Source organism: Elephas maximus, chromosome 4 (assembly GCF_024166365.1).
Source record: "Elephas maximus indicus isolate mEleMax1 chromosome 4, mEleMax1 primary haplotype, whole genome shotgun sequence".
Taxonomy (NCBI): Eukaryota; Metazoa; Chordata; class Mammalia; order Proboscidea; family Elephantidae; genus Elephas; species Elephas maximus.
Genome location: NC_064822.1, coordinates 116119689 through 116231754, shown reverse-complemented (window position 1 = coordinate 116231754; position 112066 = coordinate 116119689). Strand labels below are relative to the sequence as shown.

The window sequence follows — 112066 nt, the reverse complement described above, 5'->3', positions numbered from 1 at the left end:
GTCTGGAAAAGTGTGCTCCGGAAGAAGGGTGACCCCATGGGCAGGAACCTAGGCAATGAAATATCACTTACTGCTTTCCGTGATGCAAGGAGAAAAAAATACTGCACTTGATAAAAGTAGGGAGGACAAAAGTAAAAAAAAAAAAAAAACAAAGAGGGGAGAGAGGAATCACCTTTGTTGGGTGGCATGGAGTCCTTTTTGCCAGGTCTTTCTCCCCAGAGCCGCTAAAAAAAATTTCTTTTTAATTAAAAAAAAAAAAAAAAAGTTGCCGTCGAGTGGGTTCCAACTCTAGTAGAGCTGCCCCACGAGTGGGTTCCAACTCGAGTGGAACTGCCCCATAGGGTTTCCAAGGAGCAGCTCGAACTGCCGACCTTTTGGTTAGCAGCTGAGCTCTTAAGTACTGAACCACCAGGGCTCTCCACAGCCACTGGGTGGGATCTAACCACCAACATTTCCTTTAGCAGCCTAATCATTTGCACCATCAGGGCTCTTAGACTGCATCTGGGTGGATGCAAAAGCTGTTGAAATTCTCCCATGGAGGAATGGAGGAAGGATTTTTTTAAATGGTAGTGCCTACTGTTATGTTTAAAGATGTTTATACCACTACAATGCAAGCCCCTCCTCTGCTTGCTTTCTAAAGCTTTAGTAAACTCTATTCTCAGGAATGCTTTGCCGGAGTGGTGTATGTGTGTTGGGGGTGGGAGGAATGTAAAATAAAGGGTGGCCAGACTGCGTATTACATACTTTGGACATGTTATCAGGAGGGATCAGTCTCTGGAGAAGGACATCATGCGTGGCAAAGTACAGGGTCAGTGGAAAAGAGGAAGACCCTCAACGAGGTGGATTGACACAGTGGCTGCAACAATGGGCTCAAGCACAACAAGGATTGTAAGGATGGCGAGGACCGGTGGTGTTTCCTTCTGTTGTGCACAGGGTCGCTATGAGTCGGAGCCGACTCAACGGCACCTATCAACAACAAAACAATGTGGGTCTAATTGCTGTCTAAGAGAGACTTGTTTTGCTCAGAAACAGGGGCCTCGAAGCTGATACAAGTCCTCCAACTCCCCCCACTCCTTGAGCCTTAACTTTCGGACTTTTACGGATTTAAATTGATTTAAAGTTTGAGCCCATCTGATCAAGATTTCAAAGAACAGGAGCCCTCCTTTAAACTCTGGCTTACATTTAACATTTTGTAAGGAAAGCATTTTTATCCTTATTTTATATATGCAAAAACTTCACCCAGTTAAGGGGTGAAACAGAACCCAGGTCTAGGTGATCACCAAACCCATTTTTTAAAAATTATTCTGCCTCCATAACATTTAGAACTAAAAAAAAAAAAAAAACCTAACCTGTTGCCAACTTACAATGACCCTACAGGACAGAGTAGAACTGCCCCATAGGGTTTCCAAGGAGAGGCTGGTGTATTGGAACTGCAGACCTTTTGGTTAGCCGCTGCAGCTATAGCTCTTAACCACTGTGCCACCAGGGCTCCCATTTAGTACTACTTGACCAAATGAGCATGTTTTGTCACCTTTCCTTTTCATTCACTTTTCTTCCACCTATTAGGGAGCAATGAAACCCCAAGTTAGGGAATGATCTCACTTCTTTTGCTTCCTTAATATTTCTTCTTTTCCCCTCAGCACCGCAGGGAGGGCCTGTTAGATCTGTTCCCTCCCACCACCACCACCGCTACCACCACCAGGATACAGTATCTCCTCCCAGTTCAAAGATGATAATCTAGAGCCACCTTCAGATGGGCATGTGACCTTGAAGGACAGATTTACTCTTTCCAACCCTATTCTTTTGTATAGCCCCACTCCCTTCTGATTAAGGGCTTACACATATGAGACAGCCGCTTAGAGTGAGGAGTTAAGGACCTGGCTGGGTAAAAGACAGAAATTAACTGGGATACATGACTGAACTGTGACCTCATTAATACTCTGCCTTAACGGAGTTAACAGCAGCAGAATCCCCAAGGTACAATAGGCCTGCCGAGCCAATTTGCTTGCTGTCCCCCTATTAATTAGATTAGCTAATTACTGCCATTTAAACCTTTCCTAGTCACTCCTTGTGCTTGAAACAACCACTTTCCTGTCATTCTACATCTATAACATCTTCCAAGTACTAATTCAAAACACACCTCCTCCAGGAAGACCCCCTTGACTAAAGCCACCCCTCAACTTTACTCTGAACACATAATGCTACGTAACTGGCATGCATCCTATATTTTCTAGCTGTTTCTACTAAAGTACAAGCTCCACAAAGATGTTAAGTGCCGCCAAGTTATTTTGACTCATAGCAACCCCAAGTGACAGGGTAGAACTGCCCCATAGAGTTTTCTAGGCTGTATCTTTATGAGAGCAGATCGCCAGGTCTTTCTCTCACAGAGTTGCTGGGTGGGTTCTAACTGCCAACCTAGCACTTAACTGTTGTGCCACCACAGAATCATTAACTTTTAAGTTTTCATCTCCAAATCATTAGGCAGTGCTCTATGTGATGGTTAGTCTTCAATCAACATTTGTTAAATAAATGAAAACTGTGGCTTAAGACAGTCAAGCATCTGCCTAGAATTATCCAAATGTGAAATGAATTCAGTAGTTTAATCCAAGAGGCCTGTCCGCAATAAGAGGGCTTTGCCATTACTGTCTGCCTTCCCTGACCCCTACCCCTTGTGCATCTCCCTGAGCCCTGAAGTAGCAGTATTACCTACAACATATCTCCTTTTCCCTGCTAGAAAATACTCTTTCTGTGCTCTGAATAATATTAAAAATAACTCTTGTAACCCTTCCTCCTCTTTCCAGCTGCTCAGAAAACCTAGCTGGCAACCTCCCTGTTCACCTCCACTGCTGTGCCAGACTCAAGCATGTGACCCCAGCTAAACCCCTGACTCCAATTCCTCAGGTTACCAAGAACTATTTTGGGCAATAGAGACCATGTATTCCCCTCCTCCCCATCCTCCGGGCCATATTGTAGCTCAGCCCTTCCTGAAAGGTACATCATACCCAATAGCCAAGTCAGCATGTCCCAACACCCATATGCATTTGAACTATATATATAGTTTTGTTTTCATTTTATTTATTTATTTTTAAAATTTTTTGTTGTTCTTGATTTTGTGAATATACACAGCAAAAAATACACCAATTCAAGTTTCTACATGTACAATTCAGTGACATTGATTACATTCTTCAAATTGTACAACCACTCTCACCCTCCTTTTCTGAGTTGTTCCTCCCTCATTAATATAAACTCACTGCCCCATAATGTTCCTAATAAGCAATACTTTTAATATGGTAAAAATTCAAAAGATTTTAAAAGGTATATGTTGGTAGGTGCCGTCAAGTCGTTTTCCACTCATAATGACCATGTGTGACACAGTAGAACTGCTCTATAGAGTTTTCTGGGGGGAGAAAAGACCTGGCAACCTGTTCCTGTAGCCTAGGAAATCCTAAACGGCAGTTCTGCTCTGTCCTATAGGGTCACTGTGAGTCAGAATTGACTCAATGGCACACAACGACAACAATCTTTAAGGGAGCAGATCACCAGGTCTTTTTCTTGAGGAAATGCTGGGTGACTCCAAACTGCCAACTTTCCAGGCAGCAGCCAAGTGCTTAACCATTGCAGCACCAGGGCTCCTTAAAAGATATATCCCGTTGCTGTCGAGTGGATTCTGACTCACAGCGACACTATAGGACACAGTAGAACTGCTCCACAGGGTTTCCAGTAAGCAGTTGGTGGACTCTTTGGTAAGCAGCCTGAGCTCTTAACCACTGCGCTACCAGGGCCCCAAAAAAGGCTATGTGTGATAGGTAAATTTCTCTCTCATTTCTTATCTTTGTTCCTCTCCAGAGAAAAGCACTGTTACCAATGTCTTAGGTATCTTTCCAAAGGAAATCAAGATATTGAAGGCAGTGAGGGACATAGATTGTTGGAGACCAAGAGAGGGCTCTAAATCCATGCCTTGACAGGGGGCCAACAGGCTACCTTTCTTCCTAAATGTGTTCCCTTTTTAGAACACACATACTGAGTGGCTGAGTTCTGAACAGGACCCCTGAATCACCTGTTATAAATTTTACCAGTTTTTCAATATCTACCTTTCTTCTTCCTTCTTCTGTTTCTGGCCTGGGACCTCTGTTCAGTTCCCTGAGTGGCTGCTCTCTGGCCTCTCCAATGAGAGGGGAGCTGAGGCACTCCCATCCTTTTCTCGGGAGAAAACATTGAGTCTTTTCAAGTGTAGTCATCCTATCCCCTTCACCTGACAGTGGACTAATTAGGTTGTAGAAAAGGGCCCCTTGGAGGCCATCTTCAGCTGCCAGGTGCTTTAGCCTCTGTGGCGTTTTTTCTGCAGCAGGAGGGTCCTTCTTGGGTTTTCTCTCTGCAGTTCAAGTACCCTTGCTTATGTCACCTCCAGTGGAAATACACGCCATCTCTCCCTCTGGGGCTATGACCGTATAAAATTCCCAGATCCTTACCTCCAGTTTCTCCTAGTCTGTGGGAGATTTTGGGATGTGGAATCGCTGACGGGAGGAGAAGGTCAGGTTGGGGAACTATGCCTGGATGGGATCTGGCCAGCAGTTTGGTCCTCAGGTTGGGAGGCACCGCGGGCCCGGGCCCAGTTGTCGCTAGGGTCTTGTGGGGCACCCCGGGGCTGCCAGACTGAAGTAGAGAGCACTGCGGGGACGGCCGAGGGAACCGGGGAGCCAGTGCGCGAGTTACGGGGCGCCGGAGCAGCTCTGGCCGCCAGGGTGGGGCTGGGGCCGCAGTGGCCCGGGCCTCCTGCGCCGCTAGCGCCCTGCGGCCGGGCCCCGGATGGCCGCCAGGGAGCGCTGCGGGCTCCCGCTCGCCCGCCCTCCGGTAGGCGGGGCCGCGCTCTCCCCGCAGCCGCCGCCGCAGCCGCCGCCTGGGCCGCCCCGTGTCCCCGGTGGAGCCGCCGCCGCCGCCGCCGGGAGCTCGATGCGGACGGAGCCCGGGCCGGGCCATGGGGATCCTCAGCATCACGGACCAGGTCAGCTCTTTTGCCTTTTTCCGCTTCCTCCTTCCAGGGCCCGGCGCCGCCGCCACGCGAGCCCGAGGATGTGCGGCCTAGGCTGGGCCAGAGCCCGGGGCTCCTGCGGCTCCCGCCCCGCCCCACGCCGCGCTCCTCTCATCCGAGCCGGTGTCCTTGGGGGCCTGACGACTGGCGGAGGCGCCAGGGGGACCCACGGCAGGCAGGACCCCCAGAGCGGAGCCCCTCCAGCGACGCCTCCCTCGCAAGCCTGGATGCCCCCCCTCGGGTCCTGCTCCTGCTCCGGCCCGCTCCCTGACCGCCGGTTTTCCCCGCAGCCGCCCCTGGTCCAGGCCATCTTTAGCCGAGATGTGGAGGAAGTGCGTTCCCTCCTCTCGCAGAAGGAGAACATCAATGTGCTGGTGAGTTGGGAGCGGGAGGATGGCGAACCCGGAGTCCGGGGTCCGGTGTTCTGGACCCCTCCCCGTCAGTGGGGCGGCTCCGTGCCTCCTGGGCTCTGAGGCCGCAGATCTTTCCACCCTGGGGTGGGTATCTGCTTTGCATTTGGGGATGGAGAGCTGATCAGGCTCGGAGTACACACCAGAGGGTCTGGGGATGCCCAGAAAAGGTGTTGTCTTCTCAACCATCAGGGTCTGCAGCGCCCCCTCCCCTCCTGGAAGAAGGAGCAGCTTCCCGGGCCATGGCCCAGACTCCACCCTCAAGTGCTTGTCTTAGACTCTCAGCATCGGGATTTAGGAGGCTGCAGGGCCCATGCGAAGAGCCTGGAGCATTAAGACTTGGCCTGTGGTCCTCCAGCCAGGATAGTTCTCTCCTCAGCCCTTCCTCTTTTCTGCCCTCCCAGGACCAAGAGAGGCGAACCCCATTGCATGCTGCTGCCTACGTAGGCGATGTCCCCATCCTCCAGTTGCTACTGATGTCAGGTGAAAGTGGGGAGCTGGAAGGTGTGGCACCTCCGGGAGGAGGAGAAGGGAGGAGTCTTTTCTTCCACTCATTATATCCAAGGGTTGTTCTTGGGAAGTTGGTCCAGGGGAGGCTCCAGCGGCATCCAGATTCTCTGGCCTGATTACTGGCTTTCTTCCCCACCTCTCATCAAAAAAAGGGAATTATGTTCTCACAGGTGCTAATGTCAACGCTAAGGACACACTGTGGCTGACCCCTCTTCACCGTGCCGCTGCCTCCCGAAACGAGGTATGGGCCTTTGCCTCCTTTCACCCTTCCAAGAGAGAGTTGATTAAAGGTGAAGGTTGAGGTTGGAGTACCTCAATCCTCTGCCCTATAAATTGTTCTACCCCCAAGTAGGGAGATGATCAGACCTTGGCCCCTCCCTCCTACCCCTGGAACTTGCGGGGAAGGGGGGCTGAGTGCTGCCAGCTGATATGATGTCAGGGAGAGCTTAACACCAGGCTGGCAGACTGCAGGGGGCCCTGCTGCCAGGCCTGAGTGACTCATCCCTCCCCAGGGGGCCACCTTAGAGTCTGATCCCCCTTTGGGCACTGAGATTTCTTTCCTTCCAATGGGACCATGGGGATAGCGATGTGTTGTATCACTGCCCCTCAAGCAGCAGGAAAACTGACAGCACAGGGGCCAAACAGACCTCATCCCATCAACTCTGGAGAGGAAGAAAGGAGACCTCTCTGTTGATGAGACAGCCACTTCCCTGGTTCCAGCACCAAGGGGAGGGTCTGAAGCCAATGGGAGTGAAGTGGGCGATGGTTAGGAGAGGCATTTTAACCTCTGTTTTGGTGAGAGACCAATATCTGTTTGTTTATAGAGGTAATGAAAATGGTCTTGGTACCCATGGAAGGACTGAAGGAGGGTGTTCAGGGCATTAATGTAGCAGAAGAGTTTATATTTCCTAGAAGTACTAGGGGGTTGGAATCCCCTACATGTGTGGGTTTGCTTGGGGGTGGATGTATGTGCGAGTGAAGATATGCAGAGTCTGGGTTGGGGAGTGATACCAGGTGGTCTGAGGAAGAATAAGGGATTCATGTCATCCCCAGCAAGGTAAGATGCTCTAAGAAGATCCAGAAAATGGGAAGTAGGTATTGAGAGGCTAGGTATGTTGGAAAATTGAGTGGAGACTCCATGCTGGGCGCAATGGGGGTGTATGTGCAATGCTGACCTATTCCTCCTTCCATGTCCCATTGTTTTACCTCCCACTGCCTCTCTATCTTCTTTCTTGTCCCCTGCTTCTCAACAGAAGGTGCTGGGGCTGCTGCTGGCACATTCGGCAGATGTGAATGCCCGAGACAAGCTGTGGCAGACACCACTGCATGTGGCTGCTGCCAACCGGGCCACCAAGTGTGCTGAGGCTCTGGCACCCCTGTTGAGCAGCCTCAACGTGGCTGACAGGAGCGGGCGCAGTGCCCTACACCATGCAGTGCATAGTGGGCATCTTGAGGTGAGGACTGCTCCAATCCAGGCCCAACCTAGTCCCTTCCCTTTCCATCCCTTTCGACGCATGTCTCCCTGATTCTGGGCCATCAGGTCTGGTGGGGGAGAAGCCCAGATAGTTACATAAACACTTGGGCTAAAGCCCCAAATGAATGGTTGAACTAGTTGACTTGGACATCAGGGGGTTGATGCACCCTTGGAAGTTGCATGCAAAATGTTTGTGTACGTACCTTTTTCTGAGGAGAGAATCCATGTCTTCCAACACATGTTCAAAGACTCAGAAGAGTTTAAGAACTACCCCATTGCCTAGGGAGACTCCCTTGAGTTTCCTTTGAACCTCCACGTCAGTGTGGTATATCCTTCTTAGTACCTGCTTCCTCTGTCCCTTCCAGCTCTTCACACTGTTCTGGTCAAGGACAAAGGCATTGGGCTGCCTCAGCTTTTTCAGGAAATGGGGCCTCTGCTTTTAGGTAGGTTGAGGGCATGTGCCTGGCTCTGAATAGGTGTCTTCCATATCCTGCTACAGACGGTGAATCTGCTCCTCAACAAGGGAGCCAGCCTCAATGTCTGCGACAAAAAGGAGCGGCAGCCTCTGCACTGGGCGGCTTTTTTAGGTGAGAAAGAATTCATGGGGAAAGCAGGAGTTTTACATATAGGACTTCTCTGCAGGAGTATGGGGTTTTGTGGCCTTTGGGGGAGAGGAACTCAGGGCCTTAGAGTTTACCCTCTACCTCCTTGAGAGCATTCTCTCTTTTACCAGGGCATTTGGAGGTCTTGAAACTGCTGGTGGCACGGGGAGCAGACCTTGGCTGCAAGGACCGCAAGGGCTATGGGCTGCTCCATACAGCTGCTGCCAGTGGCCAAATTGAAGTGGTGAAGTACCTGCTCCGGATGGGAGCTGAGGTCAGGGCAGCGGCTGGGGACTAAGGGCAGGGAGTTAGAGGGCAGAGTCTGTTACGGAGAAATGAAAGTGCTGAGATTGTTGGTGTGGTTTTGGGAAGTTGGGGGGATTTGTGAGAGCATCTGAATCACTCTTACCTTAAGTAATAGTGTCCTCGGTCTTCTGGGTCAGAAACCTCAGGGGACTGAGATAGTCGTTAGAGTTCTGGTATTCTCTAGGCTATACGTGCCAGCTTCTACTTTGTTTAAACTGATACCCTACCCCTTACCCTCACCCCTGGAAATCCAGATCGATGAGCCCAATGCTTTTGGAAACACAGCTTTGCACATCGCCTGCTACCTGGGCCAGGATGCTGTGGCTATTGAGCTGGTGAATGCAGGAGCCAATGTCAACCAGCCGAATGACAAAGGCTTCACACCACTGCATGTAGCTGCAGTCTCCACCAATGGAGCACTCTGCTTGGAGCTGTTGGTCAATAACGGGGCCGATGTCAACTACCAGGTGCCTGAAGGGGCAAGGCTAAGATCAGTGGGAAGAGGAACCTAGCTCTGGGTGTATTGCCTGTATCATCCCTTCTGGATAATTCTCTTGGGGAATTGTCCCTCCTGAGGTGAACAGACTTTGCTAGAGACTCAACAGCATGTGGCCCGAGAAGATGCCCATATGACCACTCTGTCCACAGAGATGTGTCCTTTGGAAGGGGGAACAGAGTATCCTCTGTGCTTTGTACTAAAAAATACCGTGTTTCCACAGAGCAAAGAAGGGAAGAGTCCTCTGCACATGGCTGCTATCCACGGCCGTTTCACCCGCTCCCAGATCCTTATCCAGAATGGTATGGACTCTGGAAACTGCTTTCTCTCCTCCTCCTCCTCCCCCCAGGGACCTCATGCCTAGAAACCCCCTTCCTTCCTTATGCCACCTCCCACTCCATCTTCCAATAAAGATGGGTACCTGGATCCCTGAGCAAGGTGCCTATGGAAATGGGCCCTGCTCTGCCTTTTTTAGGGTTATAAATAAGATAATACATACAAAGTGCCCACCACCTGGCACATAATAAGCATTCAATAAGTGGTAGCTAACTAGTGTAAATGGCCTTAAGCCTGAGGTTTGCCTGAGTTTGTGAGCATGTATCCTCCTCTTAGGCAGTGAGATTGATTGTGCTGACAAATTTGGGAACACGCCACTGCACGTGGCTGCTCGCTACGGACACGAGCTGCTCATCAGCACCCTCATGACCAATGGCGCGGATACCGCCCGGTGAGTCAGGGCCCCTGGCCCCAACTTCTGGGTCACCTCAGATCTACACAGACCTCTTACATCAAACATGGAGGCATAAAGAAGCTTGCCGTCTCTTACTCTGACTCTTCAGCTGGTGGGGGCGGGCCACAGAAAAGAGATTTATAACTGTACCTTCTGGACCCCAGGACTGAGTCTTCAACTTCTCCCCAGGCGCGGCATCCACGACATGTTCCCCCTGCACTTAGCTGTTCTCTTTGGATTCTCTGACTGTTGTCGCAAGCTTCTTTCCTCAGGTATGTGCTGATGGGCCGGAGGGCTGGGTAGGTGTGTAGGAAAACAGAGGCCTTCCCTCCCTGCTCTGTGCCATCTGTTATGATTTGTGATGTTCTACCCTTCCAGGTCAGCTGTACAGCATTGTATCTTCACTCAGCAATGAGCATGTGCTTTCGGCTGGGTTTGACATCAATACTCCTGACAACCTTGGCCGCACCTGTCTTCATGCTGCTGCTTCTGGAGGGTGAATTCTCCTGCCTTTCTTCCAAGCCTTGAAAAGAGAGCCGGGCAGGGGTCTGGGCCCCTGGTTCATTCCTATCCAGATCTATTCCCTCTCTCATAATGAAATAGTAACAGCATAAGGGGCTGTTGTTCCATCCTTCCTCAGCCCCTCCCTGGGTCTGTGGCTTCTCCTTGAGGCTCTTACTCTCATCCCGCATCTTCCTTCCTTTCAGGAATGTTGAATGTCTTAATTTGCTGTTGAGCAGTGGAGCTGACTTGAGGAGGAGAGACAAATTTGGAAGGTGTGTTAGTGTGGGGGGATATACACAGGAATGTCTGATTAGAGAGACAACTGGAGGGGAAGGCGGGGTGGGAGACTAAGTGAGGAGGATATTACAAGCCAGTTTTTGGCTACACATCTGGTTGCATTTTGATCTGTCCCTGATTCTTTCACTTACCCTCCTCCTTCGCTTCTCTCTCAGGACCCCACTGCACTATGCAGCCGCGAACGGCAGCTACCAGTGCGCGGTCACACTGGTGACTGCTGGGGCCGGCGTCAATGAGGCCGACTGTAAAGGCTGCTCTCCCCTCCACTATGCTGCCGCCTCTGACACTTACAGGAGGTAGACTCCCACTTTGGCGGTTCTCAACCCTGCTCACCTCTCTGAGCCTTCCCCGACTTCATCACTTTCTTTCCCCCAGAGCGGAACCCCACTCAGCTTCCAGTCACGACGCTGAAGAGGATGAGCCACTGAAGGAGTCCCGTAGGAAGGAGGCCTTCTTGTGAGTAGCTGGGAAGGCTCCTGGAATGCACTTGCCTCAACTTTCCCAAAACGCTGACTCTGATCGTACTGTCCTCCCACCCACTCTGACTCCACTGCCACTCCCCTGCTGCTCTCCCGCAGGTGGCCAGCAGTGTTTCTCAAGCATTCTGGGTTTAGCCCTGTACTAAGCAGTGTGGGCAAGACAAGTATGTGACACAGTTCCCTCCGTCAAGGAATGGGTAGTCTTGAAAAGATCAGAAATACATACACATAACAAAATCATTTGTTATCCCACAAGCATTAATTTACTGTTACCAAGTACTGTGCTAGGTGCTAAAAATAAAGGTGAATTATTCCAAATGCCTTCCCTTTGGGAGTTTATAATCTGGCAGGGAAAATAGATAAAAGGACACTCACACATACTAATGTAAGATGTTTATAATAGGGGAAGCTAGACAAGAGGTATACGAGAACGCTCTGTACTGTCTTCATAATTTTTCTGTAAATCAAAAACTATTCTAAAATAAATTTTTTTTTTTAAAGACATCTAAAATCCAAGAAGCTCATCTGTGTGACCTTTGGCAAATTATTTAACCTCCCTGTGTCTCGGTTTCCTCAGCCATATACCCCGAACCAAACCCATTGCTGTCAAGTCAATTCTGACTAATAGTGACCCTGTAGGACAGAGTAGAACTGCCCCAAGGGGTTTCCAAGGAGTGGCTGATGGATTTGAAGTGCTGACCTTTTGGTTAACAGCCAAGCTCTTAACCACTGCGCCACCAGGGCTCCTCCTCAATCGTGTAAGTAGGGATAAAAATAGCATCTACCTGATAGGGTCATTGGAGCCCTCATGGCATAGTGGTTAAGCTCTCAGCTGCTAACCAAAAGGTTGACAGTTCAAATCCACCAACAGCTCCTTGAACTGTTCTGCTGTGTTCTATAGGGTCGCTATGAGATTGAAATCCACTTGAAGGCAATGGGTTTGCTTTTGGATAGGGTCATTATGAGGATTAAATGATTTAATACACATGAAGTGCTTAGAACAGTGCTTGACACATACTAAGTGCTAAATACTTTATTACTGCTGCTGCTACTATGATAACTACTAAGCTATGAGAAGGGTGTCAAGGGAGTACAGAGGAGGAACACCTAAATGGGAAGGTTGGGGAAGGCCTCACAGTGGAGAAGGTACTGGGACTGTGTTTGAGATGACTAGGACTTCTTCAGATGACCTAGGAGGAGAAGGCATTCTAGTCAGGGGTAAGCATACCTGGAAACCGGAGTTAACCAGCAGAAGGTTGGTAGCAGATAATTGTGTTCTAGGTTCTCTAGGAGAGAGTTCGAAGGATAAAGGAAGGCAGTTCAGGGCAGACCTTGAGGAGGAGCTGGGGCTGAAGAATTCGCAGGATTTAGAGAAACCACCTAGAGCAGATGATGGGTGTTGGCTGAGTAGGCCTGGAGGGGCTCCCTCGCCCCTCTCCTCTGCCCCTCCCAGAACTTGCCCCTCCTAGGGCTGGGTCTGTTCCTGCCTCACAGTCTACCCTCGGCTCCCCAGCTGTCTGGAGTTCTTACTGGATAACGGTGCAGACCCCTCCCTGCGGGACAGGCAGGGCTACACAGCTGTGCACTATGCAGCCGCCTATGGCAACAGACAGAACCTCGAACTGGTATGTGTCTGACCTGATCTGGGCTGGGAGGAGCAGAAGGGGCCGGGCACACTGCCTGCCTTTGGGTTTATGGGTTCCGAAACCAAGGGGTGGTTGAGACTAGGACTTAAATGTGGTGTATAAATAAAGGGTTTAAGGATTGCTGTGGTTGAGGGATGGGGGCAGTATCCTGGGAGTTCCAGCACCCCAGCACTTACTGTCCTGTCCATTGCAGCTCTTAGAAATGTCCTTTAACTGCCTCGAAGATGTGGAGAGCACCATTCCAGTCAGTCCTTTGCACTTAGCTGTGAGTTCCAAGTGTCTTCCTCTTCCCTTCCTTGTCCTTGCCTGTGCTCAGGGCCAGGCGAAGGTCCTGGCACTTCTGAATCCATCCTACTTCTGCCTTCTTGTGGTGATGGAACAAGCAGTGATATGGAGAGAGGAGGGGCAGGAGGCCTGATGAGCCTTCCCAGGACCCCAAGAGCAGGGTGTGGCAGGGAGGGGGTAAAGGCGTGTTCTGAGCTATATCCATTGGTTGCCTGCATGGATCCAGGCCTACAACGGTCACTGTGAAGCCCTGAAGACGCTGGCCGAGACGCTGGTGAATCTGGATGTAAGGGACCACAAGGGCCGGACCGCGCTCTTCCTGGCCACTGAGCGAGGCTCTACTGAGTGTGTGGAGGTGCTTACAGCCCATGGCGCCTCTGCCCTCATCAAGGAACGCAAGCGCAAGTGGACACCCCTGCATGCTGCTGGTTAGCACTCCTTTCCACACCAGGCCTTGAAAACTGGTCCCCAAATTCCTACTGGATGGGCTTGAGTTGAAAGTGGGGTAGGGCGAGAAGGATGGAGATTTTAAGTCCTGCTTGGAAGCTTACTATCCCCAAAGACCTCTCCCTACCTCAGGCCTTTCTGTAATCTCCACCCTAGAGTCCTTTAGGCAGCTTGGTGGTACAAATGGTTAAGTGCTTGACTACTAGCCAAAAGGATGGTAGTTCGAACCCACCCAGAGGTACCTTGGGAGACAGGAGTGGTGATCTGCTTCCAAAAAGTCATAGCCTTGAAAACTCTATGGAGCAGTTCTACTCTGCACACATGGGGTCACCATGAGTCAGAATCAACTCAAGGACAATTAACAAAATAACAGAGACCTTTAGATTGGACCTGGCCTCCCTCCCCAACCCTGGCCCTTCCCTGATGTTGGCTTCCTTTTCTCCTAGCTGCCTCTGGTCACACTGATTCCCTGCACTTGCTGATCGACAGTGGGGAACGAGCTGACATCACAGATGTCATGGATGCCTATGGACAGTGAGTGTGGCACAGGGTGGGGCACAGGTTTTCTCATCCCTGCCAGACCCTCACCCTTTCTCCTGCCCCCTCTATAGAACCCCACTGATGCTGGCCATCATGAATGGCCATGTGGACTGTGTACACCTGCTGCTAGAGAAAGGATCCACAGCTGATGCTGCTGACCTCCGGGGCCGCACCGCCCTCCACCGCGGGGTGAGTGAGCTCCTGTAGCCCTGGGTGGGGTCCCTCTTAGATAGGCCTGCAATGTGGGAGCACAGGACCCACCAGCAGTAGGGTATCAGACTATCTAGCAGGTGGGCTGACAGAATTTTGTACCCAGGGTCTTAGTGGGCCTTACTTAGCTCTGTAATTACCTTCTCTGTAATCATATTCAACCATGTGCTCACTACCAAGACTCCTCCCTGAGATCACTTACTGGCCCTGTCCCATTGGATAGTGAGGCCACTACCCCTATCTTCTCTACCATCACCTGCCTCCATTCTTTGATCCCTTAGTCTTCTTTCTCCTCCTTTGGTCTCCTACTCAGAGCTCCAAGATTAACTCTTGCCATCCTGATTGTCTGTTGGCATAGAGAGAGACAAGGAAGGAGATGCTGATCCCTGACACTTAAAAGTCATTGTTTTGAAGACAAAGATTGGAGTCCTGCTCTTACTCCTGGGCCAGCCCTCAGCGCTGGCCAGTGGATAGGGAGTGGTTCCTCCCTCTTGCTGACCCCTCATATCACCCGTAGGCAGTGACTGGCTGTGAGGACTGCCTGGCTGCCCTGCTGGACCATGATGCGTTTGTGCTGTGCCGAGACTTCAAGGGCCGCACCCCTATTCACCTGGCCTCGGCCTGCGGCCACACTGCAATACTGCGGACCCTGTTGCAGGCTGCCCTTTCCACAGACCCCCTGGATGCTGGGGTGGATTATAGTGGATACTCGCCCATGCATTGGGCCTCCTACACTGGTAAGGGTCTGGGGCCCTCAGCAGATGCAGGAATGTGTGGGTTGGGTATAGGAGAGGGCAGACAAGAACTAAGACCAAGGACAAGTGGGTTGTGGGAGAGAACTGAGTTGATCGAAACCTGAGAGTGGAATGGAGTGTCAAGAGATGAGGTAGAACAGATAGAAGGAACGTGTCCTTTCTCTGATCACCGCTTTTTCTTCCTCGTACCTAGGACGTGAAGATTGTCTGGAGTTGTTACTTGAACACAGCCCATTTTCATACCTGGAAGGAAACCCCTTCACTCCTTTGCACTGTGCAGTGTAAGGCCCTTCCTATGCCCCATAATCCTCTCAAGGGTCAGTGGCCTGGGTTTATGACAGGTGGTCCATTTCCCTTGCCCGTTCCTGGTGACCCCTCCTCCCTCTTCCCCCAGAATTAATAACCAGGACAGCACCACAGAGATGCTGTTGGGAGCTCTGGGTGCCAAGATTGTGAACAGCCGAGATGCCAAAGGACGGTGAGTGATGGAAGCCTAGGGAGAAACCTGGGGAGCCTCTGTCTTCCTCTTTTGGCTCAGGCTGAAGATCCTTCCATACTACTTCACTCTACCCTGACCCCCACCCCACAGGACCCCCCTTCACGCCGCTGCCTTCGCGGACAATGTCTCTGGGCTCCGGATGCTGCTGCAGCATCAAGCTGAGGTGAACGCCACTGACCACACTGGCCGCACTGCGCTCATGACGGCAGCTGAGAACGGGCAGACTGCTGCTGTGGGTGTGTTGGGGCCGTGTGTGGAAGGGAGGAGCTCCCCTTGGGTTTTTGCAAGATGGGCCAGCCCTGTGTGTGGGTGCTTGAATGGGCCGAGGCTCAGAAAGCAGGAGGGATGCCTTTGGATGTTTGGCCCTCTGTGGACCAGATCCAGAGTCTATGCAGATAGAGGGTAGAGAGCCAGGACTGTTGCTGCTCTGGAGGGAAGGGTCAGCCCTCTCTGTCACCTTTCTCCTGTAGAATTTCTGCTGTATCGAGGGAAGGCAGACCTTACTGTGCTGGATGAGAACAAGAATACTGCCCTCCACTTGGCTTGTAGCAAGGTACGGCCTGGAGTGGTGGTGGGCTGTCTGATACAAGGAGTAGGGCTTCATGATGGGGGCTAGGTCTGGCTTAATGGAAGAGAAGACTAGAACAGAAGCTAGCCTGTCTAATTGGTGGGATAGCTCTTGTCCCCCTGCCACCCTTCCCAGCTCCTGCTCCTCTGCCTGTCATGTTTCTACTTCACAAGTCTCCATTCTTTGCTCCTTTTCCCTCAGGGCCATGAGAAGTGTGCCCTCATGATCCTGGCAGAAACCCAAGACCTTGGCCTTATCAATGCTACCAACAGTGCGCTGCAGATGTGAGTGCCTGGGGAAGGGGGCTCCTGGCTGGGGAGGCAGGTGGGTGAAGAGAGAGTAGTTCAAATTCCATGAACTCTCTGGAGCTCGCAGTGTTCGCGGTGGAGCACACTAATGTCAGTCTCCCTCGTTTTCCTTCCTTCCAAGGCCTCTCCACATTGCTGCCCGGAATGGTCTAGCCTCTGTGGTTCAGGCCCTGCTGAGTCGAGGGGCCACAGTGCTAGCTGTGGATGAAGAAGGTGGGTGGGGTCTAGAGCCCCCAGCTTTTCCTGGGTTTGGGGTCAGGGACATTCTTCAGGAGGTGACTTCTTAACTGTGCTATAAAATTTAGATTTTCTTCCCAAAGGGACTCTTCAGAGCAGGGACCCAACACCACTACGCCTGGGTCTCTGAGGGGAGTCTGACAGAACTGGGTAAAGCCAGCAGGGCCCTCAGGAAGACCCACACACCCAGCCTCCTGTCCCCACCCACACACCCAGGCTCTTGTCCCCATCCACATACCCAGCCTCCTGTCCCCCATGCTCTGCCTCCCTGCCTCAACACTTTGAGAATCTGCCTGTCAGTGTCCCTGTATCCTCATAGCCCTTGAATTCTGACCACACAGAGTGCTTGCCTGCTTCGCTCACCTCCACAGGAAGGGAGTTCAGGGCCTGGGTGAGGATGGATGGGGACCCAGTATGTAGGGCTCTATGCCTCAGTTCCCTGAACTTTGCCCTGCAGGTCACACCCCAGCACTGGCCTGCGCCCCCAACAAAGACGTGGCAGATTGCCTGGCCTTGATCCTTTCCACCATGAAGCCTTTCCCACCCAAGGACGCCGTCAGTCCTTTCAGCTTCAGCCTGCTCAAGAACTGCGGCATCGCAGCAGCCAAGACGGTGGGTGGCTGCGGTGCCCTGCCCCATGGGGCCTCCTGCCCCTACAGCCAGGAGCGGCACGGCGCCATTGGGTTAGATGGCTGCTACTCGGAGTAGCCCCCCTCCAGTTTCCCTCCCCCTGCCGGTGGCTTGATATCTTATTCTATTTATTTAGAAAAAGTCTATACATTTAGGGCACTTTAAAGGAGAACACGACTGGGTAGGGAGGTGGAGGGGGGAAAGAAGCACTGGGGAGCAGCTGCTCACCCCTTTGCCACACCATCCTGGCCTGGCAGGGGTCTGGGACCGACAGGGAACACCCCAGGCCCTTAGTACCCCCAGGGCAACCCCTTCTGCCAAGTGTCCCAAAATGATTGCTAAATGCCTGGCTCTCCCTCTCTTCGACCCCATCTCTCAGTTCCCCCTTTCTGCTGCCAGCTTTCTCACTCTTCCTTCTGGCTCTCCTCTGTGTCCCCCTTCCCCCTGTCCCTCCTGCCAGGCTGATACCCCCCTCTTCTTCCATACCCATCACTGCCTCCCTGCTCGTCTGGCCCCTCCATCCCTGCAGCAGTGAGAAGCCTTAATTTCTGGTACTGTGTGAGCACTCTGGGGGTGCCCCCTCCCCCTTCTGGGGCAGCTAGAGGACGAGGGGGGAGGGTATTTAGCACTGGGGCCTGGAGCTTTTTCCTCACTTCCCTACCCATCACCCCTTAAGTTCAAACGCAAAACACTTGAAGCAGCAACTACTGTACCTGGGCCCCAATCCTGCACTCTCCCCTGGCTCCTCATATGCAAATCAAGGGCTGGTTCTGCCCCCACAGCCTGCCCCTCCCTTCTTCCCTCCCCCACTCCTGGCCTGGCCCCCTGACCACGCACTTTAACCTTGCTTCTTTCTTTTAACTTCTTTTGGGAGGGCAGAGCCTGTGGCCATTCCCTCCCTTAAGTTTGAGGCTTGTCATGAATTTTTAAGTGAGCATTTTATCCTTTAGGGGAAAAATCAAATTAATTTCCTGCCCATTTCAAAACCACAGCCCTAGTATGTCCTTTGTGTTTTAGGCATGTAATTGCATGTATGTGGAGGGAGGGACTGTGTTCTTCCTCCTGTGCCCTCCAATCCCATAGTTCCTCCGTGCCCCCTGTCTGCCTCACCCTTTTGTTACGTCCAGAGTACCCACTCCCCCCAGTCACTCCTGATCTGAAGCCAAAGATGGTGGGAGGGGCAGGGCAGACTGGGGACCTTGGTTTCGGGACCCAGGCTCCCCTCCAGTGTGAGGGTGAAGCTCTGGCCTAGGGAGTGATGAATGGTTACTGCAGCCTGGCCCTGCCTCCCAGCACTAAGGAGAGATGGGATTGAGCTGGGGCTGTGCTGATAAGATTCCTAGAAGTTGCACCCAAAAGCCAAACTGGGCTGGAGTGAGGAGGGGGCAGTTTTCTCTCTAAATGTAGCATTGAATTTGGCCCTGGTCCTTTCAAATGCCCTGTCCATCCATCTCCTAGCTAAGCCTCCTGGACAGCTGGACCCATTCCCTCAGCCCAGTGTTCCCTTCCTCACACTCAATACCTCAGCCAGGGGCCAAGACACAGAACTTGAATAGAGGTCAGCCCCCTCCACCCCCACAGCGCATCCTTGCCCAGTTTGGCTGTTGTCAGTATTGTCCCTTGAGAACTGGACAGGCTTCGTTTACACAGTACAGGGGCTCTCCCCATGGGGGATTCCCTGGCCTCCTCCCCTCACCCCAGCTTGCTTTATACACTATTAGCCACTTTTCAATTTGTTCCCTGAAAGTCTTGCAATGCTTGCCAAGGGTGGGCTGAGGAGAGAGGGGCATCCCAGGGATCCCTCCTTCCCCAGCAGATCGATACCCTTGACCATACCTCATTCCAGTTCCCTGAAGCCTGGCGTGTTTGGCCAAGTCCTTACTCTACCCCGTGCCACCCACGGTCCCTTTTTACCCCTTATGTCTCTGTCTTGCTTCCCTCAACCCTCAGTTCCTGCACCATTTCAAAGCTTCCAAATGACCGTTATTGCTGAGAAGGGTTGTGCAGCTTTTAGTTTTTGTTTTCAAAGCCAAAGGGCCTTGCGACGCCCCTCTTCCCCACCTCCCTTCACATCCTGTCCTCCCCTCTACGACAATCAATGTGACCTCTCTTAAGGGCTGCAGCCCCCCCACCCCACCCCTGCTGGTTCTGCAAAGCTTGCCCCCTAACGTCAACTCTCTCTCCTGAAATCTTCCCATTCCGCCCCCCTCCCCTCTTATTTTGGTGCTGGGAATTAGGTGGTAGGGGGCAGGGGGGCAGGGAGATGGCTTCTCCAGAGGAGACTCTGGGGGTATCAGTCGTGTTCTCCTTTATCAACATTTGATGATGACAGGAAGACTCTTGAGTATTTGTCAGGAGCCCCATTGTTTTGCTAGATGAGATTGCTGGTGGCTGCCCATCCCTGTGGCCCCTTCAGCACACCGTCAGCCGTGCTGGGGAAGGTTGTGGGGAGTCCTCTGTCCCTCCTCATGTGACTATGAGGAGGTCTGGAGGACAAGCAGCCTCCTCTCCTTATGCCAAAGGAAATCCTATACCCCATCCCAGGTGCCCCAGCCTCTAGGGTTTTTTTGAAGCATTTTGATCGTTCTCATGGCCACTGCATATTTATTTTAATGTTAAGATTTTTTTTTAAAACCTCTTTGACTTAAACGGGTGTGGAGAAGTAAAACAGGCAGAATACCCCCAATCTTAAGGGGGTAGGGTGGGGAGGAAACATCTCCTGCCCTTCACCTCCTCCCCCTCCCTCTCTCCCCACCGCAGCTCTAAAGCACTTGCTTCAAGTAATAAGCACTTTTGTGAAAAGGCCTATTTTAAGTGAGGACCCTGGGAGCAACCCCTGGTCCCAGCAAAGGAGACAGAGTGAGGGCTACATAGGAGACAGGGAAACAGACATATGAATCAGAGGACGAGATGAAAGAGCCAGTTTTTAGTTTCTGATATTTGGGGGGATGTTTCTGATTGGGCGGTGGCTTTGGTAGGATTGTGTACTATCCTTCAGACAAACAAATGGCACAAACTGTGGGTCCCAGGATGGACCAACAGACCCAGGTCACTGCCACTGTCCAGCCGAGACTGATGGGCCACCTCCCCCACCCGTGGCCCCCTGAGCCATAGGACTGCTGAAAACCACTGAATGTACAGCCCAGGTTGGGGTGGGGAGCAGCCCCTGGGGGAGGGGGCTTCTCCTTTTGTTTGGTGCTCTGGGGGGTGGGAGAGATGAGATGGGAGGGACTGCCACCCCACTTAGACATGTGTTCCTTGGGGTGGAGGGGCTGAGGAGGGCTACCTCCCTCTCTATCCCCAGCCATGGCCCTCTTCCTTCCTCACCCCTATCCGTTTTGACTGTAAGTCCAGCTCACCTTTGCCTTCAATATGTAACCAAAGGAAAACTCAATACTGTTTCCACCGCTGTCTGCCCACCCGAGCACCTTCTTACTCCCTGGGCCTAGAAGGGGAGAAGAGGCTGAGGGTGGGGTGGGTAGGGCCAGAGTGAAGGGTTCTACAGCTGTATCCCCAAAACCTCCTCTGGGGTCTTAGAAGGGGCCCTGAGAGGTGGGGCTGGGGTCAGGCTGGAGGAGCTGGGGATAGGCACACTCAGTATATTATGCATGTGAGTGTTTCTTTGTTCAAATGACCCCAAGGACTTCATGCTCCAGCAGGAGGGGCCCCTTCCTCCTCCCCACTCAGCCATTTCTCCTCCTCCCCAGTCAGCCATTTCTCCTCCTCCCCTGACACCCAGTGTTCATCCCCTATCCCTTCCTCCCACCGCAAAGGAAAATAGCCTTACAGACCCTAACCCAGAAACCCTGCTCCTGGGGCAAACCAGTATGGGGCCCCCATTCTATCTAGTTTGAACCCTACGTTTTCAGAAGGAGGGAAAAGGAGCAAAACGGCCCCTTCCCCTCTAATTGTGGTGGCTCCAGCCCTCCACTGCCTTGACCCAGGTTAGGCAAGGGTGGAGGTAAGGAATCTTTGAGGACCAAGCCCAGTGGTCTGGGACAGGGAGGTAGAGAGGGAAGGGTTTGACTTGGGGACTCCTTCCTCCTGACCCAACCCCTAGAGAAGCGACCAAATTCCAGAGATGGGAGGAAGCTGGGGTGGGGAGGGTCTGCTCTTTGAATTACTTGAAGGTACTGATTCCGAGGCTGCTGTTGCCCACTTAGGTGTGAGGGGGACACTGTCACTGCATTTGGGAGGGCAGAGGGTGGCGGGTAACGAGAGGATCCACCCTTGGCCCTCGCTTACTCCTGCTGGGCCCTTTCCCTGGGGAGTCCAGAAGCCTGACTTTGCCCCCAGGGAGATTGGGGAGAGCCTTCCCCTCCCATCTCCATCCCTCACTCCGGGCACCCTCTCCAATTGCACTAAAGTAGTTGTTGTGCCAGTCTTACCCCCATACCAGGGTGGGGTCTCTGCTTCCAGCCCTTTCCCCCTACTGCCTCTGCTCCCCTCCCAGACAATCTCCTTGTTCCCCTGTATTCCTGGATAGCTCAGCTTTGTATGTGTGTGTTGGGGGGGCGGGGGTGGGTTCTGGCTGGAATGGGTTTGGCAGGGGTTTGGGAAGGGCTAGGGGAAAGATGGAGGATGAAGTCCCCTCCTCCCTTCTCCAACCCCAAGCCACGGAAGCCTGGGAGGGAGGGTGTCTACTCTTGCTGCCGTGTGTGTCTTGCAGATGTGCCAAAATGGGGGTGGGTGGGAGGGGAGGGTGCCTGGCAGAGCAGCCCCCAGGGTGGCTCTCTCAAAGCAATACAGTTCTCCCTGCCTGGGGGATGGCAAGACGGGGAGAGGGTTGGGGTGGGGACCTGGGGGTTCCCCATGTACAGCTGTGTATATTCAGGGGTGGTCTCTGTCTGGTACCCGCTATGGGCGTCTATGTATGTGTGAACTTCCCCTTCCCCATACCCTGCATGACCTGTGATGCTGCAGACACCACCATCCTGTGTGCAGGTGTGTGTTGGGGGGCACAGAGGGCATGTTCCATGTCCTGTTGCACCCTCCACCCTGTGACCCATGTACTCGGTTATAGGAAGTAAAGAGAACTGAGCACAATTCACTGGATTCTAGTTGAATCTTTCTCTAAGCAATTTTCCCATTCCTGTCCTTCTCCCTGCCCCAGATCTACCTGTGGTGCTAGTGTTGGGGTCGGGGTGTTTAATGCTGGTGGGCAGCAATAAAGGGCAGATCTGCCCAGATGCCTGTATCCCCTGGGTGCTGAGGACAGCAGGAAAAAGTGGGGACCTGTGCATTTGCCCCGCCCCTCCCTCCCCACCTCCCTGGGCCAAAGCACAATGCTCTCCCTGCAGATTGATGCCCCATCCCTTCCACCCTCTGGGCCCTACACATGTCCTCCCCTAGCCTGCTCTGAGCCCTCCCCCCACCCCACCCTGGTTTTCTATGCTGTTTCGGTGCAAGTACAACTGTCGTAGTCATGGCTTTGGGATGGGTTCTGTTTATTAAAATCCTATTGCTCCTACTGGCCCTGTGTCCCGCCTCCATTCCTGTGGTCAGGGGGAAGGAAGGGCAGCCTGCACCCCTTTCCACTGGCCCCTGTCAGCCCTCAGAGGCCAGGGGCAACAGCTGCTCCTCCAGCAGGGCAATGGTGAGCATGAGGCTGCCCCCCAGCAGCAGCCCCAGCCCCTGTAGTAGCACATCGAGCATAGGGAGGGGCTCAGGAGGACGTAGCAGGGCCGGTAGCTGAAAGGAAAGAAGAAAGTCGGAATCCTGGCCTGGCCTCTCACCCCTTAACGGGAGGGAGTGTGTCAAAGTATCAGCAGCCCCCACCCAGACTCTTCCAGTCCCTGGTTTCTCAGACTCCTGTAGGCCTGTTGTCTAAAACCCTTGCCCCAGCTCTCAGTCCGGTCTCAGGTAGATGGAGGTGGAGGGACTGATACCCCCCTCTCCTCCTCACCCACTTCCCCACTTCCCTTGGTTTTTCTGCTCTACCCCACATCTCTTACCATGTCCACTAGGGCCACATAGAGGAAGACCCCGGCAGTGACCCCAAATACCCAGGGGGTGAGGGGGACAGGGCCCACACTGAGCCCCACTCCCAAGGCTGCACCACCCAGTCCCAGGGCTCCAGACACCAGGCTCAGCAGTAGCAGCCGCTGAAAGGGCAGCCCTGCCTGGAGCAGCATTGCAAAGTCACCTGTTGGGGAAACAAGATAGAGTAGGAGAGAATAAGCCGGGGCTGCCCTCTCCCATGTCATCCGCAGCCTTCAAGTTCTGCCACTTGGAGGTCCCTCCTTTCTGGAGTCCACCCCACCCTGCTCCTGCCAGTCCTACCCAGTTCGTGCGGCAGCTCATGGCAGAAGACTGCTAGGGTGGTGCTGAGGCCACTGGAGAAGCCATCTGAGAAGGCAGCACCTGGGGTGGGCGGGATTGGAGGTGGTCGGTCCAGGAGGATGCTGTGTGAAGGGGCAGGGTCCTGTATCCCCTTTGTAGTCTGCACATGGTCTCCCCACCTTCCCAGGACCCTCACCCAGCCCCAGCTGATAACCAGGAGCCCTGGCCTCCCCTCTGGCCAGCTGGCTTCCATTCTGTCCCCCGCACCTATGGCCAGCCCATCAGTGAGGTTGTGCAGACCGTCTCCCAGGAGGACCATCCACGTGATGTTGGTACCACCACCACCTTGGTGCCCGTGACTGTGGCCTGGGTGCCCAGGAGGGGCTGGCTGGCTATCCTGCTCCCTCCGGCCCTGAGCCCCTGGCTCTGCAGGGAGATGGATAAGAACAGTGTCAGTTGCAAGTGAGGACTTGAGCTGGGAACCTATTAACTGTTTTCTCTAGTCACCTGGAGGTGCCTGCAAGGGCTGAAGGGCTGTCCCATGGCCATCCTCTGGGTCCACATTTGGTCTTTGGAGATCCTGTCTTTTCCACCTGCAGCAACTCTGAAATAGGAGGTCATCCCTCCTGGTGGAGGAGGCAGCAGTGCTGGGGACTAAGGGGTGGCCAGGCCACCAACTGGGAAAATGAACACCTGGTTCCACCTCTACACCTGGAGATGTTCTTTGGCCTCTCTACCTTCTTCCTAGGCCAGCACCTCCCTCTATTTCTTGTTGACTTAGACTCAGGGAAGGAGCCCATTTGGCCCAAAGTCCTAGGTCTACGCCGAGGAGCCTCTACCCACTCCCTGTTAGCTTTGCGCAATCAGGCGAACACCAGAGACCCAGGAGCACACTGCCTCACCTCCTGGTGTGTTTGGCTAGCTCTGGCCTGGAATTCTGGTCTCAGTAGAAGGAGGAGGAAAAGGTGTGTGTCACTTACTGGCCTCAGTCCTTGGTGCCGCAAAAGCCCTAGGATGTTCTCCAGCACGAAGAGCAGGAAGAGGCCTCCGAGCACTGACAGCCCCGGACCCAGGTCCTCCTCCAGTCGCCCACTAGGCCCTGTATGTTGCCCTCCTTGTGCCTGATAGAGAGGCGGTCAGGGAAGACCCCGGAAGCCCTTACATCCAGCAGCACCCCCTTCCCCTGGAGGAGGTAGCACACCTTTACCACCCTTTAGGAGGGACTGGGATACAGGAGCTGGCAGGAAGGAGGAGGGGATGTCCTGTGGCTGGGAGCACCTTGGATACATGGAGGTGGGCCGCCACTGGGGGCAGGGTGACAAAGAAGGCTTTGGACCTCACGTACGTGTGGCAACAAGTGTAGCAGCGCATCCCCGCAAAGAGTGCCCACGGCCAGGGCCCCCAGGAAGCCCAGCAGGGGCCGCAAGAGACGAGGTCCCAGGAGCCTCAGCAGCAGCAGGGAGAGGGGAGCAGGGAGGCTGAGCAACAGGACTGCCAGGGCACTATGAACCAGGGCTGGGAGGACCAGGGGCTGGAGTCAGCCAGAGCTGGACGAGAGGGGCCCAGAGAGGAGACAGTACAGAGGGACGCTGCAAGGAGAGGCAGGACCCCAGGGAACCTCTTTCCCTGGCATGGTGCCCACTCCCCCGCCTACTCTCACCCACTGACCAGATAGTAGATCCCGTGGGGGCGCTGGGCTGGGGGACTGGATGCAGACGCGGCTGTCAATCTGATAAAGCAGGGCTGGGCACAGCAGAGCAAACTGACGTGGGGTCAGAGGAGCAGCAGGGCTCAGGCCAAAATTGACCAGCAGCTGGGACCCATTCAGACACTAGGGGAGTTGAGGTGGGGTTATATATTGGGGAATCACCCAGAACTATGACTCAGATCTTTCAGGTCTGTCCTTTCATAGCAGGGACCCCCCAGTTCTCTCCCAGGGTCCCCTTTGCTCACACAGCCAGGTGCCTCAGAGACAGGTATGTACAATCAATGTGTGTTACATATTAGTGAGTATCCAATCCACATGCAAATTGGGTGCTGATGAACATTGCCATCATCTCCCTCCCTCCAAAGCCTTGGTGGTTTTGGGTTTGGTGACGGAGCTGCCCTCCAATCCAGAATCTTAGGAGACAAAAGAACCTGAAATGCCGCCCCACCTCCCATGTCACATGGTTGCCCAGTCTTGGCTGGATGCTCCATGTGATGGGAAGGTCACTGGGCCTGCTGTGTGTGGTCAGGCAGCTTTGGCTGCCCTGTGGTGTATGTGGAACAGGGTCACTGTCTTTCTAGATGAAGACAGCCATCTGCTCCCTGCAGATCTCCTCTCCAGGTATCCATCCCCAGATCCTGGGCTGCTTCTCTGATTTCTCTATTTTGCCAAGTATGGCTCCTAAACTGGGTCTTGGAGCTCTGGGTGTGGGCTCACTTGCTCTACTGGAACAACATACCCTAAGATTAGATTGGGTTTTTTTTTTTTCCCGTAACTATTAAATTACTGACTAAACATTTCAGGCCATCTAAATCCCATTGGCTCTTTCCCAATCTCTAGAGATCATCAAACTCACATCCTCATTAAGATGGTCAGCCAGTGAATGGTCCAGCAACAGAAGCCTGTGAAAGAGGTCCAAGCCCGAGGGGGCTGGCCCACGGGGAGTGTGGGGGGCATTTGGCTCCTCCAGGTCACCCCATCCCGAGGGACCCAGAGGCAGCCCTGCCCAGACATCCACACTCAGCGCAGGGTCCTGCAGCCTGGAATGGATGGGATAGCAAGTCAGATTCTCGCTCATGTTCTCTTGGCCCCCTTTGAGAGGCTCCCACAAAGGTGGGGGAAAAGGGAGGACCAGCCACTGGCTCGGATTCCTGGGACCCAGAAACCACGGAGCATCAGTCCAGAGAATATAAGGGAATTGTCAATTTATAGGTGAGCCTAGGAGTAAAGGCTAGAAGTAAGAGGGAAGACAGCCAAAAATGCTACAAATTAGGAGCCAAGTCAGCCTGGAGACATTCAGCATTGGGACCAAGGGCTGGGAATCTAAGGGCCTAGGGACCTGGAGGAGAGAATTAGAAGGCAATAGAGGCAAGAGGGGCTTGGAAGAATGTGAGGAGTTGGGTCCTGAAGAATCTGTAATTTTAGGAGTCTAATTTTCAGAAGCCAGAACTAGGCAAGTAGAGACTGATGTTAAGCACTGAGAGGAGCTGGAGGATGTGGCATTTGGGGTATGAGAAGGGGTTAGTACCTGTGTGTGAAATTGTCTCCAGCTGGGGGTGCAGCCCGACTAGGTGGAGGCCCATGGTGTCCCAAGCGAAGCCCCTGAACCCGGCCGAGCCCCAGGCTGTGGAGAAGCCGCGCAAGCCCCCCTGCAGTCAGCGTCCCGTTCTCCCCGTACAGGCCAAACAGCTGGGCCAGGTAGTGGTTCTGCTCCTGCTCAGCAGGGCCCAGGTTGGCGGATGAGCCCCCTACCCATCCAAAGATCACCAACACACACAGGCCAGCCAGCAGGTGACTCGTTGGGGACCCCATCATTGGGGAAACAGGGATCAGAGGCTCTGGTTCGGGCTGCTATTCCTCCCAGAACATCCTGAGGACTGCCCTGGAAGAGTAAGGCGGAGGGGGTGGTCAGAGCTACTGCTCTCTTCTCCAGAGGAGGACCCTTACTCCATGTACTTGCTCTCCCAATTTGAATCCAGCAGGAGCTCCCAGTCTAGCCCCCTCCCTCCCTCCACTGCCATCTCCTGGAGCAGCCTCTTCTTTGCCCTGACCCAGAGCTCTCTTTCCCACACCAGATCCAGAGCTAGCTGGCCCTCCCCTGTTCTTCACATCCCACCCCTCTACCACTTTGACCCATCTTTCTGCCCCCTCAATCTCCAAGGCCTCACCCCACTGGCAGCATGAGAGCCTTCACCTCGGGTACCCGTCAGGCCTTGCAGTGGAGGTGAAGATTTTCCTGGGTGAGGGTTGAGGTGGGGAGCCTGGTCTCAGCCACCAGGTGCCCAGGTGGAACGGAGGCCACGTCAGGTAGAAGGCTGAGACTGACAACAAGCCCCCGCTTTCTAGCCCCCCCACCTTGGGGCGGGGCCAGAGGTGGGGCCAGAGTGGGAAGGCTCACATCAGAGAGGAGTTAATGGTTCACTGGTCTCTGGGGTGGGGGTCAAAGGTGAGTCTTAGCTGGGCCCCTGGGTAGGGAGGGGCCACCCTCTGCCCCTGGAAGAGCCACATGGCTAAGGAGAAGCCCAGCTGTTTTCTTCTCTAAATAATTCACCCTATCCCTAACCCAGCTGGTACCATTTTAACTTTTCCCTGCATATACTCCTATCTCACCTACCTTACATCTGGCACTGGGCTTCACCTCCAATCCCCACCCCCACATGTCCTGGGAAAGTTGGACCCAGGTGTTCCTACGCTGGGGAGGAGGGTGAAGAGGCAGATCAGTGAAAATCTCAGATGCTTCAGAAGGAAACTGCTCTTAGCAATTCCTTGCCCCAGGAAGAGGGAGCCAGAGCTCTGGGGATCGGTGATTAGAAGGGGAAGCCCTTGTGGGGAGAAGAAAGAAGTATCTGGGCTCCCCTCCGATGTCTGATCTGGCTTAAGATCAGGGGAGCAAAGGTTGATTGGGGCAATTGGTTGGGGGGGGGTCAAGGTTGGCATTACCTGACGGCAGGAGACAGGGAAGGACGCCCAGAGGAAGGGGGACACAGCCTTCTTGGTTCCAGCTTGTGGGGGGTAAGTAGGCAGGCGGACAAGGGTCACCTGCAGGGAGCGGATAGGGGAGGGACACCACCTTAAAGCGGCAGGCCTGCTTTGCTTAGACCTCCTTTTCTGTCTCCTTTCTATCTCACAGGAACACCCCACCTTTCCAAATGCCCAGCTGCTGACCTATTCCTTTTCCCACAAAAAGCACAGGAGTCTAGTGCAGAATGATAACATTTATTAGGAAAGTGGAATTTCAGTTAGGCTCCCACATCACACACAAGAAATAGACTGTAACTGTCGCTTCTAAAGAGGAAGGAGGGCAGAGTGCTATGAGTCCCAAGGGACAGGCAGCTTCAGCTGGACGAGGGGCAAACACAGGCTTAGGGAAGATAAGGCCACTGCTCACTGCCCCACCAATGAAGTTTAGTGGCTAAGATACCGCTACCCCTCCCCACAAACTAGCAGCCCAGTAAGAAGGCTGTCTTGTTCTCCAGCAGAGACACCTGGGTTGCAGTTGGTGGCAGGAAGGAATGAGGAGTGTTTTGCTATCTCTTGCTGCTCCTTCGGGTTTCTTTGCCGTTACTGACAGGGTTGCTGGTGGGGCCAGGAGGGCCAGCAGATGTATGGTTGGGCTGGCTGCGGGTGATTCGGGTGCTGGGTGGGTGGGAAGGCGTGTGAGGAGGGTGCGGGCCACCACCAGGACCTGGCGAGGCGCTCAGCCCATTCCCATTCTGGCTCTCAGAGGCTAATTGTGGAAAAAGGGGAAGAAACAGGAATTAGAGTGCTAAAGTGGGGGAAGGGCCTTCCTCCATGCCCCAGAAAAGGCAGTGTGACCCTAGGGCACCCCCTTCACCAAGCATAGCTGCACCTTAACGCTGACTGGACCAAGTGCAAAAGAATGCAGATTGTGAGTATGACTGGAGCACTCAAGAACATTCAACAATCATTTTGGAAGTCGCCACATGAACCCTAGTATGATATTTTTTCTCTCCTAATCATCTCTGTATCATTTCAAGTCAGACCTAGAATCAGCTGTTTAGTTGCAGGCTCAAGGGCCTACATGTCCCTTTACCAAAGTGACTGTAAAACTCGGGAAACATGGGAAGGGCCTGACATTTCTGTGTTAAAATGTAAGGAGGATCTTAAAAAGGAAGGGAAAAGACGGTATATGTACATATATGTATGTCTATTTGTGTGTATGTCACAATGATACATGTTCATTTTTAAAAGTAGAGGTAAGTATAAGCAAAGAAATTATTACACATCATCTCACTCCTAAAGGTAATGACAAGTAACATTTTTGTATGTATTTTAAATATTTGATTGGAGCCAGGTATGTGAGACGTCCCATAATTCTCTGCATATCACTATCATTACACTCACTCACAGTGTATTTTCTGTGTGTCTGTCTCCTTCATAGAGTACAAACTCCTAAAGGCTGGTGTTGTGTTTTATTCCTTGGTGCATAGCAGGCGCTCTATAAATTTGTCAAATGAAGACAGAGGCCTGCCTCTCACATACACAGGACACTATAAACCCGACACGGGGTAGAAGTCATAGGCTAATGGTTCTCAAAATATATCCCTACTGAACGCTGCTGCTCCATGGAACTAAGATATTTACTGCCAAAACTGAAGAACGATGCCGCCATTTGTCCAATTCACAGAAAAAGTTAAGTGAATCTATAGAAGTCAATATTAAAGTTTTTATGCCTTTTTTTTTTTTTGGTGGTTGTTGTTAAACCTTTTGTACATGTTAGCAGATGACAACATGAACATGTGGCAAATGAATATCAGGGCAAACAGGCTTAAATGTAGCTTATTAAAAATATTTTCATAAATTACTGAGTCACAGTCACCTGAAAACATGTAATAGAAGTACTTTCTGTTAGAAACATGTATGCTAATTTTTGTGGTAGAATTAAATGTCGTTATTTTATGGTGTTCAAAAAAATGCCATGCCCCTCAGTGGCTCTGATATGCAAGCGATTCTGAAAACCATGGTAACCAGGGATGAAGACATAAACTGAAGAGGGGCAGAGGCAGCCTGAAACCTAATGTCACTGGGAGAAACTGGGAGGAGGTAAAGAAGAGAAACCTAAGAGACTGATCAGAGGCAAGAGAGAACCAAACACCCACGGAGTAGGGTCAGCTGGGAGATGTGCTAGAGTCAAAAGCCAGGGGGGAGAAAAAAGCAGTAAATGCCAGGTTCCTGAGAAGCCAGGGGACACCAGATGCACTGGTGAAGGAGGTGCATCAGTGAGTGGTTCTCATCAAAAGCTGGTGATCTGCAGTAAGGTCCCAATTTCTCAAGAGACCAAAAAGTGGGGGTGAGATACATGAGATGGAAGAATCATGGCCTAGACATTATTTTAAGAAGGGTGGAGACCCCAAAAGGAAACTATTTAGTGTTCTCAAGTTGTGCAGTGGTGGACTCCATGTTGAGTTACGTAATTAACAGTGTATCAGAACCCTGTGATGAATCATAATGGGCAAGATAGGAAAATAGCAAGGTTTTGCCAGAGAAGGAGCAGTAAGAAGCTAGAGAATGAAGGAGTGCAATCTTTGTGAAGTCATCTTCCTTTTTGCCTTTAAATGGTAGAGGCAAATAGGTGCCTGAGCTCTATCAGTGGTAGAAACAGATCCCCAAATCCCTTCGCCACAGAGGTGAAGGCAAAGAGTATCAAAAGTGAGGGAATTTGGAGAAGAATCGGGTGGAGAGGGATATACTGTGAGAAAAGGGATGAGGGAAATACACCTATCCAGACTGAGGGAAGGAGTCCCTGGAGGCACAAATGGTTAAACACTCAACTACTAGCCAAAAGGTTGTCAGTCCAAACCCACTCTGAGGTGCCTCAGAAGACAGCCCTGGTAACTTGTTTCTGAAAAGCCACAGCCTTGAAAACCCTACGGAGCGGTTCTACTCTGACACCCATAGGGTTGCCATGAGTCAGAATTAACCCAATGGCAGCTAACAGCAACACAACAGACTGAGGAGAAAGAGGGAGCTAGGGGGACCAGTGGAGGGAAGGGAACAGGTTTACCTGGAGAAGCAGCAGGGGGTCCAGTGGTAGGCTGGGGGGCCGAAGGGCTGCTGTCGTTCTGCACCTGAAGGCACAAACTATATAGTCAGTCCCTGCTTCCTACCGTTTCTTGGTCTGACCTGTCCTCCTTCCCTACCATCATGGCTGTGGGACTCACCACCTTGTTGGGAGCCTGCTGGGCGCTGTACTCTGGATTCGGCTCACTGAAGTTGGGAACTTCAGAATAAACCATACAGAATCTGCAACGGGAGACAATAGCCAAAGCCTTGGACCCATTCTCTGGGGTCAGTACTGGAGACCTCAGAAAGGCTCTGATACAAGATGGGCTGCAAACCCTTAGGCTCCTTCCCTGCAAACCTTCGCATTTCCCCCTTGGCCTGGTACTTTATCCCAGTTCACAGAACTTACTCTCCAATTTTCTGTAGATCACCCCCACGGCCAGTATATAGTGTCAAACAACCTTTGAACACTGAAGCATACCTGTGGGGGCAAAAGCAAGATTCAGAGTCCTCGCAAAAGTTACCGGGACTGCTAACCCCGCCCCCCGACTGCTGCTGCCCTTTGATAGCCAGGTGACCCTGGCTGGCTTACCCTTTGGTGAGCCGGATAATGTCCCCAGGCTGGATTAGGTTGCCCACGTCGTCCCAAACCGAGATGTTGATGCTGCCAGTTTTGTCTGCCACTTTGCAGGTCCGAACCTCGTGCCCGTCCTTTGTCTTGGTCACTCGGCCTGGACGGAACAGATTAATGGGGGTGGGGGAAATGGTCAGATGAATAGGTGGAGGTGGTCTTAAGGATGAGATCTAGATGTTGTGAAGGTGAAGGAAAAAATGTACAAACAGTCCAAAGCCCAAATCCCTGGGCGGGGATGGAGTGGGAGTGGAGGAAGGGGATTGTGGACGGGCCAGCACCATGGAGAGGGCCCTGAGTGGAAAGAGGCCCGCGTGGCAACACTGGCGAGAGTTTTGTCTTGTACCTAACCACAACTTAGAGAACGATCAGGCGAAAGCCGTGTCTTGGGGCGGGCCCTACCATCCGGATGCAAGCTAAGGACAGAGACGGTGTTCTCCTGGTTCCGCCCGCCCACCCCGCGACCCTGTGCCGTGGGCCCACCGCCCTAGCACAGCTACCTGTCTCCAGCACAATGAAGATGAGGTTCAGATTCTTGAGCCCTGGCTTGATATCCTTCACGAAGGTTTCCGTCGTCATGCTGCCCAAGCCTCGGCACCCCACTGGAAGGTGGAAAGGCGAAGGGAGGCTCAACGCCTAGCGCCTTCGCCTCCATGCAACATTTCCCAAGGCCTACCACACTGGGTTGGGGTCAGGCAGCCTCCAACCCAAAGGATAGGAACGAATTTCCCCGGGTGCCTCCGACTTCAAGATCAGAATTTGGGAGTATTTGGATAGGCCTCTTCCCGGGATGTTCTTTCAGTCCAAGCCCCGAAGTTGGGGACCGACGTAGATGGGGGTAGGGGACCCGCTGCAGAGCCAGGGACTGGAATCTTACTCGCCAAACATTCCCGAGCCCTCATCCAGACAACCCGGGACTCGGTTCATCCCCTCCCCCACCCACGACCCACCACCCACCCTGCCAGCCGGCCCGACTATGCACGCCGCTGAGTCGCCCGCAGGGGGAGCCACAGGCCGGGCTGCCGCCGGATGCGGTCGGGTAGAACGCGGGAGTGCGGACATTCCCGGAAGTTTCTCCAGGCACGCCTCCTCCGGCCAATCAGCACCGCTCGGGCGAACTCCTCGTCCCGCCGTCCGCCCTAGGCCAGCCAATCGGGATCGGAGTCTCACGCGCCGCGAAGGGGCCGATTTAAGGTATTAAAGGGGCCCAGGAGGTGATTAGGCTCCACCTTGACTTTCTTCAGAGCCCAGTAAGAGACTGGTTCTCTCCAGGCCCACACCCCCAAACCACAGAGTTGGATCATAAAGAAATCAGACCACTGGGGTGGGGGTTCGAGATATTGGGAGGTCAGAAGAAGGGATGGGAGTAAAAACGAAAAATGGTGGGAGTAGCACAGGGGGTTGGGAGGCGGAAAGGGGCGCTGGAGGACGGGTCGTTGGTTCCAGGAAGGGGGACATTTTCTCTCCCTGCCATCCCCTCCCTTAGGGGTTTCAGGGAACTCCTTGAGCGTTCGAGGAGCCATCGTGGATACGGCAGGAGTGCGCCTGGGAGAGAGGTGGGCAATTCGTTGGGCACCCCAGGTCAAAGCCTTGTCGTCAGACACTCCCCCATTCCCCACCCCGCGACTGCCGTGTTGACTGCAGTATCCACACCCATGACTATGAGTCATAGGGTAGGGAGGCTCCGGGATGCTGACCACGGTTCTGGAAACGGGAGAGGGACAGAGCGCACGGCAGGTCACGCCGCAGGCCAGCCATCCCACGACCATCTCTCACCACGACGCATCGGCCCTAGGGTACGGGACACGTACGCCCGTCCAAAGCGGAGTCTCGCCTTCCAGAGGCGTCTGTTCCCTCCACTCCCCTTCCTTCCCCTCCCTTCTCCCGTTCGGCCCCTGACGTTCACGCTGGGAAGAACACAGAATTCTTCCTCCCAAGCGGTTCGTTGGGACCATAAAGACTTCCGGTCTAGAGCGGAGGCCTGGCTAGCCTTCGTCCCTCCTCGTTGGTCGGTCATGGCTTCCAGTCAGAGTCTGAGTTCAACAAAGAGGCGGAGTTTGGTGACGAGCTTCCGCCGGGTTGCGCAGCAGTAGTGGGCGGGGCAAAGGGTCTGTCTCGGACGGCGACGAGTGGTCAGAACCTTTTTCCCCCTCCTTCCCTTTCCCCTTCCCCTCCCGGGAGAGGCTGAGGCTGTCCCGTGGCTGCTGCGGCCTCAGCTCCAGCAGGGTCGGGGTACGGAGAGTCTAGACCGCTTCCAGGGCGGTGCGTACTGCGCCTGCGTGGGCTCCCACCTAAAAAAGGGTGTGGGAGGGGAGGGAAGGGATGTCCTGGGGTGGGAGCTGGGGGGGGGTTCGAGATATTAGGGGGTCAGAGGAAGGGATGGAAGTAAAGATGAAAAATGGAGGAAGGGGCCAGCACTGGGGAGAGTTGGGAGGTGAGAAGGGGCTTTGGAGGATGGGTCGTTGGGGAGGGTCGGTTTGTGTAGGGGAGCCTTGAGAAGTGCGGGAGGGGGCTGGGGCTAGCTGGGGAACGGGGGCGGGGGGAGCCTGGGAATGTAGTGTTTAAATAGGCTATGATTGACGGGACGGGAGGGGAACGTTCGTTGGCGGGGGCCAGCCTGGGCAGGGGCGGTGGAACCTGAACCCCCGCCCTCTTAAGCGCCGTAGCTTGGCTCCTCTCCCATGCCTTGTCTTTGGCAGCTTTCAGCCTGGTTCTCCTCCTTCATTCCTTCTCCACTACTCCCCGCCTCCCACCCCTCCGTGAAGGAATCTCACATTCCTTACTTCCCTGCCCTTAGTTTGCAGCCCAGCCCTCTTAGCAGCCTTCAGACACCGGAAAGCCTTCTCCAATCCTGCACATAGGAGAAATTGGGGAGGAGCCCCTTGCCCCAAGGAGCAGAAGGCCAAGAGGGTGGGGGCGTTTTGCCTGAGGGATTGACAGATACCTTCCCCATCCAAAACTTGTGGCTGTTAATGAAGGTGGCCACCTTGTGCAGTGGTTTGACAGACTGATAATAGGGCAAGAGGCTAATAGTTTCTTTCCAGATAGAAATGGAGGTGGACGAGTGGTAGAGAATACCCGTTGTCTTCAAGTCAATTCCAACTCATAGCGACCCTATAGAGAATGTTAGAGAATGAAGTGATGTGATAATGTTACTACCCTGTGTGTCTAGCTGACCTGGTGCTGGGCCTGAGAAGGAACAAGATTTTTCAAGCATTTCCTCCCTGCCCCTCACTACTCTAAAATTATTTTGCTTTGTATTGCTGTAAACAAGACCTTAAGTGGGGATAGCTGTATTGAGGATGCTTTCACATTTGTTATCTCATCTGTTTTTTCAGGACAACATGTAAGGTAGATAAGGCAGGCATCATTTTCCCTACTTGACAATTGAAAGAATTGAACCACTGAAGGGGCACATGGCTTATTTAAATTTATACGGTTGGTTGGTGGCAGAGCCAGGACCAGAACCCAAGTCTCCTGACTCCTGGTCTTCCTCTCAGTTAAATTTTTGTTTTGTCCTGGCCAAGGGGGCATCAAAGGGGTAGTACAAAGTGGGATTGTTTTTCCCAGCACGGGCAACTATTTGCTTACTGAGTTCGGAATTTGTCACTAGGAGGAGACTAAGAAGAATAGACAACAGCACTCATCCTGGAAGCATATCCTGAGGTACAAGTGCATATGCCAGGATGTTGGGAAATGAAGTTTATCAGAATGAAAGACGCATTATACTCTCTGTATTATGGGTGGGAAAGGAAGGAGCAATGGGGAGAAGCATTATATCAACCCCTCCAACCACAGGGAAGAGAAAGTGTGTGTGACCCCTTCATCTCTGATTAGTTTAAAAATACCACTCTAAACAGGTTGTTGCTGATGAACATAGGAAACTAATTAGCATATTTACCAGACTCAGAAAATGAAATTCTCTCTGTTTCATGTATAATAATTATTATCCTATTGTTCCTAACACTGTCCTTAAACTACTGATAAACAGGTTATGGTGAGGAAAGGAGTTTGAGTAGTTGCCATCCTCCTGCACATATCTGAACAGATTTCTCAGCATCCTTCATCTGAAGCCTTATCTTCCTCTGCATGGTTCCATCTTAGCAATGAGAGGCTGTGTAATCATAGTAGTATCTGCAGTCTTCCAAGTTGTCCATCCTGGAATAATTTCCTCACTCACTGCCTCTTCACTTTTTTTTTTTTTTTAAAGCCTGGGCTGCGTTTGATCCCTTCAGGAACATTTCCTTGTTGCACATGTAACAACATTCTTAAGTATTTTCTCCCTATGAGAATAGTATTTTCTACTTGCAGGTTAGGACCAGAGTTCTTTTTACATGAAATAATTGATGTGAAAGCACTTTGAAAGTATTAAAGTCATCCTCCACATGTAAGATACTGTGATGGGTCTGTGCATTTGTATAGCCACAGATTTGGAATCAATGGCATTACTTGTAAGTCACGTGTGCTGAATAAAATAGTTTTTTCTATCTCAAGCAGCTCCTGCTCTCTACCTTTGTTCTTGTCCTGTCTCTCCCCCACCCAGCTTTGTTTGAATCAATTGGGCCTTTGCCCATGATTTCCCTCCTTAGAGGGTAGGCTATGCACTGAAACCTATAGTCCTTAATGCAGTTGTCTTATCCTTCCCTATCAGCTGCCAGACCCAAGTCTGTCCAGTCTCCCTGCCAAGTGGAGGTAGTTCCCCTGACTCACCTTTTTCTTCCTTGTTCCTATTAATAGAGTGCTCCTAATTGTGACATTACGTCTGCCCCCTTGGCGATGAAGCTTGTCACCAGGAAGGAAGACTCTTTTGGAAAATAGCCAACAAGATGGGCTACTGGGAACGTCTCCTGAGTGGCACTGTGCGGAGGCATCAGGGGGTTGGAGCCTTGTGAACAGGGAACCTGCCCCCAACACTTGGAAGGTAAAGAGCCTTGATTCAAGATCCCATTCCAGGCTTCAGCCTTCTCTGCTGGTCAGGGTTCCTTCTACCCTTGAAAGCCTGATTCTTAAAACTCCTTTCTGCAGAAAACTCTTCGTGACTAACCCACACCAGCCTATTTTTTGCATATTTATGTCTTGCATTAACTATTAACTTATACTTGTTGGTAAGTTACTTAGTAAGTTTTATGTCTTCCTTTTTTTTCCTTCATCCTGTATACTCAGCCGGGCTCAAACGTACACCTTGTGTTAATTGTTTGAGGACAAAGCTTGTGTTTTCTGGTTCTTTCACATGTCTCCACTGGCAAGGAGAATATGTCTGTAGGATGAAGATGAGGTTTGAGGTAGCCACACGTAAGTGCTTGGTGGTGGTGACCGAGTGAGAGATCCTCACTGGCTGTTGAGGCCTGATGGGCCACACTTTAAGCATTAGATGGTTCTTGAAGAATTGTACGCCTTCTGGATTCCTTTATAAATTGAATCAATTAAAATACACTAAAGAAGCCTACCTTCAAAATTCTGTGTGGTAAATCTGGTATGGATGACAGAATCCTGGAATTAAACGGGACCTTGGAGGCCATGTAGCCTACTACCTCATCTCATAAGTGAGGAAATTGAGTTCCTAAGAGGGAAGGTAATTTCAATCTAAGAATTCTGCTGCTTAAATAAAAAAGGCCACTTCCTTTTACTTAAAAAGTCAAGTGACTTGCCTAAAGAGAGCAAGGTCATTAGTAGTAAATCCAGGGCACCTTTTGTAACATAATCACCTCCTAATTTACCCCCTTTTTTTTAAATCGTGCTTTAGGTGAGCTTACATGTCAAGTTAGTTTCTCATATCAAAATTTATACACATATTGTTGTGTGATCCTAGTTAACTATCCCTGTAAAGTGACAGCATACTCCCACTTTCCACCCAGGATTTCCCATGTCCATTCAACCAGCTGCTCTCCCTTCCTACCTTCTCATCTCACCTCTGGACAGGAGCTGCCCGTTGGTCTCATGTATCTGCTTGAACTAAGAAGCACACTCTTCACGGATATTGTTTTTATAGTCTAGTCTAATCTTTGTCTGAATAGTTGGCTTCGGGAATGGTTTTAGTTCTGAGTTAACAGAGAGTCTGGGAACCATGTCTTCTGAGGTTCCTCTAGTCTCAGTCAGATCATAAAGTCTGACTTTTTACATGAATTTGAGTTCTGCACCCCATTTTTCTCCTGGTCTGTCAGGGACTCTCTGTTTTGTTCCCTGTCAGGGTGGTCATTGGCGGTTGCCAGGCACCATCTAGTTCTTCGCGTCACAGGCTGATGGAATCTGTGTCTTACGTAGCCCTTCTTGCCTCATGGGCTAATATTTTCCTTGTCTTTGGAGTTCTTCATTCTTTTTTGCTCCAGGTGGGCTGGGACCAATTAATGCATCTTAGATGGCCTCTCTCTAGCTTTTAAGACCCCATAAGCCACTCACCAAAGGGGGATGTAGAACATTTTCTTAATACACTTTGTTATGTCAGTTGACTAAATGTCCCCTGAAACCATGGTCCCCAGACCCCCGCCCCTGCTACTCTGTTCTCAAAGTGTTTGCTTGTGTTCAAGAAACTTCTTAGCTTTTGGTTTAGTCCAGTTGTGCCGACTTCCCCTGTACTATATGTCATCCTTCGCTTCACCTATGATAACTCTTCCTATTTTTATTTTATATGCTGAGTCTTAGAATCCTAGAACTTACACAGCGCAGGATGTTTCATTTCATATAGGAACTGAGCCCCAGAGAGGTTGAGTAACTTGTCCAAGGTCACACATTTGGTCACTGATAGAGCAAGAACAAGGACTCAGGTTTCTGTAGTCTTGATTTAGTTTTCTTAAAATAAGGCACTTATGCTTTTTCCCTAGACCTATTCCTTTGTTTGAGCCTTGGTGGCTCAGCTGTTAACCAAAAGGTTAGCAATGGGCTTTTTATTCCTTCATTGGGAAACCAAGAGATAGGATGAAATCTTTTAGGAACACCTGTGAAATCTTTTACCACTAGTATTGTCACTAGGCTGAGATTGATAGGAGTCACCTTTTTCCTCAGACTGAGGCAGATAATGGGGCCCTTTTCTCATGAATCTGGTTGTTTGTAGTAATTGGGGCTAGAAACTTCTCAGCCCTCTGCCCCTGTGTAGTAGTCAGGGCCTGGAGGAGAGAGAATTGCTTGGAGACTACATCACATGTACCTGGCTTTTGTCCTTGAGCTTTTGCCAAGAATTGCTGAAAGCGTGCCCAGTTACTATAAAATAAAAACTGTGGGCTGGGGTGGCTTCTCTACTCTTCCTCTGTATGCATGTGTATATGTGTGGGTGTACGCGCGCGAGAGAGCGAATATGTGTGGTTTACACATCTGTGCATGGGTTCGACAAGCTCTGAATAAGTAAGGATAAATGTTCATGTTTCTTTGGAAACAATCTTTTTTTAATTTCTACCTCTGTAGGGGTAGGCCAGAGAAGCCAACTGCAACAGTAAATTTAGTTGAAAGGGTACAGGAAGGATTCTGATAAAGCTCTTGGATTCTTTTATAATAATGTTTATTGGAACAAAGAAGAGACCCCAGTGAAGGAAGTGTAATAATATAATTTACGTGGTTTGTTTCTGGCCAGCAGAGTAAGAGGCTGGGAGAGGCCTTTTCAGTTTGGATTAAGGATGTTCAGATCAGGGAATAAGCCTAAAGTGCTACTTCAGTTCAACTCCCCAATTTGAGTGAAGCCTTCAAAGCCTTTTCCTATCCCGCATCTCGAGGTGCTTCCAGTGGCTGTGGTCACTGCCAGTAACTCTTGAGGTCTCTGCCATTTCAGATTTATTAAGGCTTCTGCCCCAGGGCGGTGAGCTCCCGAGTTCTTGTGAGGCATCCCCTTTGGAACGATACGCTGCCCCTGTGACAGCCCCATAGCAGTGCTGGGAGTTCAGAAATTAGAAAGAATAGTGAAGCTGTAGACTGTCTGCCTAGGGGCAGGGCAAGGCAGCCTAACTGAGAGCTGGCTTCCAAGGTTGTATACAACCACATCAGAGAGACTTATGGAGAATACCCTAGCCAGGCTAGAAATCTAAGTTTCTCATTGATTTTTGAGGCGTTACCCCTGAAAAGATACAGTTGTAGAAGGGTAGATAAAGCAGGAGAATCTCGAACAGATAAAGGGAGGTTTAGATTAAAAAGAGCAATGCCCAGCATCTCTGCAGAATTTTGTAAACCCTGACGTTATGGTGGGAGCCTTACACCTCCTAACCCAGGCTGGTAGCTTCCCATACCCTCTGGCTATTTCTGCATCAATTGAGACAAAGTCTCAGCTGTTTCTTTGGCGGTTGTGGGATCTCCTGAGACACCACTGAGATAAGCATTCAGAATCTGCTGTTCCTCCTTAAGACAATATTAGCATTGATTGAAGATGAAAGTGCCGAAAAGCATGGTATAAACTCTAGGCCTGTTTTCTCCATTGCGCCACAGCAACAGGGGAGAAGAGTAATGGTTTTAAACTTCTGTTCCTTGCCCTGTGGATAATGGATTTAAAAAAAAAAAAACTAAATGTTGCAAAAATATATAACCTAGATCGAAACTGTAATCCTAGCATATAGATTTTTAAATTACTTTTTCCTTTTTAAATTGTTTTTATAAAAGTGGGACCATACTATACATTTTGTTTTTACAACTTGGTCTTTTCAGTCTGGGAGGCAGTTTTCCGCACAGTAGTTAAAAGCTTGGGCTCTGGAGCCAGCCAGCCTGGATTTGAATCTGGCTTCACCACTTGTTAGTTGTATGATTTTGGACAAGCTTTTTAGCCGGTGTGCCTCTGTTACTCACCTGTAAAATGTGGATAATGATGGCTCTGACTTCATAGAGTAGTTGTAGGGACTAGGTGAGTTAATATGCAAAAAATGCTTAGAATAGTGCCTAGCATATAGTAATAATAAATGTTGGCTTCATTATTATCTAATTATATAAGCAAAATATGGTCTTTGTAGAATAAGTAGGAAAAACCAATCAAAACTGTTAATGAAATTAAAAGCACTAAAAAGTCTATACTTGGAGACAGCTTCTACATTATATGTCTATCTATATGCACTCCAGTATAAATGTGTACATACATAAATATAAATGTATTTTTAACAAAACAATACACTATAGCACACACACATGTATTTGCTTTGTAATTTAAAGCGTGTGTGTGTGTTTTTGTATATTTATATCTATCTCAAACTTCCTCTCATAGTAGTAAAGATAACGCTTAAGTCATCGTATTAATGCTACATAGTATTCTGTTTTATGGATTAAGGAATTTATTCCACTGAATGCTTATGATACTTCTCATTTTTCCTCTTATGAACAGTGCTTAGTAAACAACCTAGTATGTTCTTTTCTGCACTCTTGTCCAATTATTTACTTAAGATAAATTCCTAGAAGTAGACTGCTAGGTAAAAGGGAGACTTACAGGACATTTACTACTTTTTTGTTGTGATTCAGTTTGATCAACTTTTTCTTGAAAGAGTACATTCATTTCAGATCTTGCTATACGGTATGACACATTGTATGTGTGTGTATATGTTAATGATGTATGTACTTGGCATTAAGTGAATATTTTGGACATGTTTTTTGTTTTAACTTTAATGCCTTTCACAATTGAGGATAATTATAGATTGCTTCATTTATTTATTTGAATAGGTGATGCACACACACCCCCTCCACTTCCCCACACATACACATGTGAGAGCACACGCATGGAAGAAAATTTCAGAGCGATAACTAGGGAAATTAAAATTTCTGCCCTACCTCTGTTCCTTACTTCCCCTTCTTAGCAGCAGCTTCTGTTGGCAATTTCCTGTGTATCCTTCCGGAGATTTCTGTGTACATGTCAGCATATACATGTACAAGTTGTTTTTTGTACCCACGGTTACATACTTTACATATACTATTCTATATTTTAGTTTTTTTTTCTCTTAACAATATAGCTTGAGAATTTTTTCATACCTGGTGCATTTTAAAGGCAGCAATGATTTTATTTTTTTTCTGATTAATTTGATAGCTATTGTAGAGAAACCAGATTGCAATTTGTTTATTTAATTGAGGTAGATATTGCCAAGTCAGGAGTTCGATAGATGAATTATGGATATTTGGGCATACTTTTGCTATCATGTAGTAGCTATCTCAGCTCCTCCTCTTGATCTTTTTTCTTGTCCCTTTCCCCTAGGCCTTTGTGTTTGTCTGGACTGTAAAAATGGCAGTAGCTTGTCATCCAGAGCAGCACTAATCAGTCTTTGTTGTTGTTGGTTGCCTTTGAGTGGATTCCTAATCAGTCTTTGGTTGCGTTAGCTGAAGTAGAGAAAAGGAGGTAATAGCCCCATGGTGTCCCTGTCGGTCAGTCACATATGGAGCTCTGGGTACCCTATTTTATTTTATAATATTTTATTGAATTTTTGGTGAAAACGTGCATAGCAAAATAAGTTTCCATTCAGCAGTTTCTACACATATTGTTCAGTTACATTGGTTACATTCTTCACATTATGTCAACATTCTCATTATCTCCATTCTAGTTCCAGTTGTTTTGTTTCCAGTAACCTAGTCTTCCTGCCCCCCTACCTTCTCATCGTTGCTTTAGAGTAATTGTTGACCACTTGGTCTCATATAGATGATTTTTTAAAGGAGCACAATACTTGCGGGTGATATTCTTTATTTTATGAGCTAACCTGCTATTTAGCTAAAAGATGACTTCAAGGGATAGTTTTAGTTCAAGGTTTAAAAAGTATCTCAGGGCAACAAGCCTCAGGGATTCCTCCAATCTCAACTGGTCTAGTAAGTCTGGATTTTTTAAGAATTTGAAGTTCTGTTTCACATTTTCATCCTTTTCTATCAGGGTCCATCTATTGTGGCCCTGATCAAAATGATTGGTAGTGGTAGCCGGGCACCGTGTAGTTCTTCTTCTGGTCACAGGGTAGAGAATGCCATGGTTCATACAGACAATCCTGTAGACTAGTTCTCTGAATCTTGGGTTTTTTTCTTTCTCTTTTATGCCGGATGAGTAGAGACCACTAGTTGTATCTTAGATGACTGCTTGCAAGCTTTTAAGACCCCCCATGCTACTCACCAAACTAGAATGTAGAACATAAATTTTATGAACTATATTATGCCAATTGACCAAGTTGTCCCATGAGACATGATGCTAAGCCTTCAAACCAAGAAAACTAATTCTGTGAAGTGGTTCTAGGTGCCCTATTTTACAGGGACAGTGGCATTCTAGAATGCTATGAGAGAAGTGAGTCTGGGCTAGGTATTTCTCATCTGTGCTTACTGCACCCTGTCTTGGCCTTTCCTAGGGGTCTAAACACAGTGTGACTGACTGTCAGGTGCTGTTGAGAGGCCTCCCACCCTGGAAGGAGGTTAAACTGGATGGTCTGTTATGGTCTATTCTAACTCTAAAAGGCAAAAATAAGTCTGTCTTACCCAGACCAATAGGGAAAATGCCTGAGTATGATCAAATTCAGTTATCTTTTATTCCTATACTTCAAAAGTAAAGCATTCTTATATATATTTTTTATTTTCAAATAATTTCTAAATTTTTAAAATTAATCCAGAGGAAGGACTTTTTTCCGTATATATGGAAGACTGTTTAAAGTTAAATTGTCTTTAATAAAGCTAATGTATGCTCATTAAAGTTTTTCAGAATTAAAAATAGAAGAAAAGCATTATCCCTAGCCCTATAACCAAATAAAACCACTGTTAACATTTTGATATTTTCCTCTAGTCTCTTGTATGTGTGGATTATATATATATATATTTGTAAACATTTAAAATAGATATATTATTCCATCAAATGGGCTTATGTTATTGTAATCACTTTACTGTTACTGTTCATGTAAATTAATATGTGATTATTTTATTTTAAAAGTTTACTTGTATGATTTTTGAAAACCTATGTACCTCTATTTGTACCAATCCTTTCTTCCTTCATGCTTTAGAAAAGAAATGTCCCTCTTCCTGTTTAAGATTATTTCAGATCTCCCCACTGCTATCTCAGTGACCAGATTCTCTCCTATGTTTATCTTTTCCTCTTCACTAGTTCCTTCCTCTCAGTATAGAAACATGCTTAAGCCTTTCTCAAGTAGCCCTGGTGGTGCAGTGGTTAAGGACTCAGCTGCTAACTGAAAGGCCAGCGGTCCAAACCCACCAGCCACTCTGCAGGAGAAGGATGCAGTCTGCTTCTGTAAAGATTTATGGCCTTGGAAACCCTATGGGCCAGTTCTACTTTATCCTACAGGGTCGCTCTGAGTCGAAATCATCTCAGTGGCAGTGAGTATGGTTTTTGGTTTTGCTAAGTCTTTCTCATCGTAAGGAAGAACATCCACACACAACCCACATCCTCAGCTCCCTCTAGCTAATTCCTCTTACCCTCCCTTATAAATCAAGCTTCTAGACAGAGTTGTCCTTATCCAGAGTCTCACATCCTGGGGATTCTTTGCACTCCTTATGTGATTTATCCATCTGTACCTGTTAATACTTCTTTTCCCTCCTCCAGGAGCTCCACTCACTGGATTTGTGAGCCTCTTCTCTCCAGGATTTTCTCCTACCTTTGGCCCATCTTTCTCAGTCTCTTTTGCAAGCTCCTTTTCCTTTCTCTTAAATATCATTGTTAAAGTATTCTCATGCACTGTTGGTGGTAGTGTAAATTAAAAAGGCCTTTCCGCAGGGCATTATGTCAGAATGTAGCAAAATAAATTGTAGGCACACCCATCAATCCAGCAATTCTGCCCGTAGGTGTCTCGCCTAGGAGACAAGTTTGCTCATGTGCTCAAAGAAATGGTTACAAGAGTGTTGATTGCAACATCATTTATTTCAGGGGAAAAATTGACAACAAAGCAGACTTCTAGTCATAAGGAGAATGGTAAAATATAATTAAGGTTTAGACTGGTATATTGAAAACTCTTACCACTGGAATATAAATTCCCTGAGAGCAGGGATCTCGCCTGTCTTGCTTATGTCCATATACTTGAATCTGTGTATAGCCAAGAAGGGTAATCGAAGGAATGAATGTACACTAGGCAATGGGATAGGGAGAAGAAAGTGGGAAGAAGGACTAATAGTTACATCGTTTGAACGTTTTAAAATGAGAATATATTCCTATACTTCTTTTGAAAAAGAAAGAATATAAAAAATAAAAGAATTAGTGCTCCCCAGGATTCTATATTCTTCAGACCCACCCTCACTTTCTGTTGTCATTCTGTGTACTTCCCTGGAGTAGCTTCTCAAAACCCATGGTTTCTGCTACCGCCTTCAGGATTTCTGCTTACAATCTCAAATGCTGCATGACCAAAATGAGAATCATTATCTTTCCTCCCAGTCCTGGTCCTTTTCCTGAAATTCTTCTGTTGCCTGATTGTACCACCGATTATCTCAGGGAGAAACATAGGAATCATCCTTTTATTACTTCCTAAACCAGTGTAAAGGGGCCCTGGTGGTGCAATGGTTAGTTCTCGACTGCTAACAGAAAAGTCAATGGTTTGAACACACCAGCTGCTCCATGGGAGAACTGGCGATCTGCTTCTGTAAAGATTTCAACCTAGGAAACTCTATGTGGCAGCTCTACTCTGTCCTATAGGGTTGCTGTGATTTGAAATTGACTCAGTGGCACACAGCAACATACCAATGTAGATTCTATCTCTTAAATATGTTGGTTCAAGCCTTAGTAGCCTCTCTTTAATCTTTCCTATCCCCTACTTTTTCTACACAGCTGCCAGAACCATCTGTCTAAAATAGAAAATTGATCATGTCAGTTTCTTGCTTAAAATTCTTCAGGTGTACATACCTTCAGAATATCTCCCCACAAGATTCTTGCTAATTACAAAATAGTAATTAATAAAAAGTAATAGTAAAGAAACCTGGTAGACACCACCTTAACCAAGCCATCAAAGTTAGTATCACCAGTAAGGATCAAAGTCATATTACAGTTATTGCCCTGAAATAATCTTTAAACCTTAAACCAAAAATTTCCCCTGAAGTCTTCTTTAAACCAAACTGTAGTTCAGCTTGATTAGTAAAGAATGTCTGCCCCAAGCATTTGCACTTTTAAGAACTATCTACATGGGATCGAATTGACAACAGCAACTTGAAAGATTAGATAGGGACCTTAGGGAGCAGGAGTTTATGTTAATAGGGGAGGAACAGTTCAGAAAAGGAGGGTGAGAATGGTTGTACAACTCAAGGAATGTAATCATTGTCACTGAATGGTTCATGTAGCAGCTGTTGAACTGGTTTATGTTCTGCTGTGTATAGTCTCAACAACAACAACAAAGTTAATATCACCAGTAACAGCACAAATCAGTCTCATGTGTTCCTGATGTGTTGCATTGATGATACCACTTGTATGGTATTTTTGTCCAAAATGAAAACCTGAATTTAATCATGAGGAAAGTCAGACAAACCCAAAGTGACAGACACTGTAATTTAACTGGCCTGTATTCTTCAGAAATGTCAAGGTCATAAAAAATGAAAAAGACTTAACAACTTTTCCAGATTAAAGGAGTCTATAAAGAGTCTGTCCGCTCAGTGCCACATGTAATCTTAGATGTTCTTTTGCTAAAGGATATTGTTGTCACAATTGGCAAAAGTTAAATAAGATTTATAGATGAGATAATAGTAGTACATCAGTGTTCATTTCCTGATTTTGATAATTTCACTATGGTTTTGTCAGAGAATGTTCTTTTAAGGAGATACATAGTAACGTACTTAGAGATAAAGGGCATTATGTCTACAACTTTCAGGCAGTTCAGGAAAAAAATTATATACAAATATATAGAGAATTATAAAACAAATAGGGCAAAATGTTAACATTTGGGGAGTCTGGATGAAAGGTATATGGGAATTCTTCATACTTATCATTTTTCTGTAAGTTTGAAATTGTGAAAGAGTTAAAAAAGTATAAATTTATGTCAACAAAAAAATTCCCTCAGATGCTCCCTACAACTTTCTGGTTAGCTCTGACTCCATCGTGTAGTGTACTAAGGCCTTCAGTGCTTGGCTCCTGCCCTCTGCTCTCTCCTCTGCTTGTAGCACATCCCTATACAAACTCTTCGTTGGCTTGTTTCTTTGATTCATAGTGTCTTACCTACTCTAGAAGGCCTGTACCCTGGTCCATGATGCTAACTCCTCATCCTTCTAAACCAGCGGTTCTCAACCAGGGGCAGTTTTGGCCCCCAGAGGACATTTGCTAATGTCTGGAGACTTTTTTGGTTGTCACAGTGCGGGGTATCTGGTAGGTAGAGGCCAGGGATGCTGCTAAGCATCCTGCAGTGCACAGGATAGTGCTCCCATAACAAAGAATTTTCTGGTCCAAAATGTTCATAGTACGCTGTTGTAAACATATCCTGAAAGCCATTCTGGAATTCCTCTGACCACCCGCATCCGATTGAGAACCCTCTCCTCTGTGTTCTTTCCTGTCACCTTGTGCATACCTCCCATCACTTAGCTCACAGGGTCAAGGTTGTATTAGGCTTATTGATGTGTAGCTGGTACTCAGTAAGTGTTTGTTGAATGAATATATATAGATCGTATTATAGCCTAAGGTTTTTGGCTAAACATTTTAAAACTAGGTTTAGGATTAAAGAAAAGAAACATTATTCTTACTTTATCCTTCCCCCTCCAGGCTTTCTGAGGTGATGCTAGGATGCAGTTTCTTTGCTCTTGTGTGAGCCAGGACTCTTGGTCATAAGAAACTGAAATCCAACTTAAGGTAGCTTAAACAAAAAGAGGATACTGGGGTGTCTTACAAAACTCGAAAACAGGAGGGCAGCTGGGCCTTGGGAACAAGCAAGGGACTCTAAAGCCTCAGGACTCTTTCCAGCTCTCATCTGTGTCCCTTTCACTGTGTCTGCTTCAGTCTTTTCTTTCCCGCTGTAGACCTCATTTCTCTGTCTCTCAGTCCACATGACAGCCAAAGAAAGACCAGCTCAGCTTTCCTGGTGCCAGTCTCACTCTCAGGGATGGGATTCAGTGGTCCAGCTTGGGTCACTTGCTCATTCTTGGTCTAATCAGCTAGGGTAGCTTCGGGTAAGATTTCATAGTGCTAACGATGATTGTTCCACTGGGGCCTGTGACTAGAGAGAGAAAGGGTATGTAATTCCTAGACTGTGGCTGCCAGGTAGAAAATGCCATGGGTGCTGCTACTGGTCTAATCTAGGTACACGTAAGGACAAAGACACCACGGGCTGTACTTGCTTCTTTACCACCAGCCTCACTTTTTAGTTCAGCGAACCACAAGGATTCAGGAGAATCACAAGGAACCTTGATTCTGGGTTTATATTTCACTTCATTATGTCTTTAATATAATTTTTTATATGTTCACCCTTCAGTGTTTATAGATTATTCAAGGGAATTGTATCCTTTGCGTCCATTTTGTTCTACTCTGTTGGCCTACCAACAGAAGGTCAAGGATCTGAGGGGAGACAAATACGCAGTAGATGGTCCTGTCCCTGCTCCATTTTATAGGCAGCAGCCAGGTCAAGGTGGTTTATGGTGACAATTTCAGAGGGATTGTTAATAAGTCCCAAGGCCCTGAACTTTAGGTCCTAGAGATGGAGAAACAAGTCACATGGAGAAATGGTGGTGATGGAGGTCAGTGTAATTGTATCAGTGTCACAAGGGGTGTCATTGGTCCTACATAAATGGGTAAAGAAAGATTAATTGTTTCAAAGGGAGCCTTGTGATTTCTTGTGTCCATTAGCCTTGTGTATTGATCAGAGTTTTTTTCCCTTTTTTTTTTATTGTGGTAAATAAAAACCAAACCCGTTGCCATCGAGTCAATTCTGCCTCATAGTGACCTTATAGGACAGAGTAGAACTGCCCCACAGAGTTTCCAGGGAGCGCCTGGTGGATTCGAATTGCCGACCTTTTGATTAGCAGCCATGGCACTTAACCACTACACCACCAGGGTTTCCATTGTGGTAAATATATAACATAATATTTGCCATCTCAACATTTTTCAGTGAGGATTTTTATTAGTTAAAAGTGACAAAAATCCAGTTCAAGCCCGCATAAGTACAATAGGAAATTTACTAACTCAGGTAACTAAGACATTCAAAAGTGATTGTGACTACAGGCGTGACTGAATCCAGGACCTCAAATGATTTCATCTGAACTTGATAGCTCAGCTCTGTTTTCTTCTTTATTGGCTTCATTCTGTTAGCATGCATCCCTCATTAATGGTTAACACAGTCGCCAGTCACCCTTGGTATACTTTGTACCAGCTATGCAATCCCCAGGGAAAGAGCTCCCCTTCAGAGCTCCAGTAAAAGTCCCAGGTATCACTTTCATTGTCCTGGGTTGGATCACATTTACACTGTGGAACCAGGGTATGATTCCCAAAGGAAAATTGTGGTGCCATTTACAGAAAATGGAATGCTAGGTGGACCAAATTGTAGATGTCCACTATTCCCTAGCTGTTGGGGAAGCAACATTTAAGCATACCACGTATTTTTATTTGTTGTGTATATGTAAGGAACTCTGCTTGATGCTGTGTTGGATGTAGATATGAACATAAGTTCCTTCGCTTAAAGAATTGTTCATCTAGTAGTGGAAGTTAGATATATAAATAATGGTAATGACCATGTACTGAGTGCCTACTGTGTGCCAGCAGGCACTTTGCTAAATGTTTTACATACATTATCTCTTTGAGGGCTACTCTGAGTAGCAGTCTATTATTATCCTCATTTTTTATCTATTAAAAAAAAAAAAACAAACCTTAGGCTTAGAAGGTTACATAGCCTGCCCAAGGTCACGTAGCTAATGAGCAGTAGAACTGGGGATGTCAACCCACTTGGTTTTGCCTCCTAATCTAGCACTGTACTTTAGCTTGCATGTGACCTATAAAGGCCTCTCTGAACCCCAAACCCTCACCCTTTTAAATTTCTGTCTCCTAACTGGACAGCTTGTTTCTAAATTCCCAAGAACTGTCTGATTGACTTAGTTCATCTTTTCTAGGACATCACAGGTTGATGGCTGGTCTGTGGATTGTCCTTGTATCAGGTGCTCATCTTTGATCCAGTTAGCCCACTGGTTGGATGCACACAGGGTTTCCATCATTGTTCACCCACCTTCTTTGTGTTTGACCCTTGGGAGCCCAAAGAAGGGGCATGGCAGCATCGCTGTTTCTTGAGTCTTCGCTGTCCTGAATATTTCTTCTTTATCCCCATGGCTACTACCTAAGTGCAGACTCTCACCTCTCTCTTACCTGGGTGTTCTTCCTGTCACCTATCTCTCCCGTGTTGACAGGGTGATTTTAAAAAGCGACCTTTTATCACATCACTCTTTTTTAAGTCTTTCAGTGGCTTCCCATAGCTTTCAAGATACAGTCCAAATCCTTACATAAGACTTTTCATGGCCTGGCCTTGCTTGCCTCTCCAGTCTTAAATCTTGATACTCCAGCCCTCGCATCCTCCAGGTCAGCCTTTTTCTAAGCCCAAACCCATTGTATGCCCTCTTACTTCTGGGCCTTGAAAGTGCTGTTCCATGTGCCTAAAACCCAGATGTGCTTCGCACCCCAAACACCTAGCTACTCTTGCTTCTTCTGCAGGACTCATCTCTGGTAATGCCTAGTCTGGAAAACGTCTCAAAACCACCCTCTCCTCTCAGCCTGGGTTAGGTATCCACATCTCTTGTTATTTTAAATGTATGCTTATTTAATGTCTTTCCCCATTAGAGTCAAGTTTCCTGAGTCAGCTTTTTTCCCCCAAATGACTGGCACATAGTAGGGCCTCAATAAATATTTGTTGAACAAGTGAATGCATCTTAGCAGTGAGGTTATACTGGCCACATATTTGTAGGCTTTTCCTGAACTGGCCTCTCTTTCCTCTCTTCTTTCCTCCAGGACCGGGGTTTCAGTGATGAGACATGGGGTATGATGTAACCCGCTTCCAGGGGGATGTTGACGAAGACCTTATCTGCCCTATTTGCAGTGGAGTCTTGGAGGAGCCAGTACAGGTGAGTTGGTCTATTGTCCTGTTTGGTGGGGTAACAGACGGCAGTGGAGCTAGTAGAAATTGGGCAAACTGTGGCCCAGAGAATGGGACGCGTGGGAAAGCCAGTGTGTTCTGGCTCCCCATCTTACCCGTATCCCCTCCATCTCAATAAAGGTTTGGTGCAAAGGAGCACCGGCTGCAAGGAGAATAGGGCCTTCCAGAGTCTGTCTAGAGGTGGATGCCGCAGAAATCCAGTGACTGAGCTTTTATTCTGAGGTTATATTGAGATTTGTATGCTGTAAAACGGTCAGCCATGTGTTACTGTCTTCTAACGGTAGCTTGGTAGCTTCCTCTCCACTTCAGGGACTCTGACTAGGTTCTGTCTTCCTGCCCTTGGTTGAACTTCTGGACTCCCCTAAGAAGTTTCCTGTGCATTTTAATGATGTGTAGTGCTTTAGGTAATCAGCCAGTCTCCCTACAGGCCTCTTCTGCCTGCCTGCTGTCTAACAGATGGGAAGTGGGGGACTGTGTACTGACCTATTTTCTTCCTGGGGTTTGTTAAAAAGACCAGATTTGATGCAGCCACTGGAAGGATATCTAATAGACTAATCAAAATTGCATTTTGATATGAAAGCTGCCACCTATAATAGGTCATTACCAGCCTTCGCAGACCACAGTCAGTTATATCTTCCTGGGGCAATTATGAGGAGAAACTCATGATTACCTGGCAAGTATAATGAGTGAGATGAATCTTTAACAGTTGTAATCATGGGACATCATCCTGCATGGTCTTCATTGTCCTCACTCTGTAAATACCAATTAATCCTCTGCCATTCCTGGCTAGCTAGAGATAATCCCATTTTTCAAACCAGGACATCAGTCAGTGAGGCCTTATGGCCCTTTCCTCATTCACTGCTTATATAACTCCCAAGGGTTCCCCTTGATCTTCTCCCAGTTTCCAGTCGCCCAAAGGAGCACAGATGCCTGAGTTGAATAAAAATCAGACTGCATTCCAGTGGGAACCAGTCCTGGACATATTTCCTGTTTAGGCCTCTGCAGCTTGCTACCGTAAAAAGCAGATGTGCTGCTTGCGGAGGAGGTTGTTCTGGCAGTGTCAGGAGTTCACAGGGTGTATCAGGTCCCCTCTCCACCCTGGCAGGGCCTTGTATATTTTCTGGCACTATTATTTGACGTGAGTCATGTGTGGAGAGGTCAATGGCAGTTGGTGACTGTCTTAAGTCAGGAGCCTGTACCCACCCACCCTCCAGAGTTTACCTTCTGAGGAGCAGGGCAAGCAAACCGTGTAATGCTAGGTTGCCAGACACATTTCCAAGGGTAGAAGGCCCCTGCTAAGGATGCCAGTTAATACCGGCATATTTATTTTTTTTAAAGGGTAATGCATTCACATGGTTCAGAAATCACAACAGTATAAAAAGGCATACAATGAGAATTCTCACTCCTTTCCTTGTCCCAGGAAATGCTGGTGGCGTAGTGGTTAAGTGCTATGGCTGCTGACCAAAGGGTTAGCAGTTCAGATCTGCCAGGTGCTCCTTGGAAACTCTGTGGGGCAGTTCTACTCTGTCCTATGGGTCGCTTATGAATCAGAATCGACTCGACAGCACTGGGTTTGGTTTTTTTTGTTTATCCTTGTCCCTGCCCACCTAATTCTCCCATAAGTTACTATTTTTATTAGTCTGTGGGATATCCTTCCTGTGTGTATTTAGGCAGATACAAGCAAATATGAATGGATACATATATATATATACACACACACACACACACATCCATTCATATTTGCCCATCTTTTTATACAAAAGGTAGCATACTCTGTACACTTCTGCGTGGGGTAGTAGGTATAGATAGGTGGTTACAAAAGAGGTGACAGTTGAGCTGAGACCTGGGTGATAAGGGACCATTCGGGTTACGATCTAGTGGCAAAACATTTCAGGAAATGGGAACAGCAAAAGCAAAGGTCCTAAGGCAGGGATGAGCTGGTTGTAGTGGAGGAACAGAAAGAAAGCCAAAGTGGCTGACACACCATGCTGGGGAGCATGGTACGAAGCGAGGAGAGGTCAGAGGCACAGGGGCCAGACCAGGCAGAATTTTATAGGTCCTGAGTAGGAGTCTGTATTATTATAAGTATACTGGGAAACTATTGTAAAGTTTTAAACAGGAGTGATATGATCTGGTTTATATTTTTAAATAATCCCTCTGGCTGCTGAATGTAGAATGGATTGAAAAGGGCTTAGTAGAAGTAGGGAGACCAGTTAGGGGACATATTTAATAATCCAGGTGAGAGATGATGACAGCTTGAACTGGGTTAGTGGCAGTAGAGATGGACAAAAGTGGACAGATTTAGGATTTTTTGGAGATAGGGCCTATAGAACTTTGAAAAGAATCAAATATGTTTTTGAATAAAAAATAAAAATCTGCTGACACTTGGATTAGTGATATTGAGAATCACTTCTTTCCTTAGTTTTCCTAGGTTTCAGCCTTTGGTGTCTGTGAGCATCTTGAGGACAGAAACTGTCTTATCTTTTTTTTATCTCAAGCACCTAACAAAGTATTTGGGACATAGTAGACATGCCAGGCATTTATCCGTCAACATCCCCTCAGTGCCTACGGTGTCTCATGCCGGATGTCAGATGGTATCTCCACAGAGGCCAGGGAAGCCCTCATTTGGAAAGATTAACTTTAGAAGTTACCTGAGTTATCAGGGAAGTGGGTGAAATATAATCTTTTTGAAACTAAAAGGAATGTGACTATAGGAAAAACCCCTGCCCTGTTTTGGAGGCTGGGTCTGGCCATTGGGACTCAGGCAGCATCTCAGGTCAGCCCTCATAAAATCAGAACCTGGACCCTCACAGAGAGAATTCTTAACTTCTCAGTAGGAATCCTCAGCTTCTAAAAAAGTACTTTTTGCTTTCTTACATGAAACTTTTGCCAGCAAATCTCTGCACTCTTCCTTTCTACATTTGTAGCCTGAATCATCGTTCAAGACTTATATTAAGTTCTGTCCTCACCACAAATACCTGCCCTGATTGACCTAGTGTGAAAAGATCTCGCCCTCCTCTGCATTTCTATGGCAATTATTGTGTATGCAGTCCAGCTGGCAGTTAATAATTGATGGCCTTATGTCATCTCTCCTATTGTCCTGAAGTGTTATTTATAGCTCTTATTGTTATATAACTTTTTACTTATTTGTCTTGTCTCACAGCCCATGTGTAATCTTGAGCACAGGAAACATGTCTTAAGTCTGGCCCCCACAATGCCTTGCCCATGGTAGATCTACTTTGGAATGACCCCAGGGACTTCTGGTTCTGGAAGCTGCTCAAAGGCTTGATTGGCTTTGTGGAGTTATCATATGAAGGCTCTTAGCTCCTGCTAATCCACTTGTGCCCCTTTTGCCCTGTTCTCCCTTTTAGGCACCTCATTGTGAGCATGCTTTCTGCAATGCCTGCATCACCCAGTGGTTCTCTCAGCAGCAGACGTGTCCAGTGGACCGCAGCGTCGTGACGGTCGCCCACCTGCGCCCAGTACCTCGGATCATGCGGAACATGTTGTCCAAGCTGCAGATTGCCTGTGACAACGCTGTGTTTGGCTGCAGTGCTATTGTCCGGCTTGACAACCTCATGTCTCATCTCAGTGACTGTGAGCACAACCCGAAGAGGCCTGTGACCTGTGAACAGGGCTGTGGGTGAGATTCCTCCCTTCTGCCTCACACAGATGAGGGCTTCCCCATTTGTACCTCTGTCTCTGGACCCCTACTCACTAGCTGAGTTCTGCTGTGCATGTGGACAAGGGAAGTCCCTGGTCTCCCTGGTCCCTTACTCCGAGACCTCACCTTCTTGCTTCTTTTCCAGCTATGATCTTTTTATTCTTGCTTTAATAAAAAAAGGGGCACTGCAATTCATCCGTGATCGTGCTAAAGATTGATTTCCTTTATCTTTCCCTTTTAGTCCAGTACACCTTTCTGTTTGTCAGACTGACTACTCTAATTTCTAGCCTTCTCATATTTCCTTTTGCCCTATTTTTTTCTTTCTGTGGGCTGTGAAATAGTTGATTAAATGCTGATAGCTGGGGCTGTGAATCTAGGGCTTCTCAGAAGGAACAAGTACATAAGCAGAATTTGTAGGTGGGAAGGAGAGCCATGCGGTAGGTAAAACACTGTGGCCTGGGGAGAAAGAAGCCCAGAGAAAGTCAGTAGCAAAGAGGCAAAGAGGGAGCTTGGAGAAAAAGTAAAGGGAATAAGCAAGAGGGAAGCTTGTAATGAAGGTTAGACATTTTGGTGAGGAGAAAGCCCACTCAGCAGTTTTCTGCCACATAATAGGCCATTTGCCCACATGTCACATTGAATGCTCCTGTCCTGCTCTTTTCCCACCCTGGGCTGCAGCCTGGAGATGCCCAAAGATGAGCTGCCAAACCACAACTGCATTAAGCACCTGCGATCAGTGGTACAGCAGCAACAGACACGCATTGCAGAGCTGGAGAAGACATCAGCTGAACACAAACACCAGCTGGCAGAGCAGGTATGGTCCAGAGAACCTGGGGGAGAACATGTCCTTAATGGGCAGATAACTGTGTGCCTGTGGGTGATAAACTCCAGTTGTGAGCACACAGACCTGTGCCTCTGAGCCTGTGTAAGTGGACACTCTGCCTGTGGCTTAGTAGGGAATTAGATTGGAATTCTCTTCTCTTGGCCTTCATCCCATTAATTCCCCTCACAGTTATCAAATGCTTTCTCTGTGAAGGCACTTTGCTAAGCACTGGGGATACAGCTGTGAATGACAACAGTCATATCCCCAACCTCTGAAAGTTTACAGTCTGGTTGTTCCCTAGATCTCTTAGTTGCCTCCATTCTCAGATAGGCTTTTGTCTATGATATGCCATCTGCCTTAACCATCCTCCTTGGTTCTCCTTCCCTGCAACAGAAGCGAGACATCCAGCTGCTCAAGGCATACATGCGAGCAATCCGCAGTGTCAACCCCAACCTTCAGAACCTGGAGGAGACAATTGAATACAACGAGATTCTAGAGTGAGTGTCACTCAGGACGTGGAGCCACTCGCTCCACATCCTGGCATAGAGGCCTGAAAGGAGGAAGAGCAGGGGAGTGGCAGAAGGAGGGCAATAAGAGAGCTGGGCTGGGCCACTGCTTCTCAGATGTTGGGCTGAAGGACAGGGGCAGAGAAGAGGGTAACTCTCAGCCCCGATACAGGATCTCTTATTCGTTTGGGTGGATGGAAGGGAAAGCCGACCCAACGATGCAATTTATCCAGAATTAGGTGAGTACCCGTCATGTCCAAAGCCCTGTGTTAAAGGCTGTGGAGTGCTAGGAGGGCAAAAAAGAAATAGAAGGTATTGTCCCTGTCTTCAGGTAGCTTACAGTCCAAAGAAGAGACAGAGTGCAAATCCAGGAAAGTGATCTAAAATGCAGCAAAAAACAAGCGAAGTAAACAAGTGAAGTCTAAGATCCCTTTCAGTTCTGGAGTCCTATACAATTCATAGACTAAACTGTAAGTGTGAAACTACATATATAGGGCAAATAGTGCTGAGTGGGAAACAGTATAGAGGAATAATTGCTTCATTTAATAAACATTTGTTGAGCACTTACTACGTGCCAGGCACTATGTGCGCTAAGTATTGGGATTTCAAAGAAAAATAACAGGGGCCCTACACTCTAGGAAATTAATCTGGTGAGTAATGTTTGGTGACTCTGATGGGACCAACTAGGGAAAGATCTGGAGTTTCGGAGCCCCTGACGGAAGGGTTAAGCTGAGCGCAAAGTGGGTGGTTATTCTTGTTAGAGGAGGAAGCCAATGGAGAGAAAGAGTATGCACTGGAATAACCACCTCCAACCCTTCCACAGGTGGGTGAATTCCCTGCAGCCCGCAAGAGTGACCCGCTGGGGAGGGATGATCTCAACCCCGGATGCTGTGCTCCAGGCTGTAATCAAGCGCTCCCTGGTGGAGAGTGGCTGTCCTGCCTCTATTGTCAATGAGCTGATCGAAAATGCCCATGAGCGGAGCTGGCCCCAGGGTCTGGCTACACTAGAGACAAGACAGATGAACCGGCGCTACTATGAGAACTACGTGGCCAAGCGCATCCCTGGCAAGCAGGCTGTCGTTGTGATGGCCTGTGAGAACCAACATATGGGTGATGACATGGTGCAGGAGCCAGGGCTTGTCATGATATTTGCGCATGGCGTGGAGGAGATATAGGAGGTTGCAACGGGGCTATCGGGACAAGATGAAAACCAGAAAATCCTGTCATTCCACCATCTGGGCCCTGTGTCCCCTCACCCCCACTCCAAACACCACGGCCTGTGGGCCACACATCTCCCTGCTCATCTGGCACTGAAGGCCCTGGGGCACTTAGCTCAGCCTTTCAGGTGGAAGATTCACTCCTTTGGCCATATTTCTTCCCCTAAAATGTCTGTAAATGCTCATCTGGTTGGGAGGGTCCCCACCTCTGTGTTTTCCTGCCTAGCGTCTGGTTCCAGATATTTTTCAGAAAGCACAAAGAGATCTGTCTCCCCTAGAGGGTCAGGGTGGAGTGAGGGACCTGTAATTGGCCCCCTCCTTCAAAACAGGGAATCAGAGCAGGCAGGCCTGTTGACTCTAAGTACCACTTAGGGAGCATCTCTGAGGAGTGGACATCCTGAATAAATGGTAAGGGTGGAACCAAAACCCCAGCAATAGTAGGGCCAGATAGTAGTTGGCCACCACTGATCTCCCTGTGCAAATCAGGATCCCCGTTCACTCCACCATAAAGGTGCAGGCTCCTGCTGGTGTGCAGGCCCAGATGAGCTCTTCACCGCTATACTTTGATGATTTGAGAATGACAGGGTTGGGGGTAGGGGTGAGTCTACTAGGGTTGATATCTCAGCAAGGAGCTGCTCTCTGGCTTTGGCTGAAGTAAGGTGGCACTGCCTCTGGCAGCACAGTCAGTAATTGCCCCACACACCCCTCTCCAGCCCTATGATTGTAGTTAGTTCTTTTGATAATTTCCTTTGGCCATTGTTTATATTTCACTTCCCCCGCCCCCAAACACACATTTTTTAAGAATGACCTGGTTATAGCTACCCTCCTTTCCAGCCCCGCCATGTTGTTGGCAATTTAATTTATTTACTTTTTTTTTTTTTTAACGAAAGGAAAAAGGAAAAAAAAATCAACAAAACTTGAAACTTTTCTTTTGCTGTTCCTATTGTGGGGATTCTGGGTAGGGTGGGACAGGAATGGGGTCTGTTTTATACTTTTCCTTTTCAGCACAGCCTTTGCTTTTAACATAGGAAGAGCCAAGGGAGTCCTTGGGTGAACAATTGACGTTGGCCCCAAACCACAGTAACCCCATCTGAGATGAAGAGCTTCCTACATGGCAGTGATGGACGTGCCAGCCCAGCGTCAATGCCTGTGCCCTTGGAGAACTTTGCGCCCAGTCCGCCCAGAGTCTCATCCTAAGACTCTGGGTTTAGAGTATTAATTTTAAAGGCAGTCCCTCCCTTTTCCTTGCAGATACATAGCTGGCTTCTAAGCTTCACCAGGCAAGATGGGGTAGAAATTATGTCTCTGGTCACCTCTGAGTAGAGGCTGTATTCTGCCTCACCCACACCTCCTGAGGACTTTAGCTCCATTTCTGGCTACCTGGGGCATTCCTTGATCCCTAGGGTGACTGGTAGACTTAGGGAAAGGGAAGGATACTGGGTGTGATTATTTTAATATGCAGGTGGGACTGGGGTTGGGGAGACGGAAAGGTTCCTCCCCACCATACCATAACAGATTCTTCTCTCTTTGGAGCTTTATTGCAGGCCAGCTTGCTGTAGGTCCGAGTAATTGGGTCATGCCTCCATTGGGATTAGGGTGATGGGATACAGCTTGAGGGGATTAGGGAACAGTCATGTGCTCCAGCCCCAGGACATTGTGCTCAGGAATTCGAAAACGCTGCTACACTTGGCCTGGACTGCATCTCTTCCACCCTTCTCTGCCCCTGCCTGCCTTACCCAGGCCTTTGTTCCCTTGTCTCTCTGTCACCTGGAGCCAGGACGCTCAGTGAAGTCTTCCCTGCCCGTTGCACTAGTGTCTCTGCAGGTTGCTGGTTGTGTTGTATGTGCTGTTCCATGGTGTTGACTGCACTAATAATAAACCTTTTACTCAGCTCTAAATTCTTAATTCAACATTCCTGCTCTTCTTGTGAAGTTTTCTCTGCTTTGGCCTTTCTCACCTTAATTCCCCTTACTCCTTCCTTGCCTTGTAACCTACCCTTGCCTTAGAACAAACCCCTGTTATAGGAGGATGTCTGTCTGGGAGTAGTGTGCACCCCACATCGGCATTGCTCTGTGTACCCTCCTGCATCCTTCCTGTCTCCTGTGGCAGCCAAAGCTCTCTGCCGTGATCTGAATTGTGTTCTTTAGGGGGCCTACCTTTGCCCCAGATCCCATGTCCCCCACAGGCACCTTTGCTTCTGACTGTAGGATCCTATCACAGTCAGGAAAGCTTCTACCCCCTTCTCCCAACTGTCTCCTAACCAAGAACACAGATGTGAGGGAGGGAACCTGAAACATCTGTTCCCACTGTGATTGTCAGACCTGGATAAACCCTTTTCATGGGCATTTGTCATCACCTTCTCCGTGTTATGAGATAGGAAATTCTTTTTTCCTCCAGAAGTATATTTTAAATTTGAGCATTTATCATGCAAAAACCAAACCCATTGCCGTCGAGTTGATTCCAACTCAGAGTGACCCTACAGGACAGAGTAGAACCGCCCCGTAGGGTTTCCAAGTCTGCCACATCTTTCTCCTGCGCAGCAGCTAGTGGGTTTAAATCACCAACCTCTCATTAGCAGCCAAGCGCTTAACCGCTGCGCCACCAGGGCTTTTTATTTATCATGCATGTAATGTAAATCTAATAGTACCATAGATACTCTAGGAAGTTTTAAAAAAAAAAAAAAGGCATGAGTCTGCTACACTCTCAGACCCACAGAACGATTATAAAATGATGATGAACATATCACACTGTAGAGCCTAAGAGTGTAGACGCTAGTGATACCAGTAGCGCTTAATTTTTTCTTTCTGAAACTCCTTCAAAATCACCTTCAGAACCTGCTGCTCATTCTTTTTAAGTCATGAGTGGTGCAAATCTTCCTTTTAGGGTAAATTTGGGTTTTGGAAACACTGAATGTCTACTCTCAAGGTAACTCATTAGGTTGGAGCTGAGGGGCTCATCCTGGCACCTGCCTTCAAAGAACTTACTCCCAAGTGGAAAGAGTACAATAAGGCATAATAAATGTGCTCCGTGGGTTTACAAGTAGTATGTGGCCAGAGGGAAGAGGAAGCCGCTGATCCTGGTGGGCATCAGAAGCAGTGTTGCAGATCAGAGGTCAGCAAACTACAGCTGCCAACAGCTGCCTGCTTTTGTAAAAAAGTTGTATTGGAACAGAGCCAGGCTCATTTGTTTCTGTATCGTCTGTGGTTGCTTTTGTGTTACAATAACAGAACGACAGTTCAAAAAGCCTCAAATATTACTTGGCCCTTTACGGAAAGAGTCTGCCAACCCATTCTAGACAAAAAAGGTCAAGAGAATTGAGGACGTAGGGTGGGGAGGGTTGGCTCTTTTTTTACTTCAGTATATGTATTTGGGAAATCACATTTTCCTACATTGCCAAAATAACAAAGGCTTAAAATTAATACTACATCCTTAATAATATAGAACCCATATTCATATTTCCCCAGTCATCCCAAGAAAAGTCATTTATAGCTAGTTTTTGTTCATACCTGGAGAGCCATGCATTACATCAGGTTATGTCTCTTAACTCTTTCACTCTCTCTGTCTGGATTCCTGGAATCACCTTAATTTTGTGTAACACTAACTTGAAGAGATTAGACTGATGGATTCTTCAGTGTCCTTTAGCTTGTTCCTCTAGCGTCTATTTTTACTATAAACTAAAGTCTGGAGAATTCAAATTAAACAGTTCTGGGGATTGAATGAGCCCTGGTGGTGCAGTGATTAAAGCACTCGACTGCTAACCAAAAGGTCCGCAGTTCGAAATTATCAGTGGCTTGGAGAAAGATGAGCACTCTGCTTCCTTAAAGATTTACAGCCTTGGAGACCCTGTGGGGGCGCTGTAGCTTGGAATCGACTGGATGGCAGTGGGTTTGGTTTTGGTTTGGGGATGGAACACATCACAGGAGAGGTGTTCTTATGTTGTGTGACATTAGAAAATATGTGCAGTTGTCCCACCATTAGTGTGATGTCTTCATTGTACAGTTGTATGGAGAAACCTGGCTAGCTAGGCGGTGAGTATGTGCCCCAAAAGGAGGGGGCTGTCGTGTCTTTCTCCTTCAGTGTTCCCTTCACCTTCACTTGTTTTTTTTTCATGCTATGATCTCAGCCTAAAACACAGGTTGCAAATTGGTGAACCCCAAGTTTTGTTTGTGACTATTCTTACTAGTTTTCAAGAAACTCTGGAAATGCTAATGTTTATGCTAAATCTTGCAATTTTTTAATGTTGGCTCAAATTTGTAAGAAAAAAATGCTTTTGGGTAAAAAAAAAAATCTGGGGCCCACCAGTTTGCAACCTCTGTGTAGACTGAGATCATAGCATGAACAAAAATGAGTGAAGTGGAGGATAATGTTGAAGAGGGAAGATAATAGTGTAATCGGGAACTCAGTTTGTTGAAGTAGTGGAAGATAAGACCAGGGATAATTTGGGGCCAGTTCTTGGAAGGCCTTGAATGTGTGGTAGAGAATTTGGACTTTTATCTTGCGGGTTTTTAGGAAGAGAAAGGACTTATAACTTGTAATTCTGGTGGCATTGTGAAGAGAGGAAGAAACTGGTGGGAATTCTATCAGTAAGCTTTGCAGTAATTCATGCAAGAGAGGGCTTGAACTGAAATAGAGCAGGAAAGGACGAGATGGGGGGAAAAACTGGTAGGTCTTACTCATTAAATTGAGTCAGCCAACAATTATAGCACAGCTGTCATGTGCTGGGCATGGTGCTAGGCATTCTTCCAAGTAAGAAACTTGCAGAGTAAGACATAGTAGGTGACATACACTTTAATAAATAATGAGAAATATAGAATAATTTGTTGCTAATAGATATGGACCGAGTGTAATGGGACAATGAGGAGGAAAGTGGTTAACCACCTGGTAAGATGCAGGAGGGAAGGCTTCTTAGAAAAATCAGTGGAGCTGAGTTCTGAACAGCATTGGACATTGGCAGTAAAGGAGGTAATGCCAACTGAACATTTATTGTGAGTCAGGCACTATCCTAAGTATTAAACATTAACTTAGACATCCCAACAACTTTTTATAAAGAGGTACTATTATCCCCATTTTCTATGTGGGGACAAAAGTCATATAGTTAATAATCAGAACTGGGAAACCCAGAAGGCCATTGCTGAGTCTTAGCTTGTAATCACTGCACATGACAATGGGCACACAACCAGTGATGAATCACAGGTGAAGACCGGTGTTTCTGGTCTGTGTGGATAAGAAGATGGTGTCATTAACCTGACAGGGAGAAGAGGAGCAGGTTTTGGGGGTGAAGTAATGAGCTCATTTGGGGAACACTGAGTTGGAAGTGTTTAGCCAGAAATGGAGAACAGTCTGGAGCTTAAGACCAAGAAGTTCAGACTAACAATGTGGACATGGGAGCTGTCTGCCCAGACGTGATCAAGAAACTTTAGGAGTAAACACGAACACTAGAGGAGAAGGCTAAGGTTAGGACCTTGGATTTCCAGAAGTAATCTCGAACAAAACCTAGAAAGTAGATGTATGATAAAGTTAGCTAATGTTGTTTCAAGTTTTTTTTTTAAGTAATTTTGAAGTAATGAATCATTGACATGTGGCTCATAAACTAGCTATGAAGGAGTTCCAGAAACGTTTTGTGTAATGACATCACTCCCTGGAACAAGTGTAGGTGGAGAACATTTCAGTCACAAGTCCTCTAATGATTTGCTTTACAGGATAAACTGCAGAAATCCAAGCCTCTTAAAATTTGGAACAAGTCAACAACCTGGAAGGGGATAATATTAAATTCTTGTTAGATTCCCCTCATGTCAGCTTTTTTTATACTAGTCACGTAAAAGCTGAAAAGATCATTATGGGGTGGCATTAGCTAGTTGCTTATAAAGGTGAGGAGAAAGAAGGCAGGAATTAGGCCATCATATGGAAATGACCAGCCTGATTATGCAGGTATCTGACTGGGAAGAATTAAGAAATTAGGTGAGGGGAAATGGGTAACTTTGGTTAGGCAGGGTATGTTGGTGAAAGGAATTTGTGTTTGATCAGATGGGGAGCTGAAGTTCCTGGGCAGGGGAATAATATGACGAAACCAGTGTTTTAGAGCAATCGCACCAGTTAGTATAGGGTGGATTTAAGTGATGAAACTGGGGCACCTTAAAGGTCATTGTAACAAAGACATGAATTAAGATGAAACAATAATTGGTGAGTGATAGGCACAGGAGAAAAGAAAATGTCAGATAATTCTTAAGGTTAAACACTAGAAGAAACTGAGAGAAGAAAGGGTTCAATAGAAATGGAAAAGTTGAAAATGTGATTCTGGGAGAGAAAGAGAAGTTTTGCTTTCATTTTAGGTGACAGTAGGCCAGCTCTGCAGACACACAGGCAACAGGAGATACAGGATCATGGTTTGGCTGAGAGGTCATGCCTGGAAAGGTGGCTTGAGATATTAGGAGAAGGGAGAAGAATGGAGCTTTGGCAGACTTCACAAGAGGGAGAAAATAAATGAGGCAGAGAAGCAGTGTCCTGAGGAGAAAATAAAATGTCTTTGAGGCCTAATGAGAGATTTTTAAAAGAAATTATTTCAAACATAGGAAAAGATCGAGAAGACTATTGGATTTGGTTGATGGTTTCTATTAATGTCTAAAAATTTTCAGGAGGCAGAAACCAGATGACAGGGTATTAAGGTTGCACGGAGCTGGAGGCACAGCATATTTTATTTGAAAAGGTAAAGTAGACAACAACGTGGTGATTTGGAAGTGTCAAGTGGAGGTGGGGTTTTGTTCTGAATTCATGAAAGCTTAAATTAGCAGAGCAGGAGAATTTGAAGGTGTTATGAGAAGAATGGTTATGGAAGCTTCCTTAGGAGATTGAAATGAGCAGGAGTGCAAAGTGGAGAAGATAACTTTAGGGCAGATAAGGCCAAATACTGTACACCAGGAACTAAAGAATGCCAGTGAGTGGAATGTAGTAAATATGTAAGAGTGGTGAGAGAAAGGGGGTGAGATCATGCAACACAACGATACAGGGATAGAGGATTTGCTGGGGTGGAAGGGAAAGGGGGAAGGAGTCGTGGGTGGGCCAGGGGAGTCAAAAAAATTTAAAATTATCTATTGTATATGAAGGGAGAGGTGTTGGCCTCTAATCTCCAGAAGTTACAGAGGAAGTACATGAGAGTGAAAGGGAGAGTCTCCAAGTAACAACCTATGCCAGACTCTCCTTCCCCATCCAGATCCTCCATTTTGTAAGCCATGGATTCCTCCTTTCTCTCTGCACAACAGCATTATTGGTTGCCCTCTGCTGGTCAGTTTTGGTATTGGCTCTCCAGGTATTTAAATCTGAGTGCATGCACAAAAAGAGATTTGCTAGGAAGTAGAATACTGAGTTTATTACTACTACTGAGCCTATTAATTCACTCAGTACATATTACATCATATCTATGTATAAGGCCATTTAGATGAGATACAAAGAAAATATAAAGCCTCAAAAAGCTTATAATCTAGTCTGAGTCAAGATTAAAACATGTACACGTAATTCTCAGTTCACTGTACTGTGGTGGCTTACATGCTGCTATAATGCTGTAAGCTACACCACTGGTATTTCAAATACTAGCAGGGTCACCCATGGTGGACAAGTTTCAGCAGAGCTTCCAGATTAAGACATTGGGAAGAAAGGTCTGGAGGTCTGCTGCTGAAAATTAGCCAATGAAAACCTCATGGATCACAACAGAACACTGTCCAACTCACTTGCTTTGGACATGTCATCATGAAGGATCAATTGCTAGAGGATGATGTTTGGTGAAGTCGTGAAATAGAGGGCCAACAAGGGTATAAGAGACCCTTGGTGAGATGGATTGGCACAACAGCTGCAAGGATGGATTCAAACATGCTGGCTGTTGTAAGGATGACACAGGACTGGGCAACATTTGTTTGTTGCACATGGGGTCGCCATGAGTCGGAGGGGACAGCAACTAACAACAACAACATGTAACTACTGTAAAAAAATCCATTTATTCAACAGTTTTTTAATTGAATGGCTTATATGTGCCAGAGTTTATAGTCTACCGTTGCATTCCACCGGGGAAAAAAGACTTTAAATAATAGGGCATAGGATGTGATAAGCATAGGTAGTCCGGAGAACCAACATTTAAGTGGAGACTGAGTAGAAGGTGAGGATGAGAAAAAGCATTTCAGGCAGAGAACAGTGTGAACAAAGCCATGTACCAGGAACTTAAAGAATGCCAGTAGCCCTCACAATTATCCTTACTTCCAGATAAAGGCCCAGAGAGGTTAAGTATCTTGCTCTAGTAAGTGGTGGGCCCAGCCTACAAGCACTCTTAAGTGGACAGACCTGAGACATATTTAATCAAACCCAAAACCAAGTCCACTGCCATTGGGTTGGTTCCAACTCATAGCGACCCTATAACGACAGGGTAGAACTGCCTCATGGAGTTTCCAAAGCTGTAAATCTTTATGGAAGCTGACTGCCACATCTTTCTCCCACAGAGCAGCTGGTGGGTTTGAACCACCAACCTTTTGGTTAACATCTGAGCCTTTAACCACTGCACCATGAGGGCGTCTGTTGAGAGATATTTAGAAAGTAGGATATACAGACTTCAGACAGAGCCCTGGTGGTGCAGTACTTAAGAACTAGGCTGCTAACCAAAAAGTTGGCAGTTCAAATCCACCAGGCACTCTCTGGAAACTGTGGGGCAGTTCTACTCTGTCCTATATGGTTCCTATGAGTCAGAATCGACTAGAGGAAAATGGGTTTGTTTTTTTGGTATGTCCATACGTATTTATTTTGCAGAGGTCTGTCAAGCGAGATGTCCTGCAGGCAACTCATTGCATGGTGGTGGTACCTGTTAAACCCATTGCCGTGGAGTTGATTCTGACTCATAGTTACCCTATAAGGACAGAGGAGAACTGCCCCCTTAGGAGTGCCTGGTGGATTCAGAACTGCTCACCTTTTGGTTAGCAGCTGTAGCACTTAACCACCACACCACCAGGGTTTCCTATGGTGGTGGTGGACTGATTACAGCTGGAGTGATCAGGAGTATCAGAGAGGAGGGGCTTAAAGAATGTGTAGGATTTTGGAAAGTGATCCTGGAAAGAACGGCATGAGCAAAGGTATGAAGGTGAGAGGCTCCGAAGTATAAATGTGTAGAAAGTTCTATGAGTTATCCTTGAACGCCTTGCCTTGCGGAGACCCTTCCTAAAGATGATGCTGTTATGCAGGAAATAAATATATAAAAAGCACACCCTCAATGAGCTCTTTCCCACAATCAGAAATTAGGGGATAGGAACAGCAGGGTAAGGTGAGTGCAGGATGGTTAGAGATTTGAGAAGAGATTAATGCCCTCGCTTGGTTAATACACATTTAGAACAGTGCCTAGCACATACTGAGCACTCAATAAAAAGCAACAGTTATCTTCCAGCACCCTGGCTAGATCTGCAGTGTTTATGTTTCAATAGGCTACTCCCTCCTAGCCCTGTGATGCCTGAAGTACACTTCCTCAAGGAAATCTAAATGAAAGAATGCCCTGTTTCCTGGGTCCTCGGTGTAATCAGACCCACAACGCACAAGGTGTGATTTCTGGTCATGAAATTCAGAGGTGCCCTCTTTTCCTGGAAATCCAGGTTTAACAATCATTACAAAATAGGCACTCACACACATTCCCAAACAAAACTGAAACAACCCTTCTTTATCCAAATCCTTTTTTATCCCCCCCCCTCAGGAAAATGAAACGCTTTGCTAGCAAACCTGGTTATAGAATTCTGAAAGTGCCTTGCAGCCTAGCAGCCAACGCAGTTGTGCATAAATTTAGCTTCCCGTAAGCCCCCATCCCCCAAATCCAGGGGTGAAACCTTTCAGCTTCCTTTTTCGAGAGGGAAAGGGAAATGCAAGAAAGACATGTGCGGGGACTGGGGCTCCCTTAACATGTCGTGGAAAAAAAAAAAAAAAAAAAAAAGCGCCGCCGTCACGAACAGGATTCGAACCTGTGCGGGGAAACCCCATTGGATTTCGAGTCCAACGCCTTAACCACTCGGCCACCGTGACTCCCAAAACCGCGCTCCGCCGTGCGCTTACAGAAGGGGTCCGCATTGCGACCGGGGAAGAACTGCAGTGAGAAGTGGGACCCCGACCCATCCACACACCCCCTATATCCCTCCGGCTCCTTACCTCTCCTCTCCGCCACTCAAAGGAAAAGGGTCGGTGGACGGGCTGATAAGGAAGGTCTCCCGCCTAGCGAAGAGTCAGGGTCTCAAGGAGCGCAAACCTGCTTAGGAGGCGATGGCGAGGCCTGAAGAGGAAGCGGTTGGAGGGAAGGGACTGGGCCCCCACGGTGGCGGCTAGGGGACTCCTCGGGCTAAGGAGTAAGAGAAAGGTCCCGGAACAAGGTGTTAGGGGTGAGAACCTCTGGAAGAGTTTAAAGGGGAGTTCCTGGGGATGGATGGAAGGAATGTATTGTGGAAAGGGGTTTGGAGTTCTTTGGGATTATGGACTCTGGGGTTACGGATGTGCAAGGAAGGAGAGGACAACTCCAGGCTGGGATTCCTCAGGCGACGTCCTAGAAGTAGGTTAGAGACGTACCCCATCCCTCGAGCTGAGGCAAAAGAGAGAAAGGGCTTCGCGTCAGGTAAGGGGCGTTTTCAGGAGAGTGGACGCCCCCTCCAGGAAGCAGCCGCTTCCCAGGAGGCCCCCGACGCTGCTGCCGCCGCCGCCGCTGCCGCCGGGGAGGCCGCCGGGTCTGGCCCGGCGCAGAGCCTCTCCGCCGCCGCCGCGCCCGGCCGGCCGGCAGGGGGCGCTGCGCGGGCCGGGGCCGGCCCAGGCGGCGGGAGGCGGCGGCCGCGGCGGCGGGAGGCGGCGGGAGGCGGGCGGAGGAGGAGGCGGAGGAGGCGGGAGCTGAGCTGAGCGGGGCGGACGGCGGCGGCGGGCCCGAGCCCGAGAAGATGGCGGTGCGGAAGAAGGACGGCGGCCCCAACGTGAAGTACTACGAGGCCGCGGACACCGTGACCCAGTTCGACAACGTGCGGCTCTGGCTCGGCAAGAACTACAAGAAGGTACGCGGCCCGGACAGGCAGGGCCGCGCGGGAGCCGGGGGCGGGACAAAGGCGCTGCGACCCCGCAGTCCCCCGGGCTCCTGCCCACCCTCCTGCCGCCCCCGGCCCCTCCCCCGCGACCTCCGAGCAGCTCAGCGCGCCCTCCGCCCCGCCCGGCGCCCCGCGCCCCTCCCCCAGCCCATTTTACCCCCACCCCCAGCCTCGGATTCCAGCCCCCGCCCCTACTGCTGCGCCCTCTACCCCTTGTTTTTCTCTGCTGCCCCGGCGGGCCCCGGTGCAAGCAGACCACCCGCTCTTAAGCCACCGGCTTCCCGCTTTTCTGGGAGAGAGGCCCGGGGGGAGGGGGAGGGGGCGGACGGGGCACCCAGTGGGCGCCCCCCTAACGCGCCCGCCACAGTGCCGGCCAGAGCTCCCCACGGAGCCAGGTACCAGGAGGGCTGAGGCCTCCCTGGTGCTTTGTGTGTGTTCAGAGATGATGAAAGCAGGAGCGTGAACAGCCACAGAGCAGGCCCCTGGCTGATCATCGGCCTGAAATAAGGCCCCCATCTGGGGATCACCTGTCTCCACCGCTCATCCCCCAGCCTCCATCTAAGAGGCACCAAAACCTCTTTGGGAACCAGGGTATAGGAGTTTCTAGGGAGCGGCCTCTAAAACCATTCCTTGGCTTCACAGTGAAGGCATCCAGCATCTAGCCTTGCATTGCCATGGGTTTGGAGTTCAGAGGCTAGGACAAGCCTTATAACTAGCCTCCCACCATCAACCCCATGAGTGAAGATAATAAAGTAGTGAACAAAGGACTCAAGAAGCCTTACCTGTCCTGTTAGCAAACCTTTTCCTAGTGTCTTCTTTGTCTTTGGGCCTGGTAAAAGGAACGTTTACATATAGGGTGTTTCGCTGGAGATGGTCTTTGCCTCCTGTCTTTCCCATTACCCCCAATTAGGGCTCTCTTTCTACTTTCCAACTCTTCCTGTCCAGCCTTGCAGCCTGTCAGAAGTGTGATGGGTAGACTTCCCCTCTGATCCTGGCTATGAGTCTGGCCCTGTTCTCAGGGTCTCCCTGGGTGTCGGAATTCTGACAAACAGCTGCTGGGTCTGTTTGTGGCCTGTCTGCACCTCGGTGTGAGGCTCTGGTTCCCAGGCTTCTACCTTTGACCTTTTGGAAGAAAGATCAGGCTAGGAGCTTTTAGTCTGTGGCCCTGGAGGAATTGACAGTCTGTGACCTGGTTCAGCTTTCATGCTCTTAGCTCTTTGTTATTTACCTTTTCCTTCACTGATCTCTTTACACCTCCTACTGAGAGGAGTTCTAGTCTCTGTGCTTAGGGTTCAGGAAACAAGGGTCAAAAGGTAAGAGAAAGTTAACCTCTGGATCGGCTTCAACTAGGACAGAAAGGCTAGGATGCTAGACAGTGTAGTATGGAAATGTTTAAGTAGTCCCACGTTTGTTTTTGTCAGATATATTTTCCTCAGAAAGGAAAGATACCGTCTTGGTGTTCCCCACCAGGCAAGTGCTGGTCCTTCCCATCAAGGAGGGCCTACACCAAGCCTCGAAGACATTTGTGCCCAGTTCCTATTACAATCAAAACATACAAGCTTTTTCTCAGTCTTCTTGCCCTACCTCACTTCCTTGTGTCTTTCTCATTAGGCTAATTTTAGGGGGGAGTCTTGACCTTCCACAAAATCCCTCCAAGAAATAACACTGTGGTCATGTTTAGTGAGCCCTGTAGGCATTGCTTCCATGGCCTGAGCTCCATAAACCTTCAGTTATTTTACAACCCTCTGTGTTGTTGGCTAGAAATCAGGTGCCACGATAACAGGGTCCTGCAAATCATATTTCAGGATATAGCTGAGGGAAGAGTAGGAAGCTTCCTTCACTCCCAGCACCCAACACTGGCAATCTGTGCTGGTGGCAGCAGAATTTCATCTTCCTGGTTTGGGATGTCCAGGGCCTCCTTTCTGCTGTTTTCTTTACCGAGACTAGACATCTGGCGAGGAGAGCACTATTTTCTCAGCTCCAGATGCTTCCAGAGCACCTGTGGAAGAATCTGGGAGATGGTGGACCTTTTATCTAAGGTCATTTTCCTTTTCTTTCCTTCTCTTTCCTCAGTATATACAAGCTGAACCACCCACCAACAAGTCTCTGTCTAGCCTGGTTGTACAGTTGCTACAATTTCAGGAAGAAGTTTTTGGCAAACATGTCAGCAATGCACCACTCACTAAACTGCCGGTGAGTGCAAAACCAAGGGGGCAAATCCTCCAAACTGGAGAGGGGGTTGTATCTTTTGCATATTTGTAAATTTCCGGATTTTTGAGATCTGGGTAATTTACTGCCATACCTGCCCCTAGTTAGGGTATTACAGGCTTGACCTAGTCCCCAAGTTACCATTCCCTTTGTCTTAATAATACTTTGGGCAACAGGTTATCTCAGAGCATCTTGGCTCAATCCACGAAACCCTCATGGCATGGCTAAAAGTGTATGAGGTTTGGATTTGCACAGGCTGGTGTTCAGATCCTGGCTCTGCCACTTGATGTCTTAGTGGTCTTGGGCAAGCCACTTAACCTTTCTGAGTCTTGGTTTCTTCATCTCCAGATGAGAGTAATAATAGCTACCTTGTAGGGTTTCTGTAATGGTCAGTGAGGTAACCTAGTGAAGTGTTTGGCACAAGATGGTGCTTTGTGAATATTGGGTTCTTTCCCTTCCCTCTTCCAAGCCACATGATACAATGGTTAAAGAATTCCAGTTTTGAGAAGGAGATCAGTCCAGCATGGGGTAGAAGGAAAGGATTGTTAGGTGATAAGAGAATTTAGGATGTAACTCTCACATACTTCTTCCCTGTCTCAATTTTATAGATCAAATGTTTCCTAGATTTCAAAGCAGGAGGTTCCCTGTGCCACATACTTGCAGCTGCCTACAAATTCAAGAGTGACCAGGGATGGTGAGATGCCTTCTCTATGCTTCTTCCATCTAGTTTAGAGGGAATCCGCCTTTATAATTCTCTGGGGCCTTTTGGGGGCTGGGAAGGCATAGGCAAAAATTCTTGTGAGTCTCTCACTTTGCTAGGTCAGTATGCCTGAGTTAGAAGGTCAGAAAAATGGCTGAGAATCAGAGGCAAAATAGTCTCCAAGAGTGAGTGAGTATATGTGTGTGTGTGTGTATGTATGTGTGTGTGTCAGTGTGTATATTGTAGAGGGAAAGAAATTCTTAGGTTGGCATCTCAGTTTTTCTTTGTCCTTTTGGACTAAGCACAGGGTGATTCAAGGAGTTGAGCTCAGTGAACCCCAGATCCCAGGTCATATTGGCAAAAGCAAGATCACCTCCCAGTTTCCCATGTTAAGAAGTTGTATACTCAAACCTCGTCCCCAAACCTGAGCTATACCACTCACTAGATTATTGCCCCTTTACAAGGCGGCGTTACGATTTCCAGAATCCATCACGCATGGACCGCAACGTGGAGATGTTCATGACCATTGAGAAGTCCTTGGTACAGGTAATAGTCAAGAACACTCCGCATCTCTCTTCCTTCCCTCTGTGAGAAACACCCTTTCCCCATAATCTCTTCCCTTCTGTTTCTCCTCTCCACAGAATAACTGCCTGTCTCGACCTAACATTTTTCTGTGCCCAGAAATTGAGCCCAAACTGCTAGGGAAATTAAAGGACATTATCAAGAGACACCAGGTGAGTAGGTGGATCAGGGGAGATCTCATAAGCTCCATGACTTTCTCCCTGGCATATTCCACACCAAAAAGCAGCCCTGAAGTACCATGTTTTCTACTGCAGAGGTAGCCGTACCTACCTGGAGAAAGAATAGAGTTAAAGCCCTGAGTCTCTCTCTCTCCATCTGTTTTTCCCATTTCCCAGTCTTGACAGGTTTGGATCACTGTTGTTAGAGATTGCCCTGTCCTGGGGAAGAAAACATCCGCTTCCACTGAGCTAAAGGCCTGATTCTAGATAAATGAAATCCTTGTTCTTTGGAGCTTAGTAATAAACAAGCAGATGTCATGGATAGGGGACATACAGCCCACTTTAAATTTCCCATGTGTAGATTATCTATTCAGAGGATTATCTAGCAGTTTTTTAATTTTTTGACTTCTCCCCATTATTAGCACAGTCCAGCAGTTAACCTCTGCCGCTCTGGTGGTGTGTGCTTAGAGAATGCAAACTATCTTAAATACCATCCTAAGCAAAATATGATAAGGAAAGCAGGTCTGTGGTTAAATCTTATTTTGATGTATTTACACCGTGGGTAATTTAAAGGGGACCATATTTACATGTTTCTCCCTGTGCCATCCAGGGAACAGTCACTGAGGATAAGAACAATGCCTCTCATGTTGTGTATCCCGTCCCAGGGAACCTAGAAGAAGGTGAGACCTGAGTTGTCCTGGCCACTGCACTGGTTTGATGGCTTGGACCGGGAGGTGGAGGACAGCTCAGATCACCACACAGGGTCTGGGCTTCTCTCTTCTTTCAACCCTGAATCCTCCTACACTCTTAAGTTCCCATTACTGGGTACCCTGCTGTAACAGGGAAGTGCTTAGGGCTTTTGTTCAGCATTATTTTCTGTGTATCCTTTTAGCTTATACCTCTCCCTTCTCCCTCTCTGTCTCTATCTCCAGAGGAATGGGTACGACCAGTCATGAAGAGGGATAAGCAGGTTCTTCTGCATTGGGGCTACTATCCTGACAGGTGAGGATGGGTTCCTGGTGCAGGTGTAAGTACATGAGCCTGGCCCCAAAGCCCCAGAACATCTACCAGAGCAAGAAGGGGCTCTCTCAGGGTTATTTTTAGGCCAGTTAATTTGTTCTCCCCTGCCAGCAATTATGTGAAACCTCTGTCTTGGGGGAGATTTGGACCTGGTGGACTATGCTTGGTCTAAAAGGATTGGGGCTTTATGTGTGAAATGGTTATCCCGACATAATTTGTGATAAGTAAATGTTAAAAACAATCTAAATGTCTAATAGTAGGAAAACGTTTCAGCAAATCTGTTTATAATCAGTGGACTATTATGCAGCCTTTAAAATGGTATTTGTGAAATAACACGAACGAGTTATAGATTATTAAGTACAAAAAGGATGTAAAACAATATCTAGTGTGATTATAATTATGTAAAAACAAAATTGCTCAAAAGAATTACTGGGAAAAATATATATTGAATGCCAAGAGTTGTGTTAGGACACTGAGGTTCTGTTAAGGGTGATGGAAAAATTCAGAAACAGTTAAGGGTGGTGGTTGAACAACGTGATGAACGTAATATCACTGAACTGTAACACGTGAAGGTTGTTGAAATGGCAAATGCTTTATTACCTATATATTTCTTATAATCTAAGAAAAGAAAAAAAAAGCAGTTGTGTTAGGGTGATGAGAGATAATTCGTTTCTTTGTCTGTTTTTAAAATTTTTGTTATGTGCTTTTATTACTTTATAATGAAAAGAATCCCAATATTATTAGGGGGAAAAATTATACTACAAAACAACCCAACGACCCAATACTTTAAGTAACTAGAAAAGATAAAAGGTCTGCACTTTTCTACAACTGCATCCCATTGATTCTGCTTCACGACTTATTTCCCATGGCAGTTATGACACATGGATCCCAGCTAGTGAAATTGAAGCCTCTGTGGAGGATGCCCCAACTCCTGAGAAACCTAGGAAGGTGAGCTTTTCTTGTCCCCCTGCCCAAGAATTACAACAGGACTGACCACACTTGGGAGGTAAAGCGGAGTTCCTGTGCCCTTGGGCTGTGGCTTCTAGGCTCCTCTCCAGCACTGCCTCTGTGCTTCAGGTTCATGCCAAGTGGATCCTGGACACAGACACCTTCAATGAGTGGATGAATGAGGAAGACTATGAAGTAAATGATGACAAAAACCCTGTCTCCCGCCGAAAGAAGATTTCAGCCAAGACACTGACAGATGAGGTGAAAATCCCTCTCCTTTCTTCCTCCGGCCCTTAGCCTAAGTTTCAGGACAAGTCTTTGCTGGGAATTGTTGGCTGACATTTGTCCCAATTCTCTGGGCTACAGGTGAACAGCCCAGATTCAGATCGACGGGACAAGAAGGGGGGCAACTATAAGAAGAGGAAGCGCTCCCCCTCTCCTTCACCTACACCAGAAGCTAAGAAGAAAAATGCTAAGAAAGGGTATACCAGCCTCTAACCTGCCCCCACCTTCATCCTTCTCTCCACACCATGTTGAAGGAAGGAAGGACAGACCCTTCCCATAACACCCAGCCCTGACGTGGGGATGCCATAATACAGCAGGTGTGCTGAGAGGAGGTTGGGAAGCCTTCTTCCGGGGCCTAACTGTTAGTTCTGTTTCAGCCACCAGTAAACTCAGACAGAGTTTAATCTCCAAATGAAAAGCCTTTGCCACTTCCCATTACTTTGTAGCTACTGGTTTCTGTTTATGCTCAACCCCACTCTTGGGATTCTCTCTCATTCCCTGGCCTTGAACCTCAAGTTCCAGGACTCCTTGTCCAAGGATGACTGGGTCCTTTTTCACTCTCTCTTTCCCAGCCCTTCAACACCTTATACCAAGTCAAAGCGTGGCCACAGAGAAGAGGAGCAAGAAGACTTGACAAAGGACATGGATGAGCCTTCACCAGTCCCCAACGTAGAAGAGGTGACATTGCCCAAAACAGGTACAGGCCAGGGCAGGCTCCTGGGACCCACTCCCACTCCCTGTCTTGCCCCCGCTGTGCCAAACCTCCTGACTGGGCTGATTTCTCAACCCAGCTCCAGATCTAGAGGCCTTTTCCCTTAAATTCAACTGGTTATGGAAATTATTTTCATTACCATGAAATTCTCTAATTTCATGTCCTAGCTGAATTGTGGACTATGCTTTGCACCTGACAGTAGTTGTCTCTAAACTTGTTTTGATTATGTACACCCATCGGTAAAATATATTTGAGCACAAATTATACACATGTACTATTTTACCAGGCCCCTGGGTTGTGCAAATGATTTGCACTCAACTACAAACCTGAAGCTTGGTGGTTTGAACCCACCCAGTGGTACTATGGAAGAAACGCCTGGTGATCTGCTTTCATAAAGATTACAGCCCAGAAAACCCTATGGAGCAGTTCTGCTCTGTAACACATGGGGTCACTATGAGTCAGAATTGACTTGATGGCAGTGAGTTTTTGGTAATATTGTATCACTGTATTAGGAACATTGTAAAACATTTGCAAACAGAAAAATTTAAAGGATGAGATTAAAAAAGAGTTCTGATATTGTCTTCCTGTATTCCAGTGGCTAATCTTTTGTTTCTTATGTGAGCACTCCACTTTGGAGACCATCGTTCCTCAACTCTGGTTTGCCATCTGTATCCCATAGACTAGCCGCAAGTGGCCCAGCGTATATTTCAGGGGTGGGGCTGGGGTGCTGCTGAAAGGGAGGGGTCTGGGCATCAGTCAGAGCAGCTCTGCTCTCTATCCATGTTTTCTCCTGAGCTTTCATCTACAAACTCATTTAAGGACAGTGTTCCTCTGTTTTAAAAAATGTTGAAGATCTACTGCTTCTCTACAGAGTGATTTGGTCAGAGCCAGTCTTAGTCCATTAAGTGCTTACAGACATGTAGATGGAGATAAGGGCCTATGAAAGACAAAAATGATTAATGAATGTACATACAGAAGTAAGATGCTTGCTTATAGGGAAAAAGTTAAGCAAAGTTTTTGTTGGAGAAGGGGAGAAAGTAGCAAGTGAGTTTCAAGCCCTGCAGTGAATGTGACTGGAGGAAGTTATTACATTTTATTATCAGATGGAGAAAATTTGTGGGAAGTAGATTTCTCTAGAGTTTTTAACAGTGAAGAGGTGAGGCTTGATTTAGGAAGAATTTGTCTCATAAAGTAACTCTCTTCTGGCAGTCAACACGAAGAAGGACTCGGAATCAGCCCCAGTCAAAGGAGGCACCATGACTGACCTGGGTAAGATGGGGAGCCTCTTGAGTGAGGTGGTCAGAGCCTAGCGCAGAGGAGAGCTCAGCTGTCTCCTTTTCACTTCTAATGGGGCTTTTCAGTAGGATTCTCCCTCTGCAGCCTCACATCTTACTGTTTCTCTTTCAGATGAACAGGAGGATGAAAGCATGGAGACCACGGGCAAGGTGGAGCCAGTTTAGAGAGGCCCTACCTCTCTATGTGATTCTGATTTGTGATCATAAAGTTTCTTCTGCCCAGAATCTTCCACTGCTCAGACTTTTCTCACCCTAGACTAATTCTAGTTGTCCAAAACTCCGACTCTTTCAGAACCCTGGGGCCCATAACTGTTCATTCCCTTCACCCATCTTCGGTGTCCACGTTCCTGGGGTGTGGGAGGAATAGAGGGTGGCTGGGGGGAAAGTGGGGATGCTGAGCGGCCAGCAGCCTCCATACTCATAGGATGAGGACGAGAACAGTACGGGGAACAAAGGGGAGCAGACCAAGAATCCGGACCTGCATGAGGACAACGTGACTGAACAGACACACCACATCATCATCCCCAGCTATGCTGCCTGGTTTGACTACAATAGGTATTGACACTCCACCTCCTCACTGAATCCCATTTCCCCAGCTTCCGGGGTCATCGCATTCCTCCTCCTCCCTCCAAATAAGTTATTTCTTCTTCAGCCACATAGAGACCACGGTGCCCTTCAATTTTAGATGAGCTCCTGGTCCCTTTTTGAGTCTTACAGGTCTGGTGGGAAGTTCTCCCCAAGTGTCTAGTCCCTTTCTACAGTCTCCAGCTGGCTGCCCACCTCACCTTCCAGGCTGTTCTTCCTTTTGGGACTCACATTCCTCCACCAGCGCCTTCTACTGAATCCACTCTGGCTTCTTTTGCAGCGTTCATGCTATTGAGCGGAGGGCTCTCCCTGAGTTCTTTAACGGCAAGAACAAGTCCAAGACTCCAGAGATGTAAGGAAATCTCAGATCATGATTCTTTTTCTTCCTCCTGTCCCATTCGCCCTTCCTAATTCAGCAACATTCAGTTTAACATACATTTCTTGAGTTCCTTCCGTGAGCCAGGCACTATTCTAGAGCCAGATGCCATGCTAGGCTTACAAAGACATGATCTCTGCCCTTAGCCAGCCCCAGCCCAGTACTTTGACCACAGTAGCATGACCTCTGGGATCTACTCAGAGGTGATATGAAGCATGCTTTTCTGCATAAAACAAGTACTTGCTCCCATGCCTCAGAGCCTTTCAACCTGTAGTTATTAATACTGTCTAAAATGCAAATATTCCTAGGACAAGTAATAGCTTTGACTATAATGTAAATGACTATTAATCAACCTGGTCCCTGAGAGTATGTTTTGATAGAAAAATAAGTGAAGGCGCTATGAAGACCCTAAGTCCCCAAATTAAGGGATGGAGAGGGCTCTCTGGGAGAGGAGTATTATAGAAAATGCAGGCTTGGGACACAGAAGTCTTTATCTCCTTCAAGCTTTTGCCTTAGGCCAAACCTGCTAGATTTTGGATGAAAGTTGTTAATCTTCTATGGTTAGGGAAGCCAATATGATGAGTAGGTGGGTGAGTCTTAGTGCTGAGGCAAGGCTCCCTGGGAACAGAACTAGCTTTCTTCCCAGCTGTTCCCCAGCCCCCCTGCCCCCCACCACCCCCCATGTTTCTTCCCCTGTCATTTGGTATGGTTTCCTCCTCCTGTTTTATCTGGGGAAAGTAGTATGTGAAGAAGACTTGCTCTCCTCACAGAAAAAGGAAATAGTGACCAGGTGACATGGGTTCAACATGATATGCAGGCAGTGTTGAACACAAACTGTTGTACACTTTGAACTTTTGGTATAAAATAGTTAATGATGATAACTGCCTACATTTAATGAGAGCTTACTATTTACCTATGCGTCAGAGCCCTGATGGTGCAGTGGTTAAAAGCTCAGCTGCTAGCCAAAAGGTTGGCAGTTCGAATCTACCAGCTGCTCCTTGGAAACCCTGTGGGGCAGTTCTAGTCTGTCCTCTGGAGACACTATGAGTCAGAATTGACTTGAAGGCAATGGGTTTGGTTTTTTAACAGGTTTGGTTTTTAACGGGTTTTTTTCCTAAGTGTTAATGATTAGAGAATATCCATATATGCCTACAAGGAAGACAATTTAATACGACTATTATTCAAATTTATGCACCAACCACTAATGCCAAAGATGAAGAAATTGAAGAATTTTACCAATTTCTGCAGTCTGAAACTGATCAAACATGCAATCAAGATGCATTGGTAATTACTGGTGATTGGAATGCAAAAGTCAAAAACAAAGAAAGATCAGTAGTTGGAAAATATGCCCTTGGTGATAGAAATGATGCCAGAAATTGCATGATAGAATTTTGCAAGTCTCGAGTTGTAATATTGAAGGATTCTATGGGCAAAATATTGAATGACACAGGAAGCATCAAACGAAAATGGAAGGAATACACAGGGTCACTGTTCCAAAAAGAATTGGTCAGTGTTCAACCATTTTAGGAGGCAGCGTATGATAAAGAACCGATGGTAATGAAGGAAGAAGACCAAGCTGCCCTGAAAACACTGGAGAAAAACAAGGCTTCAGGAATTGACGGAATACCAATTGAGATATTTCAACAAAGGATGCAATGCTGGAAGTGCTCTTTCATCTATGCCAAGAAACTTGGAAGGCAGCTACCTGGCTAACCCAATGGAAGAGATCCATTTGTGCGCCCATTCCAAAGAAACATAATCCAGCAGAAAGCAGAAATTATCGAACAATATCATTAATATCACACACTAGTAAAATTTTGCTAAAGATAGCTGAAAAACTCTTGAAATAGTACATTGACAGGGACCTGCCAGAAACTCAACCCAGATTCAGAAGAGGTCATGGAATGAAGAATATCATTGCTGATGTCAGATGAATCTTGGCCAAAAGCAGAGAATACCAGAAAGAATGTTTACCTGTGTTTTATTGACTATGCAAAGGCATTTGATTGTGTGGATCATAACAAATTATGGATAACATTGCGAAGACTGGGAATTCCAGAACACTTAACTGTGCCTATGCAGAGCCTGTACATAGACCAGGAGGCAGTCATTCAGACACAGCAAGGGGATACTGCATGGTGTAAAATCAGGAAAGGTGTACGTCAGGGTTGTATCCTTTTACCATACTTGTTCAATCTGAATGCTGAGTAAATAATCTGAGAAGCCAGACTATCTGAAGAAGGATGTGGCATCAGGATTGAAGGAAGATTCATTAACAACCTACAGTATGCAAATGATACAACCTTGCTTGCTGTAAGCAAAGAGGACTTGAAGCACTACTGATGAAGGTCAAAGATTACAGCCTGCAGCATGGATTACACCTCAGCATAAAGAAAACAAAGTCCTCACAACTGGACCAATAAACAACATCTTGATAAATGGGGAAAGTATTGAAGTTGTCAAGGATTTCTTTTTACTTGGATCCACAATCAACGCCCGTAGAAGCAGCAGTCAAGAAATCAAACGACACATAGCACTGGGCAAATCTGCTGCAAAAGACCTCTTTAAAGTGTCAAAAAGCAAAGATGGCACTTTCAGCACTAAGGTGTGTCTGACCCAAGCCGTGGTGGTATTTTTATTAGCCTCATATGCATGCAAAAGCTGGACAATGAATAAGGGAGATTGAAAAAGGACTGGCACCTTTGAATTATGGTGCTGGTGAAGAATATTGAGTGTGCCATGGACTGCCAGAAGAACAAACAAATCTGACTTGAAGAAGTACAGTGAGAATACTCCTTAGAAGCGAGGATGGCAAGATTTCATCTCACATACTTTGGACATGTTATTAGGAGGGACCAGTCCTTGGAGAAGGACATCATGCTTGGCACAGTAGAGCGTCAGTGAAAAAAGAGGAAGACCCTCAACGAGATGGATTGACACAGTGGCTGCAACAGTGGGCTCAAACATAACAATTGTGAGGGGGGCACCTGATAGTAACAACATCTTAAGTGTCCTGCATATATTGACTAATCTTTACATCAACCTTAGAGGTAGGTACTGTTATCATTGCCAGTTTACAGATTAGGAGACTGAGGCTTAGAGGGGTTAAGTCACTTGCTGAAGGTTACACAGCTAGCAAGTAGTTAGACAGGATCTGAACCATTTAGTCCGGCTCATGCTCTCAGTCTTTCTACTATACAACATAATAGCTCCCATCTTTTTCAGCTCCTACAATATGCCAGGCATGGTGCTAGTACTTTACAGACCTCTGATGAAGGTCAGAGATTACAGCCTTCAGTATGGATTACACCTCAACATAAAGAAAACAAAATCCTCACAACTGGACCAATAAACAACATCTTGATAAATGGGGGAAGTATTGAAGTTGTCAAGGGTTTCTTTTTACCTGGATCCACAATCAACGCCCACAGACGCAGCAGTTATTCTCAACAGACATTCCATCTTATAGATGAGAAAATTGAGGTTCAAAACATTTGGGTAACTTGGCCAAGACCATCATGGTAGAACTGGGATTTGAACTTAGATCCTTCACCTTCAAAACATATGTTTTCTACTGTGTCATGTTGAATAGTTCGATGCACAAGTAAGGATTTCACCTTTAATATCTGAGTTTGGAAATAAGAGCACCTTTTCTTACCCTTTGATTCCTTGTTCAAAAGTTGGCTGAGACATTCCCAAGTTCAGCCAAGGAGAGAATTCATGTAACTAAAACACCCCACCAAGGAAGATGTAAGAAATGTTTGAGTCCCTTGCATCTAACACATAGTAGGCACTCAGTGTTTATTTAGTTGAATGATCTACTTTTTTCTTTGTTTCTCAGGACAGGAGGTGTCATTAGCTCTTTTGTCTTTCTGTTTACTCTTTAGCCCTTGACAACATTTACTTTTCTTCCTCTTGTTCATGTCTCTCTCTTTCTTCTAAGCTACCTGGCCTATCGAAACTTCATGATTGACACTTACCGACTGAACCCCCAAGAATACCTCACCTCCACTGCCTGCCGCAGGAACCTGGCGGGTGATGTCTGTGCCATCATGAGGTGGGTCTTGTGGCTGAGGGCAAGGGGTATGTGAGTATGTCTGCCCACAGATGTCTCTTGGCAGAAGTAGAAATGTACAGAACCTAGGGAATGAGAAGAGAAAAAAGACTCTAGAGAAAGGCAAAGTACAGGTTTGGGTATGAGTGGCTTGAGGGAATGGCAGCGGCATTCTCTAAAGCGTGGAATAAAGGAGAAAGAGCAGATCAATAGTTGAAAGAAGGTTCTTGAATGGCACAGTTTGTGCTTGACTGCTAACCAAAAGGTTAGTGGATTGAATCCACCCAGCGGCACTGCAGAAGAAAGGCCTGGCAATCTATTTCCATAAGAATAAAGCCATTGAAAACCCTATGGAGCTCAGTTTTACTCTAAAACACTTGGGGTTGCCATGGATTGGAATCAGCTCAGTGGCAGTGGGTGTAGTTGAAAGATACTGGTTCAGTTTGACTAGATATTCAGGAAGAGAGATATTTAGTAGGTGGCTGAATATGGAGGGAGGTGCAGGCTAGAGATACAGTTTTGGGTGTCACTGGCATTTAGGAGGAGGGTGAACAATTGGAGTAGATGGAGTATTCCAGGGAGTAGAATCATTAGAGAAGAGGGTCAAGGAAAGGGGGAGCTTTATGCTCCCACTTCTACCCCCAGCCCTCCTCCTTACATACCTTTCTTGCTACCCTGGGTGACCCTGTTTCTGCTTCTCCTCACAGGGTCCATGCCTTCCTAGAACAGTGGGGTCTTATTAACTACCAGGTGGATGCTGAGAGCCGACCAACCCCAATGGGGCCTCCACCCACGTCTCACTTCCATGTCTTGGCGGACACACCATCAGGGCTGGTGCCTCTGCAGCCCAAGACCCCGCAGGTAGGGTGAGGGGCTGTGGGGACAGGGTGGGGTTGGTGTACAATTGGGCTTCTTTGGACTTTTCTTTTTTCTGGATTTTTAGGGGAATGGTTCAGGAGTTTTTTGAGACTTCTTCCTTTCCTTTGGGATGCACAGGGCCACAGGAGTCAGCTCGTGTGTTTAGCACCCTCTCTCAGCCTCTGTACCTAAGACTACGAGGACTTGCTGAGACAGAAGGGCTGCTCCTTGTCCTCAAGGAGCAGGCAGTCTAATGTAGGGGATGGAGCAGATAGAGAAAAATGGCTTAAAATGAACTTGCATGACATTTTAACTTTGTCCTACATTTTTCATTTTTGCCTCATAATTATTATCGCCTACATTTTTTTTTTCACTTCCATTTCATACATTACAAGAACTAAGAGGAGAAATGTTATGTGGCTTGCCCAAGGTCACGGAGAACCAAATCTAGGATTAGAACCTAGTGGTCCAGCTCCTAAGAGAACCTGTAAAAAATATGTGAATACAAATGGATATCATGCCAACTACTTATTAATTATTAAGGGTACATGGGACAGTGGCATGAGTGCCCCAGAGCTTGTGGGCCACCCAGCATTTGGTCTTGAGGCCTCCACAGCCTTGGCCTGGTCATTTCCTGCCCAGCCTCCATGACACCAAGCTCTGTCCCCCAGGGCCGCCAGGTTGATGCTGATACCAAGGCTGGGAGAAAGGGCAAAGAGCTGGATGACCTGGTGCCAGAGACGGCTAAGGGCAAGCCAGAGCTGGTAGGTGGGGTGTAGACCCCGCTGGGCTTCTTATTTGCCCCTTTATTGGGGGGCCCCTGCCCGGGGAAGAAGAGACATAAGAGCAGAGGAGCTACAGCAGTAAGGGAGGAAGTCCCCCTGAGGGGTATCCTTGGCTTTGGGAAGGAAGCTCCTTCTGTCTGTTTTCTCTTTCTGTCTGCTTCTAGCTCCCTGTGGTTACTTGTACTCACCTCTTTCTTTCCCTTCCACACATAGCAGACCTCTGCTTCCCAACAAATGCTCAACTTTCCTGATAAAGGCAAAGAGAAACCAGCAGACATGCAGAACTTTGGGCTGCGCACTGACATGTACACCAAGAAGAATGTTCCCTCTAAGGTATGGCGATGTGGGCTGACTTCAGAGGCTGGAGAGCCTGTACTCCTCAGAGATCATCGGCTCCTCACGCCTGACCCACCTGTTTCTCCTGCAGAGCAAGGCTGCAGCCAGTGCCACTCGCGAGTGGACAGAACAGGAAACCCTGCTACTCTTGGAGGTAATTGGGGCAAGGAAAGGAGAGTTCTACGAAAACGGAAGTGGCCAGGGTGCCATCCACACTTGTGAGTGGCGAGAGCATGTGGAGTCTGGAATGAGCAGAGCATGACATTGCAGGCCATCTCTGCCTTCCCAGTGCCCATTGCACCTTGCCTCAGGGAGCAGCTCCAGGTTGGGGATTTGGGCCATTTCAATATCTCCGTATCCTTTCTTATGCTACTTGGAGAGTCCCCTTGAGCCCGGCAGAGTACACAAATACCAAAACACAGAGCTTTGATGCCAGCTGCCGTAGTGGAGTAGGGGGTGTTGACCTTCCAGGACAGTGGCTAAGTAAGCAGAGTTGTGTCTCCATCACTACCACCAGGCACTGGAAATGTACAAAGACGACTGGAACAAAGTATCAGAGCACGTGGGAAGCCGCACGCAGGACGAGTGCATCTTGCATTTTCTTCGTCTTCCCATTGAAGACCCGTACCTGGAGGACTCAGAGGCCTCCCTGGGGCCCCTGGCCTACCAGCCCATCCCCTTCAGTCAGTCGGGCAACCCTGTCATGAGCACTGTGGCCTTCCTGGCCTCTGTTGTTGATCCTCGAGTCGCCTCTGCTGCCGCGAAGTCAGCCCTAGGTAACGTGAAGGGGTCCTGGCCTTCTTGGTTTGCATTTGAAGGGCTGGTTACTCAGACCTTGAAATCCCCTCAAGTTTGGCTGCCCCAGTAGCCTTGTCTGTTGCTGGCCTCGGCTGAGGCACCTGTCCAGCTCCATGCTGGTCTTAGATGAAGAGATGGGCTTGTGAGACTTTCTCAGGGAGAGCCAGAACTGCCTACCTGCCCTGCTCCCAGCTCATCCCTCCTGGGTCTTGCAGAGGAGTTCTCCAAGATGAAGGAAGAGGTGCCCACAGCCCTGGTGGAGGCCCATGTTCGCAAAGTGGAAGAAGCAGCCAAAGTGACAGGCAAGGCAGACCCAGCCTTTGGTCTGGAAAGCAGTGGCATTGCAGGAACCACCTCAGATGAGCCTGAGCGGATTGGTAAGGCCGGGCAAGTTCCCAGAATTTTTCTCCTTTCACCAAGAACCAGAGCCATCTGGCTACCTATACCATCCCTGCCTCCAGCTGGCATCAGAGCACAATGTGGATGGGCAGGATTGGTAATGTTTTTATTTCCCACAGGAATAGGAACTGTGGCCCCCTACTGGTCCTCTCACTAGGATTTTGACTGGTAGAAGGGACTGTTGGATAAGTGCAATACAGACAGACTCTGTATCAGCCATTTCCCATTTCTTTTTCCCATGGGCCCAGAGGAGAGCGGGACTGACGAGGCACGGGCGGAGGGCCAGGCCACAGATGAGAAGAAGGAGTCCAAGGTACAGAGGGATTGACTTTGGGCTGGGAGGGTGGAGGGGCCAGGTGTGGACCAGTGACAGAGGAGTTGTATAAATCCGCTTAGGCAGGCAAGAGCAGGGCTCAGATGGGGTCTGTCTCCTGGAGCCAGGTCACCTCTCAAGGAGAGAAGATTCCATTCCCAGTCTGGGTCCTGGTGTGATAATTAGCCACCCTAGCCCTTGATAGTCTCTACTTTTCTTTCACTGGGACTTTAGGAACCCCGAGAAGGAGGAGGGTCTGCAGAGGAAGAAGCAAAGGAGAAGACTAGTGAGGCTCCCAAGAAGGATGAAGAGAAAGGGAAAGAAGGTGATAGTGAGAAGGAGTCAGAGAAGAGTGATGGGGATCCAGTAGGTGAGCCTGTGAGGGTGGGAGGTGGGGTACAGGAAGAAGTGAAGCTCTCTGGCTAACTCAACCCTTTTCTGGCCCAGTGGATGCCGAGAAGGAGAAGGAGGCAAAGGAAGGGCAGGAGGAAGTGCTTAAGGAAGTAGTGGAGTCAGAGGGTGACAGGAAGACAAAAGTGGAGCGGGACATTGGTGAGGGCAACCTCTCCACCGCTGCAGCCGCTGCCCTAGCTGCCGCAGCCGTCAAGGCCAAGGTAAGGGCCACGACCAGGAGACCCAAGGGAAGCAGGTACCCCACTTCATGCAGGGGATCCTTCTTTGCTCCTCTCTTAAATAATGCTAACCTGTGTCCTTTTTATTCTTACCCTGAGAGGGAGACTTGGTCACCAGTTCTCTAAGCTTTTTTAATCTTTTACCATCGGATCTGTTTCTGGCTCTCTAGTTTTATTCGACTTTGTCTTATCCTTTGCCACGTTTTCTCTTTCTTAATATTTTTTTTCCCATATAATTTATTTTTGTTGTTAGAAATATACGCAGCAGTACATTGTATATCAACAATTTCTACATGTATAATTTGGTTATGTCGATTACATTCTTTTGAGTTTCTTTATGTTCTTTTAAAAGTATCAAGCCTGTACTACTCTCTGGGTTGTGACCACAGCAAGTTCTTTCTTAAAACCTGCCAGCCTCCACCCTGCCTTTCTCTCCCTGGGAACGTCTTCAGCTGGGTCCTCCCGCTGACGTGCCGCACCATCCCTCCATCCCTAGCACTTGGCAGCTGTAGAGGAGAGGAAGATCAAATCTCTGGTGGCCCTGCTGGTGGAGACCCAGATGAAAAAGTTGGAGATCAAACTTCGGCATTTTGAGGAGCTGGAGACGATCATGGACCGGGAGCGCGAAGCAGTGAGTATATAAGTCCTGAGAGATCACAGAAGAAAGGCCAAAGCTCAGAGGCTAGTGAATTGGTCAGGGCTGGCTTCCTAAGAAAGGTGAGTCTTTAGCCCATTTTGAAGGAGTTAAAGAACATAAACTGACGAGAGGAGTTGGAAGGTTTTCCAAATCAAGGTAACAGCAAGTTCAAAGCTTTGGGACTGAAATGAGCAAGGGCTAACCACCAGTTTGACTCCACTGCCATGAGAAACCTGTGTACATAGCCAAGGGAAATTAAGGCCGGGGAATTCATGAGGGTCAGGGGGTGGAGGACAGAGGAGCCCAAGATTTGATGTGGGGAACCACTGGAATGAGAGGCTGGGTGTGCCTGAGAAGGCAAAGCAGGGACAAGGTGTTTGCTTGCCTTTGGGTCTTCTGAACACCAAGTAACAGCACTCAATTGGCACTGGCAGCTGGAGTATCAGAGGCAGCAGCTCCTAGCCGACAGACAAGCCTTCCACATGGAGCAGCTGAAGTATGCAGAGATGAGGGCCCGGCAGCAGCACTTCCAACAGATGCACCAACAACAGCAGCAGCCACCTCCCACCCTGCCCCCAGGGTCCCAACCTATCCCACCCACAGGGGCCGCTGGACCACCCTCGGTCCATGGCTTGGCTGTGGCTCCAGCCTCTGTGGCCCCTGCTCCTGCTGGCAGTGGGGCCCCTCCTGGAAGCATGGGCCCCTCTGAACAGATTGGGCAGGCGGGGCCAACTGCAGGGCCACAGCAGCAGCAGCCAGCTGGAGCCCCCCAGCCTGGGGCAGTCCCATCAGGGGTACCCCCCCCTGGACCCCATGGTAAGTAGATGGGTTCCAGAACTCTTGCTGACAAGCTAAATGTTGTAGTTCCCCGAGAAGGGGGTATGTGATGGGAACTGGAGACAAGGATCCGCCTCAGTTTCTACGGATAGACTCACTTCTGTTATGTGCCTGACCAGCAGGGATCCCTCCCCAAGCCCAGACTTTTGGGATTTTGTTCCAAGGATTTGCCTTATTCTAGTGTTAGGAAAGGGGAAGGTGGCTGGATTATCCTTGCTATGTGAGTTGGTAAGCTAGATTTTAAACGTCTAACCTTCTCACTCTCCTCTTTGTTCCCAGGCCCCTCACCGTTCCCCAACCAACAAACTCCTCCCTCAATGATGCCAGGGGCAGTGCCAGGCAGCGGGCACCCAGGCGTGGCGGGTAATGCTCCTTTGGGTTTGCCTTTCGGCATGCCGCCTCCTCCTCCTCCTGCTCCATCCATCATCCCATTTGGTAGCCTAGCCGACTCTGTCAGTATTAACCTTCCCCCTCCTCCTAACCTGCATGGGCATCACCATCATCTCCCATTCGCCCCGGGCACTCTCCCCCCACCTAACCTGCCTGTGTCCATGGCGAACCCTCTACATCCTAACCTGCCGGCGACCACCACCATGCCATCCTCCTTGCCTCTCGGGCCGGGGCTCGGATCCGCCGCAGCCCAGAGCCCTGCCATTGTGGCAGCTGTTCAGGGCAACCTCCTGCCCAGTGCCAGCCCACTGCCAGGTGAGAAGGGTCCAGAAGGGGAGAAGGGTATGAGGGAGAGGGGTCCACACAGAGGGATGGCGTGTAGGTGGGGAAGAGGTCAGGTACAGCCTCCACAGTCCTTTATGAACTCTGGTAAAATTAGAATACAGGAGGAAGGCCTCTCTGGCTATTCTCCGCTTCCTCCCAGCCTGGCAGCTGCCACCTCTGGGATGACGTTGGGCCTTTCACTGATGGGCCATGGAGGAGCCTGTGGCACAGAGCATCTCAGTTGTAAACCTGCAAAGTCGCTCCTTGCTTGCATGGTGATCGGCATCTCCTTGCTTGCTCCCATCACATTCAAATGCCTCATTTAGCAAGCTCAGCCATAAACCCTGCCTGCACTCCGCCTGGGTGTATCCTGTGCCTTTTTAGAGCGTTCCCTTGAAGGCAGGAGAGTGATTTCGGGTATATGGGTTTTTCCCAGTGTGAGCTGGAGGATGTTGGGAAGAGGAAGTTGTATATCACGGGTACCTCTTTCATCTAGCCACCCATTGCACGCCATGCCCAGTTCTGTGTTGCCTGTGGTGGCCTGGATCCTTCTCCCCTGCTCACTGTAGCTGAATCATCTTTCTCTTCTCCACAGACCCAGGCACCCCGCTGCCTCCAGACCCCACGGCCCCAAGCCCAGGCACAGTCACTCCTGTGCCACCTCCACAGTGAGGAGCCAGCCAGACATCTCTCTCCCCCTCCCCCATGGAGATCAAGGTTCCAGGAACAGCCCTCCCCCATCACTGGGACCCCTCCCCAGCCTGGAGAGTTCATCACTACGTAAGGAAAGCTCCTCCTGCCCCTCCACAGCCCCCACCAGGACTGTTGGTGCCTCAGAGGCATGTGTTTTTGTAAGGAAAGCTCCTCCTGCCCCTCCACAGCCCCCACCAGGGCTGTTGGTGCCTCAGAGGCATGTGTTTTTATATCGGATTATCCAAGGACTTTTGTTGAAAAGCCGTTTCTAATGTCTGGAAGAGAACAGGATGGGAATGCTGCCCTCAAGGAAGGGCTGGGGAAGGGTACACTCCCCTCAAAAAACCTCTGCATTTTTTTGTGGCTGAACAATTAAAGCCTCTAAAAGGAAGTAGAGATTTTTAAAAAGCCACAGTTGGAGCTCCCTTCACCCACTAAAAAATAACTTACATCTTTTTGAGGGAGGGTGGCAATTCTAGGGAAGGGGAATTAAAGTCTGCGGAGAGCTCTGGGGGTAGACTAGGGTGCAGAAATCTGCCCCCCGAGCTCCTCCTTAGTGACTGTATCAGCTCCCCAACTCCCCTCACCTGCCTGCCCCCACTACTGCTCTGTCCTACTGCTTCCTCAGTGTTGCGGTTTTAGGTGCCCCCCCAGCTCAGCCAGCCATCTGATCTTTTTCCGAGTGTCAGTTTGTGTTTCTTTTTAAAAATCACCCGCTTAGTTGATTTGAGTGTACGTATTTGGTGGGGAGAATGTATTTGGGGGTTCCTATGGTAGATAAGGCGAAGAAAGGGCCCTAGGAGCTGTTCTTTTTTTCCTCCCCTGTGCTGTATCAGGGGTTCCTGGGAGACATGAAGAGGGGAGCCATGAAAAGATGACAAGTTTCTAAATCCTGAGATTTTCAAAAAGCACTTAAGCACCTCCTTCTTATGACTCAGTGTGCCACCCCACCCAACATCTTCCCTCTCCCACCAAGACCATCAGAACCTTGACTGGTAGCTAGGGGTTCCCTGGATGAGGGCACAGGGATTTGGGAGCAGTGGGGGAGGGGGACACCCAGCCTGGGGTAGCACCAGTCACATCCCCAGCTCGCGGTGCGACCCTGCTCCCCAGATTCCAGTGCCTCCCAGTCCCAGCTCTCCCCCTGTTCATCGTTGATGTGAAGGCAGATGTGATTCCAGGCTCTACACCCCAGTTCTTCTTGGTCCCGCCCACCAGGCCCTTTGTTCTCATGTCCCAGTGTTTCTCTTCTTCTGCGTCTTGGCACCTTTCTTCTGTTCAAAGTTTTCTGTAAATTTTCTTTCCTTTTTTTTTTTTTTTTATAAATTAATTTGCTTTTAGTTCCATCTTGTGGATGCTGTGTTCTGTGAGCTGTGGCCATCAAGTGGGGGGTTGGGATGGGGGCAGCATTCCATGAGCCCTTCACAGGGGCACTCATCTGGACAGAGACGCTCTGCAGGCCACAAGGCCCACAGATACTGGGCCCCTAACCACACAAGGCGAAAGGCACCACAGTTGTTGAGCACTGTGCACTGCTGCAGGAGGCTGGGCAGAGGCTCTCACCTGCCCTAGAAATAGCTGTTTAAGACCTGGGAGGACATCCCTTCAACCTGGAGATTCTGTCTTTATCCTTTCAGAAGTAGCTGCTTCATTCCTTCCCTTATTAGGAGAGGGGGAGGCAGGCATCTCACCTACTTCTGTTGTTATTGGCCCCCAGCCCTCCTGAGGTGACAGGCAGGCTCAGGCACTGCTAATAGGCCTGGCTTTAGCTCCAATAAACCCTTCCCAGAGTTCCCCACAAAAGGCCATCAGTGCTTGGGAGGGCAGAGACTAGGTTTAAGGAGATGGAATGCTAGGAGAAGACACGACTTGATGGAACAAGGATGGTTAGCTTTGGTCCTACAGGGATTTACGGCTTTCCTTAGCCCCCAAGGGGTAGCCTTTGTAGCATAGATGAATGGGGTCAGCATTTCTTAAGTGAGGCCAAGACGTTTCCTACAAGCCCTTCCCCAGCATTCTCCATCCCCAGGTCCATGACCCTATACTCTGCCTCAGGGCAGAAATCATCACCATCTCACATTTTCCCCCTCACCCTGCTCAGGAAGGAAAGCAGGACCAAATCTGGGTATGAAGAGCAAGTTTATTTGGTGAATGCTGCTGGCAAATTATCCAAGAGAGACAAGATGGGAAAGGTGCTGTGACAGCCCAAGGAGGCCTTTAGGGCTAGATACAGTCTCAGAGGGAAAGGCACGGGGCTCTGGGGACACGGGAAGGGCTGCCCTCAGCCATTCAGCACCATACGGACGAGCTCTGTGGAAAGGAGAGGTGGGGTGAGCCAGGAGGCAGGGCTGAAGGGAGGGGCACACCAGGAGCCAGGAGACTACAAGACCACAAAGGTAGCTTAAGAGGCAAGGTGCCTGCAGCAACCAACCTTGAGTCTGACCAGTTCTCTCTGCCCCTAGCTCCCCTCCCACCAGCTGTTAGTCCCCTACCCGCTCTGAGCAGCAAGAACACAGCAGAGGCAGAAAAGTTCTCAACTACACTTATAGCTACTGTCAGCCACTGGCACAAGAGAGGACAGAGTTTTGGGTTAGGGTACCTCCAAGCTGCCCAGCAGAGGAAAGGGGAAAGGACTATTCAGCTCTAGCAGCAGAATGGGCAGGCGACCCACCCCCCCTATGCCAACCACCCTAAAGCAAGACTGGTATAGGCTGGTGAGAATTCCCAGACACCAGCACCCAGGGTCCTAAAAGCAAAATCTCAGAGCCCAGAGTACATGACCCCCATTCTAGGAGAGGAGGTACCATACCCCCAGGCTGTCTTCCTCTTTGAGGAGCCCCTCCCTTCCCCAGTCAGCTCCATGCAGAAGCATGCCAGGAGAAGGTCAGATGGTAGTATAGGGTAAGGGCAGGGGCTAGAGAGCAAAGGTTGGGAAGAAAAACACTGGGAAGGTCAACTAGAGAAGGAGAGGCTGGGAGGAGCCGTACCCGCCCCACGGGCCCGTCACCCCGACAGGATATGCCTCACAAACGCTGCAGGAAGGAAGAGACATTAATGGTGAAGACAAGACACAGACATAGGGTGAAGGGGTCAGGTGGTGGGGGATTAGACATTCCATTTACTTTACTTCCCATTCCTTCCCCACCGTTCATACCACATCACCCCTTTCCTGTCATATTCTGACCTCCCACTCCTGGGCTGGGCTGGGCCCTGCCCCTTGCCTCCTGGCTCCTTTTGGAGCCCAAGTCCAGAGACAGGGAAAGCCCCACATGCTTGTCCTTGACCTGTCCCACATAGCTGCTTCCTCCACAAGAGCCCCAATTGGCCCCTTACCTTCATAGTTGATACAACCATTGCTGTCCTCATGCCCTGCCACCAGCATCTCTACTTCTTCTTCTGTCATCTTCTCACCTGCAGAGGGAAAGCAAGCAGTTTTGGAACTGGGTGACAGGTGTATCAGGATGGCACCTCAGCTCAAGTAGCAAGGGCACAGAGCCTTACCCAGTGTGACAAGGACATGCCGGATTTCAGCACCCATAACAGTGCCATTCCCTTCCTTGTCAAACACCCGAAGGCCTTCGACATAGTCTTCATATGTGCCCTGGTCCTTGTTCTTGGCCACAGTCTGCAGCATGGGCAGGAAGTGCTCAAAATCCAGCACCTTCACATTCATCTCTGCCGTAAAGTGGGTAGAAGGGGTGCAGTGTCAGGCCCGAGAAGTCACGTGAGTTCTCAGAACTGAGACTACAGGTGAACCAACAGCTCCCCCTCAAAGCAAGGGAGACCCATGAGATCTGCTAGTTGAGACAAGACTTGCTTCAGTTTGGGGGCCTATGATGATAAAGGGAAGCACTTAGCTGAAGAACGGTGAGTCCACCACCACACTGAGTTCTAAAGGGCTCTCACCATCACTTTTGGGGTTCCCCAGGACCTTGAGCACCTCGGCGTTGGTGGGGTTCTGGCCCAGGGCCCTCATCACGTCCCCACACTGGCTGTACAGGATCTTGCCATCACCCGTTCGGTCAAACAGCTGGAAGGCCTCCTTAAACTCTGAGGATTCAGATGAATATCAGCACTGGGGATGAAGGGGTTAACCCAAACCCTACCTCCAAGTTACACTGTACACATTCAACTTACATCTTTGTGATGAAACCAGATATCTGTACCACTGTACACCCTGCTAAGAGGGATCCAGTTTCCCTCTCCCCCAACTAAGGTGTCCCACATAGATACAGCCTTCCTCCCGGTTGGCAGTGGTAGTAGCATCCATTTACACATCCCTCTGCCAGTGGCGCCCAGCCCAACCTCCTCACCACTACGCTGTTCAGGGCAGGAATGTGCCACCGCCCCATCTGGGTCCTGTCCTTATAAGGAAGTGGAAGCAGCAGCCTGGGACTGGGGTCATCCCAGCCTGCCACTTCCCACCCTTCCTGTACAGAAATGGTAGACAAAGTTGGATCCTTAGCAAACTCCCCCTCATCTCCACGAAGTAGCAGGTCACTGCTCTTTACCACCATCACAATTCCCAGCTGGGGCAGAGGGGGAGTTACCACAGGAAGAGAGAAGAGGCAGAAGTAGCCGATTAAAGGAGCGCAGGCAGCTCAATACACCCCAAACCCCACACACAGCAGGCAAGCGTTTCACATACCCACACCACCTAAAACTCACCCAGTGCTTGGGGCTCAGATCTAGAGTGGAAGGGGAAGGAGGAAGAAAGAGTGAGAAAAGAAAATGGAGGATCGAGAAGGGGAGCCAGGAATACTGTCCTGGGGGGTGCTGAAGAGATGACATGTCGGGGGTTAGAAGGCAGGTGTTGGAGGGGTGTCCCTCTCCTTAAAGGTGACCTCAATAAGGGCCAGAGATTGCTTACCTGCGGTCTGGTCCTCAGTGAAGTCACACTGCTCAGAGAAGGGGGGGAGCGGTCAGCATCTGAACTCCAATCCCCCAGCTTCTATCCCACAAACCAGCACAAACTCCTGTTCCTCGCTGAGGACGCGCTTCCTAGCAGGATCCCACTCTCCGACCCCCCTCCTACCGTCCAGGCCCTCTGGTTCCCTTTGCCCCCTACTTCCTGCCCTCCCTCCCTCGCCCTCTACCCGGGCTTCCCGCCTTTCGCCCCAAATCCCGCTCATTCTCCCAGGCCCTGTGTCCCACCATCTTGGCCGCTCAGGTTTCGGGACCTTTTCCTGCAGTAATGGCTCCGACTCCAGGCCCAACCCTAGTCTTAGTACGTCCCCTGACGTCATCCTCAGAGCCCCCAGCCAATAGGAACCCGGCCTGGGTTTACGCAAGGACATTGCTACATTAGCAATAAGGTGGGCGGGACCCGCGGCTGAACCTTCCCCCAGAGTCGACCCACCTGGGACTCAGGAACCGCAGGAGTTGGGTGGGTCACAACGGATCTGCTCTTCCGAGCAGCGAAAAAGCAGAGGGAATCAGATTTGGAGAGAAGAGAGAGAGCCCTCATTTCCTTCCCGCCCCTACCTCTGAAGAAAACAACAGTCAGGCCGAGGGAGGAACCGTTTCTTTATTTTAAAACAATAGGTGGCCTCCTAGTGGCCGGAACGTGCTTCCGCCTGCGGAGGCGGGGCGGGGGGCAGTGTCCGGCCCCACGGGATCTGTGGAAAAAGATGAAAGTTGCCAGGCCCTGGCACTCGTGCAGAAACAGGACAGGAAAATGCAGTCCCCTGCTGTTGGGCTGTGGCTGAGGAAAGGGAAGTAGACTCGCCTCTCAAGGATGGAGGGTGCCCCCTACCTGTAGCGCTCAGACGCTTAGGATGTGCTTCAGGAAGGCTGCAGAGAGGGAGCAAGAGGGGCTTCAGAAACAGGCCCTTAGATACTCCAACTGACCTTAGATAATCCAGGTCCCAGCGTACCCCACCCACCCACATACATGGCAAGAGGCCCGCTCCCTTCCCCCTTGTCCCTTCTGGGACTCTGACCCCTCACCCTCATAGTTGATGCAGCCATTGATGTCCTCGTGTCCTGCCAGAATAGCCTCCACCTCCTCTTCAGTCAGCTTCTCTCCTGAACCCCAGACATAGCGTTTTAGCCCCGCCCTCACCAACCAGGCCTTACTCTTCTAGGTGGTACCGCCTCTTCTTCAACCTGGGAGACTTAGTCAACGCAACTGATCCCCCAAGGGAATCCTCTCCGTGTAATGGTTATGCCTTGCCTGTGTTACTGCATCTTGCTTTCCATTTCACCTCATTAACGAAGCCTCTTGGTATTGGTGAAAGCTTTGACATATGGGGAAACTGAATTGCAGCGGGCTAAGAGACTTGTACAGATCATAGAGCACAAGCATCTCTACCAAAATGGAAACTCATGTTTACCCTCTCGTCCCCTTTCCTCTGCCCTTTGTGTCCCCTCTCACTTGAGCCTCTGCAGGAGGAAGTCCTTCAGATTTCTGCTCTGCTCTACCTTCTAGTCTCCAGCAGGTGACCTGAAGGACAGTAACCCCCTCCCTGGCTCTGCCAACCTGGCCAAACTTCTTCCTCTCTACCCCACAGGAATTCTGGCCCCTGCCTTACCCAGGGTGGTGAGGACCTGTCTGAGCTCTGCTCCCATGACTTTGCCATTCCCCTCCTTGTCCAACACCCGAAGCCCCTCCAAATAGTCCTGGTAAGAAGAGCCTTGGTCCCGTTTCTTGGCCGCTGTCTGGAGCATGGGCAGGAAAGTCTCAAAGTCTACACGCCGGGACTTCAGCTCTGGAGGTTAGAAAGAGGTGAGGGAGAGGTCACTGTGGTGTCATCCAGGACCCAGCTCCCATCCCTACCACAAAGGTTTCCATTCTGTTCAACATCCCAGGATGTTTTTCTGCCCCTGTGTTTGATGGTTTTTGTAGCCTTGAGACGCATCTGAGCATCCTTTGTGTCCTACCAACATTCCTGGGTCCCACCACCAAACTGAAAGCCCACATTGTTCCAAGGGTCCCCTCACCATCACTTTTGGGGTTTCCCAGGATCCTGAGCACCTCGGCGTTGGTGGGGTTGTGGCCCAGGGCCCTTATCACGTCCCCACACTGGCTGTACAGGATCTTACCATCACCAACTCGGTCAAACAGCTCGAAGGCCTCCTTGAACTCTGAGGTTATAGGGAAGAGTTAATGTCGACCAGGGGTTCCCACCATTCCCAGGCAGAAGGGAGGATCAGAAACTATGGGTTAGCACTGGGCAGAAAAAAGGGACACAAAGAGAACTAGTGTGAGGGGCTTCAAGGTCAGGACTGGAGTTGGGGAAAGAGAAAGAGGATCCAAATAGGGGCTTGGGACTGGGTAGTGGGCTTAGGGGACCAGCTTCTCCTCACCCTCCAGCTGGTCCTTGTTAAACTCGATCTGTGGAAGAAAAGAGCAGGTGAGGAGGAATGACAGAGGTTACTAAATCCCTCTCCAGCACTCCTCCCAACCAACTGGCAGCCACTTCTAAGGAGGGGCCCAAAGGGACCAGTCCGGGAGCCCAGCCACCTCAGTCCCATTCCCAGCTCTGGGCCTTGGGAGAATCCCAAGAGGAGGAATTATAGGGGGGAGGGTTTCCTGGGAACAGGGTTAATCCCATGCCACCTGTTCCCCTCCCTCCACTGCCCTGAGCCCTGCATCCTTCACATAACTGGGGGCTGAACAAAGGCTAAATTTACCCCTGGCCCCCAGCTGTGATTGTCTAACAAGCCTGTCCTCTTCAGCCTCCCCTCCTGGGGTTGAGCTTTGGCTTTTGGGTTGAACAGCCAGCCAGGGGCAGGCAGCATCTCCTTCCCTTCACCTTGAAAAAACCATCCTCAGACCCAGATGTTCCCCATCTCACAGTTCCTGACTCCAGCAGGAGAGTCAGCAGGTGTGTGTATGTGCGCACAGGTGTGTGTGTTTGTACACACACATGTTATATGTTAGAGGGAAAAACAGCACAGACAACAGCAGAGTCCTACGCCTGGATGCTTCCAAACAGGGAACTAAGGGGAACTGCCAAACTCATCCCAGTGCTCATCAATTCTCTACCTTCTAGACACCTTCTAAGCCCCTAGGCTGTATCCCACCCTTGTGCCACCCTCTTCAAATTCTACCCTCACTTTCTGGGTACTCACCACCACTTTGGAGAGATCGATGGGGGGCTCCTGGGGTTTTTCAGGGGCCGGGGAGGCAGCTGGCTCAGCCTTGGCCTTGGCTGGAGGGGCCTCTGATGCTGGCTTGGCAGCAGGCTTTGGGGGAGAAGGCCCTGCTGGTTTCTTCACGGGAACATCCTTCTTGGGAGGCATGATGTCCGGTAGCCAAAGGACAGTATGCCGATGGGGGCACCCATCTCTGTTTAAATAGCCAGGGAGGCTAGGATGTCAAGGGGCGGGGGCAGGGGCAGGGAGCCAGTTGGCAGTGTGGAGGGTGAGGTAGAGGAGAAACGCCTGTCTGCCCTTGCTCCCCTGGCTTCCTGTGGTTCAGGACTCCTCCTGCCCCAAGGTCTTCCCCCTCTGCCCACCCCTTCCCAAATGCTGGCTGGAATAATGTCCCCATTGGGGGCAGGCTGAGGAAGCCAGAGACTGCTCATGATGGGGGAGTTAACGTCCGGGGTGAGGATAGGATGCTTGCCAGTGCCATTGAGATAGAGGTGAGGCAAAGAAGGAGATCCACGCGTTCCAGCCCCCTGACTCAGGGTAGCCCTTTTTTCTAGCAGCTTTAGACTCTTGAAGGCTGAAGCAGGGAGGGGGCCTTATTAAAGTTGGGTCTGGGGGCAGCGAAAGGTGAAAAACAGGCAACACTTCCACCTCCTCTGACCATGGGTGAGGAGCAAGGGTAGTTGACCCCACAACCTAATCCTCAGCAACTGTAGTTCCTGGCCACCTGCCCAGCCCAGAACTGGACTGTGCACAATATAGAAAAAGAATAGCAACGGAAGGGGAGAGTGGCACCCCTCCCCCACTGTCTCCTGTGCGGTGTAGTTCCAGGGGTCGGGAAATAGGTCAGGTTTAACACCCACCACCCATTCTCAAGCCCATGGTCATTCACATCAGACAAAGGATGGGGTGCTTACCAAACCTGCAGGGACCGTGGGTGGCATCTGAAGGGGAGGCAAAGAGCCTAAATTCTCTAATCAGAAATCCTATGGGCTCCATGAGTACTCACCCCCAAAGAAGGGGGTAATAAAAACCCTGACTCGAGCGCCAGGTCTCAAGTCTTGCTGGGGGCGCTAGGAAAGGCCATTAGGGGAGAGGTGCAGACTTTTTTTGTTCTGGGGGGTAAAGAAGGGGAGGATTTAGGTAGCATTCTGGGAAAGATAGCAGTGATTCCACTTAGAGCCTAGGGTTCAGAGTGTTGATACTGGGGGTCAGTCTCCTACTCGCAAAAATGCGTCTGAATCTCACAACTGCGTCTGAATCTCATAACCGCAGATTGTCCCATAAGAAAATCAGGAATCATTCTCCTCAGGGAGTACACCCGAAACAGATATACATACACACATACACACATATGCACCATGCACAGAGAGATCGCGCCTTAAGTTAAGAATCCCGAACCAGCCCCCGAAAACTCACCCTGCGGGATCTCTGTAAGGGGAGGGGGCGGGGCGCTATGCAGCTTCGGCCCCTGAAGGGTTAATTCCGGCGGCCTCGGAGCACGCCGGGAGCTGTAGTCCCCGAGCGGACGCGGGCTCTCGGGAAATGCTCTCCGACTCCAGGAGGAAGCTAAAGCGGTGGCTTCCGGCTGTGGCGGTGGTTCGTAAGTCGGGTTTGTTGAGCGCGCTTTTTGTCCCGGAACTGAAAGGCAAGGAGCAATTTAAAACCCCCACCCCGACCCTAAAACCCTGTGGGGCCCCTTAGGATATCCCCCTTACTTAGCCCTGGTGAGTTTCCATTTAATGTGGGCCGAGATCTTTTCTGAGTCTATTATTGTTAGGTGCAGTGCAGTCGGTTCAGACTTAAAGCGACGCAGCGTACTACAGAATGAAACACTGCCCGGTCTTGCACCACCTTTAAAATCATAACTACGTTTAAACCCATGGTTGAAGCCACTGTGTCAGTCCATCTTGTTGAGGGTCTTCCTCTTTTTCGATGACTTTATCAAGCGTGATGTCTTTTCCAGGGATTGCTCCTTCCTGACAGCATGTCCAAAGTAAGTGAGACAAGTCTTGCCATCCTGGCTTCTAAGAAATGCGGAAATTATCAGACAGTGTCAATATTACACACAGGTAAAATTTTGCTGAAAATTCAAAAACAGTTGCAGCAGTACATTGACAGGGAACTTCAAGCCAGTTCAGAAGAGGACATGGAAGGAAGGATAGCATTGCTGATGTCAGATGGATCTTGGCTGAAAGCAGAGAATACCAGAAAGATGTTTACCTGTGTTTTATTGACTACGCAAACGCATCTGACTGTGTGGATCATAACAAATTATGGATAACATTGCATGGGAATTCCAGAACACTTAATTGTGCTCATGCGGAACCTGTACTACGTAGACCAAGAGGCAGTAAAAGTAACATAGTAAGGGGGAGCTTCATGGTGTAAAATCAGGAAAGGTGTGCATCAGGGTTGTATCCTTTTACCATGTTTATTCAATCTGTATGCTGAGCAAATAATCTGAGAAACCAGATGATACTAGGATTGGAGGAAGACTGATTAACAACCTGTGATATGGAGATGACACGACCTTGCTTTGCTAAAGGTGAAGAAGTCTTGAAGCACTTTCTGGGTCCATTGGTGACAAAATCCAGAAGGGTGGGGTGGGGTGGGGGGCGGTGCTGAAGCTGCAGCAGGCAGGATGGAGGTCAAATATCAGGAAGCACTGCGGCAGGGAGAGTGGCTGTGATCTCTTCAGCTTCCTCTCTGGTTTGGTGGAAAGAAAACAGGCCATTGAGTTGCTGGGTGACTTGAAGCAGTTACTCACAAAATTCTATGATTTCTCTTTTTTAAATGAGCTGGCTGCTGAAGTAGATGTTCAGATTTGGAATAAAGCCCAGCCAGCTGCCCCAGAGGTTGTCCAGTCTCTATACGTGGAGACTTCTCCACCCTGTGGCTGCCTACGCTACCTGCCTGGTCTCTAGAGGCCTCCATGGAACAGAGGGCAGGAACCTCCAGCCCCTCACTTTTAGACACCTCTGCCCAGCATTGGAGTTTATTTCCTCAGACATTCATCATGGGTCTCCTCTGTGCTGGGTGAGGGAGAGAACCAGCCTGGCCAGGGCCCACCTTTACTTGCTGGGTCAATAAATGCCCTGAAGGCACTCCTTTATTAACGTCCATTAGTTTTGCCCAACATAGGAGGTAAGTAGTATTTTCCTCACTTTACATCCACGAAGGATCAGTAGGTGTGTAGAAATGGAGAGGAGAACATTTCACTTAAGTGTTTGGTTACAAGACTCTTGGGGGAAGGGCCATACCACAGATGCCTTTTTGTATCTGTCATCCCTTCCAGAAAAGTTCATTTCTAAGATGTGGTTTATCTGGAGGCCTGGGCTACATAAGAGTGCACGGAGAATCAGGGTAAAAAGCCCACGCAAAGTTGGGGTGGCAAGGCACAAATGAACGTTATGGGCAGTGAAGTTCACTGGTTGGAGAAAGCTTCCTGGAAGAGTAGAAATGGATTATATAGGAGAAATGAAAAATAATAACGGTGATGAGGATAATGATGATAATAGCTGTCATTCCTCAATGCCTCCACCTATGAGGTACTGCATGAAGAGGCTAAATTATCTCAGAGAGACAGCATAAGGGGTGCTAAAGTGTATGGGCTCAGACCACCTTGCTCACATTTGAATCCTGGTTCTGCCACATGCTTGCTGATAACCTCTGGCAAGTTTGTTATCACTCTGTGCCTCAGTTTCCCCATATGTAAAATAATAATCATTATCTACCTCATAGGGCTGTTGGGAGGATTAGATGTATTAATATTTGTAAAATAGAATGGGCCTGGCACAGAGTAAGTGCTATATAAGTGTTCGTTAAGTAAAATTAATGTCATTTCATTTTTCCCAATATAGGAGGTAGGTAGTATTTTCCTTATTTTACATTGACAAAGGATCAGTAGGTGTGAAAGATGGAGAAGAGTACATTTCTCTGACGGGTTTGGTTACAAGATTCTTGGGGGAAGGGCCATACTACAGATGCCTTTTTGTACCTGTCATCCCTTCCAGAAAATTTGTTTCTAAGATGTGGTTTATCTGATTTATTTTTCTCCTTCTCTTCTCCCCTAGCTAGAGTCCACTTTTGACAGTTTGCTAAGTATGAGCGATTTTGACATCAGCTGACTTTTTAGCATTTCTTTTTTGTCTGCTTTATAGAGAAGTAATGTGAGAAGAAAAGAGAAAATGCTTGGCAAAAACAGTTTGAAGGACTATTCTTCATTTTCTGTGCCATCCCTGTCTTTCAATCATAAACAAGAACTGGACTGAACACAGTCTTAACTGGGGATAGGTGATTTATACATCTTGTATGTGGATTCTCCATGACAAATACCAGTTCTTTCTCCCCACCTAGCATGACTTGTGGCTTTTCAGGGATTGCATATTTATTCTAATATTAATCTACAACATAAAATAAATTAGAAGGGGCACATCTCTAAAGGAAAAAGAAAAATGAAACATTAAAAACCTAGTAGAACAACTTTTGGAATTAAATGCAGCAACTTTTTTTTTTTTTAACCCTTCAATAACTTGAATAATTGTGGGTTCACCCTAGACAGCTTAATTGGCTCTTTAAACACTAGCTAATGTGTTAATACGGATAATAGTTTAGGTAGAGAGGATACTGTTTCCGAAATAAATAGGAAAGAATTTGTTGGGAAAAGTGTCTTCAGTCCACTTTGGCATTTTGAACAAAAAGTAGCCCAATCGATAAAGAACAATGATGAATCCATGAAACATTACACGACATGGAGAAGTCTGGAAGACATGCTGAGTGAAATTAGCCAATTGCAAAAGGACAAATATTGTATAAAACCACTATTATACGAGCTGAAGAAATAGTTTAAACAGAAGAATATATTCTTTGATGGTTGGGTGGGGGAGGGAGGGAGGAAGGGAGAGGGGTTATCACTAATTAGACAGTAGATAAGTTTTATTTTAGGTGAAGGGAAAGACAACACAATACAGGAGAGGCCAATACAACTAGACTAAACCAAAAGCAAAGCAGTTTCCTGAATAAACTGAATCCTTCCAAGTCCAGCGAAGCAGGGGCGGGGGTTTGGGGACCATGGTTTCAGAGAACATCTAAGTCAATTGGCATAATAAAATCTATTAAGAAAACATTCTGCATCCCACTTTGGAGAGTGGTGTCTGGGGTCTTAAACACTAGAAAGCATTCATCTAAGATGCATCAATTGGTCTTAACCCACCTGGAGCAAGAAAGAATAAAGAACACCAAAAACACAAAGTAACTATGAGCCTAAGAGAAAGAAAGGACCACATAAACCAGAGACTATATCAGCCTGAGACCAGAAGAACTAGATGGTGCCCAGCCACAACCGATGACCGCCCTGACAGGCAACATAACGGAGAACCCCTGAGGGAGCAGGAGAGCAGTGGGATGCAGACCTCAAATTCTCCTAAAAAGACCAGGCTTAATGGTCAGACCGGGACTAGAAGGATCACTTAGGTCATGGTCCCCAGACCTTTTGTTAGCCCAAGACAGGAACCATTCCTGGGGCCAGCTCTTCAGACAGGGATTAGACTGGAATATGGGATGGAAAACATTACTGGTGAAGAACGGGCTTCTTGGATCAAGTAGATACATGAGATTGTGTTGGCATCTCCTGTCTGGAGGGGAGATGAGAGGGCAGAGGGGGCCAAAAGCTGCCCGAATGGACACGAGGAGAGAGAGTGGAGGGAGGGAGTGTGCTGCTGTCTCATTAGGGGAGAGCAATTAGGGGTGTTTAGCAAGGTGTACATAAATTTTTGTATGAGAGACTAACTTGATTTGTAAACTTTCACTTAAAAAAAGCACAATAAAAATTAATTAAAAAAAAAAAGTAGCCCATAAAACAAAACCCATTGCCATCAAGTTGATTCAGACTCATAGCAAGTCTATAGGACAGAGAAAAATGCCCCATAGGGTTTCCAAGGAGCAGCTGGTGGATTTGAACTGCTGACCTTTTGGTTAGCAGCCAAGCTTTTAACCACTGTGCTATCAGGGCTCCATGGTAACCCATAGTGGAGAGAAAGAGGAAGATAATGAGGATGTTTTATGATACATGGGTAGCTTATAAAGTCCAAGCCCCATTTTTATAGATTCATACTACGTGCAAGATATAAACAGAATAATAAATGTTGTGGTAAGTAGTGTAGTTTCATTTTGGTAATGTTCTGAAACAGTGGTTCTCAGACTTAAGTGTTCTCCACAGTCTCCTGGGAGCTTTGTAAGCAGATAGACTTCCAGATACTTCCCCCACAGATCTGACTCCAGGTCTTTGTTAGGGCCTGGGAATCTGTTTGAAGTATTTTTTGTCCACTACAAAACAAGAGAATAATGTACCAAACAGGTAACCACCAGCTTTAATAAATGAAATGATCTTTTCAAAATATGCATCTGGTCATGTCATTCCCTACTTAAAATCCTTCCGTGCCTTTTGATAAGGATTAAATCTTTACAGTGGTCAAAAAAATGACCACAATTTCAAACACTGCTTGCTTTGCTTCCTTTATAGCAGCCACACCTACCAGCTTTCAGATCCTCAGCGGTGTCCTGTGTCCTCTCTGCTCAGGCTGTTGCTGTCTTTTATACCCTCCCTACCCCCACTGTATTCTCAGGGCCAAGCAGAGCACAGTGCCTGGCATTTAGGAGACACTTAAATATTTGTAGAATGAATGGATATCTGGGCGAAAGGGAAGAGTCAAGGGTGAGCACTGATACTAGGAAGTTGACAGGGAAATATGTTGGGGATTCAAGGGATTGAGAGAGTCCCCATGTATTGATTGGACTCTTATTTGCACCCTGAAGTAGAAGGTGAGGTGATCTGATTTGCTAAGAGAGGAAGTAAGAGGAGATAGCTGGAGAAAGCAGTGAAGATTTGAAATAGGTGCTGTGAAAAGATAGGAGACAACTGACAAGTACTCATTTCACAAATGTTTTCTGAGTGCCTGCTCTGAGCTCAGCACATGAACTTGGTGAGCAGCACAGAAGGTGGTCATGAATTTGTAACAGCACAATCTATAAGGCATTGATTTCTTTCTCCTTTTAGCATTTCTCAGCTGCTTGGATGGTGGAGCCAGAGGAAAGAGACAGCTAGAATGATGCTGGGTTGGAGTTTTGTGCAATAGGGATGATGGATGAACACCAGAGTGTTTAGGGTAAAATCACCATGAAGTTATAGTAAAGCAAGAAGGAAAATTTTATTTGGCATATACTCCAAGAGGCAAAAGTGAATAAGGGACAAGCATGCTGCCAGAGCCATGTCTGTCAGAGTCCTAGGAATGTTACAAGATTGTCAGTATATATTGGCATTACAAATGAGTAAAATCATTAAAAGCTTTACCTTTTTACTGACTGGCTAAAAACTGGTAAATGACCATGATTCTACATTTTGAATTGTCTTTCTTAATAATCATTGTTACAAATATCAGTAAGGACAGTCAGGAGGGTCTTCATTGGTCCAACAAATCTTGCTATTTACTAAATGCTGGTAGAAAAAGAGTGGAAAGTATGCTGATCTTTTGTTTATGTGAAAGTTTCCCTAAAAGGTGTTTTCCAAGATTGTCCAAGCTATTGTCTTTATACTTCAGGGCCCAGATGATGTGTCCTTGCGAGTCCAGCTCCAGCTCCAGCTGAGTCATATTCTTTATACTCAAGGACAAGGAATAGTGGCTCCAATTTTAATGCCTAAGTCAAGAGTGAGGTAACTGAGAGCCTGGGTAAAAGGGGGGCTGTGGTCCAGGCCAAAAAGAGGAGTGAATATAGAGGAGGGGCTATTGGATTGAGAGAATATGGGAAGTCATTAAGGGGCTGAATTCTTACTGAGGTTGAAAAAGTGATACAGTTGGAAATCTCAGAGTTGTAGTGGGAAAAAATAGTGCATTTGAGATTTTAAAATTTCAAAGAATACAGAGGAAGACAGCATCTAGGATGAGTGGCCATGGGAGTGGATAGTTTAAAGGGTAGTGGAGGTGGAGATGGAGATCTTTGGATTTGTGGGGAAAGTCCTTAAGTATTCTTTCAACTGCAGATATCAAAAATCTGATTAAAACTGGCTAAACAATAAAATTTGATAAAGGGGATTTATGGGCTTATGTAGTTAAAGACAAGAGGTAGAGTGGGCTTTAAGTTCAGTTTGATCCAGAGGTTCATGATATAACAAAGGGACCCTTTCTCTGTAATTCTCTTGCTATTGCCCTCCTTCATGTGTTATCTTCTTCCTTGGCACCCTTCCTGTAGCCAGACATGGCTTGGCGGCTACAGTTCCAGGTATCATATCCTCACACCACAAGAGGAAGAGAGGGAGCTTTCCTTGACCATTGGAATCAATTCCTGGACTTCACTCTGACTGGATCAACTTAGGTGATATGGTTATCCACACTTGAACAAATCATTCTGTCCAGGGAAAATTTTACTTGGATCCACAATCAACACCCATGGAAGCAGCAGTCAAGGAATCAGAAGACGTATTGCATTGGGCAAATCAGCTGCAAGAGATCTCTTTAAGGTATTAAAAAGTAAGGATGTCACCTTAAGGACTAAGGTGCGCCTGACCCAAGCTGTGGTGTTTTCAATTGCCTCATATGCATGCGAACGCTGGGCAATAAATAAGGAAGACCAAAAGAAGAATTAATATCTTTGAATTGTGGTGTTGGCAAAGAATATTGAATATACAATGGACTGCCAAAAGAACAAACAAATCTGTCTTGGAAAAAGTGCAACCAGAATGCTTCTTAGAAGCAAGAATGGTGAGACTATGTCTCACATACTTTGGAGATGTTATCAGAAGGGACCAGTCCCTAGATAAGGACATCATTCTTGGTAAAGTAGAGGGTCAGCAAAAAAGAGCAAGACCCTCAACGAGATGGATTGACACAGTGGCTGTACCAGTGGGCTCAAGCACAGCAATGATTTTGAGGATGGTGGGGGACCGGGCAGTGTTTCATTCTGTTGTATACAGGGTCGCTTTAAGTCAAAACCAACTTGATGGCACCTAACAACAACAATTGGCTTAGGCATAAGTTATTATGCAAGGAGGATGTTGTTACTCCGATTCACTCAGGCCAGTCGGGGCCCATTCCTGTCACTGAGGGTGGGATGGTTCAGTCCAGTTGGGGAGAGGTAGAAAGAATGCTAGGAAAGAAACCAGCAATGTCCACTACAATGAGAAACTATGATGCTAGTTATTGAATGGGCTACCACAGTATACACTGAAGACACCAGAATGATAGCAGGATTTAGGGTACCAGAGCCTTTAGTAAAAATTGAGGCATGACCAAAAGTATTTAGTGGATGACAGGAGAGAAGGCAGGGACAGGATATCAAATTGGTATCATCTCCAAAGGAGCTGAGACTTTTCCTGAAGGTGGAAGAATAATAGTGGGGAAGCAGCATTGAGGAGCAAGGACAATGCAGACCTCACCTTCCAGTCTGAAATATATGGGGTTTAGGAGAGGAGCAGTCTCCCCTGGAGGGTGCTACATGTGAAAGAGGTCTCTTGGGAGGTAAGCCAGATTTCAGAGGAGGCCAGAGTGAGCTTTGTGTTTTAAAGCAATTCACTGCACTGTGAGATTATATGAATTTTGTACACTTTCACCAGCATTACGTGAAAATGTGTTTCTCATACTCTCTCCAAACCTAGATACTATTTTAATAATAAAAAAATCTTGCTAACTGATGGACAAAAAATTTTGCCTATGTTGTTACAGATTTTCCTGCCTTTTTCCTCGCTGTCAGACTATCTACCAACTGTCATTTCTTACTGGTGTATATTGTTGTCAGTAAACCTCTCTCCAGCAGCAGTCCCACCACCTGTCAATTTTCTTTTCTAATCTTGGGCTTTGCTGGACCATAAATAATGAAGACCAAAGAAGGATTGACGCCTTTGAATTACGGTGTTGGCGGAGAATATTGAATATACCGTGGACTGCCAGAACACCAAATAAATCTATCTTAGAAGTATAGCCAGAATGCTCCTTGGAGGCAAGGATGGCACGAATACATCTCACATATTTGGACATGTTATCAGGAGAGACCAGTCCCTGGAGAAGGACATCATGCTTGATAAAGTAGAGGATCAGGGAAAGAGACGAAGACCCTCAGTGAGATAGACTAACACAGTGGCTGCAACAATGGACTCAAGCATAACAATGATTGTGAGGATGGTGCGGGACCAGGCAGTGTTTTGTTCTTGACAGCACTTAACACCAGCAACAACAACAATCTTAGGCTGGACTTCAGATAATATTCATGAAGCAGTGAGCTCAGTAGATTCTACTGAAAATACACAGGTAAGACTGCCCTAAGGAACTAAAAACCAAGTAACGAGTAGGGCAATCAGGCAAGTAGAGCAACTATAACATATGATCAAATATAAGAAAGGTACAAAGGAGTCAGAGGCAAAAGGACAAATATTGTATAAGACCACTATTATAAGATCTTGAGAAATAGAAAAAATGGAGAAGAACACGTACTTTTGTGGTTACAAAGCGGGGAGGGAGGGAGGGAGGGAGAGGGTTTTTTATTGATCAATTAGTAGATAAGAACTGCTTTGGGTGAAGGGAAAGACAACACTCAATACAAGGAAGGTCAGTCTAATTGGACTGGACTAAAAGCAAAGAGGTTTCCGGGATAAAATGAAAGCTTCAAAGGTCAGCGGAGCAGGGGCTGGGGTCTGGGGAACATGGTTTGAGGGGACTTCTAAGTCAATGGGCAAAACAATTCTATTATGAAAACATTCTGCATCCCACTTTGAAATGTGGCATCTGGGGTCTTAAATGCTAACAAGCGGCCATCTAAGATGCATCAATTGGTCTCAACCCACCTGAAGCAAAGGCAAAAGAAGAACACCAAGGTCACACGACAACTAAGAACCCAAGAGACAGAAAGGGCCACATGAACCAGAGACCTACATTATCCTGAGACCAGAAGAACTAGTTGGTGCCCGGCCACAATCGATGTCTGCCCTGTCAGGGAGCACAACAGACAACTCCTGAGGGAGCAGGAGACCAATGAGATACAGACCCCAAATTCTCATAAAAAGACCATACTTAATGGTATGACTGCGACTAGAGGAATCCCGGAGGCAATGCTCCCCAGACCTTCTGATGGCACAGGACAGGAACCATCCCCGAAGACAACTGATCAGGCATGAAAAGGACTGGTCAGCGGCAGGGAGAGAGATGCTGGTGAAGAGTGAGCTAATTAAATCAGGTGGACACTGGAGAGTGTGTTGGCAACTCTTGACTGGAGGGGGGATGGGAAGATAGAGAGAGAGGGAAGACGGCAAAATTGGCACGAAACGAGAGACTGAAAGGGCTGACTCAACAGGGGGAGAGCAAGTGGGAGAAGGGAGTAAAATGTATGTGAACTTACATGTGACAGACTGGAATGGTAAATGTTCACTTGAAGCTTAATAAAAATTAATTAAAAAAAAAAAAAAGAAAGGTACAAAGAATAAAGGGACTCTAAGAAAGCAGCTGAAGTGCCCTAATACTTTTCCTGGTCCCCTCGCTGTCAAATCTTTCAACTCTGCCCTCTGGAAACCTAGTTCTACCTAATACCACCACTTCTACCTGTTACAATTTTTTTTTTCTTTTTTTTAATGTTCTTTAGATGAAGGTTTACAGAACGAACTAGCTTCTTATTAAACAGTATATATTGTTTTATGACATTGGTTAACAACCCCACAACATGTCAACAGTCTCCCTTCTCAAACTTGGGTTCCCTATTACTAGCTTTACTGTCCCCTCCCACCTTCTAGTCCTTGCCCCAGGGCTGGTGTGCCCCTTTAGTCTCATTTTCTTTCAGGGGCCTGTCCACTCTTTGGCTGAAGGGTGAACCTCAGGAGTGACTTCATTACTGAGCTGAAAGGGTGTCCGGGGGCCATACTCTTAGGGTTTCTCCAGATTCTGTCAGGCCAGCAAGTCTGGTCTTTCTTTTTGAGTTAAAATTTTGTTCTACATTTTTCTCCAGCTCTGTCTGGGACCCTCTATTGTGATCCCTGTCAGAGCAGTCAGTGGTGGTAGCCAGGCATGACCTAGTTGTACTGGGCTGAGTCTGGTGGAGACCGTGGTAGATGTGGTCCATTAGTCCTTTGGACTAATTTTTCCCTTGTATCTTTAGTTTTCTTCATTCTTCCTTGCTTCCGAAGGGGTGAGACCAGGGGAGTATCCTAGATGGCTGCTCACGGCTTTTAAGACCCCAGACGCTACTACCAAAGTAGAGTGTAGAACATTTTCTTTGTAAACTATGTTATGCCAGTTGAACTAGATATTCCGTGAGACCATGGTCCCCAGAGCCCTCAGCCCAGCAATTCAGCCCCTCAGGGAGTTTGGATGTGTCTATGGAGCTACGATGGCCTTGCCTTGTACAAGTTGTGCTGTCTTCCCCAGTTTTACCCTTCACCAAAGTTACCACTTATCTATTGTCTATTTAGTGTTTTTCCATCCCCACCCCTCCCCTCCCTTATAATCATCAAAGATTGTTTCTTTTTGTGTGTAACCATTATAATTTTTAATATGGCTCTTCTAGCCATGGTCTTGTGACCCTCACAAATGATTTGGTGGGACTATGCAAATAAGGTGCTTGTGGCCCACCAAGGGGACTGGACAGTCTTCAAATAATGAAAATACAGTGCATGGAACTCTTGTAGGGTATTGGTCAGTTTTGCCATTGTGCTAAGCTGAAAGGGAGCCAATCCCAGAGGCCAAGGGAGGACCTCACTACCATCAAGAAGAAGAGCCAAGAGCCAAGCATGTCCTTTGGACCTGGGGTACCTGTGTTGAGAACCTCCTGGACCCAGGAGACAGAAAGAGCTGTAACACTGTAGATGGCACAGGACCCCAGCAGGCTAGGCTCGCTGACCCAGAAAGTGAGAAAGCTGAGCACCTTTAGGCAGGAGGATTCCTGGTGGAGTAGGGTGCCTTTAGGCACTTATTGGTGGAGCTAAAGAGCTTTGTAACACTTGCCCAAGCTGGGCAGAGGACATGTCAAGAGCAAGGTTTGAGAACCAGGGCCGAGGCCTAAGAGAGAGGCCTCTGTTTCGGGCACGGCTAAGAGGAAGTTGTCCTGATTGAAGAACTGTATCCTGAGTCATCCCTGTTACTTCCAAGTTGACCCTGATCCTGAATTGTAACCTGTTACTTTCCTAATAAACCCCATACTTGTGAGTATGGCCTGAGAGTTCTGTGTGGCCACAACGAATTTTTGAATCCAGCAGGGAAGTAGAGAGTGCTGTGGGAGGGACAGCTGGTGTCTTAGTTAACTAGTGTTGCTACAACAGAAATACCACAGGTGGATGGCTTTAACAAATAGAAATTTAGCTTCTCACAGTCTAGGAGGCTAGAAGTCCAGATTTAGGTCACCAGCTCCAGGGGAAGTCTTTCTCTCTCTGTCAGTCTCGGGGAGGGGGGACCCTTGTCATCAATCTTCCCCTGGTCAAGGAGCTTCTCAGTGTAGTAGCCCTGGGTCCAAAGGATGCAATCTGCTCCTGGCACTGCTTTCTTGGAGGTATGAGATCCCGCTGTCTCTGCTCCCTTCTCTCTTTTTATTTTTTGTCTCAAAAGAGATTGTTTAAGATACAACCTAATCTTGTAGGTTGAGCCCTGCCTCATTAACATAACTGCCTCTGATCCTGCCTCATTAACATCATAGAGCTAGGATTTAGAACACATAGGGAAACAACATCAGATGACAAAATGCTGGACAATCACACAATACTGGGAATCATGACCTACCCAAGTTGACACACATTTTGGGGGGATAATTCAATCCATGACAGCTGGTGTCAGAATTGGTAAAAAGAATGGAGAGTGTGGAAAGAGGCCTCGGATAAATAAGGCATTACTGAAAAAGAAGAACAAAGTGGGAGGCCTTACTCTACCTGATTTTAGAACCTATTATACCACCACAGTAGTCAAAACAGCCTGGTACTGGTACAACAACAGATACATGGACCCATGGAACAGAATTGAGAATTCAGACATAAATCCATCCACGTATGAGAAGTTGATATGTGACAAAGGCCCCCAAACAGTTAAATGGGGAAAAGATAGTCTTTTTAACAAATGGTGCTGGCATAACTGGATATCCATCTGCAAAAAAAAATCAAACAAGACCCCATACCTCACTCCATGCACAAAAACTAACTCAAAATGGATCAAAGACCTAAATATAAAATCTAAAACAATAAAGATCATGGAAGAAAAAATAGGGACAACGTTAGGAGCCCTAATACATGGCATAAACAGTATACAAAACATTAAGAATGCAGGAAAAAAACTAGATAACTGGGAGCTCCTAAAAATCAAACACCTATGCTCATCCAAAGACTTCACCAAAAGAGTAAAAAGACCACTTACAGACTGGGAAAAAGTTTTTAGCTATGACATTTCTGATCAGTGCCTGATCTCTAAAATCTACATGATACTGCAAAAACTCAACAACAAAAGACAAATAACCCAATTAAAAAATGGGCAAAAGATATGAATAGACACTTCACTAAAGAAGACATTCAGGTAGCTAACAGATACCTGAGGAAATGCTCACGATCATTAGCCATTAGAGAAATGCAAATCAAAACTACAATGAGATTTCATCTTACTCCAACAAGGCTGGCATTAATCCAAAAAACACAAAATAGTAAATGTTGGGGAGGCTGTGGAGAGATTGGAACACTTCTACACTGCTGGTGGGAATGTAACATGGTACAACCACTTTGTAAATCGATTCGGCGCTTCCTTAAAAAGCTAGAAATAGAACTACCATATGATCCAGCAATCCCACTCCTCGGAATATATTCTAAAGAAATAGAGCCTTTACACGAACCAATATATGCACACCCATGTTTATTGCAGCACTGTTTAAAGATGGAAGCAACCAAGATGCCCATCAACGGATGAATGGATAAATAAATTATGGTATATTCACACAAGGGAATACTACGCATCAATAAAGAACAGTGAGGAACCTGTGAAACATTTTATAACCTGGAGGAACCTGGAAGGCATTATGCTGAGTGAAATTAGTCAGTTGCAAAAGGACAAATATTGTATAAGACCACTGTTATAAGAACTTGAGAAATAGCTTAAACTGAGAAGAAAACGTTCTTTCGTGGTTACAAGAGCGGGGAGGCAGGGAGGGTGGAAGAGGGGCGTTCACTAATTAGATAGTACATAAGAACTACTTTAGGTGAAGGGAAAGACAGCACACAATACAGGGGAGGTCAGCACAACTGGACTAACCCAAAAGCAAAGAAGTTTCCTGAATGAACTGAATGCCTCGAAGGCCAGTGTAACAGGGGCAGGGGTCTGGGGACCATGGTTTCAGGGGACATCTAAGTCAATTGGCATAATAAAATCTATTAAGGAAACATTCTGCATCCCACCTTGAAGAATAGTGTCTGGGGTCTTAAATGCTAGCAAGCAGCCATCTAAGATGCATCAATCGGTCTCAACCCACGTGGAGCAAAGGAAAATGAAGAACACCAAGGACACTAGGCGATTACAAGCCCAAGAGACAGAGAGGGCCACATGAACCAGCGACTACATCATCCTGAGACCAGAAGGACTAGATGGTGCCCGGCTACAACCGATGACTGCCCTGACAGGGAACACAACAGAGAACCCCTGAGGGAGCAGGAGAGCAGTGGGATGCAGACCTCAAATTCTCATAAGACCAGACTTAATGGTCTAACTGAGACTAGAAGGACCCCAGTGGTCATGGCCCCCAGACGTTCTGTTGGCCCAGGACAGGAACCATTCCTGAAGCCAACTCTTCAGACATGGACAATGGGTTGGAGAGGGATGCTGGTGAGGAGTGAGCTTCTTGGATCAGGTGGACACCTGAGACTATGTTGGCATCTCCTGCCTGGAGGGGAGATGAGAGGGTGGAGGGGGTTAGAAGCTGGCGAAATGGACACGAAAAGAGAGAGTGGAGGGAGAGAACAGGTTGTCTCATTAGGCGGAGAGTAATTGGGAGTGTGTAGCAAGATGTATATGGGTTTTTGTGTGAGAGACTGACTTGATTTGTAAACTTTCACTTAAAGCACAATAAAAATTATAACAAAAAATAAAAGAATGGAGAGTGCATGTATGACCTCCATCTCATAGGAATCAGCCTTGGGCTGATGTTGACCTTGATTCTTTCTCCTCCCCTTGAAGTTAGAGAAGGTCTGACACCACAATGCCATTTTTACAGATCTC

The 112066-nt window shown here is 48.1% G+C and overlaps 7 protein-coding genes and 1 non-coding gene across 21 annotated transcripts; 3 read left to right on the top strand and 5 right to left on the bottom strand.

Moving 5' to 3' along the window:
- Positions 1-4876: 4876 nt before the first annotated feature.
- On the top strand, positions 4877-21472 carry ANKRD52 (ankyrin repeat domain 52). Its single transcript, XM_049883547.1, has 28 exons — positions 4877-5002; positions 5320-5403; positions 5844-5922; positions 6120-6190; positions 7203-7403; positions 7923-8010; positions 8157-8299; positions 8586-8798; positions 9051-9129; positions 9440-9554; positions 9747-9829; positions 9936-10053; positions 10265-10333; positions 10514-10654; positions 10734-10814; positions 12351-12462; positions 12677-12748; positions 12995-13196; positions 13662-13749; positions 13827-13944; positions 14483-14702; positions 14914-15001; positions 15115-15198; positions 15310-15455; positions 15690-15772; positions 15989-16071; positions 16217-16308; positions 16790-21472. Exons 1-28 carry the CDS (start codon positions 4976-4978, stop codon positions 17038-17040), a joined length of 3231 nt encoding a protein of 1076 aa, XP_049739504.1. The 5' UTR covers positions 4877-4975; the 3' UTR covers positions 17041-21472.
- A 927-nt stretch (positions 21473-22399) lies between these two features.
- On the bottom strand, positions 22400-27385 carry SLC39A5 (solute carrier family 39 member 5). 2 transcript variants are annotated; one of them, XM_049883548.1, is made up of 10 exons: positions 27147-27385; positions 26481-26834; positions 25809-25992; positions 24913-25075; positions 24590-24759; positions 24225-24365; positions 23752-23848; positions 23245-23670; positions 22917-23107; positions 22400-22653 (listed from the first exon to the last, which is right to left on the bottom strand). In XM_049883548.1, exons 2-10 carry the CDS (start codon positions 26765-26767, stop codon positions 22510-22512), a joined length of 1803 nt encoding a protein of 600 aa, XP_049739505.1. In that variant the 5' UTR covers positions 26768-26834; positions 27147-27385; the 3' UTR covers positions 22400-22509. The 2 variants fall into 2 exon arrangements, with proteins under 2 accessions (XP_049739505.1, XP_049739506.1); XM_049883549.1 differs by lacking the exon at positions 27147-27385 and having other exon boundaries at positions 23245-23325; positions 23512-23670; positions 26481-26809.
- A 521-nt stretch (positions 27386-27906) lies between these two features.
- NABP2 (nucleic acid binding protein 2) lies at positions 27907-33515 on the bottom strand. Of its 3 annotated transcripts, none has more exons than XM_049883554.1 (8): positions 32565-33010; positions 32108-32209; positions 31569-31707; positions 31386-31457; positions 31135-31216; positions 30978-31041; positions 28438-28679; positions 27907-27991 (listed from the first exon to the last, which is right to left on the bottom strand). In XM_049883554.1, the coding sequence occupies exons 2-7, from the start codon at positions 32184-32186 to the stop codon at positions 28480-28482; spliced, it is 636 nt and encodes a 211-aa protein (XP_049739511.1). In that variant the 5' UTR covers positions 32187-32209; positions 32565-33010; the 3' UTR covers positions 27907-27991; positions 28438-28479. The 3 variants fall into 3 exon arrangements, with proteins under 3 accessions (XP_049739511.1, XP_049739510.1, XP_049739512.1); XM_049883553.1 differs by lacking the exon at positions 27907-27991 and adding an exon at positions 33419-33515 and having other exon boundaries at positions 28157-28679; positions 32565-32746; XM_049883555.1 differs by lacking the exon at positions 27907-27991 and having other exon boundaries at positions 28157-28679; positions 31138-31216.
- On the top strand, positions 32713-63795 carry RNF41 (ring finger protein 41). Of its 3 annotated transcripts, none has more exons than XM_049883551.1 (7): positions 32713-32801; positions 36345-36528; positions 50413-50525; positions 53929-54200; positions 54897-55032; positions 55435-55538; positions 56371-63794. In XM_049883551.1, exons 3-7 carry the CDS (start codon positions 50436-50438, stop codon positions 56720-56722), a joined length of 954 nt encoding a protein of 317 aa, XP_049739508.1. In that variant the 5' UTR covers positions 32713-32801; positions 36345-36528; positions 50413-50435; the 3' UTR covers positions 56723-63794. The 3 variants fall into 3 exon arrangements, with proteins under 3 accessions (XP_049739508.1, XP_049739507.1, XP_049739509.1); XM_049883550.1 differs by lacking the exon at positions 32713-32801 and adding an exon at positions 33610-33869; XM_049883552.1 differs by lacking the exons at positions 32713-32801; positions 36345-36528 and adding an exon at positions 33610-33869 and having other exon boundaries at positions 56371-63795.
- Positions 63796-66717: 2922 nt separating this feature from the next.
- On the bottom strand, positions 66718-66799 carry TRNAS-CGA (transfer RNA serine (anticodon CGA)). Its single transcript has one exon. It is a non-coding gene; the product is annotated as a tRNA-Ser (tRNA).
- Positions 66800-67623: 824 nt separating this feature from the next.
- Positions 67624-89098, top strand: SMARCC2 (SWI/SNF related, matrix associated, actin dependent regulator of chromatin subfamily c member 2). Of its 7 annotated transcripts, XR_007517227.1 has the most exons (30): positions 67624-67803; positions 69907-70026; positions 70650-70735; positions 71206-71287; positions 71383-71475; positions 72092-72161; positions 72414-72483; positions 73374-73449; positions 73579-73710; positions 73816-73931; positions 74307-74431; positions 75656-75715; positions 75854-75891; positions 76166-76296; positions 76607-76678; positions 80646-80759; positions 81464-81617; positions 82286-82378; positions 82613-82732; positions 82827-82889; positions 83253-83511; positions 83749-83910; positions 84181-84245; positions 84480-84615; positions 84693-84859; positions 85374-85508; positions 85949-86330; positions 86631-87056; positions 87661-87845; positions 88595-89098. XR_007517227.1 is itself a non-coding variant. In XM_049883537.1 (29 exons), the coding sequence occupies exons 1-29, from the start codon at positions 67693-67695 to the stop codon at positions 87735-87737; spliced, it is 3732 nt and encodes a 1243-aa protein (XP_049739494.1). In that variant the 5' UTR covers positions 67624-67692; the 3' UTR covers positions 87738-89098. The 7 variants fall into 7 exon arrangements, 6 of the variants coding, with proteins under 6 accessions (XP_049739494.1, XP_049739495.1, XP_049739493.1 ...); XM_049883537.1 differs by having other exon boundaries at positions 82616-82732; positions 87661-89098; XM_049883538.1 differs by having other exon boundaries at positions 84480-84570; positions 87661-89098.
- Positions 89099-89878: 780 nt separating this feature from the next.
- MYL6 (myosin light chain 6) lies at positions 89879-92992 on the bottom strand. 2 transcript variants are annotated; one of them, XM_049883545.1, is made up of 7 exons: positions 92913-92992; positions 92629-92656; positions 91665-91808; positions 91260-91433; positions 91092-91169; positions 90746-90790; positions 89879-90068 (listed from the first exon to the last, which is right to left on the bottom strand). In XM_049883545.1, exons 1-6 carry the CDS (start codon positions 92913-92915, stop codon positions 90762-90764), a joined length of 456 nt encoding a protein of 151 aa, XP_049739502.1. In that variant the 5' UTR covers positions 92916-92992; the 3' UTR covers positions 89879-90068; positions 90746-90761. The 2 variants fall into 2 exon arrangements, with proteins under 2 accessions (XP_049739502.1, XP_049739503.1); XM_049883546.1 differs by lacking the exon at positions 90746-90790 and having other exon boundaries at positions 92913-92991.
- A 279-nt stretch (positions 92993-93271) lies between these two features.
- MYL6B (myosin light chain 6B) lies at positions 93272-97344 on the bottom strand. Of its 2 annotated transcripts, XM_049883543.1 has the most exons (8): positions 97275-97344; positions 95835-96051; positions 95067-95094; positions 94701-94844; positions 94292-94468; positions 93708-93785; positions 93514-93551; positions 93272-93376 (listed from the first exon to the last, which is right to left on the bottom strand). In XM_049883543.1, exons 2-7 carry the CDS (start codon positions 96003-96005, stop codon positions 93523-93525), a joined length of 627 nt encoding a protein of 208 aa, XP_049739500.1. In that variant the 5' UTR covers positions 96006-96051; positions 97275-97344; the 3' UTR covers positions 93272-93376; positions 93514-93522. The 2 variants fall into 2 exon arrangements, with proteins under 2 accessions (XP_049739500.1, XP_049739499.1); XM_049883542.1 differs by lacking the exon at positions 97275-97344 and having other exon boundaries at positions 95835-96071.
- Positions 97345-112066: the final 14722 nt, after the last annotated feature.

Coding starts and splice junctions, on each gene's coding strand:
- ANKRD52 (XM_049883547.1), top strand. CDS start 4,976: ATGGGGATCCTCAGCATCACGGACCAG. Junction 5,404..5,843: donor AGGAGAACATCAATGTGCTG/GTGAGTTGGGAG, acceptor CTGCCCTCCCAG/GACCAAGAGAGGCGAACCCC. Junction 12,749..12,994: donor TCAGTCCTTTGCACTTAGCT/GTGAGTTCCAAG, acceptor GCATGGATCCAG/GCCTACAACGGTCACTGTGA.
- RNF41 (XM_049883552.1), top strand. CDS start 50,436: ATGGGGTATGATGTAACCCGCTTCCAGGGGGATGTTGACGAAGACCTT. Junction 55,033..55,434: donor AACACCAGCTGGCAGAGCAG/GTATGGTCCAGA, acceptor TCCCTGCAACAG/AAGCGAGACATCCAGCTGCT. Junction 55,539..56,370: donor GAATACAACGAGATTCTAGA/GTGAGTGTCACT, acceptor ACCCTTCCACAG/GTGGGTGAATTCCCTGCAGC.
- NABP2 (XM_049883553.1), bottom strand. CDS start 32,186: ATGACGACGGAAACCTTCGTGAAGGATATCAAGCCAGGGCTCAAGAAT. Junction 31,708..32,107: donor CTTCATTGTGCTGGAGACAG/GTAGCTGTGCTA, acceptor TGTTCCGTCCAG/GCCGAGTGACCAAGACAAAG. Junction 31,458..31,568: donor ATTATCCGGCTCACCAAAGG/GTAAGCCAGCCA, acceptor TTGCCCCCACAG/GTATGCTTCAGTGTTCAAAG.
- MYL6 (XM_049883545.1), bottom strand. Junction 91,809..92,628: donor CACTGAGGACCAGACCGCAG/GTAAGCAATCTC, acceptor CTGAATCCTCAG/AGTTTAAGGAGGCCTTCCAG. Junction 90,791..91,091: donor TGGTTGTATCAACTATGAAG/GTAAGGGGCCAA, acceptor TCCTTCCTGCAG/CGTTTGTGAGGCATATCCTG.
- SMARCC2 (XM_049883536.1), top strand. CDS start 67,693: ATGGCGGTGCGGAAGAAGGACGGCGGCCCCAACGTGAAGTACTACGAG. Junction 75,892..76,165: donor GCATGGAGACCACGGGCAAG/GTGGAGCCAGTT, acceptor CCATACTCATAG/GATGAGGACGAGAACAGTAC. Junction 87,057..87,660: donor CAGTGCCAGCCCACTGCCAG/GTGAGAAGGGTC, acceptor TCTTCTCCACAG/ACCCAGGCACCCCGCTGCCT.
- MYL6B (XM_049883543.1), bottom strand. CDS start 96,005: ATGCCTCCCAAGAAGGATGTTCCCGTGAAGAAACCAGCAGGGCCTTCT. Junction 93,786..94,291: donor ACAGGTCCTCACCACCCTGG/GTAAGGCAGGGG, acceptor TCTGGGGTTCAG/GAGAGAAGCTGACTGAAGAG. Junction 93,552..93,707: donor TGGCTGCATCAACTATGAGG/GTGAGGGGTCAG, acceptor CCCTCTCTGCAG/CCTTCCTGAAGCACATCCTA.
- SLC39A5 (XM_049883548.1), bottom strand. CDS start 26,767: ATGATGGGGTCCCCAACGAGTCACCTGCTGGCTGGCCTGTGTGTGTTG. Junction 25,993..26,480: donor GGAGACAATTTCACACACAG/GTACTAACCCCT, acceptor CATCCATTCCAG/GCTGCAGGACCCTGCGCTGA. Junction 23,671..23,751: donor GCCCTTGCAGGCACCTCCAG/GTGACTAGAGAA, acceptor ATCTCCCTGCAG/AGCCAGGGGCTCAGGGCCGG.